This window comes from Semicossyphus pulcher, unplaced genomic scaffold, assembly GCF_022749685.1.
Source record: "Semicossyphus pulcher isolate SPU_LCO1_2020_fin unplaced genomic scaffold, fSemPul1.0.p SCAF_20, whole genome shotgun sequence".
Lineage (NCBI taxonomy): Eukaryota > Metazoa > Chordata > Actinopteri > Labriformes > Labridae > Semicossyphus > Semicossyphus pulcher.
Window position 1 is genome coordinate 5289143 of NW_027211694.1, and position 144179 is coordinate 5433321.

At 42.9% G+C, this 144179-nt stretch overlaps 2 protein-coding genes across 3 annotated transcripts; one reads left to right on the forward strand and one right to left on the reverse strand.

Annotated features, from left to right (window-relative positions):
- The first annotated feature begins 3701 nt into the window (after window positions 1-3701).
- Window positions 3702-61286, forward strand: acss3 (acyl-CoA synthetase short chain family member 3). The gene is made up of 16 exons (XM_069671349.1): window positions 3702-4027; window positions 5651-5795; window positions 7558-7746; window positions 8865-8999; window positions 13401-13541; window positions 14171-14251; window positions 14540-14635; window positions 17368-17519; window positions 27551-27654; window positions 53515-53610; window positions 54641-54704; window positions 56676-56757; window positions 57046-57168; window positions 57255-57354; window positions 57482-57657; window positions 60061-61286. Exons 1-16 carry the CDS (start codon window positions 3702-3704, stop codon window positions 60142-60144), a joined length of 2094 nt encoding a protein of 697 aa, XP_069527450.1. The 3' UTR covers window positions 60145-61286.
- Window positions 60302-118137, reverse strand: ppfia2 (PTPRF interacting protein alpha 2). Of its 2 annotated transcripts, XM_069671348.1 has the most exons (29): window positions 118069-118137; window positions 113084-113248; window positions 111730-111804; window positions 104147-104257; window positions 99055-99276; window positions 96694-96840; window positions 94322-94456; window positions 92247-92330; window positions 91268-91399; window positions 91094-91156; window positions 90861-90952; window positions 89064-89196; window positions 88720-88937; window positions 87972-88212; window positions 85452-85481; window positions 85156-85286; window positions 84163-84344; window positions 83947-84037; window positions 78287-78368; window positions 77770-77970; window positions 73928-73990; window positions 72010-72042; window positions 71752-71927; window positions 71077-71174; window positions 70791-70966; window positions 70219-70287; window positions 68354-68510; window positions 65779-65870; window positions 60302-61540 (listed from the first exon to the last, which is right to left on the reverse strand). In XM_069671348.1, the coding sequence occupies exons 2-28, from the start codon at window positions 113192-113194 to the stop codon at window positions 65812-65814; spliced, it is 3312 nt and encodes a 1103-aa protein (XP_069527449.1). In that variant the 5' UTR covers window positions 113195-113248; window positions 118069-118137; the 3' UTR covers window positions 60302-61540; window positions 65779-65811. The 2 variants fall into 2 exon arrangements, 1 of the variants encoding a protein (XP_069527449.1); XR_011308722.1 differs by lacking the exons at window positions 60302-61540; window positions 65779-65870; window positions 68354-68510; window positions 71077-71174 and having other exon boundaries at window positions 118069-118114.
- Between the last annotated feature and the right edge of the window lie 26042 nt (window positions 118138-144179).

The window sequence follows — 144179 nt, forward strand, 5'->3', positions numbered from 1 at the left end:
ATGACTGATTGTTTTAGTTCCGTCTCCTCTCGCCTTTCATCCTCCACTCATCGGCTGCAGGAGCCTATTGGTCAACAGAGCTGTCAATCATTATTTTGACAGCTTCAAATAACTAATTAAAACTAAACTTGTCAGACGCTTGGACGTTAATCAGCATGATAAGGACTAACTATAATGACAGAAACCATGTTATAGAAAAATTTTGATTTTATAGTTTGACTCATGTCCCATCTGTTAACATGGAGGAGGCGGGCTATATGACCTATACTGCAGCCAGTCAGCAGGGGGCGATAGTGAGGGTTTAGCTTCACATTTAGGAAGCTGTCATGTCGTCCATCTTTTTATACAGCCTATGGTTAGATCCCCTTGCCAATCATTTGGTACATGTCATCCCCCGCACTTCCTGTCTCTCTTCAGCTGTCCGATAAAATAAAGGCAAAAAGCCAAAAATAATATTAAAAAAAACATTGACAAAAAGTTGAACCTCCACTTGTGGTGCTTTTGCAATGGGACTTTAACCTCTAACTCAACCTTCGTCTACTCATTAGGCATCTGACGGCCCCATCAGGGACACAATCCACTTTGTCAAATTGAAATAATGACACAAAAGTAACAACATTACGTGCTCACTTTGTGGCGCCTAACAGGCCCAGATTAGTTTAATCTCATTTCATTTGAGAACCAAGCAAACAGGAGTTTATTGCCTGTCTTGCCACATTATTATGTAGCATAAAATGATGCAATGTATTGAAGCTCTGCTGCTTTCTGGCATTTTAGTTGCTCCATTGAAAGAGAGTAAAAAATCTGTTTATATCAGTCTCCTTTAGACGCGACTTCCCGCTCAGAATCTTAAAAATGTTCTTGAACTACCGACCTCTCCTTATCTTCTTGTCCTGTTTTGACTGGCATTAAAAAAGAGAATAATCAACAACAATAAAATTACCAGTATATTAATATTTGTGTTTGATTTTAGGCTGTTCTTAAAGCAAGCTTGTAATGACGATCTATTATTCTAAACTGTGATTAATTAGGCCTGAATTCATTACCAAGCCTTTCAGCAAACTGCTGCATCTAAAATCCGTTTTAAATGTTAAATGGCAATCATTATCTCCCAACTAATTTGATTAAAAATCCATTGTCAGACGCTGCGCAGAGAAGAAAAAACACTGCTTGAAAATGTAATCATTTGTAGATAAACTCTGGTACTTTGCCTCTAACTGTTTCTGAAGGGCAGCCGACTCGCTTCTGCTTCAAAAGATTCACACTCATCACATCCAATCAGGGGAGAGGGCAAGACGGAGGGGCCGTAATGAGCCAGTTTGGACTCCGCTTTAGGTCTGATTGGCCTTTGCGTGCAGCTATTAGTCAGTGCTCTTTCTGTGCACGTCCGGTGCCAAAGAGAGTGTAAGAATGATACAAATTCTGCCAATAGCATCTGCACTGTTAGGGGGAGCGGGGGTTCAGAGAGACCTTTTGGCCGGACAAAATACAACATGGGAGGAGAGAGGAGGCTTCCTGGCCCTGTCAAAAGTCTAAGTAATACATGAGTATAGATTGTAAGACGCTCTGATGAAATGTGATGAAATTTGGGATAATATCGGGTAAAAAAAAAGCACGGATGAGAAACAGGATAAAATTTGGGGTGTGATGGATTTGGCTTTTGTTCAGTTTATGAAAACTTAACACAACTTCCTGTTGGCGGTTGTTTGTTGTTGTTGTTTGTATTGGTAAATTAATACCAAACATTAAAGAGGGATCATGTGAATTAAATTAAATATCTCTGTAAAGTTGTGCAATTATTTATAAACCATATTATAGTCTATCTTAATAAAAGAAGTTAAATCCTCAAAGAAATTTGACGTAACTCATCCCAATGAACTAAAAACTGATTATTGTGGTACTTACTTATTAATTTTAAGTGATGCTAATGTTTGGAACACTTTAAGTTGCAGTAATTGATCACAGTTAGATACATTCACTTATTTAGTATAAGAAGTGCGTTAGCTAGCGGTAGCTGGCAGCCTACGCTACAGTTGATTGTTGTAAGGGTGGCGGCTGCAATGGTGCAACGTTGCATGTCTGTTGAGAAAATGTTTACATAAAGATATTAGTATAAAATATTAGCAGCAATTAAATCCAATGCAATGAGGTGCGTCTTAATTGTCAAAGTGAGTGTTAACATCTGACATTGATTTGAGGACGCCGTGTCACATGACATGGAAGCTACTGAAAAAAAACTTTCTATAAAAATATTAATATAAAATATTAGCAACAATTAAATCCAATGTATCCAATGTCAGAACATGCAAACTCCACATAGAAAGCCCCTCCATGTTGGAACCTGGATTTGAACCAGGACATTCTAGCTGTGAGATGACAGCGCTAACCACTGCACCACCGTGCAGCCATATTGTTGTTTATTTATTTATTTATTTTTACCAAACATAATGTAAAAATGATAATATTCTGGAAATATGAGGCTAACTCTGAGTGTACTAAGCCATTCAGGTGATATACTTTCACACACTGAACTTTAAAATCCAGAAGTGGTTCTAATCTCTATTTGAGAGTGGAAAGAGCCAAACTATCCAGCTCACTGAGAAGGGTCGGAGTTCCCACCACTACTCGAGTAAAATAATTAATTGGTTATATTCCCTTTAGACAACTGTGAGGGTCCAAATTTGCTCTCTAATTTAATTTAAACCCACACATTTGGTGAGAAATGTTCCCAGGCCATACAAAGAGTTTCCTGGAAAGTGCCTCAGGATCTGTCTATTGGAAAACACTCCCCTGCTTGTGTATAAATAGAAGCAGATGACCTGAAATATCAGATGCATGAGTTACTCAACCGGGGGCACCAGTGTGCAGGGGTCACATCAAAGGGGGTAGAAGGATTATGGGTATTTACGGTGACGAAAGAGATGCACAACACAACCCCATCTGAGAGCACATGGAGCTTTTTGCTGCCGGTGTGGCGTGCCAGGGCTGCACAAGCTGCTGTTGTCATGAGACCAGAACAGTGTGACTCAGCTTAACAAGAGACATTTTAAGATTTTAGTTTGTCTCCATACAGCATGCAAAATTACGATTGTAAAGATCCTCAAACAAGCTCCCTGAATGCATCCCCCAGATCTGTTTAAGCAGAGGCATTTGCATTCCAACCAGCAGAAGGGTTATTGATGCCACCCTGAGCCTGAACATGTAATGCTGCTGCTGGTTAAAGACGATTTGTGATAAAAACCTGGAGTAAATGAGTAAATTTCAATGATTTTTTCTCGTTTTGCATAATAATAATAATAATAATAAAATAAGTGCAAAAGGCACACTTCCCAAATTAAGTCTAATGAGGCGAAACACTTAGATTTGTAAGTCCTCCAAAATAAAAGCCCCAAACTGTAAAAAGTGTGACACAGTTTTTAAATAAATGTACTTCGCTGTATTAGAGTACTATTTGGCATGTGTACGTGTTGTGTAACAGTTTTGATCGTTGCTCAAGCTCCTCCTGCATCAACAACATCCAGTTCATAGTTCGCATTCCTTGAGGGGATTGCAAGGATTTCTGAGAGTCAGCCTTTAGCTGGCCTCACTACTGATGACGTCGCTCAGACTTGCGTAGTAGTTGCGGGTGCCTCACCTGCAGGAAACCACCGGAAGAAGGAGAAACGCGTGAAAGTTTGCACTTTAGTATAACAACAGCAATGATGCATTTCCACATGAAACAAATACTGCGCATGAATAGCTGCGCCTCTCTCCAGCACAAAAGGACACTCGGAAGGAATCTGTGGACTGTTTCAGCTGCACAACAACAAGGCGTAAGAGCAGCGGGATCGCATGCATCTGCACACTTTAAGAAGTATTTCGCCCTGCAGTGTTGCAGAAACTATGCATCCGACACCGCGTACAGCCGAGCCTTCGCCTCAGCGAGGGACAACCCCGAGACTTTCTGGGGAGAGGTGGGACAGGACATAAACTGGTTTGAACCGTGGAGTAAAACTTTGCACGTTGAGGATCCAGTGTTCCCAAACTGGTAGGTTTCAGTACAAGCGACCACAGAAAGAAACTCAGTGCAAATCTTCGGAATGACAAGTGGGACTGTCGTAAGTGTGTTGGGAAACATTGTAAACAACTTGCTTGAGCGCCACCTATCTACAACTACGGGCCTATAATACTACATTTTCCTGTTTGATTAGAAATCCCTGAAAGTTTGTGAACCTGAAGGAAATTAAGGACAAATTTCGAAACTGATTTTTGACCCTGAATTTAAAATAAATCATAAAAAAATCGATTAATAAAAATTCACTTTATTCAGTTATTTGGACACCTCAGTTATGGCAATAATATAATCTCCATAATTCAATGTGACAGCTGTTATTTTTGTCTTTTCTTCCCTTACTACAGCTCCAGTAGCCAGTGTGTACGGACGCCTGTTTTATTGATTAGTATGATTACATATATTTCAATTTTAGATAATCTTTTATTCTTTAAAATAAATTTTAAAAAAAAGGTTACTTTTATAGAGAGAGAAAAACAATCATATCGAAATTTAATGTATTATGAAAAAGTATTTCAAATAGAACCAGATTAATTGTACATAACACAAAGGAATTGACAAGACAAACAAGCCACTGACAACTACGTCATTTCCAGCTGCCATCTTTGTTTGGCTTGGAGTTGAAAAAAAGTTTGGCTAGCTAAATATGAACTTCATTTTTGTAGGATTAAAATTAAAGTATATTTCTATTGTAGCGATTCAAGTGAACCTTGGACAAAGTTTGAAATGTCTTCAAACCCCGTGAGTGAAACTACCTGCTGGTTTGTTGTGTTATCTTTGAGAGAATAACTGCTAGCATATCAGCTAACACTAGCTAACCAGCCAATGCTAGCTAAACGAACAGAGGTTTTGTGTAGCAAGTAAGGCATGCATCAGGGCTACTCATAATTGTAGTTTTTTGTCACCAAATATCACTTGAAAAGTCCTTTTATATCATGCCTATGTATTTAGAGTGTCTATAAGATGTATAAAAGTTTAATATTTGAATTCAAAGTTAAAATGTTTGCCATTACCTCATGTTTTTTTTAAAAGCTCTAAAATGCAAAGCAGCTCTCATACACTCCTCTGCACTGAAAAAGAAGTGAAAATATAAATGTTTTTGTTTTGTTGGGAGTGCTTTTGCTTCCATCTTGCATGGTAGCCAAAGCCGCCTCAATCTCGTTCTGCTAAAATGAAAGGACGCCGCCGCCGTGCTTCTCTCTGTCTGGCTTCCAAAACAGCAGTTTTCCAGACACCATCTGCTCAACCTGCGCACTGCGCTTCATCCATATGCACAGCAGCAGAATGAGATGAAACTGTCACTTTATCAAGTACCTTGATTAAGTGTGCGCTGCTGGCAGAGGGAACTGCATATGTTTTTCATGGGGTTGATTTCATCAAGTTGTGTCTTATTTTTAGATACAAGTATAGAAGCCTATCAGCCAAAAATAGACACAGTATGTACAGAGATATCTGTTGAGGCGGCCGTTATACATTGTGTTCATTAAAATGTATTTTAATTGTCTGTTTAGAAACCTATAAAAGGTCTGTTTAAAAATATATGTGCTGTTCATGTTCAATCTTTGAACTTTGTTGATTATGTTTGTGTATCTCTTTCAGGTTTGTTGGAGGGAAGTTGAACATGTGCTACAATGCTGTGGATCGTCATGTAGAGAGCGGCCGCGGGGAGCAGCCTGCCATCATTTATGACAGCCCAGTGACTGGAACTAAGCAGATCATCACTTTCAGAGAACTTCAGGACCAGGTAAAAATAATTTATGAAAGGAAGTCACAGAAAGTAACCGCATAAAGAGTTGGATTATTCACTTTGTTGAACAGAATGTGGGGTTAAAAATGAACTGTGAGGCATGCAAGGATTTCTCAGTGTTGCCATGAAAATGAAAACATTTCCAATCCTTCAGCTGAGACAGTTGGCAAAGTTTTTCTCTGCTGTGGCAGCTGGATGGAGCCAAAATTAGCATACACGACAGCAAAACAACATAAACAGAGAGACGGAGAAATAATTAACTTGATTGACATTTGGGCAGATGCTTCAGTTTGAAGAAGACTCAAATGCATGTACTGTAATCAAAATGTTTTCCAATTGAATAGAATTTTAGCTACAGCTTTTATTAGTTTTTGTCCCTAAAGAACAGAGATGAGTGATGGATGTTATAGAAAAATAACTTCATCTGTAACCCAGAAACAATGCAAAGAGAAATCACAAGTTTCAAAGCGTCTTCTTATCATCACTTATTTATGCTGGCATATTTTTATGCCTCCGCGCCGGCGACAGCTGTGACGGGACGCATTATCTTTTTGGGTTTTCCGTCCGTCCCTCCGTCTGTCCGTCCCATTCTTGTGAACAGGATATCTCAGAAACGCCTCGAGGGAATTTGTCCACTTGGATTCAAGGATGAACTCGTTAGATTTTGATGGTCAAAGGGCAAAGGTCAAGGTCACTGTGGACTCATGTCCATTCTATTCTTATGAACGTGATATTTTGGGAATGCCTTGAGGGAATTTCTTCACATTTTGCACAGCTGTTCACTTGGAGTCACGGATGAACTGATTAGATTTTGGTGGTCAAAGGTCATAGGTCAATGTGATCTCACAGAACATGTTTTTGGTTATAACGCAAGAATTCCTACGCTACCTATGATAAAAGTTGGCACAAACGTCCTCTTGGACTCAAGAATGATCCCACTAGATTTTGGTGGTCGAAGGTCATAGGTCACTGTGACCTAACAGAACATGTTTTTGGTTATAACTCAAGAATTCCTACGTTACCTATGATAAAGATTGGCACAAACGTCCTCTTGAACTCAAGAATGATCTGATTAGATTTTGGTGGTCAAAGGTCATAGGTCACTGTGACCTCACAGAACATGTTTTTGGTTATAATTCAAGAATTCTTACACTACCTATGATAAAAGTTGGCACAAACGTCCTCCTGGACTCAAGAATGATCTGACGAGATTTTGGTGGTCAAAGGTCATAGGTCACTGTGACCTCACGTCCATCCCAGTCTTGTGAACGCGATATCTCAGGAACGCCTTGAAGGAATTTCTTCAAATTTGGCACAAACGTCTTAGACTGAAGGATGGACTGATTACAATTTGGTAGTCAGAGGTCAAAGGTCAAGGTCACTGCGACGACACATAACACATTTATGTCTATAACTCAACATTGCATAGGCTAATTACTTTATGACAAATGACAAAATAGGATAAGATGATAAAGTGATGACGTTTTATACCCAAAAGGTCAAAGGTCAACTTCACTTTGACAACATAATGTTCTGCAAAAGCACATTTGGTCAGATACTGAATTAGTGACACTAATCTTTGGTGCACACCTTGAAACTATGGTGATTGGTTAGATTGTCTGTGTTGCCGGGTTGAGGATGTGTGAGAAGCATCCACGTTTCACCAAGAAATATACTTAATACCTTTTTATTAAACATCTTTGCGAAATGCATGTTAATGTTAATTACTCTGCCTCCTCTCCCCTGTATCTCGATCCAGGTGTCCAGGTTAGCGGGAGTCTTGGTGAAGAATGGAGTACAGAAAGGAGATCTGGTGGTCATCTACATGCCCATGGTGCCTCAGGCCATGTTCACCATGCTCGCCTGTGCACGGATCGGTGCCCCGCACAGCCTCATCTTTGGCGGCTTTGCATCCAAAGAGCTCTCCGTCCGCATCAATCATGCCAAGGTTAGAAAAAAAGTTTTGTTATTCACCTCGTGGTTGAGACTGATCTCTTATTCCGCCCTGACAGCAGGACTGTCTGATCTTTATTAAATCATTTCACTCCTCAGGACCCTGGCCTCCTAGGGACAGGTGAATGCGACGTCTCTTTGTTCTTTTCATGCAACGAAATGTAGCCGGCCAATAACATGCCTGCAAATAATGATTTCCCCTTCCTAATTTTCATGTGGCGTTAGTAATGTGCACCATTCATCCTGCATAATATGTGAAACACTGCAAGCCAGAGGTGCCTGAGGCATCTTTGTTTCGTTAAGCTCCGAATGAATCATTCACAGTGGAAAGCACCACCAAGCTTTCCCTTTCTCTTCTCAGCTGCACACTCAAGAATGATATCACTGCCATCTGCAGAGTGATTTTTTTTAACAGGGCAAAGGAAGAATTAATGGACTACCCTGATATTTTGACATGAAATGTTTCTGAAGATAGGATCTCTGTTGAGCGATGTGTTTATGTGAAGAAATGCTGTATTATTAAGCTGCCAGCAGCTGCTCGATCAAGTGTTTGAACTCTTATTGTGGCGGTACATATGAGGAGGAGGTTTATCTTGAAGTGGTTTTTCTGAAGTGTTAATTCAATATGAGCAAGGATACTATTTTGATAGAAATTGATCTTCCTTTGTAATTCTGCGGTAAAGGAGATAAAAAGCAAGTTAATGATTCTTTTTGAGACGTGCTGCAGGAATTACAATTACCTTATGGAGACAACAAAGCTAACCGCTCATCAGTGTGTATCATTTAGAGCCCATGTTCTTCAAAGGAATGTCTAATGTATGTGCATGAAACTTAAAAGACTCACAAAAACACTACCTACTCTGTAGAAAGTATATGGTTTCAATATTAAATGCACGTTAATGAGGCTTATGTAAACTGAATTTGGCTCAACGCTCCAGTGCAGCTGAGGGCAACAGACTGATACCACTAACACCCTCTTAGAAATGCAGCAAAACAAGTATTATAGTAGCACGACTCGTGTTTCTAATATAGCTACAGATAAAGGATGTGATGTCTTAAGCTCTTGACATTTTTAACACAGTTGAATTCTCTCCCTTTCTCTGTGCTTCTCAGCCCAAGCTGATGGTTACAGCCTCATTTGGCATCGAGCCCGGCAGGAAAGTGGAATACATCCCTCTGGTGGAGAAGGCCTTGGAGCTGAGCTCTCACAGGCCCTCCAAAGTCCTCATCTACAACAGGCCTAACATGGTAAGAGGCATAAACATCAGGAGCTATTTGATGTGTATTTGTCACATTTAATAAACGGAGTAAAATCACAGAGAAATGTTTGTCTGCAAGCTCCTACAGTTGTAGCCTGGTGTGTTTGGTACTTTCCTCCAGGCTTCAGCAGGTGGAAAGGTCCTTTTCTGTGTGATTGAGATCTTTAAAGGAGCAATTCTCCCCTGGAGAGCCGCTGTCAGTCAAAGCTGGTGTTCTCTGTAATCGATAGAAGCAATAATATTTAAAATTGGCGCCATAGCTGTGGAGAAAGTTGTACAAACAGCTCGTGGTTTCACCTATTCTACATTCCTACAACACCCAGCATGCATTGCGCCCCTCCCTCTAAAAGGAACGGCCAAGCGGGAGACGCTGGAGTGAAATACTACCGTTTTGCTGCAGTGGTACAGAATCTGAAATACGACGAGAATATACCGGTGGATCGTCTTCAGGTCTGCAGTGTACATTTCAAACCTGACGATTTTGAACGAGATATGACATCGGAGGTGGACGTCCTAGATTGAGGAAGTGTAGTTTAGCAAGCTCATTGGAGAAGCCGATAGTGTCCTCAAAAGGCACAGAGCGAAATACACATTTTTTTTCCTACCATAATGGCATGATAGGACTGAGGTTGAAAATCTGTGAACGGGCCCGATCAGACAGAGTGTTTTTTAGCAGCTGGGGTGCCTTTTTGTAGTTGTTTTCAATAAGAGGGACACTTTTTGCACGCTGCTATTGCGTTGCTGAGTGCCTCGCATTTTGCTGCTTGAGTTGAAGAAACTTCAACTTCAATTCAAAGCAGAAAATCGCCCAACGTCACTGGCCTTTTTACTTCTTGTCCAATTGGGTGAATGTAGAGTCTGTGGGGTTGAGGAGTTTACCATCTGGTGGTCCTCGTCGTGATCTTTCCTCTGTCTGAGGGTCTCATGTACGCACTCAGATCTGTTCCCCTGTGTTTAATGTCTTTAGGAACAGCCTCTCACCCTCCATCAAAGCCAGAGCAAGTGCCCTCTGCCTGTCCATAATTTTTTTTACCAAGATATCTACTGAACACAAAGTCAAGTGTTTTATCTAGCCAAAATAAATGGGAACAGTAATGGTTAGTTTGACAGCTAGTGATTGGCTGGTTGCCGTAACAACAGAAAAAAAAAGCCGCCTCCAGCTGCTAAGACATGCTCCGTCTGATCGGGCCCTAACAATGCACTTGGTATACAAGATTAGAAGTCCTTTAAATGTTAATGTATGTACATACAAAATGGAATCCCACTGCTTATGTGACAGAATATGAATGTATCTGAAATACGTTTCGTTACGGTAGAGCTGCTGCTGGAAGAAAAAGCTTTCCCAAAGCTTTTAACCCATAAGAGAGCAGTTAATAGTTTAACTGAATCGAAAGCGTTACACTTTAAAGGATTAGTGCCAAAAAAATTGGCAAATATGTTTTTATAGTAAGCTGATATTGCTGTACAAATCCTGCAACCAGATCAAAAGATGATACGATGTATATTTGGTTCATACCGTAGTAGACGAGCGAGAGTGAGATGTTTCCAGCTCAGGGATGGAGCTTGCCACATGCCATCAGCAGACTGGCTCAGATTCAGTCTAAAAGCAGGCTGAGCTGTGCGGAACGGTTACATGGCACAAAAATATGCACGTTATGGTGACAGCAAGTGAAAATTTGCTTCACCTTCACACAGACATGGAAGAAAAGTCTGAATATGAAGCTTTGGAAAGAGAAATTACCAGCACAGCGTCGCTTCTGAAGTTACTTTTCTTGCCTCCGTGTCTTACTTAAAATATGCAGCCTCTGTCTCACTCTGTGGCCTTCTTGAATTAACATAAGACAATTTATTTTATCTGCTTTGGATGCTCCGGCGTTATCTGAAGTATCAGTGAATGATCCGCTGAATTAAGACGTTGGCGCTTCCACAGATATACACGGTGGACAAGACGTCGCTGCCAGTGAAAATAGCTTTCACAGGAAATTTACTGCAAACTCTTCCTCCTTAAAATCATGTGAAGCACCACTTTGAAGGCTGTAGCGGCTGCCTAATCAATTACTGCATTCAGTAAGCAAGAGGTTGCGGTTCTGCGAACACGGCCTGCAACATGAAAGACTTCTTAAATCAGCCGAGTTTTCTCCGGGTTCGCTTTAAGCAGGGTGGATAAAAAAGCAGGAGTTTTCATCAGCTGTCTGTCCTCTGCCTCCAGAAGAGTCCTGTGTGATCCTGAATGATGTCTCAGTGTTGGGTTTAATGTCGGAGAACCAAAGGAAGACAGAAGCAGGGCTCGTCTCCAGCCTCCCGAGATGATTTAAATGTTAATGGTAATAAAGTATCAAAGAGATTCACAAGGTTAGATATGAGACAGATGTAAGGGGCATTAATCTCTGACCCGACTACAAGACATTTAAATGACTGATGGGAGAACAGACACATCCAGTGAGGAGGGATTATACAACCATGTGAGATAGTTTGTGACTTGATGCGTGAATTTATATCCACCAGTCACTTTTAAAGCAAGCAAGTAGGGTAGATAACACTTGTGAAAATGTTCCCTTGGATGTTGCATTGATGAATAACCCATATGAACACCTGGAGATATGTTATCATGAGCTATAGAGTGAATCTAAATATGTGTTTACAATATCGTCTGTGCAGGAAACTCTTTTTTTTACACAATCATATCATGTAATGCAGAGCAAACAGATCGCGGGTGCTGGTTGACAAATAAAGTGTAGAAATGTTGGATTTTTCAGATTTCCATCTGCAAAGAGCGCGCTGAGAGACAGCTGGAGACAGAGAGGGGGAGGAAGCAAAACATAGTAGAGAGGAAGATAGAATAAATACATTAAAGAAAAAGAAAATGACCCCCTCTCACACTTTGATGTAAAACATATTGCCTCCCTGTTGTCCTGCATATTAATACCACAAAGATTAGTCTCGCCGTGTAATAGATTATATAGTGTAAAAGACATCAGCTTAAGTACACTTCACGGCATCACCCAGTAATACACAAGATAGAGCCAAGCTGAGTTAATTTAACGAAGATAGAGGAGGAGACACTCTAGATGAGTGTGACCATTGTTGGGGGTTTTGGGCCCTCAACACTAGCTGTGTGAGTTCTTCAGGTAGGTAATCGAGAGACAGGAGACCACATGTGTGTTTGTTTGTTTTTTAAGATAGTTTTTTTGGGCCCTTTGCAGCAAAGATGGACAGGAAATCTGTGGAGGAGAGAGGTGGGTTAGACATGCGTCAAAGGGCCGCGGGTCAGAGTCGAACCCGCAGCCAATGCGTCAAGGACTTTGCCTCTGTACGTGGGGCACCTGCTCCACCAACTGAGCTCAACCAGCGCCCTAAACTCTGTATTTTTAATAAACAATAGCAAAGCAGAGACAGTAAATAATTGAATAATCAGTGCCTGGTTTTAAAAGTATTTCAATAGCTCAATAAGTTTCAGTTGATGTTGGTAATTCTTCAAGAGCAGCTCCAGTCATGTTTTAAGACATATAACGTGCTCTGCTTGAATTAATAACTTGTGTCTTTTTTTACACTATGTTGTGTTATACTGAAATCTACTGAATGTGTTATAGGTTACACATAAGTAAAATGTGTGGCAGTGCCATGGTTGTTAAGTAAAACAAAGTTGAGTGTTAAAATGTCAGCAACAGCTGCATCATTCTGTCTTTACTTTGTCACAGTCAGAAAGTGAGGAACACCTGATAAAACTGAAACATGCTATTAAAGTAATTAGAACCGTAATGATATTATTAAGCACTCATATTGGTAGCGGCAAGTACCCAAATGTGTGTACTTCTACAGAAATTACGATGACACTTCCAGCTGGCTCACGCATTGCGAAGTGGTTGCCATAGGTTACACATAATGATATGCATAGCGTCACCCCGTCCATTAATGGGATTGGCTCCTTAGGTTTGTGACGTCTCAAACCTGCCAATCTGAAAACGTGTTGTTCAGCCTGTCCTTGGTACACTGCAGTTTAAAAGCAGACGGGCCCAGCCGTGGAGATGACTGCTGATGTCGTCCCTGATATGTCTTGTAGCACACGAAGAACACCACATGGAGATGTTGCACTGGAGCAGATTTTGTTTAAGTGCGCTGCGATGACACTGTTGGATAGTTTTGGTTTATTAAAGGCACTTGTGAAGCAACACAGAACGTAAAATCCGTGACAGATCACCGTGTGTAGCTGTGTGTCTTTAAAAGTTACGGTTATGGCTAAAAATGACAACAGATATAAACAAGTTTGGTTTATGTCTGTATGGTTTTCTCTGCTAGTCATAACTTCACTTTTATTCAGTGTATGGAGAAGTTTAAAGGTTTATCTGAATGAAAACAAGCAGACGGTCCTCATTGTCCTTTGTGATTTTAGGAGAAAGTGTCCTTAAGTCCAGATTTGAGCCTCGACTGGGAGGAGGAGATGGCCACTGCTCAGCCCCATGACTGTGTTCCTGTTCCCTCCAGCCACCCTCTGTACGTCCTCTATACATCTGGGACCACCGGGACACCAAAGGTACAGACACTACTGGACTGTTATTAGAAGTGGGGAGGGGGTTATCAAAATACCTGATTCATATTTGTAGATGCCGTGTAAACAAACAAGAGGAGCTTTGCCTAACTGCCGTCAGTCAGAGCCCCTGTGTGCCTCATCTGCTCCGTGACACAGCAAAAACAACCCAGGCTCAATCTAAACACCATCACCATGACATAAATAAGACGGAGCACTTCCACAGCGGGAGCCGGGGCTCATGCAGGAGGACCTGCCTGCAGGCGAAACCCCAGCTTCTTTCAAATAGCATCATTTTGTCTTAAAATATCCACCTTCTGGCTACATCCTGAGCTTAATAGAGCGGTTATTGCCTGCTGTTTTCTCTCTCAGTTACTGTGACATTTTAAGTTATTGCTGTAAGAAAAATACAACTTAAAGAAAATCTCTATAATAGTAGACATCTATACAAACCTGTTACGAATAAAAAATGGAAATTAGAGTGTTTTTTTGATCAGCAATCAATTCTAAACAAGCTACCGTCCTCGTCAGTAAAGCAAAACACAGCCTGTGTTCAGATGGATATTAAACCCCTGCCTCTTTACTTTGTGCAACACCTGTCACCTGTCTGATGTTTCTCTTATCTTGTCCCCCAGGGTGTCGTGCGAGACACTGCCGGCTACGCTGCGATGCTGAAATGGACCATGTCAAATATTTATGGACTCAGTCCTGGAGATGTAAGGCAATAACGCAGCGCCTTCTCAGTCAGAGCCGTGCTGCAGAACAAAGAGCGCGCAGTGAGCACAGAGGAAGATTGTTCTGCACTACACATCGCCATGTTATATTTATAGCAGCTGAGCAGTTGCAGGGTTCGGAAGTAGTGTGTTTTTTATTTACATTCAACATTAGCTTTTGGATTTACATTTAGAGTGCCTTCAATTTAATTTAAGACAGGGTTAATAGAATTTTCTCAAAGCTCTGTGCAACATGTTGGCTGACAGAAGTGTCGTTCTTACCTGTTGCAGGTTTGGTGGGCAGCGTCAGACCTCGGGTGGGTGGTCGGCCATTCTTATATCTGCTATGGTCCTCTGCTTCACGGCAACAGCACGATTCTGTATGAGGTATGTCCCTGCAGACGAGGTTTCACTCATTTTTTCCCCCTTCTTTTAAATGAATCCAAAATGAAACCTATTACAGCTCGAGCATTCAATCTTTTTGCAGCAGAAAGCTACGTGAGCTTTTGTCACCACGTTGTTTGTACCTTGATGAGGTAATTATGTCACGTTCGTGCAAATGAAACAGGATATCAACACGCAGGTGGTAGGGGATGTCCACTATCTGAACATTGTTTGAATTAATCTAAATAGAAGCTGTATTAGCGAAAGCATTACTTAAAGTGGTAATCTCGAAGATCTCAGTTTCATTCTCTTTAGCGGCACATATGGCGAGGAGCACACTTCCCAGATATCCCGACAGAGCTGCATGTGTGACGTCCACGGTTGGCTCCGGTCGTAACTCTTGATTTTCCTGGCTGACGGTCGCTTTCCTTTTCAGACTGTTTGCTTCGTCTGAGCGTCGAGTTTGTTTCTTTTTCTTTTGATTTTCACTTATTGTTGAAGTTGTATCTGTAGTCATCCATCTTTTCTTTGTTTGTTCAGCCATAGTAGATTACTGTTTACTCGCAACACTTGCAGAGAGCGGAAAAGCAGCCGCTTAGCTCCGCCTACCCTCTCTGGCAGACCAACCACTGCTGGCTGATGGAAAACGCGTCACTAACTGGGCGACGTTTGTGATTTTTTTCCACGAAAGTCGCCACAGACACTCAGTCTGTGATACTGCAAATGCAAAGGCTTTCATCAGCGGGCCATAGGCTCAATCACCATTGTGTTACCTCATTCAGAGATAGATAGTGACTTTTATTAACATGAAAATCTTCGAGATTATCACTTTTAAAGGACTAAAATAACCTTTGAGTTGAACAGATTTTTAGAATCAGAAGCATTTGCACGTCCAGAAGAAATGACATCACAATAAGCAAAAATACAATCAGTACCTGGACTACTATCACAGATGAAACTATCAAAACGCCTCTGCACGAACACATGTCAAAAACTAAAACATGTCAAAAAATAAAAACAAAAAATTTTAGCAAAATGATGAAAAAACATAATTTGTTAAAATTTCTGACACAATTTAAATACATTCATTAATTATTATGTTTTTTAAATAACCTTTTTAGTTGAGGTTTTATAGATGTAACTGATATGGCACATGTGTAGATCCTGACATCACAATGAACAAAAAACATATTTAGGCACTGACACTCATTCAAAGAGCGTAAAAGGGTTCATTTAAAAATATAACAGCCCAGTTGTACAAATTATAAAGCTGTACACGTCAGGTCTTATTTACAGTTCTGTCTCAGCCGTTGCTGGCTCTGCAAGCTGAATGCAACCATATTTGGTTAATGACTCCACTTAATGGGATCTGGGACTCGGTTCAAGATGTGGTGAACTGTTTTTCCTCCGTTGCCATGTTTGACTCCGTCTGCTACGGTTTACTGGCAGTCTGTCACTCCTTTTCTCCTTTCCTTATTAATGCCTGTCAGTGTGTACACCTGCACACATGGAGCTAATACCCTCCCACACTGGCATTACAAAAGACATTTCAGCCTGTGAAACGGGTTTCAAAAGCAGCTGTGTTGAATTCAGCTGCAGAAGCAGCGGTTCAAGGTTATCACACTGACTTAAAGGACCCACAGTATGTTAATTATGCAGCACAACAGCACCAATTCAATCTGGGAAGAATTAATTTACTCTCTCATTCTGCAAACACAATAACTTCAACCTTGTTCTTGGTGCTGTGTTTTCCATAACAGAAATAGTTTGTATCTTACCGACAAATAATTATTGTGGGTTGTTACCTGAAAAAGAATCAGAACAAATAAATACAGTATTTTCTAAGCAACGTTTCAGAGCACAACATTGAAATCACTTCTCATAAAGATGAATGAAAGTTAATTAAATATTTTCTGCATAAAAGTGACGCATACAGTTATTACAGGTTATGCAGCCTTACTTTGTGATTCCTCCTTATTGGCCTTGTGTACGCCCTCTATGCAGGGTGCTTATTATGTGGAAGGTCATTATAAGCCTGCAGACCTGGGCTTGGAGGGTGTGTGTGTCTGTTTGTTGATCTTTCTGTGTTTGTCCTGCACTGCAGTTCTTAAGTCGCGGGCCCCTTGCTGCATTAACGCTGCGATTTCTCTCACACTTAAGTAGCCGTACTGCTGGGTCATAAATTAATCTGCCTTCCTTAAATCAATGTTTGGCTCCAGACGCACTGTTTGTCTCAGGTGGCTCTCCTTCCTAGCAGCCTGTCTATCTTCAGGCACGCCGCTGCCAACCTTTTGTCTTTCCTCTGGCCAATACACAAACACAAATATTTATCCAGAGCTAAACTGACAGCCAGAACTCACCACTGATGTTTACTATTATTCATTCATCTGCAGTTGTCTGCTCACTGCAGGGACAGGCCTGTTGAATCCCAGGGACACTATAGGAATCGCCGTTGGAGGCAAATGCCTGCAGGCTTCTTTTGTCTATATCTTTTCTTCTTGACGCACACTGCTCCTATACTGCAACTGTGTTTACTAATCCGTGGATTTCTGGGCCCATCTGTCTGGAAGGCAGCCTTCCCATTTTAAACAGCTGCTACATGAATATTAATGCTCTACAGTTAATAGTGAATGGGAACAAAATATAGCTGTAATGCTTTTTGCTCTGAAGACAATCTATCATCTGATTTATATGTTCTACAATTTGTGAGCTAACCAGCTGTTGCTTGTTTACAGGGTAAGCCTGTGGGGACTCCGGACGCCGGGGCCTTCTTCCGCGTCCTGTCTGAAAACGGAGCCTCGTCCATGTTTACAGCACCCACAGCCATCCGAGCCATTCGCCAGCAGGACCCTCATGCTGACGTTGGGAGAAAGTACCCCCTGTCCAGGTAGGCAGCTACACAAAGCATGACAAACTGATGTTTGTGGAGCGTTTAATATAAATTCAGCAGCAAGTGAAGGAACATTTTGGACGTTGTTTGTGAGCTTGTGATGGGGTGAGTTATAAATGAATTGCCCTCCTTTGGATCAATAAAGCTGTCTGACTCTGAAAACCTTAGTTTAAAGTTTAGTAATAAAGTGCCTCGTAGATTAATAGTTCCTTAAATGAACAGAAAATGCATCTACAGCAACATTTGCTTCTCTTATGTGATTATAGTTGGAAAAGAACAGCAAAGCAACAAAGGTACCGTGTGCTATGCAAACTTATGACGTCCATTATTCACTATTTCCTAACATTATATACATTTATTGTAATTGATGACATTAAAGAAGTGATCTTGAAGATCTCAATTTTGTTCTCTTTGGCGGCACCTGTGGTGATAAACGGTAATTGCAGGAGCACACTTCCCAGATATCCAGACAGTGTCGCATGTGTGACGTGCACGGTTGGCTCTGGTTGTAACTTTTGATTTTCCTGGCTGACGGTCGCTTTCCTTTTTAGACTGTTTGCTTCATCTGAGCGTCGAGTTTGTTTCTTTTTCTTTGGATTTGTACTTATTTTTGAAGTTGTATCTGTAGTCATCCATCTTTTCTTTGTTTGTTCAGCCATAGTAGATTACTGTTTACTCGCAACACCTGCAGAGACCGGCAGAGATGTGGACTTGAGATCTGAGTCGACACGAGTCTCTGTTTTGATAACTTGTGACTTGACTTGACAAAAAATGACTTGAGACCCGACTTGGACTTGCAAGTTAATGACTTGAGACTCAACTTGAGGCACGATGACTCAGATAACTTGCCTGTGTTCATAAGTTTGAATGTAAAATTCCATGTTGTCAAGTTTCTGTCTAACTATCAAGTATGTACGCAGCGCAAACTGGGAATCATGATTGGACGACTCAAAAAGCTCCCCGGAATGTGATTGTCATGATTGGAGGACTGGCTGTCAAACTCCTCGCTATGGCAACACGCAACATCAAAGCCCCCAAAGAGAAGCCTCATCAGTCGTACTCGTTACTACTCAACACGGTCTCAGAGCAGACCATCATCATGGCTGTGTCTGCGCCAAGATAATACAGATACAATTCACTGTCATACTTTTTGAACAGGTTATATAAATTGGCCGATAATATAATTATTAGACGGGCTGCTAACACCTTGTCTTTTCTCTTTCTAAAGAGCAGATACTACAGGTAAGAGTGCTGGATCTTGGGTGGGAAAAAGTGACTTGACTTGGGACTTGACTTGACTTGCCCAATAAAAAATGACTCCAGACTTGCTTGAGACTTGAGCAAAGATGACTTGGTCACAAAACTGGAGACCGTAAAAGCAGCCGCTTAGCTCCGCCTACCCTCTCTGGCAGACCAACCACTGCTGGCTGATGGAAAACGCATCACTAACTGGGCGCCACTTGTGATTTATTCCACAAAAGTCGCACCAGACAGCCAGTCTGTAATACTGCAAATGCAAAGGCTTTCATCAGTGGGCCATCAGCTCATTCACCATTGTGTTACCTCATTTGGCGATCGATAGTGGCTTAACAGACATTTATTTAAATGAAAATCTTCGAGATCATCACAAACAGATCGTTCCATTGACAGAAAATTCATCTACAATTCCAAAAATTGATAACGATCAGTCTATTAAAGCAAAAATCTGCAGCATCTCGTTTATCAAGATATATATGTGATTATAGTTTGGAAGTTTAGAGAGGTTACCATGTGCTATGCAAACTTGTAAAGGCCATAATTCACTGTTTTCCAACATTGTATACATTTATGATGATTGATGAGTTTCAGCCCTAATTGAGATAGAAAAAGAAGCTTACACAGAAGTCTTTTAGGTAATTCAAAACAAAAGATGGCTGACAAGAAGAATCACTTTTAAGCACAACTTTTTGTATGATTTAAACATCTATTGAAAGATGGTGTAATCTATTTAATGCATCAAATCAAGCCTGGTGTTAGACACAAACAAAGATGAATTTTAGCTTCAGGCCATTAGACTGATCAATGCTCCTGCTCTGACAGTTGACTGATACACAGAGTTAATCTCTCATTATGCCGTGCCTCTGAGAAACTTGATGTCAGAACTTTGAGGACAGCGGGTTTAAGCCTCAACAGGTTGTTTGTTGGTCTTTGAACCCCTCAGAAGGGATGTGTTAAAGCATCGCACGGCTGAAGGTCTTCCGGACAGCCTGTCCTGCCTCGTGTTCGTCTCCAGCCATCTGTTGATGCACGGCCCTCCATCACCTCGATTGCTCTCTGTCTGCGGCCTCAGCTCGGCCTGCCTGGATGTTAATCAGGATGGATAACAGACAACAGCAGGTCATCGCAGCACACCTGTATTAAATCATACCACCTGAACCTTTTTGCCGTCTCACCGCTCAGGTGAAGGTCGAACGCACTTCGGAGTTAAAAACAAACGTTTTTCATGACGGCCCAGAGAGTCAAATACCGGCTTAGATTACCACAATTATGAATTATTTGGTGCAGAGCGGAGAGACCTTTGGGGTTGTGATGTCAATTCACCACTTTCACTCCGTTCTGCAGTCTGAAAATGCCTCTAAGCACACAATCATAAAGCAATTCTGAGTGAGGATGACCTCTGGCCCCAGTGAATCATTCAGTAACTCTGGCATTGTGTGCTGAATTTGCCAATCTTCGGTTGTTCGCCGTGCTGAATGCATGACACCATTTTAAATGCTGTTATCGCGTTTCCTACGATATGTTTGGCGGCTTTTATCCTCCGAGTGCTAACCCCGGCACAATCAGTCATTTGAGCGACACGCTGCTTCTGTGTAAGCTTTCTTGTTCCTAATGTGTCTTTTCCCCTTGGAGGAGGCAGGTTGGTGAAAGATTACTGCATTTCCCTTCGGCGCCGAGCAAAACATTTCACCGTGACTCACGGGAAGCAATAAAAAAGAAGCAATGAAACATGGTTTCATTTTACAGCACAGGTGGATGAACGTCTGGTCGAGCCCTTCACTCTTTGTATTACCTTAACTTTTAGAGTTGCACAAATGTTTTATTGCTTTGAATTTGTAATGTTTCATGGAATTTAAAAGGCTTTCATTTATTGTAGAGGAGCACCCATTGATCTGTCTTTAATCTTTAATAGGCAAAAATCAGAGGAAAGCAAGAGGTGTTAAAGGAGCAGTTCACCCCTGGAAAAAGCCACCATCAGTCAAAGCTGGTGTTCTCTGTAATCAATAGAAGCGCCATAGCTGCGGAGAAAGTCGTACAAACAGCTCGTGGTTTCGCCCGTTCTGCATTCCTACAACACCCAGCGTGCATTGCGCCCCTCCCTCTGAAAGGAACGGCAAAGCGAGAGACGCTGGAGTGAAATACGACCGTTTTCGCTGCTGAATATCCCGGTGGATCGTCTAAATAATCTTCAGGTCTGCAGTCTACATTTCAAACCTGACGATTTTGAATGAGACATGACATCGGAGGCGGGCGTCCTAGATTGAGGAAGTGTAGTTTAGCGAGCTCCCTGGAGCCCATTGGAGAAGCGGATAGCGTCCTCCAAAGGCACAGAGCGAAACCATCCTACCATAATGGCATTACCTCCCCATGATAGCATGATAGGACTGAGGTTGAAAATCTGTGGACTGGCCCTTTAAGATGATCTAGTCTTTCCTTTATAGTCACTTGTTTTCTTGTTTAGGTAACTACTGTATATTTACTGTGTAGATTGCAATCGATTCAGCGGGGCAGACTGACTTCTCTCGGCTGTGTTGTGTGGATGCACATGGAATACTCATCGAGTGTTTGTGACCACACACAGTATTAACATCCACATCTAGTCTCAGCAATTAGCCGCTTCCTGAAGCTCGTGGATGGATACGTCAGTGCAAATAGAGTTGGTTTTAATTAAAACTGTGTTGATGAAAGCAGTAAAACCTTTCAGAAAACTCTGTTAGCTTTATTATCAAACACATAATTTCATGCTAGAGAGGCCTCAAATACGCCGGCTGCAGTTTATTGACAATGTGAGACATTTACTCGCTCGGCTGTAATAGCCTTGGACCCTCATCAACGTGCTTCGGCCATATTACTTGTCAGCGTGGATGTGAAAACGACTACATTGAGAGTCTGGCTGCGGGGCTGTCTGAAGCGGTGACGGCTGCAGTGCTCTGCATAAATGTAGCATGACAAAGAGGGCAGACACTCTGTCAGCAGTGTTTTGAAGGTGGGAGGACTAACTCAATGCTGAGATTCGGCCATGGATGTTTGCATGTCTGGATGTTTGCATGTTGCTTCACTTTAACTTTGTGAAGTGATTTTTTTGTGCAACTTACAAAGTCACTGCAAAGATGGAATAGATGCAAATTTGCACCGGTCAACATAAATATGAGATATAGCAAATTTAGGCGAGTTGAATGTTTCTTGTTAAAGCCTATCAAGGATGAGATTGTCCTGGCACTGCATAAGAATCGGTCCATCCAAACTCCATTAAAAAAACAAGCGTTTTAAAAGCTATTTGCCTGTCGTCTTGCAGACAGACCGGACAAACCGTGAAGTTTTACTCCCAACAAATCTGCATCACGATGTATTTATTCCGGCATTCAATTAGATCCCAAAAATATCCATCTCCATTCTCATACTGCTGTCATAACCAAGACCGAGCTGACGGATACAGATATATATACAGTGAAGCTTCCACTCGCTGGAAATAGAACGGTTGCTCCGCAGCAGCAACACAGCACCAGTAAAACCTGGCATAGAGCCGAGCCTGACCTCGCCAACAGGTCGTCAAACTCTGCTTTGGTGAACCTCAAGTTTCTGGAAGCAGCAGTAAAATTCATCCACACACAGCCAGTGGGGAAGCCGGTTAAATTATCCAAGATGTGCGCACCTCCGGGTCATGTTTTGAACTGAGACATGACCAGGTTTGGTTGTCAGACATAACTAGAAGTGCGTATATTTGCAGGCTGTGTTTAATGTCAGGCTCTGTAACTCGTGGTGCATCTAATGGAGATTGTAAGGCACCCTTTCGTAAGTTATCTCTTGGACGAAGCGCTTTTTCTGTTCAGGGGATCAATATGTGGAACGCCTCACCTGCAGAGCTCAAACTAAACCCTGACTGGGAGCATTTTAAACTCAAAGTGAGACTGTTTTTGAAGAGGGCTCAGTCTTGTAGTCATGTATGATTTTGTGCTTTAGTTTTATTGTTGGATATTTTGTATCCTGAATTGTTTTCCGTTTTCTGGTTGAGTCAGTTTTGTCTCTTGTGCATTTGTCGTTGATTTTATGTATTTTAAAGGCCCGTCTCGGGAAGGGCATTCCAAATTAGCCAAGGCTATAAATGTTGCAGTGTGTGGCATCGGTTTACTTGCTTCATACTTGTCCCTATACAAATAAACATTGAATAAATAGATAAATGCAAATAAACACAAATAATCAAACTCATGTTACACCCCTTTCCCACCAAAATTAGCACGTTGACGCTGGTTTTTCAGACCCGGAAGACCCCATTGCCAGTGGATTACACTCCCTTTGGTCTCTTTTCAGAGACGGGGTTAGTAAACAGTGATGGAGATGTTACGGTGGTTAGGTCTTTATTGTATCTATTACTCATTCAGTCTGTGTCTTAAACTCGGCGACGACAAATTTGGAATGATGGCCGAGATGGGCAGAATTTGTAGCTGAGATGACAAGGAAGTTATCGACAGAGCATAGCATCACGCCAGAAAGGGGGCGGAGATTAGAACGTTGACCCAGTTTTTGTGTTCCCGTCAATGCGGATCGGAGCCGAGTCATTTGACCCGGCTCTGAGTGCCGATTGTAGCCTTTCCCATTAAGCAATAAAGCCGGGTGTTGGCGGGTTTTTTGACCAAAAATTTCCTTCACTCTTGGTCTGAACTCAGTTTAAGTAAAAAATCAAATACAGACACGCACATCCCTTAGTGGGTGCTGGATCCAGAACAATCAAGTATATCAAAAAAATATAACAAGATCCGCACACCAGGAAGCTCCCATAAAGGGTTTTATTACCACAAAGTAGTGACTTTTCGAGCCAACATGCTCTTCTTCAGACTTGTCAAGTCTTTATGGGAGCTTCCTGGTGTGTGGATCTTATATTTTTTCTGAACTCAGTTTAACACACAACAGGTCATACGCAGAGTCACTATGGGTTCATGCACTAGTTCTTGGGACAAAATGTCGATCTGTGTGGAATACATCACTGCCACCAACGTAAGCGATAGTCTCCTTTGTTAAAATCAGTTTCTCTCGTTTATTCTCACAGTGACCTCACAGAATCAAACTACCAATTTGTAGACTTGAACTTGAAAAGGAAGAAAAATATGTTGTGTTCTTCTTTATTGGCCTCCTCCAAGGTCGTACGGTAGAGATTACTGCAGCCTTATCTTTACAAACTGTAAAGACACAGTTAATTGGCTAACATCTTGTGGAACGGGTGCATCTTTTTCTTTTTACAGCACAGCATCGGGAGAGTTCAGAGTGCATTTACTATCATTGAACCTTCACCTTCTACCTAGAGTGGACGCCAGCCTCTGTTTGTCCTTATACTGCAGGTGAAGGAGGTAGTTTTGGAGCAGATGTTGCTTGACTTTAACTGCACTGAATGTTAAAGATGAAGGCGTTTCCATCGTACACCAGCTGCAGAGATATGTCAAAAAAGTCTTTCACATAAGTTTAATAAATAGTCCATGATTTACAAACAGAGACGTTTCCTTCCTGGGAACAGAGCACAGATGTTTACACTCTTTATTACTGACTCAGAGCTCCGTCCTTGAGTTGCTCAGCAGCCAAACCATCGCCCTCCCGCCGACATCTCTGTGGTCGCAGCGTCCATGTGAATCCTGCAAACCTGAACTTCAGCTGAACTCTTCAGAAAACTTGCAAACCACAGAGAAAGTGGATTGTCCTTGGATAGCCAGAGGCTCCGTATTGGAAGTGAAATGTGGTTTAGTCAGAACATAAGGTCAGCGCCGGAGCAGCGAGTAAATCAGTCATGTTATTTAGCTCGGTTCCTGCGGGGCAGAATCAATCTGACAGCTGAATGATGGTACGTTGTTAATCCAGAGGCTTCATTATAGCGCGGGATGTACTTCTTTCATATTGGATACACTAGGCATTTATTTAAAGCTTTTTATCCTTTTAGCCGCTATAATGAGTCGAATAACCTTGATCTAAACAAATACAAGGTCAGAGCTATGTTGCTGAATAAGTAGCACTTTGCCTAGAAAGAGATACTATTAGATTAAAAGCTAAACTGCAGGTACTTCCTGTTAAAACTTCCTCCATGATTGGGGCTGTAAAGTGTACAACTCTGACTACATTGACTATAGTTGAGGTTATTATTTATTACTGTTTCTGCGAGTATATACTTCTTTCTTCTAGTGTTAGAGCAAATACAGCACTGAGGGAAATACACAGTAATAACCCTGATAACCTGCTGCTGTAACACCAACTTACCAGTCAGGGATCAATAAAGTACATCCATCCATCCGTCCGTCCGTCCGTCCATCCGTCCATCCATCCATCCATCCATCCATCCATCTATCTATCTATCTGTCCATCCATCCATCCATCCATCCATCCGTCCATCCGTCCATCCTTTCATCCATCCGTCCGTCCATTTGTCTGTCCGTCTGTCCATCCATCCATCCGTCCGTCCGTCCGTCCATCCATCCATCCATCCATCTATCTATCTATCTGTCCATCCATCCATCCATCCTTTCATCCATCCGTCCGTCCATCCATCCTTTCATCCATCCATCCATCTATCTGTCCATTTGTCTGTCCGTCTGTCCATCCATCCATCCATCCGTCCATCCTTTCATCCATCCGTCCATCTATCTATCTGTCCATTTGTCTGTCTGTCCGTCCATCCATCTGTCCATCCGTCCATCCTTTCATCCATCCGTCCGTCCATCCATCCTTTCATCCATCCATCCATCTATCTATCTGTCCATTTGTCTGTCCGTCCGTCCATCCGTCCATTCCTTTCATCCATCCGTCCGTTCGTCCATCCATCCATCCGTCCGTCCATCCTTTCATTCATCCATCCATCTATCTATCTGTCCATCCATCCATCCATCCTTTCATCCATCCATCCGTCCGTCCATCCTTTCATCCATCCGTCCGTTCGTCCATCCTTTCATCCATCCATCCATCTATCTATCTGTCCATTCGTCCGTCCGTCCGTCATCCATCCATCCGTCCATCCTTTCATCCGTCCGTCCGTTCGTCCATCCTTTCATCCGTCCGTCCGTCCATCCATCCATCTATCTATCATCCATCTATCTATCATCCATCTATCCATCAATCATCGATCCTTCTATCATCTATCCATCTATATATCCATCTATCCATCCATCCATCCATCCATCCATCCATCCATCCAATGGCGGATGGGTGGTGATAACAAAAAGCAGAGTATTTTCATTACACTCCTCTTACTAACATTAATTCACTATTTATTTGGCGGTAAAACCCCTGAACCACAGTCACACAGATGATCCACAATCAGACAGATGATCCACAATCACACAGATGATCCACAATCACACGGATGATCCACAATCACACAGATGATCCACAGTCACACCGACAACATTCTTACTTAAAACCAGAGACACCACGCTAGATAATATCCGGAGAGCAAAGAACAATCAAGTTAGAGAAGTGCTAGAAAAAAGAGAATGAAATATTACCCCGGCAGAACTGAGCGGAGCCGGAGAAGATATGATTCAGCGGAGAGAAAGTGACATGATAAAAATTATTTTCCCTGCTACCAAAGAAAGAATATGTTCCTAGTTTGATTGGAGCTGGAAGGTCATTTCATCGTTGTGGAGGGTTGAGACTGATGACTGATGACCAGCAGTCATTTGTGGGGAAAAATGTGGGGATGGCACCAGCATCTATGGCTGCTCTGCGGCCCGGACTTATAGGGGCTTACAGATCTCTTCACAGTGAGCAACCGGCAGCGTTGTGAATTAGATATGAGCAGCCATGGGCAGCCGTCAGAGGGAGTTTGGGAGAGAATGATGTGGGAGGAATCAGGGAGGCTGAAGATAGAAACTGCAGTGTTTTGGGTCAGTGGTGGGGCATGGAGGGAGGGTTTCATGGAGCCGGGAGGAGCAGTTTACCGAACAGGAAGGAAACTAAAGTTTGAATAAGGAAATGGAGGGCCTGCTTTGGGAAAATCAGGTGTACCCCGTGATTCAAGGTTTCATTAATCTCTATAAACATGTCGATGACAAGCACATGGTAAAGGAAACCATTGCCTGGATCTCCCTTCCTGTTATTGGGAAAGGCGAAGAGTGCACAGAATATTGCCCATTGCCCCCAGAGGCTTTATATAGATAGATGATGGGTTCCAAGTTGTGAAGAGTAGAGGTCTCCTGGGGAATAAGAGCACCTAAATCGTAACAGGACAGTACTTCCAACTGAAAATGCCTTTTGAGATGAGTCAAACGCATGGGGAGTTTCCAATGGAAGGATTTTCTGCCATGAGTCTCTGACGACTGAACTCTGAGACCCAAAGCAAACAAGCTTTCACCTCTGCTGTCCTTATAAGCGTGACTGTAAGGAGGCAAACCATCAGAGGCAGGACGCACAGATCCCTTAGTCAGCAAAGGTGGCAAAAACTATCTGCTCCACATTGTCAGAGGCAGTTTAAAGGATGCCTGAGTCACAGCTAAGAGCACAGGGAGACTGTGGATGGTGCTGCCTAGAAAGCAGACTGTTTGTGGTCTAAGAACTGCTTTACATACAGAAATATTACAATTGGTCACATCTAAGAGTCGCAAGAGAAGTTGTCAGCCATATTTTATAATCAGTTTTTTATGACCCAACCAGTTTTCATAACCTTATAAGTGTTTAACTTTGCTAAACACTCAAACAAAAGAGATAAAAAAGTCACAGAATAGATTGTGTCTTTCTAGAAAGCAGATTTGTCATGTTTTCTCAAAGTGATTGACAGACTTGCCTCTTTGTCCCTGCAGGTTACGGTCATTATTCCTGGCAGGAGAGCGTTGCGATGTGGAGACGCTGGAGTGGGCAAAGAGGAGCTTTGGGGTCCCCGTCCTGGATCACTGGTGGCAGACTGGTAGGACTGTGTTTTTTCTTCACCTTGTGGATGTATGTTTAGCCGCACTGGGAAATTTTCTGAAGTAAATATATAGCGCACCTGTCGTGTTTGATTTCATACGTTGTTGCTTTAAGCCCAGAGTTGCGTGTTGGACAGAAAGCATCAAAGTGAAACTTGAAAATGAAATGCAAACTGACTTCTTGATATCAGTGACTGAACAGAGCAGTTTTATTCTTTTGCTTCGCTTCTCTCTTTGTTATACACAAAACAGTGCCAGCACGCAGCAGAGGATTATGGAGTAGCTTAGCATAATTTACAGTTAAAAAAAGTCTGCCTGAAACAACTCAGTCTGCTCTGTCCTGCACTTTGTGATGTCACAAAGTGCAGCGTGCAGAAAACACCGTGTGAAACCTGGCGTTCACTGAAGCCTGGGGATTACTCCAACAAACTTTTACCTACAGATCTGAAACTTCACCCACGTTTAGTCTGGACATCCAACACTGTAACATAATATAAAATGTGAAACAGCATTATACCTCCTCTTTAAAATCATTCAAGCATATCATCTGCTTTATGTGAAGTTGCCTTTTGCACTTTTAATCATCTCATTTTGTCATCTTAAGAACTTTATCCTCAAACTTTAGGGATTAAGTTCTTACGACAGAGATTCTGAGAACGCTTTTCAACGACCTCGAGTGCTTTATTAGCACGAACTGTATGTGATGTTTTAATTTAACTTGATCTTTAAGACTCACCGCATCTTAAGCTTATCAGTGTGGGAAGACTGTAAGAGTGGTATACTTAGCTCATTAACTATAACTTGACCTTGCGAAGGAGCAGAACTTCAGAAAATCGCTCTTCTAAAAAAGCCTGAAGAGCTTTTTATCTCAGTCCCTCTCTGATTAATTGTTTCTATGTTTAGTGTTGGAGACCAGGAGATTGGACCCATTCTAGCAGAGTAATTATGGCGTTAAAGACCGCTCAGTTTTAATTTCTAATTAATTTTCTCTGGGAATTGATTATAAAACAGCGAAGTGTCATAATTTGTCAGTTATTTGGATCTTAATTAGATCGGGATGTGCAGATTACTCGTTAAAGAAGTTGAAATGAGAATCATGCAAAGCAGAAACATATAATGGAATTGCTTGGGTGTCGCTGAAAAAGAACGACATGTTTCCAGCATATTCATGACGTTAGTGCGTTTAATATCCAGAAGGCCAGGCCAGCAGAGATACCCTCACCTCAGCCAGAGGCGAGCGGGGAAACTCCCAGAGAGCATTCAAACAAGGGGTTTGACTGGCATCGTCTTTCATTGGCTTCACTAGTGTTTAATTGACTTTGCACCCATGTGGGAAACTAAGTGACTGGCTGGGCTGTGAGGGCTAAGTCGTGTGCTTAGCCAGGGGGATAAAGAAAACAATCACTGGTGCCTTTGTGCACACCTTGTCCATCAGCACAGGAGGGGAAATGGTAATTGCTTCCCTACTGAAGCGTTTGGACTTCTTGATAATAAGTCTTCCTAGTTTTATTTCTCCTGTCCATAATAAACCAAACTGAAGTTAACCAACTGTATGTGTTGATTTCCACATAAACATGATGTCAATATGTCATTGACATTTGCACCAATGGGGCGGCTGTGGCTCAGTGGTAAAATCGGTCGTCTTTCTATCGGAAGGTTGGTGGTTCGATCCCCAGCTCCCTCAGTCTACATGTCCTTGGGCAAGACACTGAACCCCGAATTGCTCCTGGTGATAGCGTGAATGTGAGGACTGATTGACAGTTGGGCACTTTAGGTAGCAGCCTCTGCCATCAGTGTATGAATGCGTGCGTGAATGGGTGACTGTGACAGGCTTGCCAAGCCACGCCCCTTTTAACGTGTCATACATTACACACAGAAGGGCCAGTTTTCTTTACCTCCCAGTGAATCTATCCCACAACATGACATGTCATAAGAATCTTGTGCTCCCAGCTTGTCCTGTTTCTAATGTGTTGTTTCTAATGATTTTTGATTGTGTAAGAACCTGTTTGCCTCTTGGATGCTTCATCATCATGCTAATGTCCTCCCCCCTTGTTCACCCCTCTTTGTTTGTTGTCCTCCTGAAGTACCAGTATCGTGAACTATGACTAATGTGTGAGTGACGGTGAAAGAAAACAATTGGATGTCACTTTGTTTTGTATTTTCCTGTCAGTGCAAATGCAGAATCGATGCCAGACAAGACGACGTGTTTTTGTTAAATATGGATCAATACTGTGGTAAAGCCATCGACCTTGAGTTCGCACATGCAACACGCTGTGATCTGTGTGCAGATTAGACCACTTGGCTGATTGGAAGCTCAGTGTGAGAAACTCAATATTGCAATATTGCAGAAATGTGATTTATCACTGCAGGCTAATTACATGTATGCTGAATTCCAGTTAAAGCTATATCCTCTAGACATTTAAATCAGAAAACCCTCGAACAGGTTGACAAGTAGAGCTGGGCAAATATCGATTCCATCAATGAATTTTAATTTATGGTTTAGACTATGTTAAAAAAGTCAGCCCACCCAAAGGTGTAACCCCGCCTCTCGCCCACTGACAGCTGGAATAGGCTCCACCATCCCTGCGGCCCTGAACAGGATGAGTGGTATAGATAATGGATGGATGGACTGTGTAAAAAATGGATGTTCCCTAATTACCCACAATTACTGTAGGAAACCGTCACCACTTCCAGTAGTTTACAGTACTGTGAGAGTTAAAATGTAAACATGGCCCTGCGGGCTGTGGTTGATAAGTGCAGAGCTTGTTCCCACAAAAAGGCACAGTCACCTGGAACGTACTGGTTTGGTTTTGCAGGGTCTGACCTCCCGCAAAGAACCGTCTGCTTTAATATACTAAAAGCAGCAGCTCCACTAATTTATTCCAATGTCTCAAACTGCAACTGCTTGAAAAACACTTGCTAAAATCAGATACTATTAGTTGCATAAAATCGTAAATTGGATGTGGTGTGGAATTAAAACTGCTATCCAATTTTGAAAGAAAAAGAACCAACTGTCTTTACCCCCAATTTTAAACCCCATATATACATATACACACCAAATATTCAGAAAATATGATGAGGGACGTAGAACATATGAGGATGTCTGTGAAGGTTCTCAGTCATCCAGGTATTTAAAGCCCCCCTCCAGCGTAAACCAAGTGTAACCTTGTAAACATCTCCATGTGGTGTTCTTCGTGTCCTACAAGACATATCAGGGACAACATCAGCAGTCATCTCCATGGCTGGGCCTGTCTGCTTTTAAACTGCAGTGTACCAAGGACAGGCTGAACTGCACGTTTTCAGACTAGGTTTGTGACGTCACAAACCTAAGGAGCCAATCCCGTTAATGGACAGGGTGACGCTATGCATATTATTATGTGTAACCTATGGCAACCACTTCGGTGATGAGTGAGCCGGCTGTAACCGTCATCGTAACTTCTGCGAACTCGATACTGACTAACGCTAACCCTGCTACTACTAATTACTACATTTCAAGCTAGCTATGTTTCAACAAGTTGCCACTAAACGATTGCAGAGACGTGTTTTGTTTTTCTGATGGAAATGAAAATGTGCATAGTGGGCGGGGCCAATGCAGATTGTTGAAGGAGGAGATGCCTTGGGAAGGTAATTAAACGTATTTTGCAGAAAAACATATTAGACACAATTTATATGTCTTAAAACATGACTGGAGCTGGTCTTTAAAGCTTAATCCAAAAGGCCAAACACTTGAGGATGTATGTAATAGAAGCCTGGAATACGGTGTACTCCAGCAATTGTTCTTTCTACAGGCATTATATTCATCTGGTGCATCTTGTTTTAAAGTTAAATGTCAAACCTCACAATGTATATTCAAGGATGTTTGGCTTACTTCTTTGATTTATCACTTAGTCTGCAATTTGAAATCAACCTTCTGGTAGTTAATTTGGCAGTTTTAGCTTCTATGGAGCAGCAGTATTGATCATCTAGCCCTTGAATTGGGACACATCTACGCACGCTGTGGGTTTGTGCTTCGCAGCGAGTTCATAGAGAGTGAAAATCAATCATCTTGCAGAGTGCATAAAAGGCAGCGAATTCCCCCAGTGTGCTATTTTTATGCTCACTTTAAATATCCATACACTGATGTTTAATTATGTAAGGCTTTAGGAAGAGCTGTCAGTGTACATGAGCTAATCGGGGGAGCTGGAGGCTTTAGAATAGACGCCGATGCACACAGGCAAACACCGGATTATGACTTCTCCAAGCCTTTAGGTGCTGTGAGATTCGGTTGTTTACTCTGTTATGTATAAAACATCCCGGTGCTCTCCACCTGTACATCCATATAAGATTGTGTCTGGCTGCCGGTGCAGATGCTTGGACTTAACGAAACTTTCCAGAGTTGTCGATTCCCATCTTTCTCTCTGCAGCTTCAGATCACATTTCACTCCACTTGAACATGCCGGTGTTTGTTTCACAGTCAGGTTTGAATCTCACTTCCTCTCTCACACAGACACGCACCCAAACAAAATCCCGTCACACTTTGCGCCTACCCCAGCCAGGTGATTTATTGAGTTTGGAGAAAAACCTCTTGGATTCTGTCTCGATGTGTAAATCCCATTGGATTCTTCACCCCCTGCTAAACTCAATAACTGGCAGCTGGCGGCCAGCGCTGCAATCCAAATGTGTTCTGCACTGTTTCACGGTAGAGCGGGTCACTCCCCGTTTCACTTGCTTTCTCCGTCTTTCTCTTTGTGAGGCAGTTTGACTTTAAATGTGTGGGTGACAGAGACGCCTCCGTGCTATACATATTCATTAAACTTCATTAGTTTGTCATTTCTTTCTGAAGTGCAGAGCAACTTAGCAGAGTTCATTTGTCTCGAGCTGTCTGAGGGAGCGCAACTCTCTTATTGTCAGGATAAATTAATTGCTGGTTTTAGTGTCCTCGGGGGAATTGTTGATAATATAAACATTATTAATAGTCTCATGATTCAACGTCAACTAGATCTTTCTTTGCAGACTGAAACGTTTGTCTTCACTCAATGACCCTTTTTCCAAAAAGGCGTCTAAGGTGACCGGATCACACGTGAAATGGACAGCATAAATACATGTGTAATCAACCACCAAGGTGCTTTGTGATCTGATCACTAACTCCTTGCCAAGGTGGTCTAGAATGCATAAGACCGTACGTCTTTTCTAGGGTACACACTAGGCTGCACGGTGGTACGGTGGTTAGCGCCTCACATCTAGAAGGTTCCTGATTGTAATCCCGGGTCGAACAAAGTGGGCCTTTCTGTGTGGAGAAGACAAAGACATGCTCCTTGACTGCACTGGTGACTATAATTGCCCATGTGCGCGTGAAAGGTTGTCCGTCTCTATGTGTCAGCCCTGTGATTGACTGGCAATAAGTCCAGGGTGTACCCCCTGCATCTTGGCTCCAGCCCCTTGCGACCGTGAACAGGATAAGCAGCATAGATGATGGATGGATGGATGGATGGATGTACACGCTAATATGTGGCCCAAACATGGGCATAACAGGAAGATACGTCATTGTGACAGGATGTTATGTTATGTTTTGGTAACAACACACCAAAACTGTTTTGTTGGAATGTAAGTTCTTAAAACTTTATTGTTTTTTTAGCGAACTTGTGCCAAATGAATCTGGCATTTGTGTGGCAATAGACTGAGGCAATACCTGTGTACTCGGCCCTTTTACCTTCTATTAGAAGTTACAATGGTAAAATGGTAAATGGACTGTACTTATACAACGCTTTTCTAGTCTTGCGACCACTCAAAGCTGCTTTTACACTATATAATAATATAATAACCTTTATTTATAGAGCACTTTTCAAAATCGAAGTTACAAAGTGCTTTACAGAGGCAGCAAAGCAAAAAAAAAAGGTCATAAAACTACATGTCACATTCACCTATTCAACCACTCTTGATGGCGAAGGCCTAAGTGTCGATGTCCAATCAGATCTTTGCCTATTCTTGCCCAAGGACACATGTGAGTGTAGCAGTCAGGGATCGAACCCCCAACCTTCCGAATTAGAGCCGTCCGACCCTGCCAATGAGCCGATGAGCAGAAACAATTCCTAAACACGTGCGTGCAATCCAAGCTGCATAACTTTTCTTTGCACGACAGCACGTACCCTAATAGTAAATACTTTGCATGCTGTATTAATACATTTGGGATATAGTGCTTGGTCACAACATTGCAACTTGAACTTTGACTTTCTTGCTCATACATCTGTCTGAATTTTGCAGAAAAAATTACATTGGAATTGCTCTACTTGTCTCTACTACTCAGTGGGTAAAAGCAACTTCGAGCTACAATTGGACTGGATTTGACATGCATGTATTAGTGCCAACTAAATCTGTTTCTGTCATACTAAATAGTGTGGGAGTATGGGTATTGAACGCAGCAAAGTGTCCAGCTGGATGCCTTGATGATGCATGATAGACACAGTTGTAAACAACGACGTGTTTCGGTTATCCACTTGTCCACCACGTTTTTAAACCAAGTGTAAACAGGGTCTGTAATACTGTGTGTACTAACAGTTTATATTGAAACATAGATGGAAAAGTCAGTAAAGGATAAAGAGCAGCTTGTATACAGTTTCCTCCTGCCTGCACTGAGTTCATGAGTCACCCTGTTCGGAGCGTCACGCTGAACTGTTCGACCGTCTCTCTGGAGACAGCACATCGATCATGCAACTTTTAACAATGTCCCTCCCTTGACATCTCTCCTTCAGCTCCCCCTCCAACAGCAGAGAAACAACTCGCTCAATGGCAAGCGGTTTAAAATTCAAGGCTCGTTTGGTCTCGACGGAGAGGGGAGGAAGACTCTTCTTGAGGAAGTCGTTATTGTTAAACACCTGAAAGCAAAGTTAGTCTGCATCGTCTGGCTTCCAATGCAGAATCAGCTCATTTTTCAAACTTGTGACAGGTCCCTCTCTCACACATTGGGTTTTCATCTATAAATATTGATATACCTGTTCTGTCACTTACAGTGGAGCTTTGCTTTTTGTTGTCCCCTGCAAACTAGAAAGAAATTGAACAGAATCAATCACCAGCGCAGGTGCCCATAAATCTTTGCAGCGGCATGCTTGTAATCCTGGAGCGTAATATTCAGCCGCTTAAAGCTGTAATCGATGATGGGAAGAGGAGCACTATGAGTGATGATGGGGAGAGTAGCACGCACTATGTTTGAAATCAGAAGATATAAGCTCCTTGAGGCTTCGGCTAACAGGTTAGCAACATAGCTGCATTTGTTGGCTCTTGGTTGCTTCTACAAAATTAATGGGCACAGCAAGACTTTAATAAGGCCCTAATGAGGCATCGTCAAATCTGTCATCAGTACCAGGACCACTACAAAACAACATGTGATGATTTACTGACTAATCTTGTTCCAGTACCGATACCAGTATTGTTATCAGCCTCCAGTAATACCTATAATGCGGTATCGGGTATTGGAGAGTACACCAGACAATGCACCACCATGATACCATCATTTATAAGCCCCCCAAAAAATCAACTTGTTTCAGTTAAATAACCGATAAGTGACGATAACAAACAACAGTGTAATGCTAGCAGACAAAGCTAGCAAAATGTCAGCAACCAGTATTTCTGCGCCAATATAATGTATGATGATTTTTTTTGGCTTTAGTATCAGTATATTTTCTGTCAGCCAAGGTCAAAGTCTAGGTATGGGAAGAAAGACATGGTAACACATCCCAACTAATAACCACTGATCCACATTAGAGACGTGTTTAAAGGCCATTTGCGTCACAGCAACGCATCGAAGGCTGTCCCATCTCGAAGGCTCCTTCAGATGCGTCCGACAAATGCGCCCTCCTTTTCCCAGGCCATGAGGGGTCCATCGGGTGCATCCTTCGCCGCCCAACGTATCCCGAGATTAATTGCTCGTCAATTCAAACGAGATGGTGGACTCTTAAAACGGCCGAGGAATAAACTTTTAAATGTAAAACTTAATCGAATAGCTAGCGATGCAAATGTTAAAAATAGCAAAAGGGGACTTGAAGTTATCCCTAAACGAATAGGTCAAGTTGCGCGATGTTAGTTATGATAGCTAGCTAGCCCGCTGTTGCTAGGTGACAGGACGGGAACAGCTGGTGATGCAAACAGGAAATCCTCCGTAGACCAGACCGTCTCATTTCAGTTCAGCCTTAGCGGTGAATGATTCATCCTCTTTAGTCTGCGTCCTTCAAAGGATGCAGCCCCCAAATTGAGACGTAGCTTATGACTGACTGTCAGTATCCAGTTTGGCCCCAATGTAGTAGATTAACCACACGGGGTCCAGCGATAGACTAGGTCTTTACTCAGTCTTGTTTTGTTTGTTTTGAGTCTTATGGTGAGCAATAGTTGAACTTCGCTGTGACTTTGACCAGGAATACTGAGAGGAAACGGAAGAGTCCAACTGAAATGACAAATCCTTGAATAAGCTGAAAGGCTTACACAAGGTCCTCTTACAATCTGCTGTCTCTTATTGTCTGAGGGAATGTATAAAAATGTCCTTGGAGATGGAGCGCAGTGTATCAGGATTGTGACTCATTGAGGGGGCCAGTGGATGTGTCACTGACAGCTGGAAAACATGTCGTTTACTCTGAATTCCCTTAGAGTAGAAGGTTCCGGCTGAATTAATAATAAATGAAGAAAAATATTTGTCACTGGATTTGTGATTAAAATACTTTTGAACCCTCACCCTGCCCTGCTGCCTCTCACAGACTGTGAAGTGTTTTTGCTCCTCAGTGTAAAGCTGCTGTATCATCACTGCAGAATATTTTATCAAACAGTGCGTGTGTGTTTTCCAGCTCCTAATTCATTATCTTGATATCGTCTCCCTTCACAGGGAGCAGTTGATCAGCTGTGCCAGGCACATACCTCTGAAACATAAGAAAAAAACAGCCCAGGATTTGGTTCATATTGTTTTTCCATCCAAACCCCCCACAGGCTTTCCTTACCTTTCAGCCAACTGTGTATCACTGCTGATTGGTAAACAGGCGTCTCACACAAAGAGCTAAAGGCAATCCAAACAGAGCTGTCCTTAGAGGAGCACCAGGCCCGGCCCGGAAAAAATGGAAAAGTCAGCTGACTGAAAATAAACCATTTTGCCGCCAGCTTGGCATGGAGAGAGGCAGCGTGACGTATGGAAGAGGGGAGTTCACAGGTTCAAGCCTGTCCCAGGTCCTGAGATTTAAAACAACATAACAATAACATGTATTTGTATAGAGCAGCTTTCATATATAAATAATAATAATAATAATAATGATGATAAGAAGAGAAAGAGGAAGAAGTACAGGAAGACAAGCAAGAAGGAAAGGAAGAGGAAGAAGAAGAACAGGGAGAAGAAAAAGAAGAACAGGAAGAAGAACAGGAAGAGGACGAAAAAGAAGAACTTAAAGAACAACAGGAAGAGGAAGAAAAGAAGAACAGGAAGAAAAAGAAGAACAGGAAGAAGAAAAGGAAGAAGAACAGGAAGAGGAAGAAAAAGAAGAACAGAAAGAACAACAGGAAGAGGAAGAAAAAGAAGAACAGAAAGAACAACAGGAAGATGAAGAAAAGAAGAATAGGAAGAAAAAGAAGAACAGGAAGAAGAAGAAAAAGAAGAAGAAGAACGGAATGAGGAAGAAAAAGAAGAACAGGAAGAGGAAGAAGAACTGGAAGAGGAAAAAGGAAGAAGAGGAAAAAGAAGAGGAAGAAAAGGAAAAAAATTAGGAAGAACAAGAAGAAGAAAAGGAAGAGGAAAAATACAAGGAAGAAGAAAAGGAAGAAGGAGAAGAAGAACAGGACAAGAAAAGGAAAAAGAACAGGAAGAAGAAAAGGAAAAAGAACAAGAAGAAGAGGAAGAAAAAGAACAGGAAAAAGAACAGGTGGGAGAAAAGGAAGAAGAAAAGAAAAAAGAACAGGAAGAACAGGAAGAAGAAGAAGAAGAAGAACAGGAAAAAGAACAGGTGGGAGAAAGGGAAGAAGAAAAGGAAAAAGTAAGAACAGTAACAGTAAGAACAGGAAGAAGAAGAAGAAGAGGAAGAAGACAAGAAATGAAGCAGAGCGAATGAACTGAAAGGATAGAGTGCCGTCATAATACGATGGAAAGTAACTTAATTAACAATAAAAGTTAAAACAAGATAAAAAGTAAATATATAAATAGGAAGCAGAACAAAGGATGGGAAATTAAAACCATTTTGCCCGCAGGTTTGGATATCAGGAGATTTTCTGTGGAGTACATCCATAAACAAACAGCTTTACATCCCACCAGTTGCCTCGGTGTTTGTCAAACATACATTGTTTGTCATCGCTCGCATGCAACGCCAAATTTACACACTCTGTCCTGGAAATACTTAATTGCTCTAACAAGCTCGCTGACGAGAATTTGACTAATTTGTCCAATTTAGCTCGTTGATGAGTTTGCGCTCCGGAGCGCTCGGCTGGTGCCGGCGAGATCAGTTCTCCGATACACAGTGGAAGTGTTCGGCCTGCTCGTTATTCCCATGCGCGGCGGACTCAATCATTTCTCAGCCTCCTGCTGTCATCGGAGCTGCTGATTCATCCTGTCCCATCAAGCCTGACGTGGCTCCACGCTGCTTTCTTTCACATGCATTTCCTCCTCTCACCCTCCCCTTTTACCCTCATTATTATCATATCGTTTGTACATGCTTCTTAATTCACACATATATTAATTAAAGCCGCCTACTAACCCTAAAACGTGCATGTCTGACACCCTGAAACCACCTGAAGCCACAGACAGCCCGGCTCGCTTCCCCCTCATGTGCATACGGGAGAATATCTGCCATTTTGAAGCCTGATAATAATCTCTGCGCTATTTTAAGACCCAAGTGCCACTGGCAGGGGGCGGAGAGGGGGTGATGATGAAGGTTGCTGATGTCACCGGTGTTGCCTGGCAACAAATGTGTGTTTCCAGTCGGCGGGGTTCGGCTGCCTCTCCAGCGAGCGGTGGCGGACGGACGTACAGTAGAGTTTTTAGGTCTCTGTGTGTTTGTCTTTGCCTCTCTGACTCCCTCAGACAGACGGCAGCTGCACACAGATCAAATTAACTTAAAAAACTGGACCTCCTCAAAGCACCTGTCTTGTCAAATAAATTGGACAATAGACTTTTTCTCCCCCTGGCCTTTCACCAAATGCAGCGCCGGCATAAGATTGTTTTTCATGCATCCCCCCCTCCCCCTCTCTCCTGCTGAAATAAAAGTCTCAGATGGTCTGTGAGTGGCAGTTTTACAAGCTCTTTGAAAACTTCATCCTCTCACAGGAGAACAGGAGCTTTTAACAGCCTCGCGCTCACCAGCTCAGCGCAGAGACAGTAATACATTAGATCAGGGGTTAATGAGGAATCCGTACCTGAAGCCAAAAGGCTCGACAGGGATATTACCTCTGTGTAATTAAAGTTGGATATACCATCACCTGCAGGATTTCCTTTCACAACGAGTATTAACATATTGCTAGTAACCCTGTCATGCCTGAGTCTGTGGCGCTGCTTTGATAAGGGCATAAAGGACAAAGAATTGCATCAACAGGACCCCAAGCAATAACACATAATACAGTAATCAAGCAATATTTTGTTTAGTGCTCGCCCTCCGGAAGCCGTAATTGAATTTTGCCTCTGTGAAGTCTCATTATAACCTTAAATTATTTGTGTTTTCTTGGTGCCCTTCTTGTTAGAGCTCAATTCTAACGCTGAGCTCAGTCCACATTGAAGAAAAACTTAGTCCCTAACAGGATACTTCACAACAGAGATTGTTTTCAAGTAGAAACAGACTGATATGGGATTTTTGACGCCGATATCAATGCCGATTTTAAAGGAGCAATTCGCCCCTGGAAAAAGCTGATGTTCTCTGTAATCAATAGAAGCAATAATATTTGAAATTGGTGCCATAGCTGTGGAGAAAGTTGTACAAACAGCTGGTGGTTTCACCCATTCTACATTCCTACAACACCCAGCGTGCATTGTCGAGAGCGCCCTCTCTCCGCCAGATGACGCGTTTTATGTAGTCTGGCGGAGGTTTTCCAGGGCCCATTGGTGAAGCGGATAGCGTCCTCCAAAGGCTCAGAGTGACACTACATTTTTTCCCTACCATAATGGCGTTAGCTCTCCATGATAGCATGATAGGACTGAGGTTGAAAATCGGCGAACTGGCCCTTTATGGGGGAAAATGGACCAATTATGGCCCACTGATGAAAGCCTTTGCATTTGCAGTATTACAGACTTTCGTGGAAAAAATCACAAGTGGCAGCAGTGGTTGGTCTGCCAGAGAGGGTAGGCGGAGCTAAGCGGCTGCTTTTCCGGTCGCTGCAAGTGTAGTACTGTAAACAGTAATCTACTATGGCTGAACAAACAAAGAAAAGATGGATGACTACAGATACAACTTCAACAATAAGAGAAAATCCAAAGAAAAAGAAACAAATTCGACGCAATTACCGTTTATCACCACAGGTGCCGCCAAAGAGAACGAAACTGAAGATTACAACTTTAATATTTTGTTAAATTGAAACTGTATCAAATCCTTAACACGTCCACATTATTGTCTGTGTAGAACATTCATTACTTAAAAGCATTTATTATTCATCAAGAATGATTTGGATTAAATAGTTTTTAATGATATAAGGTTTAATTAAATTTGCCTCTTAGATAATTTTGTGTCTTAGCAAAGCTAATCTTGTGTTTGCCAGAAGCTCATGGTTTCCCATTAGGTTTAATTTTTGTCCTGGGAAACATTTAGAAACACGTTCCAGCACAGTACCGAAAGTGTATATTTGCTTCCTTAAGCATATAAACTAGAATTATACCAACTTTTCCCCTCATCTTATTTGTATTCTTTCCTACTTCTTTCCGCCACAGACCGGTCCCTCAGCTTCTGCTGTTAAGAAACAAATCAGAATACATTTCTTTTCAGGACAAAAATCTTCCCTGACTCATGTCACCCCGGTGCTCTGTTTCCCACCTTTGAGAAATGCGTGGGAGCCGAAGCTTGGTGCCTCACGTCACTCAAAACCAAGCACAAAAAAAAAGCTGCTGTTGCTTTTTTGGTCTCATTACGTGGCTGCGAAGACAGTGGCGCAGATGTCGCGACTCTTGTAATTACATCTCCGAGAGCGGAGGTGCCACGTTCGTGTTAGCTCGTTGTCGACCGCGGCCCGCCGTCCTCGCCTCTCTAACCTGGGGATTGTTCTGGCATTCATTGCATGCCCATTGTTGCATTTGTCTGGCGAGGTTTCGAAGGCACAAGATGGGGGTCTTTCATTAGCAAGTTAAGTAGTGAATTTGTATGCATAAACTTGGCTCAGAGCAGATGAGCCGAGCTGTCTGAAAAGCGATAAGGGAGGCAATGTTTTAGCTGATGGAATGAAATTATCCCTTCAAGAGGCCGAGTTGTAAATGGGAGAAGACATTGAGTGTGTGCGTGCGTGTTATCTCGCTTTCATTTCTGGCTTTGGTGGGTGGCATCACCAGCCTTTTGCAGTCGCTGCAGCATACTCTTAAATCCCCACACACTTTACCTTTTTTCTCTCTTAACTTTTCTGCTCCTGTTGTTTTCCTCATTTTAAAATTCAGCCCAGGCTTGGCTAACAAACGCTTGTGTTTTATTGTGTTTTTGACTTTGGAGACTCACAGTGATGGTGTTAGTCGGAGCTGTTTCAATTGTGTTGTTAAGCACAGACTCCTGGCAGAACTAATCCTGCAGGTTTGTAGTAAACTTTAGTTGTCACTCTAGGAGCCAAATTCTCTGAATACAAGCAGGAAAACAACACTAATGCTCAGCTTTCTTAAAGGGCCAGTTCACCGATTTTCAACCTCAGTCCTATCACGCTATTATGGGGAGCTAATGCCATCATGGTTGGAAAAAATGCAATTTCGCTCTGTGCCTTTGGAGGACGCTATCCGCTTCTCCAATGGGCCCTGGACTACATAAAACTCGACATCTTGCGGAGGCCAGGGAGCTCGCTAAACTACACCTCCTCGATCTAGGACGCCCTCTGCTGGTGTCATGTCTCATTCAAAATCGTCAGGTTTGAAATGTAGACTGCAGACCTGAAGATTTTTTAGACGATCCACCGGAATATTCTCGCTGTATTTGGGATTCTGTACCGCTCTGAGCCGTTGCCTGCAGCGATAAATGTCCTTCACTGGCGTCTCTCGCCGTTCCTTTCAGAGGGAGGGGCGCAATGCACGCTGGATGTTGTAGGAATGTAGAATGGGCGAAACCACGAGAAATATTATCGCTTCTATCGATTACAGAGAACACCAGCTTTGACGGACAGCAGCTTTTTCCAGGGGAGAATTGCTCCTTTAAAGCTGTTTTTTATTGGTGTTATTTTTGTTTTATGCTGCATTTATTATTCATGATTTCCTTTCTCAAATTTTCAGTGTTCCCATTTCGCTGAGATTCTGTGAGATATTTGTTTGATGCGAGCAAAATTGAAACATGTAATATAAAAGAAAAACCCGTCAGAAACGGGGAACAAATCTTTATATTTCCGTCAGAGCAGTTTCTCACTCTCCCTCGGTTCACACCGTCTTTTGGAATAACCTTGGTTGGACTGTCTTGTTGAGCTCCGGCCGAGTTACCACGAGCACCTCTGTGCATTTGTATGATGAACAGAAATCAACCCCCAGGCTATTTCTGACAAGGTGGTTTACACATTAAGTAACACGTGCTGTTTGCTGTATGTGAGTTATACCGACTATAGGAGGTAAGAGATTGCTTTGCTGATTACCTGAAAATGTAGGACTGCAGCCTCTGTATATGGGGCTCCTGCTCTACCAACTGAGCCAAACCAGTGCTCCAACAGAAGCCCAATTAAAGGGGAAATCGACAAACCCGCCATCAGGCAGCAGGTGCAACAACACCGTACTCCTGACACCTAATTTAAATGTTTCAATGGAGCAGCTACGTTTGAAATTGAAGGTGAGCCAGTTAAGTGGCTGCCTTCAAATCTGATTTACACACTTCTTTATAGACTTAGATATTTGGACAGTAACATTTTCTAATGTGTTTTGGCTCAAAGCCCAACACATTAGCTTTCATATAGAGATGGAAGTTATGGGTCTTTGCAGTGATTCGGATCTTCAAATCTCATTCAGCTGCATGATTAGTTCATGAGAGTCTTTCACCAAGTCTTCCTCACTCTCACGCGTTTATGAACGATGACAGCTCCCGTTGCATTCACTGGTCTTCTTGTAAAATCATCACGATATAGCAGCTACTTGGCCCAACTTGTCCATTACAAAACCTCCTATAACTTTATAATGTCTGAAGAAATAAATCATTTGATAATTTAGTTTGTGTTCATCTATTAGTGGTTTAAACGTCCACGAACTGGCTTTGTCACGGAAGAAATATTCCGCCCCACTTTTGTTCGTAATTGGGTTGTATCGATCACAAGGACCATTCGCATTCAGTCAGTCAGTGACCGACAGTCGGTGGGTCGAGGTGTAGATTGGTCGGTCGGTGTGTCGAAGTGTAGATCGGTCGGTGGGTCGAAGTGTAGATCGGTCGGTCAAAGTGTAGATCGGTCAGTTCGGCAGTCGAAGTGTAGATCTGTCAGTTGGTCGGTGGGTTGAAGTGTAGATTGGTCGGTCGGTGGGTCGAAGTGTAGATCGGTTGGTTGGTCGAAGTGTAGATCGGTCGGTTGGTCGAAGTGTATGCCGGTCGGTCGGTCGAAGTGTAGATCTGTCAGTTGGTCTGTCGGTTGAAGTGTCGATTGTTCGGTCAGTGGAAGTGTGGATTGGTCGGTCGGTCGAAGTGTAGATCGGTCAGTCCGTCAGTCGAAGTGTCGATTGGTCGGTCGGTTGAAGTGTAGATTGGTCGGTCGGTCGGTCGGTCGAAGTGTAGATCGGTCATCGGTCGAAGTGTAGATCGTTCGGTCAGTCGGTCGAGGGGAAGATTGGTCAGTTGGTCGGTCGAAGTTTAGATTGGTCGATCGGTCGGAGTGTATGCCGGTCGGTCGGTCGAAGTGTAGATCTGTCAGTTGGTCTGTCGGTTGAAGTGTCGATTGTTCGGTCAGTGGAAGTGTGGATTGGTCGGTCGGTCGAGGTGTAGATCTGTCAGTTGGTCTGTCGGTTGAAGTGTCGATTGTTTGGTCAGTGGAAGTGTGGATTGGTCGGTCGGTTGAAGTGTAGGTCGGTCGGTCGGTCGGTCGAAGTGTAGATCGGTCATCGGTCGAAGTGTAGATCGTTCGGTCAGTCGGTCGAGGGGAAGATTGGTCAGTTGGTCGGTCGAAGTTTAGATTGGTCGATCGGTCGGAGTGTATGCCGGTCGGTCGGTCGAAGTGTAGATCTGTCAGTTGGTCTGTCGGTTGAAGTGTCGATTGTTCGGTCAGTGGAAGTGTGGATTGGTCGGTCGGTTGAAGTGTAGATCGGTCGGTCGGTCGGTCGGTCGAAGTGTAGATCGGTCGTCGGTCGAAGTGTAGATCGTTCGGTCAGTCGGTCGAGGGGAAGATTGGTCAGTTGGTCGGTCGAAGTTTAGATTGGTCGATCGGTCGGTCAAAGTGTCCATCGATTGGTTGGTCGAAGTGTAGATCAGTTGGTCGAATTGTAAATCGGTTGGTCGGTCGGCCGAAGTGTAGTTCGGTCGGCAGGTCGGGCAGTCGGTCAAGTGATACGTTCTGTAGTTCTCCTAACCAATGACATGGCCATTTGATGAAAACATCCCTCCTCCAAAAGGCTATTAGCGCGTGCTAACATCAATCAGAAGGAAGAAGGACGGGATTGGGAAGCCGTGAGCAGAGCAGAGTCAGACGCAATTCTGTTGGACATTAACATCAAGCAAGAGAGAATTTAATGAATGTCAGGAAAGAATGAATGAATGGAATTGAACGGATCATTCATGACTGAAACATCTCTAATTTTATGTGCAGATTTATACCTGCAGTTAGTGGTTTCAGGGCTGCAGAAACAGCCCGTAAACCCCTCGCCCATTGTGATGTCTTTGAATAGTTGCCTTTTAATAGAAGCAGCAGGAAGTGGAGATTGTTGTACAAAGTGTTTTTTAACCACCTGGTGAATGTAAGCTAATTTTGTTTACCCTCTTGTTACTCTCCTTCTCCTTTGCACATAATAGTTTCATTACACTCGCACACGCTTTTGGGCAATGGCATTTTGGTCTAATACTGATGCTGTTTATTGTTGCTGTATTGATTAATGTATGTAGCTGTATAGCATTGGTCATCTGTGTTAGAACAGCAGATTTCCATAAGGTCAGGGAGAGCTTAATGTTGCTTCCTGCGCACACCAGAGCGTCTCTCTCTCTCTCTCTCTCTTGCAGGCTGATTTGCAGTGTGAGCTGTAGATGCAAAGTTGAATGCGGTTGAAGGAGTTTCACAACAATCTGTTGCGAAAGAGTTTGAGCCGACTCCGCTGACGTTTATCATCGGTTCAAGGAGCGTCTTGAGCAACCGGCGTCGAGCTGTGCTTCCTTGCCTCAGGCTGTCCGGCGTCACGCTGCCCTCTGTTTCACCCTGCTCTGCTTACATCACTTTGTGGTCATTTCAGGACTCGGTTTATCAAGTTTACAGCCTGCTTTGCTGCTGCTTCTTTACTGCTCTGCTCACAAAAAGGAAGCTAATTAATTAAAGTGTTCTAACGTCGCCAGTATTGCCACTTCCCAGATTCAAAGGAACTTAAAGGACTCCTTGTTTAAGTGGGATGCTTGTTTGCAGGGGTACATGTGTAAAAGTAGCATAGTGAGGCCCACTTGAATGCAACTCTTTCTTTTCATATTTTAAACCTGGTTGGTCCTATTCTCTCACTGTTGGGCCAGCATCCTCTGATGACCTTGTGTTCAACCCACTCTGTTTTATGTGTCTGAGTGAGAGGCCCAGCAGACGGCGTGCAAGGGCAGGCTAACTCTGTCTGAGGATAAGGCCTGAGGTGTTTTTTCATCTGTTTCAGAAAGAACTTGAAGAGAAAGGAGAGCCTCTGTTTTTCAGTAGCAGCCCTCCCTCCAGCTACCAGTAATGAGCGCGCCTGTTCGATAGCACCTTCTCAGCTCAGAAAGCACCCTCGTATCACCTAGCTCCCTTTTTTCCCGACGTATCCTCCAACAACCCTCCCCCTGCCTGAACCCATTCATCACACTCAACATGCCTCTCACCGGCCGCGCTCATCTCCTGCAGGTCGAAGGAAGATTGATTTGTTTGTGTACGGAGGCAAAGAGAGCGAGAGGGAGCAAGAGAAAAGGGAAAAAGACAGAGGTGGGAGTCGAGGATGCAGAGGTGTGTTCTGTGTTTGTACGTGTGCCAGACACTCACACCAGTCACTCAGACGAGCAGATAGACAACGACACAGTGCGAGCGCATAGGTGTGTGTGATTGACTCCAGCCCGCAGACGCTGTTTTCACTCCTTCTCACTCCCCTCCAGCACCTGCCTCAGACTGCCTTTCTTTCCGAGCATATTTAATCCTCTCTGTGGCCAGAAGAGTTAGTGAAGGTATTTTGTCTCTTTCACCTAAAGGAAGATTTAATTTTGACCCTTTCAGATGGATAACCTAATTAGATGAGACTGCAGAGCTGAGGGTGTCAGAAGTCATATTTCTACACAAGTACAGATCATTTCTTCTTATTGGACTTCCTCATTTTGCTGCAGACGCCTGTAGCGTCTCAGCTAGCATGCACACAACAGGTGACAGACGACACAAAATAACCTCCATACCCTGCGATTTCACACATTTCTCTACTGCATTTTGGTACATTTTAGGGCTGCAAAATCAATCCCATATTGTTCAAGAACATGTGTCACAAACACATCGCAAAAGACAGCGGGAAGCGTGTTGAATATATACAAGATTTGGCCCTGCTGCGTGTCATCCCCACTCTCTCTTCCCCTCTTTCAGACACCAGCCACTGTCCCCTCTCTCTTTCAATAAAGGCATAAATAATGAACAAAGAAAGAAATACAAAGATTCAATGTACATAGGCCGTGCATCCACATAAATTTGTGGGCAACTGCAAAGTTAGCTAGCATGATGCTATAGCTTGTCATACCGTCATCCCATCTTTAAAGTGGTAATCTCAAAGATCTCAGTTTTGTTCTCTTTGGCGCCACCTGTGGTGATAAACGGTAATTGCGGGAGCACACTTCCCAGATATCCAGACAGTGTTGCATGTGTGACGTCCACAGTTGGCTCCGGTTGTAACTCTTGATTTTCCTCACTGACTGACTGTTTGCCTTCATCTGAGCGTGATTAGCTTAAGTCAGCATAAAGACTGAGAGCAAGGACACCTCTAAAAATGTTATTTTTTAAATTTGTACTCAGAAAAGAGCAACAACAACAAGTTTGTGGGACATTTCTAAGATGAAAACATTTGGTTGTGTTCGTGTGTTAAGTAGCGACAGCTACAAGGTGGTTAGCCTAGCTTAAAAAAGTACAGGAACTGAAACCAGCTAGCCTGGCTCTTCACAACTTCAAAAATACACCTTCCAGCACCTAAAGTTAATTCTTTCAGAAGTAATATCTCATTTGCTTAATCTGTACACAGAAGTGTCTGAACAATAATTTTGTTGGATATGTCTTTCTATTTTTTTGATGGAAAGATTGCGTTGTGTTCATGTGTTAAAGATATAATTTCGAAGTTCTCAGTTCGCTCTATTTGGCGACACCTTATGGCGATAAAAGGCAATTGTGTACGTATACGTCCTAGATTGGCTCCGGTTGTAACTCTTGATTTTCCTGGCTGACGGTCGCTTTCCTTTTCAGACTGTTTGCTTCATCTGAGCGTCGAGTTTGTTTCTTTTTCTTTGGATTTTCACTTCTTGTTGAAGTTGTATCTGTAGTCATCCATCTTTTCTTTGTTTGTTCAGCCATAGTAGATTACTGTCTACTCGCAACACTTGCAGAGAGTGGAGAAGCAGCCGCTTAGCTCCGCCTACCCTCTCTGGCAGACCAACCACTGCTGGCTGATGGAAAACACGTCACAAACTGGGCGCCGCGATAGTTGCCACAGACACCCAGTCTGTAATACTGCAAATGCAAAGGCTTTCATCAGTGGGCCATAGGCTCAATCACCATTGTGTTACCTCATTCGGCGATAGATAGAGACATTTATTTAAATGAAAATCTTCGAGATTATTTCTTTAATAACCCTTTCAAAATATAAAGAAAGTCCAGGTGAGCAAAACATTGTATCTGTTCTCTCTGAGCACGGGGATGTAGGAATACTAAACAGACAAACTGCCGTTATGATTTATTACACCTTCATGGTGTGTGTGGTCTGAGGAAGGAACTTTAGGAGTTCCTGGCAAACATCTGAGTCAGCCTTTACACTTCTGTTCTCGTCAGCTTATAATCGTTTATGTAAATGGGAGGACAAAGTGTTTTAGCAGCGCAACAAATCATCTTTGAGATATATTTGCATTGTAAAGGTTTGATTTCATGCCTGAGAGCCGCACAGCCAGCTCCGCTCTCTTCCTGTACGCCTTGTAAAATGTCAAGGTCCAATTATATTGTCTTCTTTCATTTGGGTTTTGAATTTTCACTCGCCGGGCCTGAATCGCCGCCAGCGAGGCCCCGGCTCCGGCTGTAAACAGCCGAGCTTAAACACTCCACTCGTGCTGACACGGTTCAGAGGTTCTGTCGAGTCCTAATCGACGTGCGATTCAGAGGAGCTCTTAAAGGCCTCTTGATGGCGTCCTTCAGGGTCAGAGCGAGTTATTGCTTTGCCAATAGGGAGTCGTTATCTAAGGTGGGTTAGATAATGTCATCAAGGTCAGTTATGATGCTGTTTGATTAGCATGTAGCTTCACATACGTTTTTTAATTAGGACCAAACAGACTTTAAAAAAGGACTTTTACATTTTACATTACATCTGATTTATTACAAGTGACTGTATCTGCCCTTTGCTCGACTTCATTTGAGAATATATGAAGGCCATAAATGTTCCAGCGTAAGGAGAAGGGCTCTCTAATCACTCTGTCATGACCCTCTGCTCTGACCAGGTGAGAAGGGCTAAAAACCCCCATCATGCAGCCATAAAAAACCCTTGTCGCAGACCGTCGCAGAGTGCTGTCTCCGCTGATAGCGACGGCCTTTGAACCCCTTCGGGGAGTGTCTAACCTGCCCTTGATGAATGAGGCGTACGTGGCTTCCAGTTCAGAGGTCACTGCGGTTGGGTAATGTGTTAAACTCTCTCCTCATTTGATAACTTAATCCCCCTCCTGAACCAGCAGCCGCCTCCTGCCCCTGAGCTCGTGTCTTTGAAGCATGCCGTGCTGAAGTTTGAGGCAGGGTAGCGCAGTTTGGGCTCGTTTGATTAGCAGAGGAGGAAAGAGGGAAGAGTCTAAATCCACTTTGATCGATAGAAGTGGAATCTCAAGATGCTGGAGATTGTCTGCATCCAATTTGACCTCATGCCCCATCCTTCACTGAGCTCTAACTTTAAAGGTTCTTCATCAGCGAGTTCAAAACAAGTTTAAAATAATTTATTATGACGAACACAATGTTTAAATGGATTAAAATATAGTTGTAAGTTACTTCCTCACACTGCTGCTTTGCTTTTTGACTCTTCTTCAAGATGGCATGGCTTGTGTCGTCTATTTTCCTAAGGTGCTTTTTGACAGCAGGAACTTTCCCCAGGAATCTTTTGAGGAACATTTCGATAGCAGGAACCAGGGTCTAAATTTAGTTCAGGGGTAATTGATTTACCCCCTGAAAACTCCCTGCTCGGGGGGTAGTACTTTCCAAAGGTCTAGGAAGTTTCAGGGCGGGGCCTGCAGCGCTGATCGTTTCTGATTGGTCGAGTACTCGCAGCGTTTTATTTCACCCGCCATGTATAATTAAAAGACTCCATCTGCAAGCTCACTGTTATCATTGTTATCAATCAACTGTTATCAATGTGTCCTCCATGCTAACAGGCTAACTGTAGTGTCGCACAAATGATGATAGCGGCCTGTTCGTCGCGTTTTGTCGCCTTCATCTTCTTCTTACCGCCACCTACTGGACTAGCGGTGTAGTGCAGTTACTTTTATTGCTTCTCCATACATCATTGACCTGATTTGCATAATCCTCCCGGGACTTTAGGCCGCTGTGGAAACGCAGACAACAACGGGCCGCAGGAACTGTTTAGTTCCTTGAAGAGAAGTTCTTGGAACTAAAAGTCTGGTCGAAAAGCACCGACAGCAAACACCTTCAGTTTGCTTTAAGGTCGAGCTAAAATTTTAGAAAACCCTCTCTGGATCACAAACTACTTCAAACTACTTCAGCGATGAAAAACTTTCACCCCATGTTTAAACAAATTTCAAATAAAAAATGGCGGCCCTAGTTCTTCATGGTCTAAACATCCTCTAAAGAAAACTCTGTTGGGATTTAATGGATTCATAATCCAACATCTAAATTCTGACACTGCATTCAGTGAGTTTTGTGTCCTTAACACGTATTTGTTGTTGAGTTTATGTTTTCTAAAGGCCCAATGTGAGGCATTGCAAATTACCTTAGGCTGTAAATACTTTGGTGAGAGGCATTAGGTTACATGCTACATATATACCTTATAAACTTTAAATATTAGAATACTTAAATATACAAATTATATAGGAATTTTTGACCATTTTTACAAGTTTGGTACTTCTATAGACGAAGGCATGAAGTTGATGCAATCAACATTTGAGCCAATGGTTCACTCACTCCAACCAACAGGTGGCAGCAGTGAAACATGGATGACAAGTTTTACAAATGCCAACCTTGTGTGTTGGTTAAGCTCAGAGGTTAAATCAGCGACCCACATACAGAGGGCTCTCGATGCGCGGCTTCAACTCCCACCCTCGGCGCTTTGCTGCCTGTCATCCCCCATTCTCTCTTCCCCTGTTTCCAACACTTTCCACTGTCCTCTCTCTATAAATGAGTTTGTGTTAAAGCCTAATAGGATGTTTGTAAAAGGTACAGTCTGTGTATAAGTGGTGCTGAAGTTATGTTTCAGTAAAAGGATTGTCTGTCATACTTTATTTGACATTGTTTGAGGTGTAACCGTCCTTTTGTTCTCGTTCTGTCGTTGCTCTTGTTTGTTTTGTTTGACGTGTCTTGCAAGCCCAGGTGAGCTGGGCACCTTTTTGTTCATGACACGATGAAATAAACTAAATAACTAAGTAGTGTATAAATAAAGGCCCGAAAGGTAAAAAAAAAAATCTTTAAAATAAAAAAACAGAAAAATGGAGCCAACTTTAAAGTCTCCTCCAACTCTTGTTTCTTGGACCCCAGTCATGCAGCCAGTTCATTTCGATGACTGGCACCGAACGTAGACAGAAACTTTGTTTACAAGAAAACTCCACCGTGCACCTTAAACTCTCGATGTCACATTTTGTCCCTCTGTTTTCGGTAATTGTGGTGGTTTGCTTCTCACTTTCTGTTTGTACCTGACAGGTGTGTAACCCCGGTGAATCCTCTGCCGCTGCAGCTCTCCCTCAAGGTTTAATGATGCCTCTTTACACATCACTGCTGCATTGACGGAGCTGTCATTTGCATAGCTGGCCTGCTAGCTGGGTTGTTTTGCTGTTGCCCTTTGCCCTTTTAGAAGTCACTTCTGCCATCAGCTGTGTGCATATTTGACAACAACACATGATTGAAACTTCCCCTGCTGTGCAACAATAACTGATCAGATTCAGGTTTTAGTGCAGCTTGCTGCATACATTAACATATTAACAGAGGGAAATGTCACGACACTCGTGGCCACAATTACTCAAGAACAATAGATGACAGAAACATCATATTTACAGCGGATCCTCTCCCCATAAGGTAGATGATCTGATTACCGCTTGGAAAAGCTTTGTGCATAAATTTGCATGATAGTGGAGAAAAAGGCAGCGCAGGAATATTTAGCAGCCTCTTGTTTTTAAACTGGATTAGTGTCAAAAAGCCAAAGGGCTGACTTAGATTTAGACAAATGTCTGATCTTAAATGTTTAATTAAACAGCTCTAAGTCCTGTCTGTGAGATTAATCTTCTCATTTGTGCAAACAGAAAGTGATTAAACAGAAGTGTACCTAAGTATGTAGTAGGAAAAGGCTGGAAATGTAAGTGTTTGAGATTGTTTTGTGTTGTCATCACCTGCAGCAGCTGCATCCTTTTATTATTGTTTTAGAGAGAGGACAGTGTAGTGGCGGAAATGGGGGAAGAGAGAGTGGGAATGACACGCGGCAAAGGGCCGAAGGCGGGAGTTGAACCCGGGGCTGCCGCATCGACGACTATAGCCTCTGGCCTCCGAAAACAATCAATTTAGTGACTAAAAGTAGAAGTTCTTCTCGGCCTGCAAAATATGAGAAAAACATGAATGTTCTGACTTTGTTAAATCAATAATCTCAAAGATTTTCCTTTAAATAAATGTATGTTCAGTCTCTATCTATCGCCGAATGAGGTAACACAATGGTGATTGAGCCTATGGCCCACTGATGAAAGCCTTTGCATTTGCAGTATTACAGACTGGCTGTCTGTGGCGACTTTAGTTGGAAAAAATCACAAGCGGCGCCCAGTTAGTGACACGTTTTCCATCAGACAGCAGTGGTTGGTCTGCCAGAGAGGGTAGGCAGAGCTAAGCAGCTGCTTTTCCGCTCTCTTACAGTGTTGCGAGTAAACAGTAATCTACTATGGCCGAACAAACAAAGAAAAGATGGATGACTACAGATACAACTTCAACAAGAAGTGAAAATCCAAAATAAAAGAAGCTAATTGGACGCTCAGATGAAGCAAACAGTCTGAAATGGAAAATCAAGAGTTACAACCGGAGCCAACCATGGACACATGCAACACTGTCTGGATATCTGGGAAGTGTGCTCCCGTAATTACCGTTTATCACCACAGGTGCCGCCAAAGAGAACAAAACTGAGATCTTCGAGATTATAACTTTAAATATGGGATGACGATATGATAAATACAAAAATGTTTGAGTGTGCATATAAGCTTTTTTTCTCTCCTCTCTCAGGCATCATGCCAGCTAACTTTGCAGTTGCCGACAAATGAATGTGGATGCACGCCTATGTACATTAAATCTTTCTTTATTCATTATTTATGCCTCCATTGAGAGAGAGAGGGGACAGTGGATAGTGTCTGAAACAGGGGAAGAGAGAGGGGTAGGGATGACACGCAGCAGGGCTCAGGGTGGGAGTCGAGCCCAGTTGAGCCTCTGTATTTGGGATGCACGATTTAACCGCTGAGCTAAACCACATCCCCATATCTTGTATATATTAAACGCGCTTCCTGCTGTCTTTTTTTCGATGTGTTTGTGACACATGCTCTTGAACAATATGTGATTGATTTTGCAGCCCTAAAATGTCGTAGAGAAATGTGTGAAATCACAGGGTTTGGAGGTTACTTCATGTTGTCTGTCACCTGTTGTGTGCATGCTAGTTGAGACGTCAGAGGAGTGAAAAACAAGACAGACAGATGGAAGCATTCAGCTGCATCTTTGCACCATCATCCAGAGTGCGAGTGTTGCTTCACTGACACATTTCGGTGCAACATGCAGCAGCAGAAGACAGATGCTGATCCTGGCCTGGTCTGCTGCCGTGTGATTTCTGATGTAATCTTGCTTACTGAGCTGGATCGATTTTTTTTTTTATCCATCCTCTGGGTGGGCCGTGACAAACAGGCAAAGCTGAGCTGTAAGTGGAGCACAGTCGGGGCGGCAGAGTCCCAGAGAGCCCACAGGAGCTGTCATAGTTTTGTTTAATGTAGGTTAATACTCACAGATGCATTCCCACACAGGCTCCTTTGATCAGCCCACCGCCGGGAGATTTAACGTTTGCATGGAGAGGAGAAAACTGTGATGCTGTGTCAAAAACTGCTGCGTTACATCACACGTCTGGAGCTCTTGTGTTTAGGTTTCCCACACACGTCTTCATGAATCTCTTTCTCTGCCTCTCTGTTCATCAGAAACCGGCTCAGCCATCACCTCCTCGTGCATCGGCCTGGGGAACTCGCTCACGCCACCTGCAGGCCAGGCTGGCAAACCTGTTCCAGGATACAACGGTAACATTCGCACAAACCAACCTCTCCTCTTTATGAAGATCTTCTTTGTGTCTTTTTATATTTAATCTGGTAGAGCTGGGAGATATGGAAAAACTCCTGTATCACGATAAAGGAGGTTTCATATCTTGATATATATCACAGTATAGATTGTTTTCTGGTAATTGAACAAATAATTAGTCTATAAGAAATAAGCAAGTGAGTGAATTAAATACTTGACAAATAAAAAGTACTAATATTTTCTTATTTTATTGAGAACTTTAGTGCAAACTTCACAATTTCAAAAGCGCACATTGACCCGATGCGGTCAGACACATACGAGGTTTTGACCTCGTCTTGTTACTTTATTATTTACATTACTAGGAAGTTGTTCGGTAGATAAAGTCACTCGCAGGCTCCTTATTGCGGTTCCTGCTTAATTTTCTTTGAAATAAAACGTAGTCATACGTCTCACGTAGGCCTGAACCTACATTATGTTCTTGAAAAACAAGTAAATAACACGATCTCTCTCGCTCTCTGTGTCGGCTCGTATGGTTGTTTACACCGTGTGTTCATTAAGCTCAGTTTCTAATGTAAATAAGATGGTTTTCTGATAAGACCAGAAACCTTTAAAACAAAGACCTGAAACTACCCCTGGATATGGCAGCCAGGTAACGTAAAGAGTGATACATCTAAATAACATGTATTCAAAGTGTTTATGGCCTTTCTTAAGGTAAATGTAGAAAGACAGAGCTGGCAGGATCAGCTCAGCTGAATCCACAGCTGACACGCAGTCGACATGCTGTCACGCTCAATTGCTGTGAATCACGTTAGAGGCAAAGTATAAAAACATATATAGAAGACATTTTCACATCGTTTTGACGAGATATATCGTCATATCGCCCAGCTCGTCTGAATTCCAGCCCCTCACTTCTTCACACAAAAGCAGAATCGGATGCAGCTTTAATTCCCTGCAGAGATTTTAATAATTTTGCTCCTCCAGTTTCCAAGCTCGTCTCTGAATATGAATCGTGTGCTCTTCCCCTTCCACTAGTCACTGTGATCGATGATGACATGCAGGAGGTGAAGCCAAGAACCCTGGGAAATATTGTGGTGAGGTAAGCTGAGTGCTTCAACTCGCAGCTTAGTCATTGCTCCACTTTTCTTCTGTCATTCGCAACATGCGCACACGTTTTAAAGCGTGACATCGGAGCGTTTCTCACCCTCTAATCAAATCCAAACGTCTAGTCTTTAATATGAGTCACTGTCAGGCAGCGTGTATGCGACTCTCAGGCACTCCTGTCCCGTCTGTTGCCATTATTGGAGAATTTCTGCGTGCGAGAGCCGCTCGTGCAAAGTGGACTTCATCAAATGCAATCAACCCCACAGCCCTTATCTTCCCGCCTCTGTTTCCTTGTTCTGTGTAACTGCCCGTATTGAATCCAATCAGGGGGATTTCCAAGGAATTCACATGCGCAGTGCATCCAAGGATAACGGCAGGTAGAGCGGGAAGCAGATGGGAACAGCTGCACTTCCTTTTAAAGTGTGTGCCAGCCGTGTTGTTTGATCCAGAGCTGTAATCTCCAGCTTCGTAAAACTAGAGTCAACATTTACAGAGAGGGAGGTTCGGCGTCTCCAGTGACAATCGTGTGGTATATGGCACATCTGTAAAATACTTTCATTATACCTGAGGAGAGTTTGTAGATTCATAAACAGCAGAAAGGATCTTTTTAGTAGCACATTTCAGCTGCAAACTTGCGGCACAAATTAGACATTCAGTGTGTATTAATGTACTTAATTTGGTAAATCTTCTTGGTCAAGACGCCGGCCAAGAAGGGGGAAGTACTGGTAGTGACTGGGTGCTCAACCATCTGCACCCTGTGCACGTGTGTGTGCCAAGTCTCAGTGTGTGTCTAGCAGAGCCTGGCTGTGTGTCTAGACGGCGATTGTCACACATCATTACGGCTTTATTAGGTTTAATGTGATAGACTGCCCTTTATTCACATTATATTTTAATTGGTGGAAACTAGTGTCTCTAATTTTCCTCCGTCATTTTTCCTGTACGCTTTGTGTCTTTTCGTCACGTAAAAGGAGAAATCCTCCCCTGGAAACAGCCGCTGTCCGTCAAAGCTGGTGTTCTCTGTAATCCATAGCAGCATTAATATTTGAAATTGGCGCCATAGCTGTGGAGAAAGTTGTACAAACAGCTCGTGGTTTCTCCCATTCTACGTTCCTACATCACCGAGGGTGCATTGCGCCCCTTCCTCTGAAAGGAACGGCCCAGCGAGAGACGCTGGTGCGAAATACGACTGAAATCAATTCACTGAAATCAATTAGTCAGAGCGGTACAGAATTTAAAATATGACGAGAATATACCGGTGGATCGTCTAAAAAAATCTTCAGGTCTGCAGTCTACATTTCAAACCTGACGATTTTGAACGAGACATGACATCGGACGCGGGCGCCATAGATTGAGGAAGTGTAGTTTAGCAAGCTTGCTTGCGGTTTTCCAGGTCCCATTGGAGAAGCGGATAGCGTCCTCCAAAGGCACAGAGCCAAATTGCATTTTTTTCCTACCATAATGGCGTTAGCTCCTCATAATAGCATGATAGCACTGAGGTTGAAAATCGGCGAACTGGCCCTTTAATGCGTTGTTGTTTTTAGTGATATTATGTGCCTGCTTTTATGCCTTTATTTATAGAGAGGACAGTGTTGGAAACAGGGGAAGAGAGACTGGGGGTTGACACAGCAAAGGGCCGAGGGTTGGAGTCAAACAAGGGGTCATCATATCGAGGATTATAGCCACTGATTTGGCCGCTGAGCTAAACGGACAACACCCCTGCCTGTACCTTATATATAAAAAATGTATAATATATAATTGATTTGTATTTTTCGCTGCGCATCTTGACCTGAAACTCCCTGGCAGAAGAGAAAGTGTATCTCAGTGGTTTCTATTTTCATAAATAAATAAATTTTGAAGTCTTGTAGACTCACCTTTACTTTACAATGTAGTGTGCTTTAATGCCAGACACAAAGGTTATGTAACTGAATATATACATATAAAAAACTCAACATACTTTCTCCTTCAGGCTTCCTCTTCCACCTGGTGCAGCGTTGTCACTGTGGCAGAACCACAGTCTGTTCAAGGAGCTCTACTTCACTAAGTTCCCAGTAAGACGTGCCTCCTTTTCCTCATTTCCTGATCCCTAATGGATGTGATTCAATTTTCACAGCTGTCTGATTTAATGAAAGAACGTTTAATTTCTCCTTTTTCTGACACTAAATAATGATGAAGCAAAATGGAGTGGTGATTATGTGGTAGCACGTGGCCCTCTAGTGTTTAAATCTTGCGTTACAGAGCCACTTTGCCTTTTCCTGAGGTTTAGTTGAAGTTGATTTATTTAGTAGGTTTTCCTGCAGTTAGAATTAAATGAGCTGTTCTTACCTGCTCCTCGTCAGGGTTACTACGACACCATGGACGCAGGCTTTGTGGACGACGAGGGTTTCCTGTACATCATGTCCCGCTCTGATGATGTCATCAACGTTGCCGGCCACCGGCTCTCTGCTGGAGCGTTAGAGGAGGTAGGAGGACGATAACAAAGGAGGTTTTCCCGACTCTTCCTTGTGCTATTATAAAAGATGCTTACCGGTATGTGTGTATTTTACAGTCTGTGCTGCAGCACCCTGCGGTGGGCGACTGTGCTGTGGTGGGTCTAGAGGACACTCTGAAGGGTGTCGTTCCCTTGGCCCTGTGTGTGCTCAAGAAGGGTGAGGCATCAGATGTGTTAGAAATAGAAGTAACACAGATTTCTTCTTTGTTTTTCCCTCCTTTAAAGTGATATTCTCTTACCTTTTATAAAGTAAGATAAAACTGTTAATGCATCATGTGTCTCAGGTGTGCAGCAGAGTGAAGAGGAGATCGTGGGTCAGATGGTGAAGCTTGTGAGAGACACCATCGGACCAGTCGCCGCCTTCAGGAAAGTGCTTTTTGTCCGGGGATTGCCGAAGACTCGCTCCGGCAAGATCCCCCGCTCCTCTTTAGCCAACCTGGTCAACGGCAAGCCCTACAAGGTACGACGTAACCTGAGGGAAATATCCCCATAGTTTTTAACAGGTTGCAGGATAAGAGCGCTGCGGGGAAACGGTGTGTGTAGGTGTTTTGTTTACTTTGTCCCTCGTGCTGTGCAAAGGGAGTTCCCGAGGAGAGAGAGAAGCCAATTTTGCAAGTCAGAGTCTGAATAATGATTGTGCATTAGGAGGCTCCGCACTCATTAAACACTACTCATTTTAGAGCTAATCTCTGCAGAGTTACTGACTCCGTTTTCTGCTGATCAGCTGGATCAGGAGAGAGAGAGAGAGAGGGAAGCAGATGACAAAATGAGAAAACAGCATGTCTTATTATAGCCGTGCTGTTTACAGATGTAAATACAAGGTTTGAATAAATACAGCCTTAAAACCCAGAAATAATTCAGCCATATCACACTCGAGGTCGTGTTGAGAGCCGAATCACAGCAGTGCAGTTACACAAGCGGCAAATAGTAGTAAAGAGTAACAATCAACAACAGATTATTTTTTGCTCCTAGTTTCACACCTTTACTGAAACCGGACTTTTGTTGCCAGGCAACCCAAACATCCTGCACTCTGTGTCTACAGGTGACCACAGATCAGCTGTTTATTTTACGATGTAAATTTATCTGTTTGTTTTAATTCATCATATGACCAATGAAAGAAGAGTCTGGTAGCAGCCTGATCAGTGTGGACATACACAGTCTGCTGTGATGTTAATTAACAGTATTGATAACGCCTGGCTGAGGAGCAGTGATACACAGAGTGAAAAGTCCCAGTGATGTTATTCTCTATGTCAGCACTCATGGAGTGCTTCTTGTCCAATCAGATTACTTGTTTGGATCTAACTATTGTATAAAGTAATGTAAATATACGTTTTTATAAATGGCTTTAAATATTTAATTTATTAATGAGCAGGTTGAGCAACATTTATTGTTTCTAGTTTTGACAGTTGATTACTAAAAGGAGAAAAGGTAGCACATGCACAGTTTGAAATAACTTCCTACAAACCCGTGTGCACATGGGACCTTATTAAGTTAACATCCATGTGACTTTTAAAGGGGCCACATCTTTTAAATGGATATGCTCATATTTTGCATGGTTTCACATTTTGGGTGTTTATTGTTCACAGTGAAAAAGTGAAAACTGCTTAATTCCGTGTTTTTCCAGAATTTTTTAAAAAGGTCACCTCTGAAATGGGCTGTTCAGAACAGCTGCAGGTTTCTATGTAGATCCATGCTTTCGCTGAAATCGACCAATCATCATTGACCTCAGGCTGCCTTCTCGCTCTAGCTTGTAGTCAAGATTTAATCTTACCATTCCGATACCTCCTGACGATTCTGGCTCGAACATATAAGGCTGAATAACTGATCCTAGAGCAGAACATATTTCCTACAACTTTCGTAGTGACAGTGGGGGAGGGGCTACGCGGTAACTCCAGATACCGTCAGCCAATCGTGGCTAAGGTCTGACCTTGAATGGTAAAACGGCTTGTTCGCTTCAGGAGGAAGGAGAGGCTCTGAAATTTAAAAAAAAAAAAATGTATACAATTTTTAAAACGAAACAAACTTTAAACACATTAGAATAGTAGAAAATGTACTGCATAGCTAAAATATGTCACGTTTAAACGAATCACCTGCCAAAACCTGTGTTAAAAAATATCTATTTTCCTTCATGCTCTGACCGATGCCACCAAAGTCGAAACATTAGCATGTTTGAAATGGACAGAAATTAAGATAAATTAACTTTTTTTCTGCAGATCTGTGTGAGCTACATTTTACTTCCTGATATTAACAGTTGAAACACAACTTTGGTTTAACACAACAAAGTGGCTCCTTACGCAGATCGAACCACTGTTTTAAATGATCTTTGTGTTAGTTTGCCAGCAGAATTTTAAAGGAACTACTTTTTTCCCCACCAGGGTTATTATAGTTAAGGAAAACTAAGACTAAAACTAGCAGTGCAAAAATAATATTAACTGTTGAGGCCTTGAAGAAGGTCTCCAACTGAAAGCTTACAAATTAAATAAGATTTTTGCACAGATTTGAGTGTGCAGACGCTTTTTTCATTAGTTAGCTGAAATAAAAATCAAAACTACAATGAACAGCGCAAAACGAACTAAAACTGAACAGAATTGCAGGTTTTCATTTCCGTTGCGAAACCACTTTGTCCTATTCTGCTTTATGAGACACTAATTAAAACAACCTAGAATGAAGACGACAGTAACAAACTAGTTCCAGAAGGTGGCAGCAAAGCAACGTAGCGGCTGTCGGCTCCTGTAGAAACCAAAAAGTAAATAAAAACTAAACTAAAACTAGTCAATTTCTCAAAATAAAAATATAACTACTACTTAAAGGTGCTCTATAAATAAAATTATATTATGTAAAACTATAACTCTGTTCCCCACAGATCACTCCAACCATCGAGGACCCAGAAGTGTTCAAAGACATCGAGAAGCAGGTGGAAAAAGCTCTGAGACCTCGCGGAGCCTGAACACTTCGGTTGGATTACAAAGGAAACCGAGGTTGGATAAATTACGGAAACACGAGCAGCAAGTTTTTACCTCACCTTCTATGAACTGTGACTTTAAATAGAGAAATTAACAGTATATTTGTCTGTAACAAGGTACGGCTAAAAATGAAGACCACTCTTTCACTGACAGTTTTTTTATTGACAATGAAAATCTGCTTGCTCACCACTTAGTTTTGACCAAAGTACAAGAATAAATTAAAAAAATGGACACAAAATAAAATGATTCATTGTTCGTGCAAATCGAAAGATGTAAAAACAAACGAGAAAAAAAAAAGACTTGTTTGAGTCGTCCGTCAGAAATAACTAAAAGACAGAAAACAGGGCCGTACGATCGGTCGCCCTGCAGACTCCGACAGGAACTAAAGAGTTAACAGTTACACCAGTGTAAGTCACAGCAAGCAACAGGTTTTTTTTGTCATTAAAAGTCACCTCACTTCAACATGGTCATATACACTCTACGCACACTATGAGCTAAAGCGGTCTGTCTTTCAGTTATTTCCTGTTCTGGTAACGCGGTGTCGGAGGGGTTCGGGGGAGAAGGCCAGCTCGGCTGAGTGTGTAAGTTGTCCTTTTGTGTTGACGCCTGACAGAACGTACAGTACGACGGGCGGCGGGTTCTGTGTGTGACGCCCGGCTTCTCTGAGAGGAAGTTTTGTGCAACTTCAGACGTCTCTTGTTCTGTCCTTGGCTACTGAAGAGTCCGTTGAGTTGATGCGGTTGTATCAAAGTGCTTGTCTTGTCGTTTCCAGTGCGTCGACGTGTCCTCTTGAAATGCTCCGGCGAGTCCATGAGAAAGGATGATGTTTGAGTGGCGTTTGTGCACCACTAGAGGGCAGGATTTCACACAGCATCCATCTCTCGCTCTCTCTGTGGTTCATCATTAGCACAATGAAAAAATAAAACCATATGTACAAAATGATCTAGAGGGGGCGGGGCAATATGGAGACAGTTTGAAGAGCAGCATATATTAATCTATGGTCCACTAAATGAGGTGGCAGGGACGTTTTTTTGCACAAACTCTGAATATCTTTTTATACATAGATGTGTGTATATATTAAAAAATGGCATATTTATGTACAGATAACCTACACGTCTCCTGTAGAAGAAATTACACAGTACGTTATGCTTTTTTCGACAAGTTACTGTACATGTAAAAGGTATAAATGGTGACAACAGGGTGGCCTGCAGGACAGTTTAGCACCGGCACCTGGTGCCCACATTATGGGGGCGAGGAGGAGAAGGAGGAGGAGGAGGAGGAGGGTCGGGGAGGAGAGCAGGGCTTCTTGGCAGTGCGTTTGTTCCTCGGCGGGTTGGCCCATTCAGCAGATCCCCTATTTATCTCCATTCAGAACTGTACCTGAGGGAAACACAATCAGTTGCATTGAATGAGGCGCTCAAAGTTGGTGAGATTTTTAAGGAAAAAAAGCTGAATCAAAACATGCCAAGAATGTAATCTGGATCCAGAATGAGCCAGCTTAGTGCAACAGCTGCAGCTCATTATAGGTTTTAGTTTGAAAGGTGACTTAAGAAGCAGCAGAATCAGCGTTATAACAGGGACTTTAAGCAGCGACGGCTTCGAAAAAAAGTGTTCCACTTTGCGCACTTCCTGTCGTTGTAGCTCAGCTGTCTACTACGGGAGAAAGACTGGTTTGCTGTCGTCAGAGTGTCAGCAGGTAATTATATATTTTTATCGTATTCGCACTGTCTTTTCGTTTATATTTGATTCTACCTTTAGTAGTTATATGGATAACAGGAGTAATTCGCCCTGCAAAAAGCCACTGTCAGTCAAAGCTGGTGTTCTCTGTAATCGATAGGAGCAATAATATTTGAAATTGGCGCAATAGCTGTGGAGAAAGTTGTACAAACAGCTCGTGGTTTCGTCCATTCTACAGTCCTACATTACCCAGGGTGCACTGCGCCCCTCCCTCTGAAAGGAACAGCCCAGCGAGAGGCGCAGGAGTGAAATACGACCGTTTTCCCTGCAGGCAATGGCTCAGAGCGGTACAGAATCTGAAATACGATGAGAATATACCGGTGGTCTAACAAATCTTCAGGTCTGCAGTCTACATTTCAAACCTGATGATTTTGAACGAGACATGACATCGGAGGCGGGCGTCCTAGATTGAGGAAGTGTAGTTTAGCGAGCTCATTGGAGAAGCGGATAGCGTCCTCCAAAGGCACAGAGCAGTTTTTCGTACCATAATGGCATTAGCTCCCTGTGATAGCATGATAGGACTGAGGTTGAAAATCAGCAAACTGGCCCTTTAACTCGTCGGGTGTACTAAGAGCCTCTAACAGCTATGTTATATCCATTTTTCTCACCCAAAATCCTGCAAGACACTCATCGTCCTCCATGTCTTAATAGTGAATCTAAATTTCTGGACCTGTTGATGTCATAAGTTACGTAAACACTTCATCTGTTATTAAAATGTCATCTAACACATATAACAAGTGTTCTCTGGCAATTTAAGGAGACAAGAAGCAGAAGTAGCCATTGTAAGAGTTACAAAGTTACAAATTGTTGCTTAGTGACATTAGAATTCTATCACTACGGCAACCCGTTGGAATGTTTCACGGGCACTGTAGCCGTCCCTCAGCCGTCGCTGCTGAACGTCCCTATTATTATGCTGCTGATCAATACAGCCGGTTGAAAGATTACTTTGCCAAATTAGTTCTTCGGGGCAGCAGAAAAGGAAGGTGAATATTTGATCTGAATGTAGACGAACTCAGCAGAACCGGAGCTGTGATTTTCCGAATATTCCGGTACATTCTGTGTGCATGTTTTTGCAAACACAACAATTCTGAAGAGCTGAGAAGAGAGAAAGTCACAGAGGTGTTTTGGGTGCTTTTATGCAAATCGTGCACTGTGCTGTTCGTGTTCTTGCAGCAGTGGAGAAATATAAATACAGTCAGCAGCTACGGGTAAAGAAATTCAGTCTGCGTGCAGAAAATAGTTGAATAAATTTGGTTTTTGTTCCTTGAGCACGCGTACTGTACGAGAATTCAACCCTTTGCTCCCACTGAACTTTGTATTCTTTGCTGTGTGGGTGTACTTATAAAAAATAAGCTGATGAAAGTATTAGAAACAGCCCGCAGGAAGCTCCACGGGATGAGCAAACTCTTTGGAAACACCGAAATTATAGTTATGCAGGTGCAAACTTTCCCGTCTGAATCAGACCCCCTTTGCCTCTCCCTGTAGCTGTGTTTTAGATTTGTTTTAGCAGCCCTCCTCTCTTACATGATAACCCTGCAGTCACAGTATTTTATCATTTTATCTATTTATCTACATCGCCTCTAACCTCAGCGCTTATTACTTTCTGGAGGCTTTAATGATGCTGCTCTGGACCGAAAAGTTTTCTCCCCTGTTGAACTCACTGCAGCCAGGTTCCTAAACGGATACAAGCACTGATTGATCACTTACTTGGGAAAACACAGGCCGGTAATTAGTTATTAGTTATTACTGCCTCAAATATATTACCCAAACTTTTAGGCGATCGATTCTAAATCTCAGCCTCAGCCTCCTTTCTAGTTTGAGACCATTTTTATTGCTTTAAAGACAAAAGTATGCAGCCTGTTTTGGGAAGATTGTGCCTAAGTATAAAAATGGATTTACGGACTGTTGAGGAAATCTATCAGTGAGGATCTAAGGAGTTAGGTTTGTCATTAGAGATGGGAAGTTCGACTCTTTTTACTAACTTGAGTTTGTACGAGTCATTAAAGTGAGTTGGGTGTTCGAGTCACTTGAGTCAGTTACCCGGAGCTTGAATCCCCCACCGGCCCAAGCGCCCGCAGAGCATGCGCACGAGAGACTTGTGTCGCCTGAGCAGGCTAACTTCTGGTTTAGCACTCCGCTAACAATAATGCAGCTCTTCTAGACCTTCGGGGTTTGTGACGCTCGTTTTCCCATGATAGGGTGTGGAAAAAGTGTTTTTTTGTGCCCTGCTGTGTTGAGTTAGTGATTCGTGTAGCTCGAGTCAGACCTTCAGCTCAGGGCAGGGACCGAGCTCAGGGCGCCGGACTGTCCGAGCGAATACTGAGTTGAAACAAGCGCCAAAGTGGTCGTTTCTCTCACAGGGCTCGGCTTATACGGTGGTCTCGCCTCGCAGTCTGCAGTGGCTAGTAGCGGGTAGGAGGGGTGAGTCAGTGAACGAGTTAGGCCATGTCTACACGTACGCGGGTATTTTACAAACAGAGTTTCACCCCGAAAAAACTTGTCCAAACCAAAACACAACACAAGCGCTGTCATGAGAATGCCACACCAACAGGCGCTTTCGGTCATGCAAAGAAAAAAAAGAAAATTGTGGCCAATCAAAAGTCTGAAAAAATCTATTGCTGGAAGTATTGCATCCCGTCGCCTCTGTTCCTCAGTATAGTGGATGAGTAGGCCTACTTGTACATATATGTGTAAACATGTAAAAAGTCCTGTTAGCAAGTTTAGAAGCATCGCTGCTTTTGTCACGTCCGTCATTTTTCTCACAAAGGAGATAACGGCGCACAGCCTGACGTCACGAGCCAAAAACGCCGTTTACCCCGTCAACACGTCTCCGTGGACTTTCTAAAAGTCTTCACCCTGGCCGGAGTTTTACAAAAGATCAGTTTTCAGCGACTTGAAGCGGGCGTTTGCGAAAGGCAAACACGCAGAGAAGACGCTATGCTTTGAAAAATACCAATGTACGTGTGGACATGGCCTTATGGAGATGCTCGTTTCGACCTCTGGTTTAACCTTGGTTTACATTTGGTATTATAAAAATAGCCTGGAGATTTAGCTAGATTTAACCTCACTAGACAAGTTTTTGTCTGAATCACTCCGTATATTTACTGTCTGCCTTTTTATGTGTTAAAACGGACTGGAAAAGTAGTGCCTATGACTTTTTATTATCTCGTAAGGGATGCCGCCAAAAGATATATATTAAAAAATGTTTAACAGGAAGTAGTATATAATTAAGGAAGTGATTGAGTACACAGCCGGCAGTCTCCCGTCCACCTTGGGGACAAACACTTAAAGCTACACGACACTTCCAAACCCCCAATCCAGTGTTCCCTTCGCAGCTTTCTTTTGCATGCGTGTGCCACTTCAATCGTGGGGGGAAACTTCACCACAACACAGACGCGGGGCGACAGCGTTGTCAGATACTGTATCAAGTCAAACCAACACTTTCTCGCTGCACCTGGCAGCACAAAGAAAGCCGTTTGAAACTGAAACTAGGGCAGTCTCACTTTGTAATCCGTACAGTGTGGATGAAACTCGCAGGGCCTATTTTTAGGAGCTTTCAACCATCAGAATCATGTAAATGAACTTTTTTAACCAATCTCTGTGTAAGCGACTGAACTCCTCGGGTATTTGAAGCAGCTTTCTAAAGCCTGGGCCGCGAGTGACTCATCTTTTTTTGGACGCACATTAAAGAGGAGACGTCAGCGTGAGACCGCGGCTCGCTGCTGGCCTCGCCGTCTTCTATCGCAGCTACCTGGCAAAGTCACTGCGGAGGCGATGAGGTACAAACACTTGTCTCTTTTTTAAAAATCCAGTATCTATTTTAAGACCTTCTGAAGAAAGCTGTGTATTTTAAGAGCGGGAGACGGTGTTGTGTTACATACAGCGTACAGTTTAAGGGGCCTCTCCTCCTCCTCTCAGCAGGAATAGGTTCTCACCGTGGAGCTGTCCAGCCGCTGCACTGCAGAGGGTCCGACTGTAGGGGGAGACAGTGAGAGAGGGAGGTTTAAAAGCAGAAACATTACAGCCTCGTCTTCATCACATGGACCCAGAGTGAGAAGGAAACTCTCCTCCACTCGGTCACCAAGAGGTCAGACATCCTCAGCGGTATGAGTGAGATCACAAGCAGAGATTACTCTCAGTGTTACCCTCAGAGGACGAAGCCATGTATCACGCACTCAAAGGGAGGCTTAATTTTTGAGTGGATAACACCAGTGACAGGAGTGTATTGTGGACGTCACAGACCAGGGAGCACAGTTAATAGAGACAGAGGAACACAGGAAGGCTGCTTCAGCGTCACTGGGAGCACCTTGTTAGAGGAGAACACTGGCAGAAATCAGAGCAGGCGGGTGATTTCCTGTCACGTATCACAACCCGGAACAACAACACTGTTGCAGATACACTCTGCATCCATCCATGGATAATGTCCTGTTCATTACAACTTGGATTCAGCTTTGAGGGTTTATTTCAAACTTTGGGAGCAGCTTTAAAGTCTCAATTAAAGGAGCATTTGTTTCCTCAAGTAATGTTTTTGTTTGTTAAATACGTCTTCATAAGGTGATTAAGTTACGATTTTTCACCTTTAATTCACTCATAATATAAAAAATGTGGTTAAGAAAAGGCTGTACCATAAATTTCAGTGTATAAGACGCTCTTTTAATAATTTTGTTTATCATCTAAAAAGTGGGCTGTGTCCGATAAACAGGTGCGACTAATAAACCAGTATAAAATGCAGAGCGGTATTTAATTGTGTTACAGTATTTTACTCAGACGATCCGCCCGAACCCTCACAACAGTCAACATCACCGTAGGCTGAGCTCACCTACCACCCGGTGGTGAAAACAGATGGTAGGCTGTAATTTGTGCGTGTTTTGAATTTCATTTTGAGTTTCAAAGTAAAATTAATTGAAATAGTGTTGAAATAACTTGTAAACACGTTTTTATTAATAAATAGCTTCAGAAAACCTTTTTTTCTTTGCCCCAGAAACGGACTGCGACTTATATTCCAGATATTACGGTAATTGTAATCTACTAATTAAAAACTGTGAGGAAAGTAGGGCTGTCAACGAATATAATAAATTCAAATATATAACCCAATTGTAATAAAAAATGGATATTCGATGGGAAAAAAATCAGCACTACCGCAGCTGTCTCACGAGCTCTTGGTTACGGAGCATCTTTGAATGCACATGACGTCACTTATACGTTAATAATTAATTTTAGTCGAGCTAAAACGAGCTAAAACAACACGTGTGGCGTGCTGTAACGATGGCGAGAGTTCAAATCCCAACATGGCCGGAGAGAGAGAGAGAGAGATTGTCACCCCCAGCGTAACAGACGGGTGTAGGTATATTGTCTTTTTTTAAAGGACATGTTTATGTTTAAATAAGTATACCTGTCACAGCACAGCTCGCTCAGAGCGCTGAATGTCCGTTCTACCGTAACCTAATAGTTTATTTTGTGAGGTGTAGGACGCCTATGTCGATGTTTTAAAAGGCATGTTTACGTTTTAACTAAACCATCCAGTCAGCTAAACCAGTTAGAACAACAGAAACATTTCACTTCCTGTTTTACCTCCAACTTAAGTGGTTTAGCCAATCTGTCTGATTTCAATGGAGCGATGTTGTCATGTTCCCACATCTCAGCAATTGATGGCCAAACTACGAACACAAGAACCAAGCTGTAATGACCCAGAATTATCCTCTAATGAACGCCTGTTTCAGCCAGTGTCCTCCTTTAACAGCACAGGGGTGAGACATGACACAAACTGTCACTTTGACATACTGTTACCTATGTAAACCTCCTGATTCAGGCCAACTTACATAGCACCACCGCTCAGCCACCTTCTGTTTGCTGCTTTATGTAACTGTAACTGCAAGGGTTACACCAGCAAGCATGGGTCCTAATCCATAACTTGACCCCTTAGATTTTAGCACCAGGGCGACTTAACGACTATTTTGCAGCTCTGCAAAACTACACCCTTGGAGTTCGATATCAGCAAAGATTAGCAGAGAAAGAGAGAGAGAGGAGAGGATGAGAGAGCACGGAGAAGAGGAGAGGTACAGCAGGACAGTGGTTGGCAGAGACTACGTGAAGAGGAGGGAGTTTATGAAGAGTCATAATACACGCAGGGCCAACAAGCCCGGGACCTTCAGAGGGGCATATCTGACCTTGAAACCAATCCAAATACATGTCGTCAGGACTGTCATCCAGCGCCTCATAGAGGACTGCAGAGCAGCCGTCACAGATCAGAGAGAACAAGAGACAAGGTCACAACACGGCAGGGAGCAGCACCTCCTGCGCTCAGGTGCGCTGCTTTCATCCACCACTGCAACAGGTTCATTCAACCTTTGCTTCGGCGCTGCCTTTGACAGCCACTTTTCAGAAAACTTCATGTACAATGAAATAAAAATAAAAGGTGATAAATGTGTGAGATGAGGTGCAGAGACAGACACTCACCATCAGGGGGCAGTCTTCTGGAGTGACCGGATGTTGCAGTGAGACGGAATCCAGCAGGGAGCGTCTCTGCCGAGCCGGGCATCATACTGATACCGTGAACGTCTCGGGGAGGGAACTGCCTCCTCCACGATGGACCCCGGAAGTCTTTGTCGTCACACTGACGGACAGAGAAACATCGTTCATGATGTTAGACTCAACGGTGAAATACAGTCAATTATAAGGGCTTATTAAACATGTTGGAACACTTGAACTGTTACAGTCTTTTCTTACAGTTTGAGTGTCAATACTTTTGGGGAGCAGGTTGTAAAAAAAGCTAACTATTTAACTGTTTATCGTTTAATTTAGCTAACAATTATTCATTACTGTTACTTAATCATTGGAACTGTTTGTAAGTTACTTTTAGCTAACCGTTTTTAACCTGTGTGCTTGCGTGTTAGCTAGTTTCAAGCACTCTTACATGACTGACAATAGTACGAAGTCTTCAGGTGTACAGCAGCCCTTTGCGGACATGCATCCATACATTTTATTTACTCCGTTTTCCTGTAATAACAAGTTATTTTAAGTTGTTTTTTAAGATCTTGACTTATTTTTCTTCTTATCTCGGGAAAACAAAGCTGGTTTTCCTATTATAGGGGATTAATCTGGCCTGTTATTTTGAGATGGTTAACGGGATATTTTCCCGGCGATCTAGAAAACTTAACAACAGGCTTGTCAGTGATATTACAGACCAGGACACGCCATGCTGCAATCGCCCACTCTTATGAGGTTAGTTGAGCCTGTTTCTATGTTTGTTTTGTGCTTTTACAACTCGGGCTAACTACGAGTTATGATCATCTGACGTTGCAATAAATAAAATAAATAAGTTGCGATCTCGAGAAAACGACCAGAAATAACTCGTCAATTAGATGTGTGGATACATGTCCGCTTCGGGCTTCCGTAGTATGTGGATACATAATAAATGAATGAGCTACATCCTTTACTCTAATTAAAAAGTACCTCTGGTTGAGAATCACTATTAACCAAACTAGAGTGTTCTTTTGTCATTACATTTGCAGTAACATGACATGTTTTCTCTTCCAAGTACGACGACATTAACTTTGAGAATAATTACTATGTTATGTTTTCAACTGTTATGTGGCTAATTTTGGGATGCTGGGATACTTTTATTCGGTGTATAAGACGCACTTCTGATACATTTGTTTTTCATCCAGAAAGTGGGCTGCAGCCTGTAAAGCAGTGCGACCAATATAGAAGCATAAAATGCAGAGAGACGTATGTTATTGTGTTCCGGTACTTTACTCAGACGGTGGCGCTATAATCGAGCCAAAGCTTCGTCACAGACATAAAACAGATGTTAGGCTGTAATTTGTGTGTGTTTTGAATGTGATTCAAAGTAAAATACATTTAAATAGTGTTGAAACTTGAATACATATTTCTATTAATAAAGCTATAGAAAACCTTTTTCCTTCTGGGATACCGCCAGGAACAGGCTGCGACTTATATTCCAGATTTTACGGTAAGTTCTTATTTATAGGATTTTTTCACCTTTAATAAAAAGTTCTGCATCTTTTATACCGGCTGGATATGTAGAAATAAAAAGATATGAAGGCCCTGTTATCTTCTCTAAATGAGTCTGAGACATTTAAATATGTAGTTTATATTTTAGTGCATTAATGATGCAGCACTGTCATTTTACTGGTCTGATGGAAACCTTCATTAAACAGCTTCAAATAACTATAACTTATTTTTAACCTTCTTGAATATTAATGAGGTAAAATGTAATTATAAAAAGATGCTTTTTTTTGTCGTCACATTTCAGCTCACAGTAACATGAGTTCAGTCGTGGGGGTGACATTTGCGCTCACCTCATCCAGTCTCCTGTCGGTGCCCAGAGCCAGCAGATTATTGTACTCCCGCTCCAGAATCTGACGTGCCTGAGGGAGAGAAATAAATAACAACACATACTGATTTGCACAAGGCCGGCTATTTTTAGCAGAACGGTAACAGAGGCAGCTGACACGTCGCGTTATTCGCACTGCATATCCGTTTTACCTGATTATGGATGAGATAAGCATTCACGGGGAAGCGTGCCAGAGTGACAGTTGGCAGATCCGCATGTTCTGATTTAGACTCGACCAGCTTTTTGAAGGCACACGTACCTCTACTGTTGGACTGGAGCTGGTGACAGATGATGTTTCTGTGCGTGTTCAGCACCTTTAAATTTAGCTTGACCAAAAAAAAACCCTTTACAAAGATTAAAAGTGTTCCCCCTGAAATCAGGTGCTTCCATATCCAGGGAGGAAAACGTAGAAGCACCCTCACATGGGTCTAACTTTTAAATTCAAAGCAGTTTGTTGCCGTTTCAAATCTTGAGTTGCAAAGAAAGTGTCACAGTTTTACCGCTCTAAAAAGGCAGGTGTGGGTGTAGCTGGACTACCTGAGTGTTTTGGTTGGGGATCTGGAGGAGCAGAGCCAGACTGCTGTAGTCGAAGTTGTCATCCAAGGCGACCAGAGCTCCGTGCACGCCGCTCTCCAGCAGGATGTTGGCGTAGTCCCTCAGGCCTATGCTCTGCACCCAGCGGATGACCCTCTCGTTGCTCCACACCAGCACGTCTGCAGAGACACGCACACAGAAACGTCATCTCTAAGCTCCACCTTTCCTTTGTTACAGCTTATTCTGGGTTGTTATGAAGCAGTTTAGTTTTTATTCTGTGTACTCTTGCCTCTCATTTCGTGCTGGCTGTGCTCCCTGCGTCTCTCCAGTTCTTTCCTGTCATAGTTGAGCTTCTTCAGACACATGATTCCATACTGTAAACTTGTTCTGGGGTCAGAAAACCACACACATGAAACAGTCATGTCCTCTGACACAAGAAGAAGACATCCATAACAGAGATAGTTACAGAAACTAATCCTTAAAGGGGGGGTATTATGCTAACTTCAAGCTTCATATTTCACTCTGTGATACCTGTGGAGTAGCTTAGCGTGCTCTGTGCAGGCCCTCATACAGCCTCTGCCTGAAACAACTCGGTCAGCTCTGTCCCTTTAGGAAACCCCGCCCCTACAAGCACACTTTCTTCTGATAGGTCAGCTCTCTGATGTCACAAAGTGCAGCATGTAGAAAAAACTGTGTGAAACCTGCCGTTCACAGCAGCCTGCAGACTGAGCTGAGAAGCCTGGAGATTACTCCAACATACTTTTACCGACAAGTTTGACACTTCACCCACGTTTAGTCTGAACATCCAACATTGTAACTTTATGTCTTAAAATGTGAAACAGCTTAATACCCCCTCTTTAAATACTTCAGTTTGAAGGTTTAAAATCAAAATAAGCTCCACCCCCTGTCGTGAAATTTAAATACTTTGCAGGATTTATTGTTTGCTAATGTCTTAGTCCAGTACCTGTGGAAGCTGTCCACCATTTTGAGGTGCACCCTCAGGTCCTTCTTGGTGAGGTGGTCCAGCATGCGCGCGTCCACCAGGCACTCCATGAAGTAGCTGCGGTACTGAGGTAGTCCTAGACTGGGCAGCCACTCGTTCCCTATCCACTCATGGTTCATGTCACCATAAGCTAGAGTCTGAGAGAAGAGGCAGATTCAGAACCTCTGATGCTTTAACCGGATACGTTCTTGTACTGTGTAGTGTGTTTGCGCGTCTTACCTGTGCCCAGCTGCCCTCTTCAGACTGCGACTTCTGATTGAAACAAGAAGAAAAAAGTACATTTATGAGAGACTCATCGCTTCTGATTGTTCTGTAACAAACCCTGCAGCTGCATCCATTCTGTCTCTTGATTGCAAGTAATGCTAAACCCCACTGATAACCCCGTGCTACACGTGACTCAGCAGTTTTATTCCCCTCTCTCGGAGTCAGAAGTGTCAAACGTAGTTGCTGCTAAATGTGTGGTTAGCTAAAGTTAAGTTTGGTTTCAGACTTCCAACATCTAAGAGAAATGGAGGAAGAGACGACATTCCTACAAACCTTGAAGTAACCGCACGCAGCTTTTAAGATGCTAAAAGGCTTGTGGAAGTCACTGCTGAGCAAGTTAAAAGGAGAGGAGGTTCACATCTAAATGGCATGTGGATTTGTCCGCGGGGGGGATCCTCAGATGCAGCCGGGGCCTGACAGTTTACATTTACCGTGCAAATGAAAAATGGTATAAAAAAGTTTGGCTTTAAAGTTCCTGGAGCCGGAAAAGGAGATTAAGCGCATCTGTTGTGATGTGCATAATGTGTGTTTGGCTTTATTAGGACAAATATCTTCAGTGGAATGTCTTTAGATGGGCCTCGTGAAGCAGTAAGAGCTGACACTTTCCACTGGGTCTCCTTAGAATTAATATGATTACGTGTTGCTAAGGGGTGAACGTATGAGTTTCGATCCAATTATTATCTAACGTTCATGTGATGTCACATCATGAAAACCCTGGGTGAAATACTGCAACATAACCGTCCTAGCTTGCACATTAGATCTCTCAAACTCATCAGCAAAGGGCAACTTTTTGCGGCGCTCGGTGTAGCCAGTATTTATGTGGGTGATTGATAAAAGACTTGAAGTCATTGTTTACAGTCCGACTTGAAACGTGGGAGTGAAGTAAGAGCGGAGAGACAATCCAGGGGCTGCATCCTTCGAAGGATGCGGACTACAGAGGATGCCGTCACCAAACACGGCCTAGCAACAGGTAGCTAGCGGGCTAACTAGCTGTCGTATCCATCATTGCTTAACTTCTCGCTGGCTCGATTGAGTTGAAACAAATACTTTTACATGTAAAGTGTATTAATCAGCTGTTTAAGAGTCCGCCATGTCGTTTGAATTGGCGTGCAATGAATGTCGGGATACGTTGGGCCAACGAAGGATGCGCCCGATGGATCCTTGGTGGCCCGGGAAAAGAAGGACAGCCTTCAACGCGAAGGATGCAGCCCCTGAATTGGGACACAGCTAACATCTACAAGCGGATTGTCATCTGCACTTACAGCAGACCATTTAAGCTTTATGATGATGTCTATAAATAGACAATGGCCATAGCTAGTTCAGGGATTGGATTACGGCCGATGCAGATCCCTTCTTCATTCACTCTCCACACACAAGCCGGCTGAAGCACAATTGGACGATACGACTAAAAACGGAAACCAGAGCGCTTTAGACACTGAAAGTATTGTCCCCTCGCCTACAGATTCTGTGTTTATATGCAAATATCTGTTTATAGACTTTAATCCTCATCAGGCTGACTCACTCATGTGCAAAACCTTTAAATAAATAGCCACAATTTCTGGTGAGATCTAATGATGAGTTTTGTGGGGTGTTTTAGTCACAGTCTAACAGCCTGAACTGACTCAATCGGCAACAATACAATGGCTAAATATAAACAGCTTGCATATCATTAACAGGATAGTTGACTAACGCTCCTCTAAGTAAAATAGAGTTTAAACGTAGTGTTGAAACAGTAACAGGAAAGATGTTAAACGATGCATGCCTTCTCCATCAGTCACCACCCAGCTCTGCAATCCTCCAGACGTCACTCTCAGACACACATGACTGACAGAGAAAGAAAAGGCTCAGCTGTAAAGGACACACGGGGACTGACCGTTTTGGAAGGGGCTGCCAGGGTCTCCATCTCCTCATGGGTCACCCACACATTGCCTGACGGCTACAAGGGGCGGAGCCCGAGAGACAGAGCAGCAGCGGGGTTGGTAGTAGAGGTCCGGTAGGAGGGGCAAGCAGTGTTAAAGAAGAAGAGCAGCACCACTGTAAGCCAATAGTGTTATAGCATCACAGTCAGATCATGAACTGGCCCCCTGAACCCGCCAGGGGTCAAAGGGCGTGTGCAGAGGACAAAAACACAACACAGTACAGCACAGAACATCCCAGATACATACAGAACATATAACAGTACAAGTAACAAGACAGAGGCCATGCACAACAAGGAAGACCAGATATATTAGTACCAACAACACCAACAGACACATAAACCCACTTTACCCATCCCTCTCCATCGATACATAAACAGTAAAGGGTCAGTTCACTCAAATTAATTAATTAGGTACTGCTCTATGGGTAATGGTACCCATAGTACATCCTGTCAGGAGTTTTAACAGGGACGATTTCTTCTGTTAAATAGTCCCAAAGAGGCAGCGGTGGAGGCAGAAATCTCAGCAGCGATTACTCACAGAAAACACAGGGCTGTTTTTTTTTCCAGATTTGTGTGAACTGCCCCTTTACTCCACCATAATGTTGTACTGTTTTTGCATCACTTTCGTATCAGCTGTGACTATCCCCGAGTCACTTCTTCCATGGGCGGGGGCTGATGCCAAGCTGTGATGACATACGCTTCAACCACAGCCTCACAGCAGGTGACAGCCGCCTCACGTGGCGCTGCGTGGGACCGAATCATGACTGTTTTAAAAGTCTCTCTGTGGTTAGCGTCAACAGCCTCTCTTGTTGGAGTTTCATCTGTTTGTACCTTTATACGGCTGTTTTAGTTTACTGTTCAAACTTCACATTAAAAGCTTTCCACTTGGGAAACAACTGGATGCTTTTATTGTGAAGAAATCACAGGAAATACAATGTTTGTAAAAAAGTTAGCGCTGCCATTCCTCATTAAAAACAGGTCAAACTGACGAGATGAGGACATATTCCATATTCACATGACGGCCATTTTTCTCATGTCACGGTCGAGGTGGGAAGCTCAACTTTTGAACTTATGGATAGCGAGGAATTCAGACATTTCTCATTGTATTGCATAACACAAATCATTTAGCACCAACCCTAGTTAAAGGAGTGGGTGAATGCTAAAGTTAGCTTTGGTGTGACGTTAGCTACTGGGCGTTGTTTCTACTTGAAATATGGCCGGATGTCCCTCCACATTTTCACTATGTAGATCGTCAGATTCCCTACATTTTATGACTTACAACCTTAAACACACCTATACAGTTTTTCAGTGTTTGAGCATCTCACCCTGAGTAAACAAGTTTAACTTTAGCTGTGCTGAGCAGTGGAAAAAAACATGCCTAAATTAGTGGTTTGGCTCTACGCAACTACCGTCCCTACTGTCGGGGGAAGATTACTATATCTCTATTACAAGATGCAGGACTTTGACCACTTCTTTCAGCATGTTTGCAGGCGATCCAGTTGTGATAGCCGTGGTTAAATCTCCAATAATTTCCCCTCTTTCAATTTTCTGCTCCATATAACCCCCCCACCATATTAAAAGCTCAGTTAACCCTCTCTGTTAAGCGTGGAGGGGGCTCTGAGTGCCTCTAGAGGCCGTCAAAGCCGGGGGAGTTTGCGATCAGACGTGTGGAGTTGCATGCTCTGTAATGAAAGTTTCATGAGGTGTGGAAGTGGAGCTAAGTGGTACATGAGAGGGGGAGGTAAAGGAGTGCTGCTAATGTTACTGTACAACAGAAGAACACAGAAAAAGGTGCAACAACGTGTGAGTTATGACTGCTGCATGCATAGGTAGTATTGTTCAGTTGCTAAAAACTTTAATGAGAGGGATTTATTTAACAGCGCACGACTTCTCATGTCTGCGTGATGTATGGCCTGCATTGTTTGTGAATGTGTACCTTCAGAGTAAAGCGTCTTAGTCCTTGCTCTGCAGTGTGAACCTTCACTATCAATAAAGAACAGCAGAGTCCTTAGGGGCTGTATGCAGTTACCATGAAAACGGGGCTATAAAAGCTTCTGTGTGCATTAAACAACAGGAGAGCTAACACGCTGGAGCAATGTTGTACAAACTCCCACTGTAATAGTCACTCACTTATCACAAAGACATCGAGATGAAGATAAAGATATAGCAGACAAATGTGCGGGGTGTGATCGGCTTATGGCTTTGTTTGCTAATCTTGGCTCGTTGTCACGCCAACACACGTGTCACCCATGTGTGGAGGCGTTGTTCATGTAAGCAGGGAGGAGATTCAGTCATACAAATGTTTGTCAGAGCTGCTCTGGAGGCTGAAATTATGTTAACCACTGATCCTGACTAAATTACAGTAAAGTCAAGTAAAACGGCTAGCTTAGCATGCTAGCATTGCCAAACTAGCAAACTAGCTTTAGGGAATAGTTTCTACATTTTGGGAAATAGCCTTCAAGAGAAATTTAAAGTGAAAGCATAAGATGAGAAATTGATGCTGCTCTCACGTCTATCTGCTCAGTATGAAGCTGAAACCCGCAGCATGTTAGCTTAGCTTAGCATACATTTTAGAAACAGAATGGAAATCTAGTCTAGCTCTGTTTAAATTATCACAAAATTAGGATTAAGATGAGAAATGACGCTGCTCTCATGTCTCTCTGCTCAATATGAAGCTAAATCCAGCAACATGTTAGCTTAGCTTAGCATAAATTTTAGAAACAGGATGGAAATGTAGTCTAGCTCTGTTTAAATTCTAACAAAATCAGGATTATGATGAGAAATGATGCCGCCCTCACGTCTATCTGATCAATATGAAGCTAAAACCAGCAGCATGTTAGCTTAGCTTAGCATACATTTTAGAAACAGGGTGGAAATCTAGTCTAGCTCTGTCTTGATATCACAAAATCAGGATTACGATGAGAAATGATGCTGCCTTTACGTCTGTCTGCTCAATATAAAGCTAAAACCAGCAGCATGTTAGCTTAGCTTAGCATACATTTTAGAAACAGGATGGAAATCTAGTCTAGTTCTGTTTAAATTCTCACAAAATCCGGATTACGATGGGAAATGACGCTGCTCTCGTGTCTCTCTGCTCAATATGAAGCTAAAACCACCAGCATGTTAGCTTAGCTTAGCATAAATATTAGACACGGTGGAAATCTAGTCTAGCTCTGTCTAAATCTCACAAAATCGGGATTACGATGAGAAATTATGCTGCTCTCATGTATATCTGTTCAATATGAAGCTAGAACCTGTAGAATGTTAGCTTAGCTTAGCACAAATATTAGACACGGTGGAAATCTAGTCTAGCCCTGTCTAAATCTCACAAAATCGGGATTACGATGAGAAATTATGCTGCTCTCATGTATATCTGTTCAATATGAAGCTAGAACCTGTAGAATGTTAGCTTAGCTTAGCATAAATATTAGAAACAGGGTGGAAATCTAGTTTAGCTCTGTCTAAGTCTCACAAATTAGCTTAACAGAGTGCTCTTAAACTCATTATTAACAAATAAAAAAGGGTTTTGGGGAAATTTTTATACTTTTTGACATAGCCAGGCTAGCAGTTTTCCCTTGTTTCAAGTCATTGTTCTAAGCTAACAGGCAGGCAGTTATTTCAGCTTCATATTGAGTTGACAGGTGTTACAGAGGTATTGATTGTTTGATCTAATTTTCCAAAAGAAAGCAAGTATTGCTTTGCTCCTTCTTCCTCCTGATCAGCTCTGTCTCCAACAAACATTTGTACATCTAAAATTCCCCTCTCTGTCCACGTTCCCATATATCTGCACAACTCACGGTTCTGGAGGTGGGCGGGGCCGAGGGGCTGGTGAGGGAGACCATTTCCTGGATAGCCAGGCGGAGTTTGAGCCGATGTAGTGGGTTACTGATTCCGATTTCTCTCTGGATCTCGGTGTCGGAGAGGGCCGACATGATGGCTCCGCTCTTCACGTTGGCACGACACGCCGCCACGTACCAGGCCGGCATTCCCAACCAGAGCTGTACCACACAGAGAGGTGAGAAGAGAATGAGGACTAGGTTGAAAGTAGAGCTAGATAGTCAATGATCATCAGCAGGAGAAATCCATTATAAGGCACATTTAACTATCATAAATCATTAACAAGAATGTTGTGGTCTGGGATTGGTTGTAGGTCAATTATGAATTGGCTGTAGGTCATCTGCTGACCATTAGGGGGCAGAAGAGTTAAGTGTAACAAGAGTAACACTAATGGGTTTTGACATGCAGCTAAAAGTATGTTGCAGTTGAGTAAATTACCACAAACAAAAATTAGCTCGTTAGGATGGCTCTACTTACCTCCAGCCAGGCTACAACTGTGGGACCGTCCCATTGGGCGAAAGGTAAACCCTTTCTCCTGGCCTCCTCCAATAGCTCGTGTCTGGAGGCGGGGACAGAGGACACCTTGCATGAACGCGTGCACTCCAACATCATAATAAACACACATTTTCTCATTCTAATACAACACCACATCCTCTGAAACTCTCACATACTCATTCCTGCACAGCTTTATTCATAAACCCCTGCAGCACCAGGCAGCGTGTGTGTGTGTGTATAGTACATGAGAGGAGAGTACTCATACACATTTTATCTCGCAGTCCAGCCTGTACACTAAGAGAGATTTATCATTCATCTCTGTGCTGCCTGAGAGCGGAGGACACCAACACACAACTGTAGCTACATTCACAGAAACACTCATACACAGGCTTTATATTACTAAACTTATGAAAGGATTCCTGATTCCCTAATCCCACTGATAACATTTGTTCCTGTCATACACGTACAGTATTTCTGATGTTACACTTACTGCTTGTAGAAAGTAGGACTAGCCCTGTATGACCTTTAATTCTTTACAGATTGTAATAGAAAAGTGGAAGTTAACGCCGTTAGCAAACAAAAAAGTGTTTATATTCTTAGCTAGTCTGGTGCATGTTTCCTCACCACTGCAACAAATGTAATTCCATTAATGCAACGTAAGACTCTTGACCTTGAAACTGCAGTTGATTAATAAAACGAAGCCACAACAAAAGGAGCAAATCAAGCTAGCTCAAGCTAATTTGTACAAGGACCTTTAGGTGACATTTTCTGTCACTATTTTTTGTAAAAATGTGCAACATAAACGAATGTCAAAATCCCTCAAACGTTGCTAATGTACAGTTAGTAAATTCTGCTGTTAGGGGTCTCTCAATCAAACAACAAAAGACAGTTTGATGGAGTTGCGTGGGAGTAGCGTGGGATCTTTATTGTTGACTATATTGTTTAACAACCACCATTGCAAATGAAAGTCTTTCTAAGGTGACTCTGAAAGAATTTTCATGGAGGAGGGACGTTTTATGTATATTTATTAATGTTCCGTCATTGTTAGGAATTAGCCTCATGTAACTTTAGCTAACATAAACAATTAGCCGACTTCCTTCCTCTCTCTGTGATGTCTCACCTGGAGTTTCTTGTGTTTCCCCGGACTAACATTTTAACGCACCTTTATCCAGAATAAAATTACATATTAAATTGAATTTAAACATTTAAAGCTCCTGTGAGGAGTTTTTATCTGGTTATGAAACAGACTGAAATTAATTCTGATGACTCTAAATGAGCTACAAAAGCAAACCAGACTTGATTGATTATTTCTATAGTTATTTTTAATGCCTGAAACCGCTGGTGGGGGGGTAGGTGTCAGGTGAATCGATTAACTGCACGCTGCCTTTGTTTACATTTTCCAGGGCAAACATTTAAGGTGAGTGATAGGCTGTTAATAACCACCACTTAAGCATGTACAGGATTAAAATCAGCAAAGAGATAAGAGGTGCTGCTTTGTCCACAGGGGGCGCCAAAATCAACACAAACCAAATGTTCCTCACAGGAGCTTTAATGTGGGAATGTTAATTTGCCGTGGACTGTCTCTGTAATGCAAATCTGGATTCAGATGCTGCTTAAAAATGTTTCAATATTTAGAGGACTTCGGCTGGGGCACTGTATGTGCTCTCTGAGTGCACTTCTGGAAGTCTCTGTGCTAAACACAGTGCCTGCTGAAGCTGGACACGACACTGCTAATCTAAGTAAAATTGTGCAATTTATCCCAGTTTAGCCACTCAGAATCGAATCTGCTTATGCTCTTGTTGATGCAGTTTTGCAATCATGCCGCATTGTATTTTTAAAAGCAACTTTCCTTCCTGTCGTCTGAGCTGCGCTGCATGTTTTTCCGTTAAAGTAAGAGTTGAAGAGTAAAGTAAGAGGGCTGAGAGAGATTATGTTTAGAGAGCTGCACTGAGCAACGATGCCACTTTACTCAGCAAGCTGTAAACGCTTCTTATTGACAAAAAGCAGCAAATAGCCGCTCTTTGCTGTTTGTGCACAGAGCTATTTGTTTGGAGCTGAATCCTCCCACACTCGGCGAGACACAGAGAACTCACAAACAGCCTGAAAATGCCGGACAAACAGGGGACCGAGAAACACACTCGTACTCACGCCCACACACCAAACATAATACAGTTTTTTATCCTATTTAGTGAACACATTTCATAACAAAAACTCTGAATAAACAACACTTTCCCTGAGCACTTTGTCAAAGAACTTGACAAACAGAGAGAGTGGGCTTAGTAAGAAACGTCGTACATGTAGCGTTAAAGGCCTCAGTACAGTGAAAGGGCACTTAAACACAGCAGGAAATGTGTTCATCCAAACACAGCCAGGTACAGTCACTGTGTTATCTATCCAGCACATGGGGAGATAGCTCATGTTTTATGTTCAGGTCGGGTCTAATGCATGGAGAAAAATACATCCACTGAACATAGCTGGGGGAAAAGGGAAGTAAGGAAACAGTTATGGCAAATCATACAAACAAAAAAAGAACATTTTGACATTCCCATAACCAGAAGTTGCAGCTGGTTATTTCACACAAATAGATAGAGACACATAAAAGGAGAGGAAGACATTCCAGGTGTGAAAATTAGGCCCCAGTTTTAGCGGCGGCACATTCTCTGTCCAGCCATGGATGCAGCTGCCATTGAACTGTAAAAAGGGGGGAAGAAACGTCTTCAGATGGTAAATGGGAAAAGAAAGAGAGAGCGCAATGGCGTCAGTAACAGCCATGAAGGATAGATAGATAGATAAATACGAGACGTCAGCTTTGGCACTGGTCGTTTCGGGAGAGGGCGGATGATGGCGGACAGACAGGAGAGATGGCAGACAGGGCAAATATGGCTGAGACAATATCCAGGAGGTCAGTTATACATCCTCACAACTTACCCGCTTTTGTTAGAGTCAAAGGATGATGAGAGGGAGAGGAAGGGGGGGAGAGAGGAGAGAGTCAGAGAGCAAAGAAGGGAGAGAGAGAGAGAGAGAGAGAGAGAGAGCGACGGGGAGACAAAAGTACACAAAATGTTAATGAGTTAAAAAGGCAATTAAAGATACGGCTCTAAACAAAAACAGACACACATTCACGCACGTTTATCTCACAAATGGAGGACATTCGTTTACAGGAGCATCTGTAGACCGGTCAAAAATATGTCGTCTTCTACAATGCAGTCTTGATCACATCTCGTGCAGCAGAGGAAATGAGAAATGCACTGAAACACAGCCTTACATTCAAATGCTCAGATACATTCAGATACATCGTCGGTACCTCTCCAAGAAAAACAAAACAAAAACAACAACAATGAGACCACAGCGGTTTTGATCGATCAAGATGCTGAAATGGAAAAGAGTGCAGGCAGCTTAACAATGGCATGCTGTGTGGAGGAGGAGGAGGAGGAGGAGGAGGAGGCGCCAAGATGCAAGGTGGTGGTGAGGCCTTAATCCCGGACACTGCTATGAAGAAGTCGGTGCAGTGGAAGAGAAACAACACATCTGTCAACATACAACCAACAATACTCGCTATCGACCAACTACATGGGAGGCAAAGTTAGTCGTCATGACCACTCAATGTGCACTTCGAGCAAATGACATTCATCATTTGGCACCGGGGCATGGCAAATGCACACACACGCACGCACACATAGAAATACATTCTGCAAAACTCCTGGTGAAAGATTATCTTCCCCCTTTTCCTGTAGGGCAGAAAACACCCCACCTGACTGTGAGTGGAGTAATCTAAGGGCGGTATGTGCTAATAAAGCCATTTGTTGACTATTTTCACATGGCGGCCATTTTCTTCTGACATCACGCATTTTTTTTAAACACAGCAAATCTGACAAATTATCATTTCACAGCTTCTTGATTGATCAGCAACTGACAAGGCTCAGATAACTCATCAACGAGCGTTAGATAACAGCTAACGTTAGCGTTCAACCACTTCCTGGCTAACATTACTATAGGCCTATGCTACGAATGTAGCGAATTTTGTAACCCTACCGAGTGGAAAAGATAGTTAGAAAGTAGCTCAATTAAAACGCTAACGTTAGCATTCAACAACTTCCTAGCTAAAATAACTATAGGCTAAGCTAGTAATGCATGCTTTTCCTTTTGAATTGTGTAAACCTACCAAGTGGAAATGATAGTTATAAAGTGCTAACATTAGCATTCAACCACTTCCTGGCTAACATTGCTATAAGCTAGGACTGTATGCTATTCCTGCCATATTGTGTAACCCTACTGGGTGGAAATGATAGTTATAAAGTGACTGAATCAAAATGCTAATGTCAGCATTCAACAACCTCCTACCTAAAGTGACTATAAGCTAGGACTGAATGCTATTCCTGCCATATTGTGTAACCTTACTGGGTGGAAATGATAGTTATAAAGTGGCTGAATCAAAATGCTAATGTCAGCATTCAACAACTTCCTACCTAAAATGACTATAAGCTAGGAATCCATGCTTTTCCTATCGAATTGTGTATGTTTCTAGCTAACGGAAATGTCAGCTAGAAAGTGGTTGAATGCTAACTTTAGCTGTTGCCTACCATTAGCATTCAACCACATCCTCGCTGTAGCTATATCGCACTGCTGTTTCGTATGTCTTGTAAACATAAGGAATCTGACAAATGGATGAACATGGTCAACCGACAAGGCGATGTATAGTGAAAATGTTTGGAGACATTGGGCCCAAGGTAAAATAAGATCTTTAATAACCCATTTGCTACCATTAGAAAACAGCTAATGTTAGCGTACAACCACTTGCTAGCTAAAATCTTCGTTAGCAAGAAAGACACTCTACAATAGGAAAGGTGTAAATTCATTCTGAAATATCAATGTACATCTTTGACATGCTTAAGCCTGAAACAAACAGATTGTGTCATGCAACACTATCAAACTGTAACGCTAGCTTGGGAGTGGTTGAATGCTAACACACGCTTTTGTCTGACTGTAGCTATTGGGTTATCTAGTTTGACCTCAAAATCTGGCTTGATGTCCTTCCAGATTTTCTCTTGTTTTTTTCAGTTGCTGATTAACTGGGAAGCAGTGAAATAAAATAAAAAGTCTGATTTCTTACATTTCCACCTCCTAAAACCTGGAACATTCCAGCAGGAAATGAAAACTGCTTTTGAGCTTCCTAACCTGAGCGAGACATCAGAGGAAAATGTCGCTGATGCTGTGTGAATATAGCGAATAGCTTCCACATCGACAATGTAGCTTTGTGAGATTAATTGTGCTCTAGCCTGGATCAATAGTCTGACTTTGGCTCTGTGAGTGAATACAGTGAGGCTGATCCAGCTTCTGCTTACTATTGATCCTGTTCTCAGTGTGGGTTATGGTATTACGTACAATACAGCCCTGCTTTAACAGAGGCTGAGAGCTAAAGGTAAACACACGGGGTGGCAGGTTATTGCCTCTCTCTGTGTGACATACGGCTATATGCCTTCCAAACACAATACTACTCCTAAAAATGACCGTGAACTTAATGTGGCCATTTGTAGAAGAAGATTTATCAAACTGTGTCTGTGTATGAGAAGCCCCCTTAAAAGGACTGTTTAGATGTCAGGGGGGAAGTTTCGTTTCGATGCGGCTCTTTGGACAAAGCTTACTTCTTTTTCAACCTGCGGTCCTTCTCAGCCTGAGTTCCCAGCTTGCCCACCCCCATGTCCTGGCCTGCCATGTCTGGGTCCATAAAGGTCGCTGAGAGAGGAGGAAAGACACAAGATATCAGTAAAAACAATCTGATAAGTAACCCTTATTGTTTTTTTTAGCAAAACGAAACAGTGCAGATTAAAGGGGAAATATAGCATTTTTCTAGTACCCACCGTGTGGATCTACCATGACCTGTCTGTGTGCTAGATGGGCCAGTCTGCCTTTCTCCTTCTTGCCAAACAGCCGCCCAATGGAGGATTTGATGCCCTTCTTCTTTGGCTGTTTGTGGAGGGAGTCCTGGCTGCTGGCGACGCTGCTCAGTGCGCTGGCCTCCGCCTCCAGAGAGGCCACGATCCTGAGGACACAAACAGAAAACACAGCTTAAAGAGTTGTCAGTAGTCTTAGGCTTCATGTGATATCCTTAGGTTTCTCAAAGGTCAAAATGGTTACACTGTCATTAGAAGTTTAGACTTATACTAACAAGGGAACTCAGAGACCGCACAGCCAATTGTCCAGTCTTCTACTGTATTTGTTTTGTTGCACCACACCATTGCACCAGTCACATAAGCGCCCACATTTGAATGGGTTCTTCCTTTGCCCATGTCAAACCTTTCCACCAAATTTCATTAACATCTGATGAGTAGTTTTTCCATAATCTTGCTTACTAACAGACGAACAACAGACAGCGAATGTTCAGTACACTTGATAGCCACCTAACCCTACTATTTCATACATTTCTTGCTGTTCTTCCTTTGTTCTTGTCCTTTCAAGAAAGACTTTTCACCATGGCGGTATCTTTGGAAGTATTTGTTGCTTTCCCAACTTCATGTTCGAGCTTATTTGTTCGTGCCAGTTACAGCGGCCTCATTTGAATACTGTTGCTTGTGATTTAAGTTTGAAAAAGCACCCTGATTATCTCTGCGTTTGCTAAAAATGATACAGAGCAAAATTGCAGCTAGATTGGAAGCTTCTAAGTGGGCAATAAACCATCTCATTTACATCCAAGACAAAAACGGGCAGAGATGTAAGATGACGACACCATCTGAAGTTCAGAACATCAGAGCTAATATTCAACGAAGAAAGAAGCTAATTCACATCTAAAAAAGGAAAACTCTTTAACTCCAAAACTACTCCACATAACGAGTGTTTGTTCAGCGCGCTCTTACCCTCGTGCGTCGTTGTGCGAGGAGGCTGGCAGTGTGTGTGTCATTCGGACGGTGCGCGGCGTCGGAGGGGGGGACGTCTCGCACTTGATGGTGGCCTTGTCCTCGCGGCCGTCCTCGTCCACCGCCGCTATCTGAAGGAGGAGGGCGAAGAACCGGACGTTAGACGTGACCCTTGGACACTAATAAACCACCCATTTCTCTAAGGTGTCATTACAGCAACCATAATATTAAAGTGCATTCAGGGGAATTGATGGTTTAATATTATTCAGAGCAGAATATGTTGAGTGTGCGCGTACCTTTCTCCTGTGTTTCCTCAGATCACTGGGCTGTAGGGCAGAAACAACATGTTAATTCACGGACAGAACAGCTGCATGTTGGTAATAAATTGAAGGCTAGTGGCTCATTAATACAAATATCTTACACCATTAGATGCTCATGAAGCTTTACCCAATACCAGAGCATCAATGCACAGCTCAATACAGAGAAAAAGACGGGTCAGTAAGTCATTTGTGCGATCAATAAAATCAAAGCTGTACAAAAGGACGCACCTCCTCTCATGGGACGATGTAGGAATATTCTTACAGGTATTTTTGTCACATCTGCAGCGCTCGAGCCTTTAAGAAAGTCTTGAATATTATTGTCTATTCTTAGAGGAACTGGAGGCCATCCCCTCTGACACCTGCGCCGCACGATGACAGCTGACAGAGCAGCACAGCTTCTGCATGCTGACTTAATGCAGCAGGTCGTCAAATATTGATGTCTTCTCTGGCTGTAAAGCTGAACACGCACAGATACTATAAAGGAAGAGCCTTGACAGAGCTGAGTTTGAATCCTCATACGGAGGTTCTGCCTACTTAATGCATAACGTGCTATAGATGTATTTTCACAAGGAGGGAGAAATATCTCATACACAATACATCCCTCTACTGAAAAACATGCTACATCTCTATAAATACATCTCAAATCTCTGAAAGTATCAGACTTAGTGAGCAGAGACTAAAAACTAAAACTAAAATGTTGCTGTTTGACACAATGACGGTAAATCCCCCAAGTTTCTGGCTGTCAATCACACAGCTACAGACTGAAATTAGACATTTTTTGTCACACAAGCTATAGCTAATGCAAAGTCACTACACTTATAATCAGTGTGAGAGCTCTGACACCTTATTAGATTCAAGCCGGTGACATTTTACCTCCTAAGTACATGTTCTAGTGATGCAGAAGAGACATGATTGTAAAGGTCACAGTATAGATTGAAAACGAGTGTTTTTAACTACAGATTGACTCGATTTTATATTCAAAAGAAGTGTTTTAAACACAAACAAATGAAGTCAAAAGGTCAGGCTCAGGTCGTCATTATGACTCTATTGAACACCTGCCGAAGTCAAGACAGGTTGTGTTGTTAGCGGTTTCATGAACCTGTTGTTGTACACCTGCTTTTCTGTGCGAGTGCCTGAAGTACAAGTTCAAGATTTACCCACTTTGTTCAACATTATCTTTTAGCTTTTATCCTTATTGGTCGTGTCACGTTTCCTGACTTTCCAAATATTTACTTCAGACATTGAGCGAAAAAAGTTCTATTGTTAGAGTTTATAAATAGACATGTTAAGTGCATATCTTTCTATTTTTAACATATTAGTCTTGTTTTTTTGTTCTGTTCGTTTTTTCCACAGACTGTATAAAAAGATGGACGACATGACAGCTCCCTAAAAGTGAAGCCAAACCCTCTCTATCACCCCCTGCTGACTGGCTGCAGTATAGGTCATAAAGCCCGCCTCCTCCATGTTAACAGATGGGACATGAGTCAAACTATAAAATCAAAATACACGTCCGATACATTTTTCTCAAACATGGTTTCTGTCATTATAGTTAGTTGTTATCATGCTGATTTACGTCCAAGTGTTCATTTTTCTGACAAGTTTATTTTTAATAAGTTATTTGATGCTGTCAAAATGATGATTGACAGCTCTGTTGACAAATTTGGCTCCTGCAGCCGATCAGTTCCGGGTGAGCAGACTAGAGGACGATCCGCGAGTAGAAACGTAACTGAAACAATCACTCCAGTCATTGAAGTTTCCATACCTGTGAACTTTAACCTCAGACCAACACAGAGAAGCTGTTCTGCTGTTAAACACGCCAGCGTGCGGGATTCTTGCTGTTTTTTCGGTAAGTTAAGTGTGTGTTTGGGTTAGTGGAACTGGCTACAGACTCTGGCTCCATATGACGTCACCATCGCAAGATGGCAGCGCCTATCACAGGGGCTATTTTGGCATCAATTTCGTACAATGAGAGCAGATGGAGATGCGTCGTCAATCTATATATACAGTCATTGTTTTTTTCTTTTAAATAAAATAATCTGACTAATTTGGTATGTTACACAACTGGTCTCATTTTCATAAAGTCTTGGAAGTTAGTACATATCATTACAACACTATAACAGTACATTAAAAAACATTCTTATAAACATGGTGGGATCGCAGAACCTGTCCCAAACCTTTCAAGAAGCGTTCATTAGCAAAAACAGATAAACGCCATTCTGGAAAAATATGATATATGATATGATAATAATATTTATTTTTAATAAAGTTATATTTTTTAAGACACCTCTACTTTGTTATGTCATTTCAACTTAGTCAGAGCCACCAACCTTCAGTCTGATTTATATTACCTGGAGTAAACAATAAAAAAATAAGAATGAACTCTTCAAATGTTCATAACAATACCGTACCCATCAGTGCGGCTCCTCTAACCGTTAAACACATTAATAGATTTATACATAGGCTGTGTTAAAGGGTTGGTGGTAATATGCAACACACCAGTGTCATGACCCCCATGCGCTCCATATCTCGCGCTGGGCTTCGAGGATCCAGTTTGGGCGTGGAGTGTCCGCTGGGTGGGGAGGAGGAGGCCAGCGAGGAGGCGGTGGCTGAGGCAGTGATGGAGGCTCCGTGGTGGTGCATGCGAGCCAGGTTCAGGCCCTCGAGGCTGACGCTGGCGACTCGGTTTTCTATCTCCTCCGCCCGCAGCTCCGTCGACTCCTTCTCCTCCTGGATGAGCCTTGGAGGACACGGTAGAAAAATGACATCAGCAGGTTTTCTTTGCAAGATTTTGCAGTAAAAAGCTTGTTAAGTAAAAGTAACAGTGATTTAAGATAGCTGACTATTTTTATGTCCTGGACAGCATGGTATAAGTATCGCTGCTACAGAGTCTAAGGAGGTCTTTGAAGGATTTCTGGAGATCTGTTGTACAAATCCCATTAAACACCTGCAGTATAAGGCTAACTAACTAATTAAAGGCCACAGTGGGGAGATTAAAAGGCTAAAAGTCAGGTCATTAGTTTCAACACACTCAGGATCTAACTTTGTAATTAACTGAGAGCACGACTCCTTGGATTCATGATCACTATCTGAGATTTAAATGGACTGGGGATGTAAATTAGCTAAGACCAAAAGGAACATTAAGAGCCCTTGATATAAAGAACCGAGTAAAGTTCCACCTGGGGTTATAAATACGGGAATCCTCCTCCCTGTTATATGAAATTAATAATGTGTGTGTGTCAGGTACCGAATCTCCTTGTTGATGGCGTCCAGCTGCTCCTGCAGCATCATGGCCAGAGTTTGTGCGTCAGAGTGGCCGCTGGGCGACAGCAGGTCCATGGAGCTGAACAACGTTTCCCTGTCGTCATCGTCGATGTCCGACATCTCCGTGTCGCTCTCGAAGTGGTGGCCTCCCAGAACCCCGAGCTGCTGTGAGCGCCATTCATGCTCCCCAAGAGATTTGGCCTGTTGATAATAAATACCACAACACACATTAAGTTCTGATATAGTTAAATTCATTTAAGGGAATTAAAGGCAACTGAAAACCTTTTCTTCTTATTTCCAGGCAACGAGAAAGACTCCCTGGCTCACCTTGGGTTCTCGCAGACCCATCCGACCTCTCCTCGGCCGGCGGATGACCTTTGCCGAGCGGTAGTGGTCCGACTGGGTTTCAGCCAGAGATCCCAGCGAGAACCTGAGCTCAGCTGACGTATCCAGATGAGACCTGAAAACAAGTATAATCAGCAATACTACATCTCAAGTTACCTGCCTAAAATAAAACCTCTCTGGGAATTTGCTTTGAAGCTAACGCAAAATTGGAGACACAACAAAAAAAGTTATGGTAATGTTCACAGTTCTGCAGACAGTAAACTAATCATTTCTTGTGTTTGGGTACCTAAAGCGGAGCTAATTGTCACTTCTTGAAGGATCAGAGTTATTATGCACGCTTTCATGGCTGCAAATGGTTTGTCTACGGAGGAGATTAAAGCTGCTACTGTCAACATATCAGCGCTGTAATATTAGAAGTCCATGCATGAAAGGGAAGCCAGAAATCATCCAAGAATAGATACGGGTGGTTCAGTGATAGCAGTGGTGCTAACAATAGAGCAGAGCAAAATTATTCATCCGATACAGTTGAAATAACAAGACTGCTGCCGAAGAGAGTACATCTGTAGTCCTGCTTTTGATTTGCTTCATGTAACATAGAAAGACTCGGGTTGCACCTGGATAAATCTTTACTCTGTACTGGATCCTTTAAAGTCATCAAAAGACAAACAACCCAGACATTCATGTCTTCTTTTTCCAATCAATTGCTTGGCTCTCAGATAGTTTAAGTCTGACTAATGTTTGGACACAGAGCAAGCTTGGTTTGACGCAATTACCTAATTGTCTGTGTGCTCCAGTGAACTGAATCTAACTTTTGTTTAGACCCATTTCTGAGAATCATCAGACTGGCAAGTTAAATCACCGGAAGAGGCAAAGAAAGCTTCTCTTGAAACAGTCTGTAAAACCTGTAATAAAACTATTTACAATGCACTATGGGACAATCTTCAGTTATGAGTCATAACATAAGATTGTCCCGTAGTATTAAATAGGAGCGGCAGATGCTAATTCATTTAAAACAAGTGACTGCTTAACCCTCATGTTAAAGCAACTGAACAATTTTAGCTTAGCAACCGTAACTAAGCCTAACAGGGTTTTATGATTTTTTTTTGTGCGTGGGGCTGAAATAAAAGTGATTCTCAGCATTTAAACAGTTAAAAGGGTGGTGTCTCTTCTTTATCTAGCCTTCCCTAAACCAAACACACACACACAGAGTGTAAAGAATGTGTACATAATGCTAAACTAAAGATATTTATCTGCTAGCATAAGCTGTAAACATTAGCACGTATAAATAACTAGCTTACAAACTGCAGTAGCATGAGACTTTAGAGGTACTTAGAGGCATTAAATGTTTTGAGGGTTGCAGATATCATCTTGTTAATCCTATATGTCTTTAAGTTTGGGCAACAGTGTTTTTAACCTTTTCATATAGCCAACTTTAGCTTAATTAGCTAGCTAGCAACAGCTTACAACGCGTCCTGCAACAGATTTAATTTCAGCTTGAATTATCCCTCGCTAGAAATGACAAGCAAGTTTTTGTGTTCCTCTTTCTGAAGTTAAAGAACCATTGTATTTAAGTATTAGCCACATTATCATTGTAAATAGCATTATGTGCCATTCAAGATCAGAAAGCTTGACAGGGTTAGCAACAGCATCCAAGGGTGCCGGGCTTAGCGAATTAGCCAATTTCATGGGTTTAAAATCCAGAGACTTCCATGGTCCAATCAAACCTTCATATACCTACACACACACCTACACACACTCACACACACAAGGCCAACGTACCGTGAAAGGGTGGGTTCTGTGAGGGAGCCTGCCCTCAATCTGAATTGGTCGAGCTCTGATCTCAGTTTGTCAATCTCCTCTGCCAGATGTGACTGGATGAAACAATTCAACAAGACGTCATTACAGCACCCGTCTATGATACTGAACGCCAATAGAATGATTGTCTCAGTATATCATACAGAAGTCATATTAGTGCATGGAGCAGTCATCATTTCTTAATCTCTGATGCCTACTTTTTCATGGATTGAGTCCTCGTACTGTTTTCTGTAACCTTCCGAGTCCTGGATTAGTACATTCTGCAAAGAGAAGAAAACAAAAGTCAGGAGTGATACAATCCGTCTCCTCCTCACATTAGTGGACAGAACTGATATTGATGGCTTTCAATAGACATGGCAGCCATCTTTAACCTTTTCTTCTAGTGCCGCCATCCTCTCCTTTAGGTGGAGCTGAAGTCGCTCGTTGGACTCTGTGAGGAGTCTGTCCACCGTGTCTGAGAGTCGCTTGTTGTGCTCTTCATTCATCTTTTCTCTCTGTCGGGCCTGGAGGGAAGAAGTGCAGTGAAGTATGTCTTCAGAACTGAAGGGTTTTTTTGCAGTCATGCTGCTGCATTCAGAGAAATGTTGGCTGAAAAGCTTCTGGTTACTTCAAAGCAAAGAAATATCTATTTTGACCCCCATAATCAGTTGCGATAGGCTGCAAACACCTTAAATTATTCAGTAATATTCACCAAAAACCAGAGAAAAAAAAAAGACATAATAATGTTTAGAATATACCTTGAACTCGCAACCCCTATAGGGGTCCTGACCCCCAGGTTAGGAACCACTGCTTTAAAAGGAACAGTGGATTTTACAGTAAGATGTGTTGATTCTGCTTCAGCAACTTTTGACATTGAAAACGGTGTTCCTCAAGGAAGTCTTCTTGGTCCTATTCTCTTTAACTTTATTTAAGTTTTCTCTTGACTTTGTTGAAGCATAATGTTTTTTCTTTATTATATTGTTTGAGCAAGTTTTTCAGGTAAAAAAATCCAATAATTCACACAAGCTGTTCTGAGCTGCCTTGCCAATTCAGGGTTCAAATCAGGCTTTTTGATATGGTCTTTATTTTCCTCCAAGTAAGGAAAACCATCTTTTTTAACCCCTTGTTGAAGTTACAACCTTGCAGATGCTCGTATCTAAAATAAGTCATAAATTATTGACTCAGTTGTGAGTATTTTACAAATCATTCTATCAGCAGAATGTGTGAAACATTGATTTTGCCATGTGTCATTGGTGATAAATCATCCAATCAATGTGTCATCAGTCAGTGTCGCCTGAAGCTGTCACGCTCCTGCAGGAGCGGCTGCCTGCTTCACACGCCTGGCACGACGCCTCCTCCGCCGTGACTCACCCGCAGCAGCTCCTGGTTCTTCTCCTCCAGCTGGCATTCCAAGTGCCTCATTCGCTCCTCAATGCTCCCGTGACGCTCCTCCGCCTACACATGGATCACAGCATAGACAAAGACAAAGAGGGCACGATGATCTGCTGCTGATCTGTTTGACAGGGCGACAAAGAAAGCAGTGGCAACGACACAAGCCAAAGCCTCTATCCCAAACTCAGAGATGGAGATCTATCGGTTTGAAGCTGCAGAGAGAGCTGATTGAAACAAAGAAGGAGAAAGATGATGAAGGAGGCCACCAAAGGACAGAATGGGTGCTTTTCATTACACTATTTTGTGCATCCTCTTTTGATAGCATGTGCGCTTACAGCTAAGAGCTAAGAGGGGGGACGTCTTTTATCAAATGGCGTGACACAATAGTTTATTGTGTTTACAGTTTATTCTCAAAGTGCTGATCTGCAGAAAATATAACAACATAATGCCATGTGACAGCGCACATTTCAACTGCATACAGGATTATTTCATTACACAGTTTTGGGGCACAAAGCAGCAGTTTGCTTTTAGTTTGATTTTTTGGAATAAAATCAACAAACTTTGTAGAGTATTCTGCAGAGAGCAAAAATATAAGTTAATTAAAAAGCCTCAGTAAGCGATCCATCCATCCATTTAACTATCCAACTATCCATTGAACCAACTATCTATCCATCCAGCTATCCAACTATCCATCCACCCATCCATCTAGCCTTCCATCAGACTATCCGTAAATCTACCCATCCAACTATTGAACTATCCATCCAACTTTCCATCCATGCAACAATCCATCCATGCAACAATCCATCCATCCATCCATCTATCCTTCCATCAGACTATCCATCAATTTATCCATCCAACTATTCAACTATCCATCCATTCATCCATCCATCCAACTATCCAACAATTTATCCATCCAACTATTGAACTATCCATCCATGCAACAATCCATCCATCTATCCTTCCACCAGACTATCCATCAATCTATCCATCCAACTATTCAACAATCTATCCATCCAACTATTGAACTATCCATCCATGCAACAATCCATCCATCTATCCTTCCACCAGACTATCCATCAATCTATCCATCCAACTATTCAACAATCTATCCATCCAACTATTGAACTATCCATCCATGCAACAATCCATCCATCCATCCGTCCAGCTATCCAACTATCCATCCATGCAACAATCCATCCATCCATCTATCCTTCCATCAGACTATCCATCAATCTATCCATCCAACTATCATCCATTCATCCATCCATCCATCCATCCATCCGTCCAGCTATCCAACTATCCATCCATGCAACAATCCATCCATCCATCTATCCTTCCATCAGACTATCCATCAATCTATCCATCCAACTATCATCCATTCATCCATCCATCCATCCATCCATCCGTCCATGCAATCCATCCATACATGTATCCATCAATCTATCCATCCAACTATCATCCATTCATCCATCCATCCATCCATCCATCCATCCATCCATCCATCCGTCCATGCAATCCATCCATACATGTATCCATTCATCTATCCATCCATCAAATCCTCACTATGTAGAGCTAAGACCCGAAGAAGAGACTTGAGTGAGGGAAACGAGGAGACACGTTAGCGTAATGAAAAGCACCGATAATGAAAGAGGAAGAGAAATCCTCCAGCCCTGCCGAGTGTGAGCTCCAGCCAGAAGAGCCATGCAGCTGTCCCATGATGGTGGAACGGCCAGAGCAGAGTCCCAGGAAACACGCTCGCCACAAAACAGTAATACAATAAATGAAATCTGCTCTCTACAGGAGTTGGCAGCAGCTGTGATGTCCTGTGAGACTACCTTCCTAAGAATGGAGTTCATGTCTTGGAGTTTAGCTTCCATAACAAAGTGATAATCATCAGGAGAGGAAGAGGAGCTGGAGTCAGACTACGTGGCCGAGGAAGAGGAGAGGGACATGTTGACACATCATGACACTTACACAGAGAACAATTTAGAGACGAGGGTATCGGTGGGAATACTTAAGTGTGTTAATGCATGCATGCAAGTGAGCGTTGGTACCTTGGTGAGGGCCGCTATCCTCTGGGCGAGTTCAGCTTCCACCTCGGGCAGCGTCTCGGCCTTCCTCATGGTCTGCTGCAGCTTCTGCTCGGCCAGCTCCAGCCTCTCCTGTAGCTGCCTGTTCTTCTCCTCCATCTGCACACACAAACATCAACAGCATCAACAGGAGGTCTTTTAAAGGATTTACGAGGTATCGCATTCTGGAAATTCTCTTAGTTAGCTGAGGACAGTACAGTATTCTTGCTTTGTCCTGGCATATAATATAAAAGCTCTTCTGTGAATGCCAATCACTCCTTCTCTTGCTTTGAATGTCAGCAGAGCATCATCGCCTGGTAGAAAATAGAACCACAGATATCCGTCTTTAATGGAACTTGGAGCGGCTACCGAAGCTCTGGCATCGCGCCTCCACCCTTCTTCAAATAGCACCAAAACAAAGTCAGAATAGCAGCGGCTCTCTGCACTCGCCAAGAGTGACAGTGGCAACTTTAACTCAGCAGATACCAGTAATTGCTCTGATTAGACATACAGATACAGTACTCGCATTTATGAAGGAGGAAATTAAACCCAGCTTTCGGTGAAGCTGCGACAAAGTGACTTACATTTCCATGTTGCGTGTTAACACTTTTCTCGCTGCCTCGCTCGGAGCCTTGATCAGTTTTAAGACTCTTTTTTTGGGGATGGTTTGGCAGCCTTTGTCATAAGTGACAGATGCTCTGCTCCCCACAGCATCCGACCTGGCAGCTCAATAGGCAATAAATAGACCAGAGAGAGCCAGGGCTGTTGTGTTGCGTGTGTTAGTGATATTTTCTGTCTTTACGTGCATCACCGTCCCATTCGGTAAGCATGACAGTGTGGTTTTGTGTGCGATATCCTCATAGTTTCCCCTCCCTCCATCCACTGAGGAAGTGTGTGAGTATGTGGTAACAAGGTCATAGTCACTGGGGGGTTTCTGGATGCATTTAATTGATATAGTGCTCCTGTAGTCAACTTGATGAGGTCGATGAAGTTGGTTGCGTTAAAGCCAAATGAGGAAATGTTGACACAGAAATGAGATTCTGACCATAGACCTTCAGCTAACTTCATCCGCCAAATTAAACACCTGCGGCTGAAAGTAACCACCAGCAACGGATGCTAAACATTCCTAGCCGTCAATAAGCACTCTTAGAAAGCTGCTCAGCAAATTTAAATGCTATTGTTACTCATTTGAAGGGGTCGTATGCTTAAACATATTCATGTCTCTAAGCTAAATACGTAGCTAAAGCTAGCAGATTGTTAGCTTAAGTTAGCATAAAGACTGAGAAAAGGGGTTAGCATCTAGCATGGTAAACTATGTTTATAATTTTTGCTGGAAGAAGTCAACCAGCGGAAATTCTGTGGTCTATTGTTTGAGGCTAGAGTTTATTTTGGTTGTCGCCATCTTGTTTTTTGGAGACAGAAGTGACCATATTTGGACAAGAGGGTGGATTCGCATTGGTATGTTTCTATCCTGTAAACAAGTTGTTGTAGAAGTAGGAGCAGTGGAAAGTCCCAGAAGGTTTAGAGGTGCTGGTCGGGAGATTTTGTAACATTTGGGAAGAGCCAGGCTAGATGTTTCCCCCTGTCAGTACCCGATCCGTCCCCGTCACCCCCTGTTCCCAGTGTTTGTGCTAAGCTAAGCTAATGATAAAGCATTACATATTTACTTGAAACATTTGAGAGTGATATTATGTAACTCTGCAACGAGCCTATTTCCCGAAATGTCAAATTATTGCTTTAACACAGTTTATTCTTCGTGTCAAGCAACTTTCTCTGCAGCAAGGCCCGAAGGGCTGTTTGTGTGTCTCATGATTACTTCTGCTAATATCAGTGTGACATTCTTTCTATCCTTCCAGAGCTCAGCTGGTGCTTAAGCCTGCTCTCAGGAAAATGTCACTCAATCTTCTATGGCCAGGAAATGTATGTAATTGGCTGCGATGATTCAGAAATGATCTCTAAAAGGAGAATACGATTGTTTGATTATACTTTGAGCCGTGTGCATCTGCTCTAAGTAAAAATTCATTAAAGCCGTTAGAATTCCTGCCCCAGAAGTTATTTCCTCTGACATTATCTGACACAGTGTCAAGAGGTTTTCTCGGCTCTGAGGGCTCTGTTAACTGACAGGAACTTTCTATCTGACGCAACCAGCTGCATGCTTGCATAATTCCTTTATGAATCCAGTTACAGTGTTGAAAAATTGTTTGGCATGTCAGCTATTCATCAGCCATCTGGACCTACAGACCCACGGCTCAATTTTATGTAGATTTTTTTGTACCTATCCTAAGATAACAAAATGTATCTTGGAAATCTTTCAGAATAAAATCAGACATCAGAAACAATTGTTACATTATACAGACCTGTCTGAGGAACGCCTCCTTATTGGCCAGCTCGTTCTCCAGCTTGTCGTTGATGTCGTGCACTGAGGTGGACTCCCGCTGGGCGCTCAGGTAGCGTTTTTCCAACGTCACGATCCGTTCCTCCATGTCCTCCTTCTGACACATGGCCTGCGTGCAAACACAGTCAGAACATTTAGCCGACATTTAATGAGAGCATTCTTAAAACTACCTTCTCGTTTAGTCATCACCAGCTCTACCTCTCATTTGATTTCTTGTAAACTTAAGTTTTGCAATTTATCATCTGCACAGGCTTGTTTTATATTGCTCTGTAATTTCACTCCACCACAAAAATAATACAAGCTAATTAAAGCAGAAATCTCTAAAACAAGTGTGCGTAATGTTCCCATAACAGTGCGTACTGATATGACAATAAGGCAGCTGCTTGTAAATTGTAAAAGAACGCAAAAATTACAGCTGCTCCTTTTTCCCAGAAGCTCTTCAGTAGTTACTGAACTTGAAGTCTAAAACACAAAACAGAGCTTCAAGTCGGTTTTCTCATTAGATAACTCCATATATGAGAGACTTGTACATATTTTATCTCTAAAAACAGCTGTGATCTTGTGTCTTATGGTGCCGCCGTTAAGGAGAGGTTTCCCCCTCATGATGGCAGAATGATCTCTGAAGCTCTGAGAGGTAATTTCCTGCATGCAGGTGTAACATGGTGAATTATGCTTCCACTTGCCATGCTACCAGATCTAGATGTGTGTATTATGTTTATGTATTTTGTATATATAAAGTATATATTTTGATTCAGTGTTCAGGCACCCTACGTTCTTCTTAGTTAAAATTGTCGATGTTAGAGGTTCATGTCCCAGAATTGTGCAGATTATTTGTTTATTTTTGTTGACAAATTTGTTATCTTATCGATGCATATATAGTGTACCTAGTGTGTGCATAGAGTAGTGTAGGCATGGACAAAGTTGTATGTGCATTTGTAGATTTGCATGTTCACTATTATTTGCATATGATTTATAAATAAGACTACTGTGTTGACAGTAAGGAAATTAATACGGTGAGAGATGTTTTTGCTTTGGGTGATACTTCAATGATTAGCTTCACTTTGTTATTATTATTATTATTACCTTAATTGTATTTTTATTTTTGCATCTTTGTCTAATTATTGTTTGTCAAGCTACTTGGCGTTGATTGTTTATAAAGGTGTCACACCCACTTTTATTTGTTGAAACGCTGAAGAAAGCCTCGGGCTGAAACGCGTCTGTTTCATTCAGTTGCTGTTTAAGCATTAAAAGTTAATGACATTTTTGCGAGTGCTGATGTCTTTTGTGCTTACTGTGTTATATTCAAGTTGGCACCGATAGGTTTTGAGTTGAGCGCGCCAGCTTTTTTCTTGGTTTTACTATATTTGCATAGTCCCTATATTTGTTCTGCAAACATTAGCATGTATGCTGTGTTGCTAGCTGAATTAGCCCCTTGCTAAGGTGTGTGTGTGTTTTAACATCAGTGCTTCTATATCTCTAGTATCATCCTGAATGCATGTTCAAAAACATTCCAGTGATTGCATTATTTGTCCATCACCAGGTACATACTGTATATTTATATTTTGTATATGCTGTGATTTATATTGTTGGTGATAGCCCAGTTTAACTTGCCGATGTCAGAGCATCATCCTGAATGCGCGTTCAAGAACATTCCAGACTGGGGATCCTCGCCTGTGAGACTTTTAAAACACACTCGTACACCAGCATATGTCATTTCAAATAGCCCACACTTAGAGATCTGAATAAACTGCAGCTGTCGGAGAAGGCAATGCTTTATAATAACAATGGCTCGGGTTAGTAAGGCCGCGTTTGCCAGGCCACAATTACCGCGTCTGCCTGCATCGTTAGCAATCAATAGCAATTTCAGGCGCGGGCTGAAGTGGGATCGGCTTACATTCAAACCCAGTCCACTTCACTGGTATTCACCTCACACGGACATATATTGAACCGGCTTATGATTGGGCTCGTAATTGCCAATATCATGACAGAAACATCCTCGATTTTTGCAGGTAAGTGGACAGTTTTGCGCTCTCCTTGTTGACACTGAAAATAGTGTTTTACAAGAAAAGGTGCAGAGACAGATGTGAGTGTGTCCTTCAGATATCTTTTTATTTGCATGTTGCCCTCTACAGTAAAAGACATCCCTTTGTGTTCTATTTTTCATGTGTGGACGTGTGTGTACGGTGGATACAAACAGTAATAAAAAAGGAGTGTGCGAGTGTGAGAGTTTATGCTAATAGGAGCTTTTTTTAGCCTCCCGCTAGCCGTCTTTGAAGTCTCTCTTGCCACTGTTATTGCCTTGCAAATGCATGTGTGCAGTAACCTCTTTGATGTCCCTCTGGTACTTGTTGTTCATCTCCTCGGACTTGATGAGGTCCTTGCGGGCAGTCTCCAGCTCCTGCTCCACCTCGGAGACGCGGGAGGAGAGGGAGGACATGCGCTCCTTCATCTGGGCCAGCTCATAGTTCTGCTTTTCCAGCAGGTCCTGCAGCTCCACCACCTGGCTCGCCTCGTGGGCCGACTCCAGGGAGCCGTTGGACAGGCGCTGCAGGGGAGAGGAGAGAAAAGAAGGGAGGCTTTAGAGTCAGGGTCGCAAAAAAATCAGACTTTTCATCTGTTTTTAAAGGGAGGTGAGAGAGGAAAAACTTTACTCAGAACTGTATCTCCATTTTCACTCGAATTAGAATCAAACTACATTTCAATAAATCTAAAAATTGACATTACTTGGGCAAACTGATAACTAGGGCTGTCTGTATCGTGATATCATGGGCCACATATCGCGTATCGTATCGTGAGTTACCCTGTGATTCCCAACCCTCTGGTAACAACATTACGGAGGTTAAATTGATGTTTGGTACCCCTTTCATGTCTCCACAGTAAAAACGGAGCTACTTTAAGTTGTTAGCTTAGCGAAATGACAGGAAACATGGGGAATCAGTTAGCCTGGTTCTTTCCAACTGTTACGAAACCTTTCTACCTACACCTGTTAAACCATCTAACACTTAATATCTCATATTTACTGGACTGTAAAGAGATCATTATGGTCCAGACTATTTCCTGGAGTTTGCCGAACAGATATAGCTTGTTTATTAGCCTAGCTTTGTGGGAGCAGTAGTTGGACTTTGTTTCCTTTGGGCGATGAAATGCTAGCTGTCTCCCCTAGTTCCAGGCTTAATGCTAAGCTAACGAACTGGTGGAGGTAGAGGTACAAGAACTGTACAGACACGAGATGTTGTATCGCTCTTCTCGTTTTAGTCCGAGCAAGAAAGGAACGCATTTCCCAAACACCACATTTTTAAGCAGATTTGTCTTTTAAAAAAGTGTTTTAACAACCTCCAAAAGTTTGAATTTACAGTGCAAAAAATATAGAAACATTTGCAAGATTGAAAACAGACTATTTCCTGATGTCCTGTCATACTCTGGCTTCCTGTACTGAAAAGGGCCTTGACAGATCATCCTCGCTGCCTCTTCAGGCTCCATTTCCCTTCAGAGCTACACACATTAGCTCTCTGATAAATTCAGGCTCAGGAGTTCGAGGTTTTGGCTCTTCCCCCGCTTTGATTCTGGATTGTGGCCGAGAGCGTGCGACTGAGAGTCACTCCAGACTCCATTGGAGAGATTGCTCTGACACTTGCATTAGTGATACGATCGGCTCTCTCCCTGCGCGGCTCCACAGGTCTCTGCATGAGGTAGATGAATGAGGGGGAAGACGCAGAGATCTGACTTAGGGGTGTGGAGCTGAAATAAATCCGGTTACAGCTCTGTTATAAATAACACACTTCCTCTGACAGCACAGAGGCTGTTCGGCAAAGCTTCGTCTTCATGGTCGAATGTAGAAACTTTAAGTAAAGATTGAGCACTCACTTTAAAACCAGCTCTCATTAAAAAGGGAACAAATTTTAGGATTTAGCTCCACTTTATTGCAGAATGTCTCCACAGTCCCACAGATGATACATTATGCAAGCGTGGCTCCTGTTATTGTGCTTATTCCACAGTCCTGCAGCATTAAAGTATTATTAGAGAGAGGAAGTTTTAATGGGCATTTTTAATGACCTGAGAGATTAGGGAAAACTTTTGCATCCTCATGAGCAAATACATTTAAAGGGTCACTGCACCGAAATTACAAAACAATTTATTTTACTCCCCTAGTCGATTAGTTTTTGTTATATCTCCAAGGTTTTTTTTATATCTGGCAATGGAGTCAGGACTTCGGTTAGCAATAAGTCCCTTTGACAATAGTTACAGTGAGGTTTGAGGGTTTCCCAGAGAGTCAAGACATTACTTCTACAAACAGATTTTGCTGCTCGATTTTGCTATTAAAGTTTTCTTCTGTGCACGCTCAAGCGGTCCTAATTTTATTATAAATATTTAAATACTCGCTTTAGTTTTGTAATTTTGTTTAACCAACCACTTTTAAAGCATGTTATGAGGCTATAACTGCTCAATTCATATCCATCCATCCATTATCTCTACCGCTTACCGGGGCTGGAGGCGATCCCAGCTGTCATTGGTTGAGAGGCGGGGTTACACCCTGGACTGATTGCCCGTCAATCACAGGGCTGACACTTGAGCCCCTTTCCCAATGGTTAAAAAACCCGCTAACACACAAGGCGAATTTGTCACACTGTTGGAAAGGAAAGACCATGAGGTGAGAGAGCTTCTTCTGAGCCGAGTGGAAGAAGAAATAAGGCGGCAGGTTCCCGGCATGTTTGTGACGTCAGACGGTGACGCAGCAGAAAAGAGACCGAAAGGAGTATACTTCACTGGCAATGGGAAAAGGGACAATTATTAGCAGGTCCTCCCGGGTCTGAGAAACCTGCGTCCACACGTTCATTTTGGTGGAAAAGAGGTAATAGAGACTGACAAACTTTTATGCTCACATTCACACCTGCATGTCTTTAGATTGTGGGAAGAAGTACCCGGAGGGACCCCACGCATGCTCGGGGAGAACCTGCAAACTCCCCACAGAAAGGCCCCCTCGGCTGAACCAGGAACCTTTAAGCTGTGCGGCGACAGCGCTAACAACTGCAGTGTTTAATTCAGATCATTTAACACTATAAACAACCTTTAATATGTTTTCGATTACAACTGGAAGAAAAGGGAAATTGCTGATTTTCTAATTAAATAAAAAAGACGACAGAAGGATGAAGAAGAAACAAGCTGAAGCCATTAGTCGTGTTCAGCAAAGCCTACATTTATGTGTGTTTATGTGCAGATATACTACACTGCTGTAGGATTAAACATACTAATATTGTTTCATAAAGTAAATTTAACCCAAGTCTAGTGAGGGTTAATGACTCCCAGTGCAGAGCTGCACGTTTACTGAATGAAATATTAAGAAGCTGAATGAACCGTCCTCGTCTGTCAGACTGCATCGGCTGCTTATCAGGAGGATCCAGGTCTATTCTAAAGGCGTGAGCGCTCACTGGGTCAATATGCACTTCAGAATGACTCCTCTTCTCTCTCTCTCTCTCTCTCTCTCTCTCTCTGACCTCCTTCCTCCTGTCACATTCATGACAACCACAGGTTGCGTGAGTATCAGGAGGAGAGGATCGTGCTTCCGATGTGATGCCACGCCTGTTACCACGGTGACATTGAAGAACCGGCCCTCGCTCTCACGTCAGCACATTTTAGCAGTTAGCACACGTGTGCGATCTCTTCTGCAAACACACGCATGAATAAAAACCCTGCACGTATTCGCTGCTTTTATCTCGAGCGAAACAGACGATCGCCGTCTCATCATTAGCAACAACACACGCTTCATCATCTTACTCCCGACATTCCTCCCCGCTCCTCCTCCAGCAGACCAGCCGAGTAACAGCATCTCCATTGATCTTCCCAGGTATCCTCTGTTTGGATGCTGCGGCCAGCATGTGAAAGTGATTTCAAAGGCGTGCGTTGGGATTCGGGGTCGGTTGTTTCAGGCTCTGATGTTCTGTCTGTTCTGTATAATCTAGTAAACGTGGAAGCTGTTACTCCTCCGTCTTTAAATTAATAATCAGAGGAGGATTTGTATGCAGCTCCGAGGGTTCACATGTGCTCCTGCATAATGAGGTCACAGTGAGAGCTCTTACATCTGACTGTGGGTCACCTTCAAACATCGAGCTGAATGTAAGATCAGAACCTTCTTAATGTGCGATCAAAATCTATAATAAGATGAATATTATGTTAAACAGTTGATAGAGCAGGAGGAGCTGATTGTGCAAGAAATATTTGTGCTATTCCACCAAACTAGAGATGCAGACTGATGATACACGACTCAGGTGTCTGAGCACGTCAAACTGGGAGACTAGGAGACCCCAGGGTAGACCCGCAGCTCACTGGGGGGGATTATATATCCCACCTTGCCTGGGAACGCCTCGGGATCCCACCAGGAGGAGCTGGGAAATGTTACCCGCTGCCACAGCGATAAGGGGAAGAAAATGGATGGATGGCGTATATGAAAGTAAACCCATCCAACCTTTGCTTTAATTTAAGACCAAGGTGCTTGTAAATATTTGATCTCATTTCAAGACTATTAGAGCTTTCAATATATTCCAACTTATTCAGTGTATTAGAGAGCGATAGTCCCCTTTCAGGCATCTTAACTTGAATATTTTGTTTTACATGTAACTGATGTTTTAAGACTTTTGTAGTGGGTAAACTTTTGTTCTAAGGCTGCACTGTGGTGCAGTTAGAGCTTTCAAGTTCCGGTTCGGACATAGCGAGCCTTTCTTTGTGGAGTTTGCATGTTCTCACCGTGCATTGCGTGGGTTCCCTCCGGGTACTCCGGCTTCCTCCCACAGTCCAAAGACATGCTCGTTAGGACTCTAAAAGTGCCCGTAGGTGTGAGTGTGAGCCTGAAAGGTTGTCTGCCTCTGTGTGTCTGTGATTGACTGGTGATCAGTCCACCTCTCGCCCAGTGACAGCTGCGATCGGCTCCAGCCCCGCTCGTGACCCTGAACAGGATTTTATTAGATCTAGTCTGGACGTTTTTGCAGAATTTTTTGGTGAAAAGGGAATACTTCTTTTTTTAAAATTTATTTTTGGGCTTTTATTGACAGAGGGAGGACGGCGGACAGTGTCGGAAACAGAGGAACAGAGTGGGGATGACTCGTGGGGATTTGGAATCGAACACAGGGCCGCCACATCGAGGACTGCAGCCCCAAACTTTTACTGTATTTTGAAATTTATTTTTTCACAGTAAACTATGAGATAAAATGCATAGAAAAAAGTCATGACATGTGGACCCCATGTGGTCCTACATTAACTTGACTCACTGTAACATGCCCAATTAGATTAATGCAAAGCTTGACCACCTCCTGCATGTTGACGTATACCTTGACAGCAGTATCCACTTTTGCGTCCAAGGGAGGGTCATACCAAAAACTGTTGTGTCCGACTGTGAGTTGAAAAACATTTTCGAGGACTCTCACCTTGCCGTGGACCTTCTGTTGAGCCTCAGTGCCCTCCAGGATGTCCTCTCCTCCGTCTCCAGACGCCACTTTCCTCTGAATGTGAGCATTTTGTTCCCGTAAGGCCACAATCTGCAGGAGGACAACAAGGTTAAAAGAGCTGCAATAAAAACACTGTATTGTTGCATTTCTTTTAATTAAACGTTGCAGCACAAAGCTCAGTGTTTGATTGCATGCAGTTAACCTCATGTTTCCCTGTTATGTAACAGCCGTTAATTACAGTATGTCCCCTTCTGTAGGACTTTATTGAACATGGCTGTACCCAGCATGAAGCTGCAAACATGAGAGCGCTGACACAATGACTGTAATTATCGTGTTCTGCGGACCTCGCGTCTCCTTACAGCACCTGAAGAAAGCGTCCTGAAGTCATAATCCTGTCAGACGGCTGACCGGCAACAACAATAATCATCCTCTTCTTTGACAGACACCATGTGATTATCACCCTCCTCATCATGAAGAGGAGAAAGGTGGGCAGCGTTCTCGGGCTGTCTCATAAACAATCTGACGCTCGTGAGACTTCGTGGAGCCGCTTGAAGCCTCCAAAACACGACTTTACACAACCTGAAACATGTGGAAGGACAATCTGAAGCACGCAAAACATCTCAAATGACCCTCCAAGAATGTCAGCCTCCTGGCAAACTTCCTGCTCGTAAAAGTGTACATTTGAAAAACACTGCAGTAATTATGCAGCTATAGTGTGAGCCTTTCACTACAGGCTAACCCAGCCTCTACCTGGAGGAGCCTGGAGGGTGAAGCTAGGTCATCATGAAGATTCAGGTGTACCTGCTGGCTGTGTGCAGAGGCGTGTTCAATGCACGACTCCGAAAACAGTGTGAAAAGCCGCAAGCAACTTTGAGGTGTGTTTTTTCTCATTTGCAGGAAGCTTGCTTTGCAGGAAACACAATATACAAGACTTAAGGTTACCAGGGTAACCCCGGTTCTCTGATACCCGAGTAAGGTATCATTTAAATAAACGTACTGCTTTGATTCGCTGAAAGTGAACGCAGCCTACGACTTTCTCTTCTCCCTGCTTTACATCTTCTTGGTGAGCTTTCACTCCATGTTCTTTTTTTGTTACATAAAAATAACTATCCACTTTTATGGTCTCCTTTCTTGTAAAAAACAGGTTGTTACAAATTGAAAACACCACAAAATGGGCTGTTACTATTTAAGGAAATTGTTATTGCAACTTTATTTTTCCTTTCATTTTGTCAAAGACTGTATTTTTACCGATATCCAACAAGCAGCTATTTTCCTGACGTCCATATTTGTTTCTCTCTTTTATTGCAGGGATCAAGGCTACACGGTGGTGCAGTGGTTAGCGCCTCACAGTAGGTTCCTTGTTCGATTCCCGGCCTTCATGTGTGGAGTTTGAACAGTTTAATGGTTGGAAAACAAACAACTTTGCTGCAATCTTTCCTTCATTTACAACACGTTCACAGACAGGAAAATAACATGTTTACCCCCGTATGTTTAATCCCTGTGATTGACAGGCGATCAGTTCAGGGTGTAACCCCGCCTCTCGCCCAATGACAGCTGGGATAGGCTCCAGCACCCTTGCGCGACCCTGAACATGATAAGCGGTATAGATAACGGATGGATGCAGAGACCATCAAGTTGCTCCTGTAGTTACATTTTTAAAGGTACATACCCCTGTCTACTTGCTCCTACTTACCTACTGCTTCTATTTAAGATGCAAATTGTGCTTTTAGCATGACGTGAGTCTGAATAACTTTCTAAAAAAATCTGTAACTTTTGTTGTTTTTTGGTCCGACGCCGTTTCTGCTATGAGACGCACCGCAGTACAATCTATAGTATTTATGCAGTTCGCTTTGAAGGGAGTTGATAATACGCTCACTGGAAGGTCGTCTTTGTTCTGAACAAATAACCAGCGATGATTGAAAATCATGAGGGAGAAAATTGCATTTCTCTAAACATGAGGTATTTACTGAAACAGTGAAGGAAAGGAGGACGATCAATGAGACGACTGTCAATAAGGTAAACAAGGCTTTAAACTCACATCCTAAAGTGCCCTCATTGACATCACAGCGAGAGTTGGTTCACAGTGGACAAGATCTACCTTTAATGAAGCTCGGGCATTAACTCCGCAGCCGCAGATCATCCTGCGACAGCTTGGCTTCTCCTTCCTGGTTACACACCGACTACACTGTTCATTATTTTTAACGAGGGCATAATTATGCCTCCGTATGTTTCTGCGCCTTTATTCTGAAAGGGTCTGTAATTTCTCCAGCTCAGAGATCAAACACTAACACCACCCGTGATATAAAGGAGCAACAAATGACGGATGAATGGACGCGTCTCCAGCTGGGAAATTACAGACAGGAGAAGTTTACCAGATGCAAAAAAATGAACGTGACGCCTTTTATTTCTATTTGATGTTGTTGATCTACGTCTCATCAAAGGCAGACATCTAACAGAGGGAGATTTCCTTATCTTTCCGCAGCACTCCTGCGCTGGGCTGAGGCTGACGGAGGTAATGCAATGAAGGACGGATTGGACGGATGTTGAAGAGGAGGGAAGGAGCGGAGGGATGGAGGAGGTTCTTAGAGTATAAAAGATTGATTTTGTCAAGGTGAGAGCTGGGGGCATGCAAGGGCTGGTGCAATGCGCTTAAATTACGATCAATCACATGCAGCGGAGCAAATGTATGTGCACACACACACACACACACATATGCACTTAAGTCCTAAAAAGATGCACTTTTTTTAGGTGAATTTCCAAGTTTGTGAGTGGAAAGAAGAAGCAGGAAAAGAAAGGGTCCCAAGCTGACGTCCTCCATGTTTTTAAGATTTCTACTACAAAGTCCTCAAACTACAAGTGTAATGTTTATAACCCCAGACGAACATATCTGTCTGAAGACATTACTAGAATAACATGTTTTCAAAGACCTGTTTTTCTCAGTGATTATTTACTCCGAAGGGTTTTGCACAACACGGCCTAAAAAAACTTGAGATTCGATTGCATTTTTCCTTCAGACCGGGGTCCCCGAGGACGCCTCCTAATTGTTGCACCAATTAAAAACGAAAACAATTTTACAAGGTCATTAAGAACGGCTTCATTTTTTACACGCAGTTTGGGAGTGTAAACTCGTTTACCCATTTTGGGGAAAAGTATTAGAACGCATCGGTTTAAAAACACCTACATCACCAAGACTGTGCATGCAAGTGTCCAATATGTCAAAATATGACTCTGCTATGATAATGGTTGCCATGGCTGCACGAGTAATCCTCAGATTATGGAAAAGCACATCCTCTCAGGATCTTAAAAAACGGATGGAATATACTGTGTTAGAAATAATATCATGTGAACAGATGTTTGCTGAGGAAGGGGAGATCTTTAAAGGCTTAATGTGCAACATTTTACACATTCATATATCTGATATCAAGTATGGCCTATGTAAATATATCCTGGAAGAGAGAGAAGTCAAACTCCCTCTGAGTGTGTTGTTCTCAGCTCTTTGTTTACATGGATAGAGGAACATTAAGGACGATACCTAACTCTCTGTTTATTTGAAAGTTACCCTTGCTCGTTTATTGTTCAGCAGCGTTATCATACCTGTGTAATTAACCGTGCTAGCGGGGGGCTGTAGCAACATGCATAGTAAACTAAAGTGTGCTAACAGTACAATGCTGGCTGCGGTCTGTTGCAGCTCAAGCTAAATGAGCCTGTGCAGGCCTACCAAACAATTTGGATTGTTCTGTTATAATTCTGTTGAATTGCTGCTACATAGTAGAACATAACGCTTAGAAATGTCTCTGAAACGGTTCAGCAGAATAGGCCGGGCGGGAAAAGTAGCAGGTTTGCAGAGGTGTGGCCAAACCTCAGGTGCAACATCTACTGGACATAAAAGTTGCATATTAGGCCTTTAAAGGATAACATGGGGATTTTTCAACCTTGACCCTTTTTTCCCACGTGTTTGTGTTACAACAGATCAGAAGGTAAAGTAGCATGGCTGCCACAGTGTTGTCAGTCACTTATTATAACGATCTGAGCCTGTCAGGAGCAAAAACAAGCACTTTTAGTGGCTGTATATTGGCGGTGCCCCGTTCAGTTACATTGTATCTCATTTGGCGGCTGGCGGCCGGTGCTCCCTCCCTGAATCCTGCAAGATTTCAATAATTGTTGTCTCCACTAGTCACTTACACACAAACACATGGGAAAATAGGCTCTGGGTTGAAAAATCCCGAAGTTAAGAGGTCATGGGACCGTTTTGTCACTCATAGCATCCCTGGGACACTGGGTGAAATGATGTAATTGCTTTATGTTTGTTTATTTTGGCTGTTTTTTATGTGCAAATTAATCACAAGCCTTTGAATATTTTGTAACTCAAAGTTATGACACTGTCAGTTTGTATATCTTTAAATAAATAAAGACTTTAATAACAAAGAAAGAACAAATTGATTGACAAAGTCTTGAAAAAAGCACCTGTGAGATATGAAGTAAGTAAACCTCTGCAGGTACACAAACATGAGTGAGAACGCCTGTTAGCTAATGGACAGCACTTTAGATGATGTTAAGTTCTACCTATGGAGATAACACTGCAAACTGCACTTTAAGCTACTGAGTCACTTGTTTATTATATAATTTGAATGTCATGTATATTCAAGGCAATCATTTTCGGCCGTGTTCATGATGTATAATTTTCTTCTATCTGTTCTCTCAATGTCTAATTGTGATGGGACTATGGGTGCAAATTAGCTGCTGGTCACTTCCACTTTATATCTGCTTTGAATGTGTCACAGTGTTCATTATGATGTTCGCTGTCCCCTATAAATGAGCAAAAAACATCAGTTCCACCACAGTCTGTATAACCGTTTGTTTCATAACAACGAATCGCAATCAGCAGCAGTAATCAGCGCGAGGCCACTTAAACACCTGTGACTGCATCAGGTCAAAGGTCGGCGATTTCATCAGGCACAGCCGTGTTGTCGAAAAGCCCCGCGGGGGAGAAAGGACTCGAAGCAGACCTCCATCACAAATCAATTACCGGTTCACTGGCTCCCGGCTCTGCCCGCCTCCCTGGAGCCTGTGAGGTGCGGACATTTTTATTCCGCAAAGAAGGTTTAACTGCCTCTTCCAGCGCCTCAAGGTCCAATCACTCATCTGTCCGCTGCTCTGACAACTGTAGTGTTAACCATTTATGAGGGACGGCCTGGCAGATGTACTGTACGGGCTTTCTAACCTTGGCTGTGTGATGTGAGAAATATCTTCAAAGTGCTGCGTCCTCTCCACTGAGACGTCTGTCAGAGAGTTAACAGTTCAAAAAGCAGACTTTGTCCAAAAGCTGTAAAAGAAAAATGAGAGACAGCTCTGGGAGCCAGGGGCCTGTCATATTATTTTTTAACTCTTCCCTCCTTTATTTGTTTTTGCTTTTTCCCTTCACTACCAGACCACAAGCATCTCATAGCTCACCGCTAATGGTTGACCAAATGTTAACCAAAGGTCAATAAGCAGCATCTTAGTTGGCCAAGTTTTGACTGGTCAGATAGTCGTGGAAAAAAAAGCCTTAAACTACAATCAGGAGCTTTAGCTAGTTAGCAACTATAAGCTAGGCTCAAGCTAATTTAATCAGCAAAAAGAAACAAGCGCTCTCCCAACTACGTTCGTCAGTTAGCAGCTAAGAGCCAGGCTTAAGCTAACTAAATAGGCATAAAGAAACCAACAGTCCCTCAAGTATGAGCCTAACTATGTTATCTAGAAAGCAGCTGTGAGCCAAGCAAAGTATTCTCTCTATATGTTTGCTAGTTAGCAGCTACGAATCAGGCTTAAGCTCACTGAATTAGCATAAAGATCCAGCAGTCTCTGTAAAGCTAATTAGCAGCTATGAGCCACGCTAAAGTTGTCTGTAGAAGACTAAAGAGGCCAGAAGCCAACTACGTCAGCAAGTTAGCAGCTACATGCCAGGCAAAAGCTAACTGATTAGCCTAAAGAAATCGGCAGTTGCCTAACTATGTTAGCTAGAAAGCAGCTATGAGCCAAGCTAAGTATTCTCCCTATATGTTTGCTAGTTTGCAGCTTCCAGTCAGGCTTAAGCTCACTGAATTAGCATAAAGAAACCAGCAGTCTCTGTAAAGCTAGTTAGCAGCTACGAGCCACGCTAAAGTTGTCTGCAGAAGACTAAAGTGTCTAGAAGCCTACTATGTCAGCAAGTTAGCAGCTACACGCCAGGCTAAAGCTAACTGACTCAGCCTACTTAGCAGCAACATGTCAGGCAAAAGTTAATTGAATCAGCCTAATGAAACCAGCAGTCTCCAAAGTACATAGGCTAACTAGCGGCTACGAGCCAGGCTAAAGTAGACTAAGGAAGCCAGAGGTTTTCCAGCTACGCTAGCTATTGAGTAGCTATGAGACAGGCTAAAGCAATCTGGCATTTTGATGCTCATTATCCCAGTTTGGTAAGCCGTCTCTTTTTTGTAGCACAGTGTTAACGATGTTACTTATGGCTTATTTAGTGGAATTAAAGCCATTTTCCAGTCCCCCCAAAAATGTGAAAATCTGAAGGCCAGTGAACCAATTAAAATCTTTAGCGAGGGATGACCCTTCCTCTTCCATCTCCTTACCATCCGAACATCATCACAGTTTGTCTCCACACTTTGTCAGATGACCAACTGCAACTCCTGCTCTCTCATTAACGCACACACCTGCCTCCGCCTCCCACCTGCCATCTCTATTCCTGTCTTCTGCCACTCTCTCTGCAAGTCCTCCTCACTGTCTGCCCTTCCAGCAACTCTTAACTGCACACTTCCCCTCTCTGCTTTTCACTTCATTTTCCCCTCCACACCAACTTATATTCCAGGAGTGGTAGACTGGCAGGTCTGACAGGCTGTGAAGTGGCAGCCTGAGGGGGTTTCTCTCAGCTGGAACAGGACCATCTGCATTGCAATAGTTGCTGGTTACTCCTGTATGCCCGAGCCGGGAGGTTGAGGAGGAGTTCGACCACGGTGGGGAAAGCGGCCACTCTTGTGTCAGCCACTCATGTGTACAATGATATTTTGTGTTCCTGTCTGTAGGGATGAGAACAAGTGAAGCCTGCAGAGGTGCTCTAGTTGTTTCTGTGGTTTTGGGGCTGGTATATAATTCAGGACACGCTTCTAGACAACAGGACACACCGCTGAATCTTTTAGATTTATATCCGAAGAAGTCAATACATACATTTTTGTAGTATTTCTTTTACCTTGTTTCTAATTTATTTTATGTTAAACTTTTTAGAACAATTTTTTAATCGTCTTATATGTAAAATATTTAATTTTGGAGGTATTTTACAACTTCCTCTGTGTATTTTTAAACCTCACTTGCTTTTCTTTATCAATAAATATGGACTAAATTTGCCTCACTTGCATTTAAGCACGTATATCCTAATTCTGACGAAACAAGACACTAACCATGTACATCCCTCACATCTTTGATATATGTTAATTCTATGTGCAGTTCATGTAAAGTTAGCATATTTTGGAATGAAAACAGCCTCTAAGTCACAATTTGGTATGTAAACAACACCACAAAGTGAATGTGGCAGCTCTCACCTCCTGATTGGCTGCTGTGAGCTCCTCCTCCAAGGCGGACACCCTCTCCAGCGACACCCGTAGTCTCTCCCGCACCTAAAACAAAACGAAACATGTCATCATCTGCCAGTACATTTTTTCTTTGATTGACCATCTTATTAGCATGTGAGGACAACTGGATATGTGCTGAGGTTAAAGTGGTAATCTCAAAGATCTCTGTTTGGTTCTCTTTGGCGCCACCTATAGCCGTGTCGCATGTGTGACGTCCACGGTTGGCTCCAGTTGTTACGCTTTATTTCCTTTTCAGACTGTTTGCTTCATCTGAGCGTCAAATTTGTTTATCTTTCTTTGGATTTTCACTTCTTGTTGAAGTTGTATCTGTAGTCATCCATCTTGTCTTTGTTTGTTCAGCCATAGTAGATTACTGTTTGCTCGCAACACTTGCAGAGAGCGGAAAAGCAGCCGCTTAGCTCCGCCTACCCTCTCTGGCAGACCAACCACTGCTGGGTGATGGGAAACGCGTCACTAGGCCATAGACTCAATCATTGTTACCTCAATTTAAATGAAAGTATGAACTTTGAGATAATTTCTTTAACTTATAGCTAAGGTTCTGAGAGAAAACACACATTTTTTTCTGCCAAAAAGATTACTTCTTGAATTCCAGTCTAGTAACTAAAGGGTTAACATGACAGAAAAGAAGCACCACTGCTGCAGTCTGTCCTCTTTTCCTCCCTTAGCCTCACAATAACACTTTACTGTGGCTTCAAAGCGGCGTTATGAGGCTTTTATAGCTTTTAAAGCGCTGGCTGCTGAGAGGACATTCCCCTCCTGCTCTCCTCTCTTCCTCTGTAAAAAAAAATATTCACAGCGTCTTTATCCGTCGCGGCTGTGATGGAGCAATTTTTTGCACCGCGTGGTGACCGCGCACCACCGCTGCTGCCGCCCAATAGGAGGTTGATCCTGGATTAGATGTTAGCTGGCGTCCGAGTAGGGATGTCCCCCCCCCTACAGCTGCCCAAGACAGCGTTTATTCCCTTGGAAAGCATGCTTTATAAATGATGGCTTTTAGAGCAGAGGATGAATGGATTACAGGGCGGTGGTGATAGCACACAGGGGGCAGAGGTCACAGATCAGCAGGCTGTGAGGAGGCAGGAGAACGTCCCTCCACCATGGCTTTCATTCTACCTTGCACTTTGCTGCAGTACATATAAATATCAGCAACAAGTCCCCATAGTGTTCTGTTTTTACAGGAAGCACTTAAATATGTGAAATCAAATACTTTCCCGAGATACAGCAGACACACTGATTCCTGATACTGCTGCACACGCTGCTTACACCTTGAATTGAAAGAATGTGCTAATGGAGGTTCGCTTACCTTCTCATCGAGGGCTTTGTGGTGTTCAAACAGGGACTTGAGCGCTTTCAGGACCTCGACTTCACTGGAGACCCCCGAGGGAGACTGAGCCTGCCGTTTGACCACCGTCATCCGGAGAGACCGCTCGTGTCGGGACACCAAACACTCCAGATGCTCCAATAGTAGCTGAGGAGACATAGAGGAGGAATCATTATCATCATCATCTGAAAGGTGGAAATCCTCCTTACAGCAGAATAATTAAATCATGTAAAATGTCAGGCATTATGTGAGAGAATCCAGTATGAGGAACACGCCAAGGCTCAGCTTAATTTAGTGGTTCCCAAACTTTTTCTGCGTGGAAAATATTTTCATACGCCACCATACTCATCGACACGAGTTGAGCATTTGATGGCACAGATGCAACTTTAGTATAGCGCACTCTGTTGGGCATGAGTTGAGTTTAGGGCTGAAACAACCATCGCAGGACGTGCCATAGTAGAGCAAATGAAGTGAAGCATGTAAAGCTGCTACTTTATTGCTGCTTGGTGCAAAAGGAAAACTCAAAAGGAAAGTCTGTCTGATGTCATATTAGCGCAGCTATTCACCAGAGCACACAGAGACCTGACCGCTGTGCAGGAATGTCTGTGTGTCACCTGCATGTAAACTGTCAACAAGCACCTGACGCTGCTGCTGCTGCTGCTGTCACACGCGATGTCAGCTGGATGATTGAGGCTTTCAGTTACGCCAGGCGGCTTTTTGGTGAGTGCATTCCCGTCATCAGCAACACGCGTCCTGGTGCTGGTTAACACTGTGGCCACTTAAACGGAGCGTTCACGGGGCGGACGTGCCGCGGAGTGTTTACTTTTAGTGGGAGAGCTATGATTCTTCATATTTCATTGTAGTAGTTGTGACGTATAGATTCACCATCAGCCTTTAGCAGACAGTCCTTTCACAAGATTAGCCAGCAGTACAGACCTGTGCTTTTTCTGAGCCTTGCCACGCCCCCCCGTCATTACCTGGGAATCACTACCTTAATTTAAGCACTGATATAAAACATTGAATTCATGTTTGCCTTATTAGGCTTTCTCGTAGGTCTTTAGAGCAGATCAACGACATAATGAGGTTACTATACAAAGAAAAAGAGCGATAGAGAGAACTTTTATCCAAGTCAGATATCAGAAAAAGTATGAAGGCTGACTCAAAGACTTCAGATATTCTGAAGAAGAAAAAAAAGAAACATTTTTTGCTCTAAAAATTGAGGAAAAAAACATTGAAAAGTTGTCGTTTTAAAGTCTAACCAACATGTTTTATCATAAACAAAATCTTTCACATCACATTCTTTTAGCACTGTCATAATTAGCATCATTACCCACAGAATGTTGTTAGATTAGAGTCACAACCTGAGCTAATTGCTTTAACAGAAGATGTAAAGTAAATGACAGTAAACATGTCCTATTTATTCTAAGGGGAATGAACTGTAAATACAGCGTCTCTTCAAAGTGAAGGTATGAAAGATGCCAAACGAAAGTCATTAAAAATCCACTCTAAAGTAACTGCACTCCTTCCAGTGGTGCACAAAAGGGATTATGCTAATCTGGGTTGCTAGGTAGCATGACAAGTCTGCTGCCAGCACAAGGACGGAGGAGATAAGATGCGAGAGCTGCGGGGCTGACTTTGGGAAATAACAACAACAACAACTGGGAGTAAACAAGCCGGATGTGACTGGGAGGCAGAAAACCAGTGCAGATTTTTTCTCGCTCTATTTTTGAAATCAGTGCAAAGATCATCTGCTTTTATCTCCTCTAGTTACGCGTCAGTGTTAGACTCTGTAGCTGTTTCATAGTGATGCAGATCTTAACAATCACATGATATCATATCAAAAGATCTGTTGGAGGGTGAAGTCCCAGTGTTTCCCTGACATGCCGTCACTTCCCTCGTCCAAACAGCCACCTCTGAAGGCCGCCAACAAGCTGCAGCTACATCACAAACTTTAAGATAAGATTTGCTAACATTGCATTAGCTGTGTCATACTTTTCCTGCAGGATTAAAGCGAGCAGCGTTACAATCACTGCAGGGGAGTAGTACGTGCATGCAGGGTTGAAAAAGAGCCCATGCCAGCCTCCACTGCAGCTTCAAGGAGCCTGAGCGTCGTCTCCCCTCTCGTCCGTCTGACTCAGCCGTCTCTGAGAGTCTCATCTGCAGCCATCATGTCTACGCGCGGCATGTTCTCCTGCACACTCGACAAAACGCCCACTGCTGAATCAGTCACAAAGTGAAAGTGAAGGGTTCGGCCTCAGGTAATGTCCTCATAACACATGCGTGTCATTTTGGCGGTGATGCAAAAATCAGCCGTCATCACATCAGCCACTCTGTCTGCACATGCCTTCAAAGATTTAATTACAAACTGTTAAACCCTACAAGCGACAAAACCCAGCTTAATTAAAGTTTCCTGGTAATTGCCCATCAGAAGATTGGAGGTGATAATAAAGTGAGAGAGCGAAAATGACTTTTGCCTGTCCCCGTTTCTTGCGCCTCACCTCCCTTTTTTTCCGTTTGTCTCAGCTGGTGTTGAAATATTCTAGCCTCCACCCAGAGAGAGATAACGCGAGACTTTAAATCCACACTTAATCAGCAGACGGATGGAAAACAGAGTCTTATCTGTCAGCAGCAGAGTGTGCCTACTGCTCCAAAAAGGAAATGTTTTTTTCCAGAAGATGCAAGACTCCAGCTCGACAAAATGGAGCTGATCTGTTAATGTCTTTAGATGTTTTTTTTTAACTTGAATCCTCTGACCTGGACACTACAGGGCATCTGCGCCATTTGGACTTAGTTATACCGTTGAGCAGCCATCCATGTGAAGTAGGTGGAAAAACGTTCAGGCAGAATGTGTGGAGCTAATGAGGTGTGTCTGAGAGCTGGAAACAGACAGTGCACATGGTTGCTTCGGCGCTTCTTCGGCCCCAAAACTGAACCGAACCGATGGCTTAAGCTCTCCCAGGACGCCGTCTATCGCAGCGTGCAGCAGGCCTCTGTTTTCTGCAGCTGATGTGAAAATTTGGGGCAAGTTGAGAAACTTTAGAGAATTTAAGGAATGCAAATGAACAGGGTTTGATATGAAAGAAACGAGTATGATAATAAACTTAATTTCTTTCATGAACAACAGTTTTGATTGGCTCTCTTTTTGCTCAGACACGACTGAAAGCCCCAGAGAATTGTCACGTTATAAATAGAGGCTGATTGAACAGCTTAGAGGAAAATGGCTGCTATGTGAATCTGGTGAATTCATCTGTCCTGTCAAATTGCCTTTTATTTCTGTAGCAGAAGTAATAGATGGCTATAGCCAAATTTCTGTCCAAAATTTACTTGGCGCCTAAGGGACACTTCACTCTAAAAAAAACCCAAAAGTACTGCCACTTACACTTACTGGGCACCTTAGGGACACTTTTGTCCAACAACATTTTTTTACAGCTGCTGTGCACCCTAGGGACACTTTTGATGAACAAAAACGTACACACAATGGGGACATTTTTGCCCTCCAAAAAAAGTGCTCCTATGTAGCACCTTTGGGACACTTTTGTCCAACAAACTATTTTCACCCACTGGGAACCCAAGGGACACTTTTATCCACTTGAAATTTTACAGCTGCTTGGCACCCTAGGGACACTTTTGATCAACAAAAAGTGTACACTCAATGGGTGCCTAAGGGAGACTTTTGTCCTCCGAAAAAAGTACTGCCACTTAGCGCCTTAGGGACACTTTTATCCACCAAAAAATGTACAGCTGCTTGGCACCTTGGGTACACTTTGTCCACCAAAAAATCTACATCCACTGGGCACCTTAGGGACACTATTACCCACCCAAAATTTTACAGCTGCTTGGCACCTCAGGGACACTTTTATCCACCAAAAATTGTACAGCTGCTTGGCACCTTAGGGACACTTTTGTCCACCAAAAAATCTACATCCACTGGGCAGCTAAGGGAAACTTTTATCCACCAAAAAATGTACAGCTGCTTGGCAACTAGGGACACTTTTGTCCACCAAAAAATGTACAGCTGCTTGGCACCTTAGGGACACTTTTATCCACCAAAAATTGTACAGCTGCTTGGCACCTCAGGGACACTTTTATCCACCAAAAATTGTACAGCTGCTTGGCACCTTAGGGACACTTTTGTCCACCAAAAATTGTACAGCTGCTTGGCACCTCAGGGACACTTTTATCCACCAAAAATTGTACAGCTGCTTGGCACCTCAGGGACACTTTTATCCACCAAAAATTGTACAGCTGCTTGGCACCTTAGGGACACTTTTGTCCACCAAAAAATCTACATCCACTGGGCAGCTAAGGGAAACCTTTATCCACCAAAAAATGTACAGCTGCTTGGCAACTAGGGACACTTTTGTCCAACATAATATTTACACCCAATGTGCACATTAGGGACACTTTAGTCCGCAAAGTTTTACAGCTGCTTGGCACCTTAGGAACAATTTTATCCACCAAAAAATGTGCAGCTGCTTGGCACCTTAGGGACACTTTTATCCACCAAAAATTTTACAGCTGCTTGGTACCTTAGGGACACTTTTATCCACCAAAAATTTTACAGCTGCTTGGCACCTCAGGGACACTTTTATCCACCAAAAATTGTACAGCTGCTTGGCACCTTAGGGACACTTTTGTCCACCAAAAAATCTACATCCACTGGGCAGCTAAGGGAAACTTTTATCCACCAAAAAATGTACAGCTGCTTGGCAACTAGGGACACTTTTGTCCAACATGATATTTACACCCAATGTGCACATTAGGGACACTTTAGTCCGCAAAGTTTTACAGCTGCTTGGCACCTTAGGAACAATTTTGTCCACCAAAAAATGAACACCTACTGGGTGCCTTAGCTAAATGATAACAGATATGTTAGCACTCAAATATGTTGGCTGGAATATGGTGAATTGTTTGCAGTCCAATCAGATTAGTTAATGGTTGAAGGTGTGTGCAAAGGCCTTGCTCACCCTGGTGTTGTTCCTCTCGGCTTTGAGCTCAGAGATCTCCTCCTCCTTCTCCAGCAGCTGCTCCCTGCAGGCGTTTAGCTCCTTGGTGAGCGCAGCAAACTCCTGAGAGACACAAAGAAGAGAGGACAAGGATGGGTCAGCATCAGTCAGTACTCTTGCAACAGCCGCATACTTTATATTAACATGTCAAATATCAAAGCTGCTACAATAGAAAAGATCTGTTCCGACAAGTCAGGGTGACATCAGAAAATATTACCGTGCTGTGACAGACACAGACGTAGGTGGTTACCCTTGTTGTAAACACACTACGACTAATTTGCATCCCACACATGCAGTACATTGTCTTTCTCTTTTGTGTGTAAATGTGGAGGCAGTTTTGTGAAAAGTTCAGGGACACCATTATATCTGGCAGCCAAGGTTCAATCCCTCTACAATAAGGAGAAAGGATTGAATGGTCTAATGGTAATCTGGGGATGAAAGAGGATTGGCTCCATACAGCGGTGCAGGCTCAGTGCCAGGCGTAGTGGATTTACACCTTCGGGGCAGAGTGACATCACGCAGGAGGACTGAGAGGAGCGAGCTTTGTATTAACTGTGGAGTCGTACTACAACCCGAGCACGGCACGACAGGCAACAGCTGAGCAGACGGAGGAGAAGAAGAAGTAGGAGGAGATGTTGGAGGGGGAAAGGGCAAGAGTAAGAGAAGATGAAACATAAGAGAAGAAGAAGCAGGAGGAAAAGAGGAAGAGGAAAAAGGAGAGAGGAATTGTTGGTTGATGTTACCACCGAGTCTGAAACAAGCAGCCTGTCACGAAATCTCCTCTCCTCTGCCAGACCTTCAGCTCGGCCCTCTCAGTGTCTCTGCTGCAGATGGACACCGACAAAAGATTCGAACACGCCTGAGCTACATTTAAACACCAATTACTGCCTGATCAACCTGCCTGTCCTCCACAGACCCCGAACCAAACACACACAGTCTTACACTCGTCTCTTCGCAGGGCGTCTGAGCTCTGTCAGTGTGACAACACCGCTCAAGTAAACAACTGTCAGAGGAGGAGAGACAGGCTGCCGCTCAGGAACCGTCGGCGCCGTCATCGCGGTCTAAATTAAGCGTCGGACGGACATGTTTGTGGAGGCAGTCGTGTCAGGCAGGTAGATGGGAATCAAACAGAGACAGAGCAGTGTCAGTGCGACTCATGAGTGATGGAGGGGTTGCGTTAGATTCTGATTTAGAGCAGGTAGATGTGACACGATAACCAGCGAACTACTGAACAAATAATCATAAGTTGCAGTTGTATTCTCGCAGCACTGCTTAACATAAACTAAAAGTATCATAAATCACCCCTCCGAAGCTGTCAGAAGGATACAACCAGTGATCTGTCTATCTGAGCGCGCATTACCATTCCGACTCTGTTCACCATCTGCCCTTCAGCAGACAAGGACAATAACTCAGAGTGTTACAGACAAACTCCAGAGACTGTGACAATATTGTGTCTCATAGCTGCGGCAGCGCGACAAATCCTCATAGACCTTATAGAGCGACAAATCCTCTGCACAAAGACAGCACACGCCACAAATTACCACCGACTCGCGCGCCTTGTTATGAGTGACGGCTTTGAAAAGTCAAGTGGATTTACGCATGTGATCAAAGAGTAGATTTAAGGTCTCTGCTCAGATCGTGCAGGATGTAGGTAAAGGAGCACTTCCTCTCTTTCCTTTTAGAATCAAGCATCCTAATGTTATTTTGCAGCCAAATGATCCACATTCCCCTCAGCGATCATCACAGTTTCATTCTCTATCAAGCTATCTTGGCACTAATCTGTAAATGAGGCTCTTGCATCATTATATCAGCGCTGCATTTTCCAAACTTGGTTTGTAGGTCAGGCACAAAAAAAAGAAGCTTAGGGCTCATAAATCTCTCTCCCAGGGGAGCTCAGCTAATCACAGCCACCTCCTCTTCACAAAAAGCCCTTGTGCAAAATTGCATCATTTGCTTTTAATACTTTAGAGACCCCACAATCCCCTGCTACTGCTGCGACTGTGCTGGGAGGCTTCATCTTCCCCAGTAACTGCCTCTATTTGTTGCTAAGGAGCTCTTCTTTAAACCAGCCGTCTTAAAGAATTAAAGTAGAGGTCATGATTTCTCCACGTCTCAAACAAAAATGTGGCATAAACACACAGATAAACGCTGAGAGAGAGCTCAGATTAAAAGATATCAGCGGGCACCAAACAGGAAAAGAGAAAAGGCTAGGCAGCTAGCTTATGAATTTCTGCAGCTATTTGCAAGGTAGTATTAATATAAAGAAGCAAGACATAGTGTCTATCTGTGTGTCTATTTAACAAGTAGTTGAACAATTTGCGGGAATGGAGAATGAAGACAGAGCCAGAAGATGGTTAGCGTATGTTAGCAAAGAGTTTAGCAAGGGAAAACAGCTAGCTTAGCTACCTCCAATTTATTATTTTAACCAACTTTCAGTTATACAACTCACTTATTAACACATTTCATCATTTTGTTTAACATTTGACCTAGTTTGACAGTTTAGGGGAACTGAGTATGAAGCTAGAAGCTTGCTAGAGCAAGGAGGCAGTTAGCTTATGTTAGCAAAGAGTTCAGCAAGGAAAAAAGCTAGCTTAGCGCCCTCCATGTTATTTTTTATCCAATTTTCAGCCATACAATTTACTTATTAAAACATTGAACATTCTGTTAACACCTGAACTAGCTGAACAATTTGGGGGAAATGAGAAAGAACATAGAGCCAGGAGGCGGTTAGCTGGTGTTAAGAGGTTAGCAGGGAAAAATAGCTAGCTTTGCTCACTCTAATTTATTTTAAACAACTTTGAGTCATACAACTCAGTGATCATTTTGTTTAACACCTGAACTAGTTTAACTGAGAATGAAGCTAGAGCAAGGAGACGGTTAGCTTATCATAGCAAAAAGTTTAGCCGGGAAAGCAGCTAGCTTAACTCCCTTCATGTCATTTTTTAACCTACGTTCAACCATACAGCTCACTTATTAGCACATTTTATCATTTAGTTTAATCTGTAGAAAAACAGTAGTGTAAAAATGACAGCTTGTGATGTAGCTGCTTTGATTGGGAGAGACTGAAGAGCTAGCTCCTTATGCTAGCTTAGCTACTCTCCTCCTTGTTAAATCTTCATATGATTAAAAACACTGAAACTGAACTGAAAACTGAAAGTATTTTAGTTAAACTGCATGTTTATTAGTCGAAGCATTATATTAAAGGTCACGTCCATTTTTAAAATAAATGATCCTGTCGTACTTTTATTTCAAGCATTGCAAGTCACCTTGTTCTTCTGTGTTTCTATCACATGCTGTCTTCAGGTAACTGGCAAAATATGTAACACAGTCATCAATAGACCGCAAGAGGAGTAACCAGACTCGCTTACAGTGTTTCCTAGCCACACTACATTATTTAAAACATTGAAAAAGCAGCAAATCGAAGTTTGTTTCCATCCGGTGTTATTTATTTTGCTCTATCTCTCAAGGAAAACACAACCTGGTGATTTTCTATTCCCAGGATGCGCCGCCTCCAGGCGCTGCTCTCATAAATAACCGGAAAGTAGGATGGTGGGACGGAAAGACAGAGGAAAGCGAATGGGCCGAATGCACTGTGGTGGAAACGGAGACAGAGAGAGTATGGGGTCCAAGCATATAAATAAAAAGGTGAAGATGCACGCGCTGGGGCTTGCGTGACAGAGCGGCTTCAACACATCAGTTAAATGGACTTTCACCTCTGCTGTGCTTTTACAAGTCGAGCTGAGGTGGAGGTAGGTGTACAGCATTCGCACACATATACACACTGTTGTTTTGGCCCTGGGAACATTGGGAGCTCCCTCGAGGGGAAGTAAGAGCACTGCGGACACTTCTGGATGTTTCTTCCCAGCTGTGAACAGCAGCTGAGTTTCGTAAAGATGGATGGAGACAAACAAACGACACGACGTTCTACGTAGTGTAAGCTACGAGAAGTTGGGTTGAATTCTGGGTGCGAGCTTTTCAACAGTTTGCCTGCGCCTTCTTTCCAAGGTCATTTAATCAGCGGCCAGTTTTTTGATGAAGTGTTACTGCTTTATTTTATAGTCCATTCAAACAGCTGCGAGTATAAAATTCCACTTGAATGAGCTGAGGTTTTGCTCCAAGCCTCTCTCTAGCACTATTTTACCCATGACCTGCTGGACCACAACCCCCCGACACCTCCCTCTTTCCCCCACTTCTCATTACCTGCGCAGACTGCCTAGCGCTGCAATATGTCAGGTACTATGTGTGTGTACGTGTGAGCATCGAGTCTGCCTAGAAGGTGAACTCTAAATGAAATGGTGGACAAGGCTTCCTCCCTGAGTGGGCCGACTGTCGACCAAAATTACAGCAACAGCTAGATTTTTTAAGGAGAAATGGAGGTGCGCTTCGATCTGCAAGAGAGTTACGCTTCTAGGCTAAAAACAAACCACGGGCAATTGTGCATCACTCTCAGGAGAGACAGAGAAGTGGTGGTGTGATTGACGGCGTGCTGATTCACCAAGCGAAACACAGAGAGAAGGTCGATACAAAAAAAACACAAAAACACCGCCATCATCTCTCGCAGCCGAGCCTCAGGAATCTTTGTGAAGGACTGGATGATGAGAAATGTCAACTGCAACCAACAGCACATCCTGAAATCCCCAAAACGAGGCAAATAAGGTCAAAAAGAAGTCAATGAAAGTGGAGAGTCTAACCTTTAACGAAACTTTCATTGAGACAGCTTTAAAAATGCACCACGACTCAAATTTGGGGTCTAAAATTGACTCAAAGTACCGGATAATGAGCAATGAGCGCAAACAGAAGCCTCGCTGTTATGTTTGTGCTTTCTCACTACACGGTGGGTCTTCAATATTTGATAAACAGCGTTATATTTACAGTGTGAGACCAAAGGGAGGACAGGACAGAGGGTGGGTATAAATAAATGATGAGATGAGACTTCTGCTATCAATGCAAACGCTGCACTTCCCACAGTTAACAGATGTCTACACTTGCACCTGAATGACGCTGCACTAAAGTGGACCCAAAAAGCGCATTTCCACCTCAGGAACTTTCCCCGAGGACTGAGAACTTTTGGAGGAACTTTCCATCAGGCCTGGGGACATTACTGTACCTGCCAAAAACAGTCTCTGCTTGGAGGTAGTACTATCTAAAGTTACAGGAACTTTGTCGTGGGGGTGAGAACATTCGCGATTGGTTGGCCACATTTATTCAAGACACCATTTTTAGGAATCTGCAGCCAAAAATAAGTGTGTTTCTTTTGGTCCATTGTGCTTAACACACCTTAAAAACCATTTTCAAAGCAGTAAACCAAAGCAAATAACAGCACGACGTCAATCTCCTCTATGAATGTCACAAATAACGGTACTTTTTCGGGGCTTTAGATGGCGTCATGTTGTTGTGTCGTGCAAAACAGTGAAGTGTTAAAAGCCATACTTCATCAGTAACATGATATAAAACAGCCAACACTTTTTGAGATGACTTATTCACGTAATCTTTGCTGGGGGGTTTTCACAGTAGAATCAAAGACAACAACAGGCTGAAGGAACCTTTTAGTTCCTTGAAAAGTACTTAATGTGATTAAAAGTTCTGGGTACTTTTAGACCCTGATAACCTCTTACATCAGCAAAAAGTATTTTGCTGTATTTTCGCCTTCCCTTTTCTTCCATTCTACGTTAGCCAAAAAGAAACAGAAGACTTGAGTCTGATGGTATTAAGAACTAGGGATAGACCGATTATCGGCCGTGCCGATTATCGGCGCCGATATTCGGTATTTTGACGCATATCGGCATCTGCCTTTTTTGTTTTTTTACTCCGACGGCCGATAAGAGATCATTTTAAAACTGGGTTATTTTGGCTCTGATTCAGCCGCACCTCTCTGTCTGCAGTCACTACTCTGTCTCCAGCATTGTCCCACCCACAGCACTGATTGGTTACACGCAGAGCCATGGCACGGGTAACAGCCCATCAGCAGTGAAAGCTGTGCATGCAGAGTGCTCACACACACGGCGGAGAGGAGAAAAAGTTCATTTCTTTGCAAATTTTATTTAACTTTGTTTTATTTACTTCATAAAACTTCAGGAAGTTATTTATTTATTTATTTAAATTTTCAGTTAACTCTATAAGAGATGCTGCTGACCCTGGGAACTCCCTGCGCTTTTTGTTTGTTTGTTTAATAAACAAATGCTTAAAGGCATTTAAACAAAGTTAAGTGTTGGAGTTTGTATTATTCAAAATTTTGACGCCAATATTTTCACTTTTACTGCAAATGAATATTGGCTCCAAATATCGGTTATCAGCCTCCTTGACTACTAATAATCGGTATCGGTATCGGCCCTGAAAAAACCATATCGGTCTATCTCTATTAAGAACGCATATCTCTGCGCCCTTAGGGTTCAACTTCAGGAAACTTTGACCGACAAAGAGGTGTGTTTGGTTGGCCTCGCTTTGTACTGCCTACCTTCATCACGACACAAATTTCATCAAAGCAAGCTATGCTCATTTGCCTGTAATGTTCTTAAGCTTTTGGTTTATAACTCAACAACAGCAGTCCCTCCAGGACCGGTGCCAGCTGGATCCTTGGTTTACATCTTGCTGATAAAGAAGAATCAGAGACTGCAGATCGGACTCCAAGGAGCCAGAGAGACATAGCAGAACAGCCACTGCGTAGTAGTGTCAGCTCAGTCAGCAGGCTCCTTCCCTTAGCTGTGAATATTCAAGAAGCTTGTGTGTGCTGAGCGAGCACCTCTTCTACTTTCGTGGTCACATGTGGGACACTTGAAGGAAGACGACAACAGCAGCAGGCTCGCTTTTCAGGAACCGTGTGGTTGCCTTTCATCTTTTATGTCGAACATCCACCAACTCTCATGACGATCAATCTGTTCCTGTCACACCGTTGCGTAATACGTGCAGAACCTATACGAGCACCATAAAGGCATGAATATTCTGATGTGCGCGGGATCACTCGTCCTTTATTCTCTGAAGAGAGACTGGCAGCTTGTAAAGCCATCACAACTTCAAACAGCTCAACCCAAAGAGGTGGATGATTCAACACATCGACGCAGAGCAGCTGTAAGGCGCGATGGTAAAAAGAACAAGCTAGTATTTTTATGGCCTTCTGAACGCAAGAAACACTTGATAAAAACAACATGTCTGTCTGATGTTACATGTCTTTTAATGCCCGCTACAAAAACACAGATTCTCCGTGCATAACGAACCAAGCAGGAATGAATCATTCACCATTAACTCAAAATCGAGCCGACCATGAATAAAGGGAAACTGCTGAATTCCCTCGGTTGCGTAATGCATTGATTTGCTTCGGTTTGATTGCCTGTGATTAATTTTTGAAATTGGACGGTCAAACAGTTTATCAAATGAGCGAAAAGAGACAAAACAAACAGTTCTTGGAAAGGACAATGAATGGTTGTCCTGAACAGGGTTTGTATGACACTGTTGTCGTCTTTCAGGGCGACAGGGGGCGGAATTTAATTGCAACAACAGCAACTTGAAAAACAGGTACTGTTAGATAGGAGAGGGGCAACAAAAAAGGGAAATGAAAGGTCGGTAAGGGTCTTTGGAAGGATAGAAGAGTGTGGTGGCGTTGAGGGCGGGGTAGGAGGGTTGTGATTTACAATAACCTTTAGCCGGCGAGGTAAGAGGGGTCGTCTCCGTGCTGTAAAGGCCCCTTGAGGCCAAGTCATAAATCTGAGAGTGGAAATTACAGCCTGGCAATTTACTGCCCTTCCAGCGCCTAATAACTAATTTTGATCCCTTTGAACCCCCATACAGGGACCCGCCACACACTCAGCCTCCCATCAGCCCCGGCCTTCAACCTCTCACCTCAAAAATTCAGGAGAATAAAAGCTATGTAGGATTCAATAAGTGCACATTTGCGTGGCCACGGGGATATATGAGGATTCACACAAATGACGCGATAAGTCATAAGTCATTTAGGGCTTTAATTTTTTCTCACTGTTGAATTATTTGACCAAAAAATGATCAACTTCATTAGGAAAAAATCAAGTTCTTTGATAAAAAGTCAAAAGGTACAAGACTGTGAACAAAAAATAAGCTATAAAGTCAAATCCAACATCCAATCACTTAGCTTAAAGCTCTGCTGCGTGCAACTCTAACGCGAGCAGAGGCTAAAGATTATAGCTTGTAGAAATATGAAAAACATTTGACTGTTTAAAATCAGTTGACATTCAAAGTTTGGGGTCAATGTGGGACAAATCCAGTTGTGTCACAAAGCCTTGAACATTCGCTCGAGCTTGACTAGCTTTTTCTACCTAGCACATGTTGCTTAGGCTCATGGGTTTGTAATGTTTTACAACCATTCATCGAACCAGACAGGAAAACACAATTTCAATTAAATTTAGCAGAAAGAATTCGAACTGATGGCTGAACCATAAAGCTGTTAAATCATGTAGCAGATAAGCTAGCGCTAGCAGCTGGTTGGGTTAGCCTACCAAAGAGTGGAGACCAGCTAGCCAAGCTTTGTCCAAACGTAACAAAAAATCACCTACAAGCAGCTGTAAACCTCACTTATTAACATGTTATATCTTCTCTAACACGTACAAAAGCCAAAGTGTAGCAACAACATTTAAAGCTAAGCTAAATATCTGCAAGCGGCTGCTAGCTTAATATAAACGGAAAAGTATCTCATCTAACTCAGGGTTACGAAAGGTTGTGTCAGTGGTACAACCTGTCATCCAGCTTCGTTCTACATTCAAAGTATTTTCATTTTAATAAAGTGACTCCAATCTTCCAAACGTATCTCCCCAGAGGAGAGGTAAAACGCTGAAAATCATTGAGCTGTCTGACACAATTTTCAGATATTCAATTTATCTCCAGTTCTTTAAGGCATAAAACCAATAGGAGCTTTTCTTGCACATGAATGTTTTGCCATGAAAGGAGACATGCCTTGTCCAATACATGAGCTCTCCACTCGACACGTTCAGCTCCAGTCTATAGTACAGTGATAAATGGATGCCACTGCAATGCTTGGCGATACCGTGTCCATATCAAAAAGGTCAGCGAGGGGGAGAGCATTTTATTACCCGATGAGAATGCCGACTCTCTGTTTTCCACATGTAATGTTCTGTCACACTCTTCTCATTTGGTCTCAATATCGTCGAGCATCCAGGCAGCAACAGAGCCGCATATCGCTGTGAAATACCCAAACAAGCACGGCCGGAAATGTCAGCCCATCCATCATGTGTTATCCATGGAGAGCAGAGCGCTCCAAAGGGAGCCGGTAGTTCATGGTTTTTGTTTTTTTCAGGGACGGAACAGAAGCAGGACGCTTCTTGGTTGATGTGCTGTGACTGCCAGTCTCCTTGTACAGGAGGAGGAGGCGATTCCCATGGCCGGTGACCTTGTGTCCTCTTATTCTGGCTGAGCTTGGAAATAGGATTATTGTCTTTTCTCTAGCTGCACTTAAGTGTCAGTTTCCTTACCAATTAACCCTCTGAACCCTGTGCTGTCTTTTGTTTTTCACTGCCTTTATTTACTTGTTTATTGCATGACTTTTTTTTATCATTTTAGCACCAGGTTTCCCGCCCTTATTTTGGTGACATAAACAGGAAGTCAAATTTTTCCCCGCAGAATATTAAGCTTTGTCCTCCTTACAAAGACTCAAAAGAGTCTCATACTTACATTTGAATTTTGTGCATACCGAGAATGGACACTGTTTTCCCACAATGCAATGCACAAAGGAAATAAAGGCAAGTATAGTACGACCTCGCAAACGGAGGTAAAACAGCTCAAGAAAGAGTTTGGAAGACAAACAAACAAAACGGTATTTGATGGTACATTTTATGTTCTTTTTTATTACGTTAAATTGGCAGTGGCTTCCTGAAGATGCTCACATCTTTATTTCCTGTTAGTATCAAAGGGTAGGGACGCAAAGTATGATGATGTCTTGAATACTAACAACAAAAAAGGAACACTACAAAGATCTTAAGTGCAAACAGTAGTGAGTTAGCTATATGATACCAGCAGAGCACAGTCATTTTTCCAACCTAAATTGTTGTAATAAAACATTCTGCTTCATAACAGTGTTGTACGGACACTGCAGAGATGAAGCCTCAAAACACGAGCTTCATTGCAGCGTTGTAAATCAAAGTCCAGTTCCCAGATAAGCATGGCAATTTTACTCCGGCTGATAACCAACTAGCCGGCAGAGCTGCCTGGTCGCAGGCGAGGTGCCACGTTTGGAAAAATTCATCAGACGAGTGGTGGGATTTGCAAAGATTACAGTCGGGAGAGAGGGTGGGCTTTGGAGCATTGATGATTCTATCCCTGTCCATGCCGATAACATCCAGCGAGAGCCACGACAAACAAAAACACCCGCTGTGCACAGAAGACGCTCGCCGTCTGATGTTAGCTTCTTGCTGATATGAGAAAAGATCAGAGGAACCAAAGGAATCTTAATAAAGGACGAGACAGGAGGACTGACACGCAAGTGGATGCTGTTATAGACAGGGATGGGTCTGGACTTCTTAGACTGGGGTGGCCCAACTGCGGTATGACTTATGCAGGGGGGGACATGAAGCATGTGTGCACACAGATGTACTAATAGCATTAAGGTAACAAACAGTTCTTTTTAATTTAAATAATAACACAACATATAAACCTTGAATGCTTAATTCTTTCACGACTCGAAGAGAAGATGTGTCTCCAAAAGTCTCCGCATAATGTACCAACAAAAGGAAAGCTAGCTTGCTAGCTTGAAATGCTACAAAAGCTACTAGGAGCCTGTCGCAACACAGCCGAATAATTGGGTTTGAATTTTAGCCCCGCCTCTGATCAGGCAGACAGCCAATCATAGGAATTTAATTGGGGTGTCCATCAGGTTTTTCTGGGGGCGATGGCACCTCAGGCCACCCCTTGAATACGCCCCTGTTAATAGAGCTGAATACAGAAGCTGCATACATAGATAGAAATAGATCTCCAAGGTTTGACATAGAAAGGGATTCCCTCTCAGTGTACTCGTTTAGATGCAGCAGACATGAAAAGGTGATTTGCTCGTTCTTGACCTTTGACATCTCCTCCTCCTCTGCTTTGTGGCCCGGGTGTTTTGTCTTCAATGGAGGCTGGAAAGCGATTCACAACCTCCGGGGAATTCAAGGCGACCCTGACCTGAACCTTCATTTATCACGGAAAGATTAAATTGAAAAATTCCTTGAAAATAAAATGTCTGAGAAACTGCTCAACAGAGATGGAAAACTTTTAACAGCTTCAGTGTCTCTACAGCTCTTCAGGGATATCAGTTTCTTATGTACACAAGTTAACACCCCCCCATTATCATTTACTACTCTAATACGACACCAAAGAGACCATAACACCGTCTAATCGCACCTCAAACCATCAAGGTGATCATATAATCTTTGATGGCACTTTATAGCGGACTGTAAAACATTGCGGGTGTTGTAGTTTTAGTGTCTGCACTCCGTCCTGGACACTGCATTAAAAGCTAAATGGCTTGTAAATATCAAACAGCATGAATTAACAATTACCGTCTGAGCGTTTCAAACCGAGGATGGCATTTCAGAGCGGCAGAGAGGGAGAGATAACGCTGCCCGCATCACTGGTATATCACCCGACTGTAAGATGATCATGCACTGTTACTGCTTAAAAGTTCAGTCCAACCAAAGTACCCAAAAAGCAGATTTTCACGCTCTCACTTTGGTGTCAAAAGTTTTTAGTGGCAGCCTGAGAGGCTTGAAAGATGATATTTGATTAAAATGATCATCACCATCCAGAGACAAAGGTCGCAATTACTCTTGATGATCCATTGGAAGTACTTTCCACAGCAGTGGTCCCCAAATACTTTTGAACTACGGCCTCTCTTTGAGCTCCACACTCCCTCTAAAAAAACTGATACAAGGGAAGGGAACGACTTTATATTTAAGATGTTTTTTGTTGATCTTTTCTCATGTTTTGTAATGAATGAATGTAGTGTATGTCAACTTTTAATTGTCCCTGAGGGGAATTTTGCAGCGAGGTAAAAACATAGGAAACATTGGCACACAGGCTCAGGTACAAGAAACATTAAAAGACATAAATACAACTAAGTATTAAGTATTTGTTTATAAAATATATATGGAAAAAAGTAAATAAGATAATGGTAATTAAAGTTATAATCTCGAAGATCTCAGTTTTTTTCTCTTTGGCAGCATCTATGGTAATAAACAGTAATTACGGGACAGTGCTGCATGTGTGACGTCCACGGTTGGCTCCGGTTGTAACTCTTGATTTTCCTGGCTGACGGTCGCTTTCCTTCTCAGACTGTTTGCTTCATCTGAGCGTCGAGTTTGTTTCTTTTTCTTTGGATTTTCACTTATTTTGGAAGTTGTATCTGTAGTCATCCATCTTTTCTTTGTCTGTTCAGCCATAGTAGATTACGGTTTACTCGCAACACTTGCAGAGAGCGGAAAAGCAGCCGCTTAGCTCCGCCTACCCTCTCTGGCAGACCAACCACTGCTGGCTGATGGAAAACGCGTCACTAACTGGGCGCCGCTTGCAGTATTATGGACACCCAGTCTGTCATACTGCAAATGCAAAGGCTTTCATCAGTGGGCCATCGGCTCAACCACCATTGTGTTACCTCATTTGGCGATAGATAAGAGACTTAACAGACATTTATTTACATGAAAAGATTATTACTTTAAAGATGGCTGCATGGTGGTGCAGTGGTTAGCGCTGTCTCCTCACAGCTAGAAGGTTCCTGGTTTGAACATAGTGGGCCTTTCTGCGTGGAGTTTGCATGTTCACCTCGTGCATGTGTAGGTTCCCTCTGGCTTCCTCCCACACATGCTCATTAGGTTCATTTCCTGTGAGTGTGAGCGTGATTGGTTGTCTGTCTCAGTGTGTCAGCCCTGTGATTGACTGGCCATCAGTCCAGGATGTACCCCGCCTCTCGCCCAATGACAGCTGGGATAGGCTTCAGTCTTCCCGCCTCCCTGAACAGGATAAGCGGTTTAGATAACGGATGGATGGATGGTAATTAAAAGAATCTAGCAGTAAAAGTCACAATTATTTTCATTGTCAGCTACGATTAATCGACAATCACATAGTTGCCTGTTAATTTTACAGCTGACAACTAAGTGATAAATCGTTGCAATGTTAAAGAACCAATTTCCTACAGTTAGAGAGTCGCCTCATTAGGGTAAACAAACACTTTGACATCTTGTACTTCTTTTTACATGACCCTGCAGACTCAAACTAAACCTTGTGTACACACACTGCAGGGAAACACTATCTTATTCTAGTCTGTATTGAGCTACACCATCAGGGACCTCGCAGAAATAGCTCCCGTGGTACGGTGTATCTGGGAAATTGGAGAACTAATGGTCAGATGCTGTTTGGGGGCCTGATGCCTTTAAGGTCATCATTAAAAACCATCGCCTCTTCATCTCTTCATCCCACTTTTGTCTTCTGGAGTCATCTGAGCCGTCTTTGTGCAGGCGGCGTTATCGCTCTCCTCCAGCCTCCTCTCCTGCACCGTCCTGCCGGCAGATCACAGGGTTCCTACATGAGTGATACGGACTTCACAGCCGAGGAACGCGAGGGGAGATGGTATCCGAGGCGTCCTGCGGTCTCTCGATGAGGCACGGTGACAGAGGTTGGTTCGTCTCCAAACCCTGCCTTGTATCATCCCCGGTGTCTCGTAGCAGCGGCGCTGGCTTTTAAAGGTCAAACCGCTCGGGATAACAAAGTTTTCATGTCATAAATCTACTCCAAAACACACCACAGTATGTGTAAATGATACCTTGATTTATATTTAATCACGCATTTTCTTGGAAAGGCAAGTATGTACATATTCGATTGCGGGTGAAGATAACAAGAGGCGACATGCTGCTACACACACGAGTATTTCCTCCCCTCTTTCCCTCCGTCTCTCTGCAGGTAAACACTGAAAGTCAAACGGCCTCTGGCGCTGCTCAAAATGAATTAGTGTCGAAGGCCCCGCGCTGTGAATCTCTGGCATTTTATAAAAGGTCTGCGTCACGAAGGAGACCACCTGAGAGTAAGCGCGCATCCAGGAAACAGCGATTCTTTCTCCCGCGTGTGAATGAAAATATTCCGTCCTTTGAAAGTTCACAGAACAATGCGGCGGCATGTTTGCAAAACACACCCAGCGTATAATCTGTTTCCTGTTTCCTTTAATGCAGAGCAGCAGCAGGGAGAGAGTCGGGGAGGAATCAAACATTAGCACAGGCCGAGGCAGAAGGGGATGATGATGCTGTCTGCAGGCAGGGAGGCAGAGCAGATAAGGGAAGGTGGACAGGAAATACAAACAACTCGCAGGTGATGAAGACGTTCAGCGACTGAGCAATGACTCATCGGTTTTCTTCTCAGAGCGGCTGTGATTGGCTGCAGCAGGTGGTGAAGATAATAGACGATAAAAGTTTTTATGTTCTGAATTTGAAATGAGTCGTGCTCGCCTGGTCTGGACTGATTGCGAGCCAGCAGAGATGACAGGGAGTGTTCACTCTGAATAGATGATGTGTTTTGGGGTGCGCAGACTGAGCCAAATGTCTTTTAGAGGTTAATGTCCCAGAGGTCCTTTGGGGGCTCGGTGGCCAGATGTTTTGCTACGCCTGCATGGGTTACAGCCCCTTTGTTCTGCAACAAGCATCCATTATTGTAGCAAACAAAGGTGCACGACACGACTCCCTCGCTTGTACATGGCAGGCTGCTGTGGTTAGTTTCACTCAAAGCAATCTGAAATAAATGTTCTTAAATAGTGGAGTGGTGGCAATAACTGCTTTCTTTAACAGTCACATGTATCACTCACTTTGAATTTCCGCCCTGGAAAATGTAAACAAAGGCAGCGTGCAGTTAATCGCTTCGTCTGACACCTACCCCCCCGCCAACAGTTTCAGGCATTAAAAATAACTAGATAGAAATAATCAATCTTGTCGCTGATGGTCTGGTTTGCTTTTGTAGCTCATACAGAGACATCAGAATTAACTTCAGTCTGTTTCATAACCAGCGAAAAACTCCTCACAGGAGCTTTAATACAAAACATGAAATCAATACTAGATGCATTTTTATTTTGGGTGAAATTTTTTGCAGCACTTTTGAGGCTGAAAGTTGTTAAATGTCCAAAAATGGTGACAAATTTTGATAGTGGTAGTAGTAGTAGTAGTCTTCAGTAGTAGTAGTAGTAGTCTTCAGTGGTGGTGATTAGAAAAAGGTGAAAATGTTTTAAAAGAGAATTACAGAAATGAACAAATCTCGCGGGCAAACATGTCAGTTTTTTTAGTGTTTATAAGTCTGTCAATCACATGTTGATAAGGTAGTGAGTTGTTTGGTCTAAAAATGTCGTTCAAAGTCCAAAAAGACGTCCATAAATGTCTCGTTTTCTCCACAACCTGAAGATATTCAGTTTACTGTCCAAGAAGAGTAAAAAGAAGAATGAAAAATTCACCATTAAGAAGCACAATGGTGAAAATCTGATAATTTAGATTATTCTTTTCCTGCAAAGATATACTCAGATAAATCAATAATCAAAGCAGCTGGGGATTCATTTAAAAGTTGACAGCTTATTGATTCATGTACATTCATGCTGGACTTTAATATCTTCTGTAATTTAACAAGAAAGCCAGATTTTGACGCAGATCAACTCAGAAATAATCCTCAAGTTCGGGTTCAGGGGAGCTTTTAAGGAGACTGGGACAAAAGCAGAAACAAGGACACAAAGTCGACCACTTTACGATACAAACCCACGACAACTGGAAACAGAAGTAAAATCTCAAAGAAAATCAAGATATTGATTTTGCATGACTTCTTACCCCAAAACAAAGAGTAAAAGTCACCTGAACATGCTTTCTGTGTCACTGCGGTGACAGAGCGCACGCAGGACTCTGTGTGTGTTTGCTGCAGCTCACGTAGGGCTCGGACAGCGCTGAACTGGTGCAGAAGGAAGGATTACCTCACAGCTTCCTCTCTCTCTATTCTCACCTGCCCCACATGCCTACAGAGCACAATCGCCCTCCGCTCCTCTCCGCATCAGCGAGCATCTCCAACTGCAGCCCTGAGTCACACATTCAGAGGACGACAGAATCGCTCACGGAATATCCTGCGTTGGCTTTAAGTGTAGTAAAATATGCACAGGCGAGACACCCTGCAAATTTAAGCTACATTACGAGGTGTTTCCATGTGATGCACGATGCTTTCACGCACACCATACGCCAGCAAACATCTGGATAACAGACCAAAAATACTGAACACAAGCTGCACGCCAGCTTCTCCCCGGCACACAAACACACGCAGAGGCTCCCCAGTGGCATCTTAATGCGGCGACGGGGTCACGTCAAGGGTAAAGGATCTGCTGCTGTCGAGGAAAAGTGTGACAGAAAAACACCCCGAGCCTGATCTTAATAATGCATGAAGGTGGAGCTAAAACAGGAGTGTTTTTTTCTGATACTGACAGCCCCATGAAAGTATGAGGGAGTACACATGATACAAAGTGACATCTGCATCTAACCCACCTGCATTACTCCTCTGGTTTTAGGCGTTAAAACTACAAAGGCAAAACAATGCAGTAAAGAAACCAACAAGTCAGCAAGGTGTGTGCTCCCTATTGTTCCACTGCTCCATTGTTCTAAAGACATCCGGAGCGTCTATGCCCTCTTTACTCCAGCACGTCTGACCTTCTTAACTTGATTCTTAAAGGACTCATTAGATGATTACACACAGATTTATTCTTCATTATTTCGTTGAGCCTCCATTAAACTGAGGGCGTCCGCAAGGATATCCATCTGAACAATTACTGCTAATCTTCATGCCGACTGTAATTACAGTTATTAATCATGTTATTACTCTCAGTGGTCTAATGCTGAAGAAATCGTTAAAGACCTGCACTAAAATGTGTGTAAAACTGGACCACTTCCTGTTGTCATCAGAGAAAAACATGAATATTACAGGTGTTTAATAGAGACTGTGCAACCAAGAGGAAAGCAGTTGGCTGCAAAACAACATGTATTTATGTTCAAGTGGTTATAAGGACAGGAGCTCAGTCTGAAGGGTCATGGCTTGGGAACTTGGGACTTGGCAAGTCCCGGTACGGACCAAGTATGGAAATTGGGATCGTCTGCTATGTCATATCCTGAGCACTGTCGAGGTTTCCTTGAGCAAGGCACCGAATCCTGCACTGCTCGAGGTGCATGTCCATGTGCAGCCTCCTCACTCTGACATCTCTCCATTAATGCATGTCCATTGATGTTTGTGCATGTATTTCGGGCCCATGTTTGTGTAGCATGTTTGTAGTAATAACATTGAATGAAAACATTGAATTTCCCCTCGGGGATTAATAAGGTATACCTTCTTCTTCTTCCAATGTACAGTCAGCAGGTCATTATTACGAAAAATAAACAACAGTAGGGTGATGCAGGGATCCAATGAAGCCAAAGGAAGCTCGTCTCACTCTGAAGTTAAATCTACTGGACTTCTTTCAGCGGATTCAAATGTTCGAACACCGAGTCTATGCGCAGCGGTCTGTTATACACAGCAGCAGTCTGTTATTCAGAAATAACAGACTGCAGACTGACCAATCAGAAGTGAGTATCCAGCAAAGCCGTGCAATTATTATTATGGATGCAAAGGAGGAAGTCAGATGTTACAGAGTAAGTCCACAGACGATGGTGGAAGTAACAGGAAGTGTTCATTGGCCGCTTCCAAATTCTTAAAGGCATACACACACATTTTCCTATCTTAATAATTCATAAATCTATTGAGAGAACATTTACTATCCATCCATTATCTATACTGCTTATCCTGTTTAGGGTCACAGGGGGCTTTAACCAATCCCAGCTGTCATTGGGCGAGAGGCGGAGTCCACCCTGGACTGATCCCCTGTCAATCACAGGGCTGACACATAAAGACAGAATGTCTTTGTACTGTGGGAGGAAGCCGGAGTACCCGGAGGGTTTTTAAATTATCTCGATTTTTTAAACTATTGATTAATATTATAAAATGTAACATACACACACCGGTACGACTCTGTTGTGATAGCAGCCTCGTGTAAACACCAAAAAGGGCAAACATGCGATGACAGATTCTGGCCCGTCCTGGTCGGTTGCCAGATCCTTTCTCTGCACCAGTCTGCTCTCTGCAGTTCTCGGAGGCTGTTTCTCTGCCAGACTCACGATGCGCCATGTGGAGCGAGTCCTGGTGGGATGAAGCGTTGCCAGAAACGTCTCATGTGAAATCTCGAGGGTTACCGAGGTTGTCGGATATGTGTCAGAAATCTCCGGGGTGAGAGGGGCTGCCAACCCCGCACTCAAACCTCGACGGTGACGGGGGTTGCCAGATCTGTCTCGAACTGCAGGCTTTACGGGGTTGACAGAAATGCAACAGAGGCTCTCGGATGTTGTTGGGTCGTCAGATGTGGGTCAGAGACATGAAATAAGAGCACTAAAGTGAGCTACATTGTGTCCAATGACCTTTTGTTTAATCAGGCAGAGCGTGAAACGTGTCTGTCTAAGCTAGCAGCTTATTAAGAAGCATTTTTTCCAGCTATTATTTGATTATTCTCCTGCAGAGATCACAATAACTGACGCTTGAAGTCTTATTGAACAAAAAATCAATCATTTATGCATCTTCTTGTTCTGCTAATTTGCTTTCCTCTGTTTAATTAGTGTAATGAATCCTGCCTGCAAGAAGATGATGGATGCTATTATGCTAATGTCCCCCAAAAAAAGAGGAAGAAATCGACTTTATTTTGACACGAGCAGAACGTGACGAGCTTCCTGTATTGTTTCATTATCTTCATCATTACGAGGGTGAGCTAAACTTAGAGTTTTCCAGCTCTGCGCAGACAGACATTATGTGCACGAGCTGCTGCTGGTTGCAGCTAAGAATAGCGGCTCACACTGTGCAGAAGAAGCGTTCCCACTGAAAGCTGGCAATTGGTGGCTGAAAGGGAGATTTTTGGAATGCAAATTGGGCTTCATATTGCAAAGCAAACCTCTCAGGACTCAGGGCGAAAGCTTTTTGTGTCCCCTTTTATAACGTCTGAAGCATGCTGGGGTGTTACATACATGTAACTTTGCTAGAATAGACGGTACAGCACAATATAATCTAATAAAAATGCATTTTAAAGTAGGTAGAAGCCTCGAGAGTGAAGGTTTATTTCATATATTCTGCTTTTAAAACACAAACACACAACACAGCTGCAGAAAGCCACAGGAGAGGAAAGAAAAAAATCCATTATTGCGATGATTGACTTTGCAGCAGGATGCACCGACCTTGAGCGACTGTATTTTCCTTCCACTTTCCAACAAAGATCAAAACGTGGAGAGCTGTGAGGATGTACACACAGCTATACAATCCTGTCAGTGTGCGCGACTCAGCCTCGGTAAACAAACAGCGGTGGTGTGAAGCTCAAACAGCTTATACAGGATCGAGTAACTTCTGCACGGAGAAGCTTCCTGTTGTAAAGTGTACAATAAATCTTTGACTCCGTCTGTAGCACCTGTAGGCCTCGTCTGCTACAGGTGATGGTTTCCTCAATTTACCAGAATAACTTGCCTGGTTTTGTTGCTTCCAGTCAAAGCTAAATATTTCACAAATAAGTGTTCAACTCATGATTTGATCATTTGGTCTGTGAGATGTCAGAAAATGGTGAAACTTTCATGCTGTAATTTTGCCTTCCAAGGTGATGCCTTCAAATGTCTTGTTGGATTTGGTCACGGTACAATTTTCCAAAATGTAAGACGGATGAAATCCAACTTTATGAAGCTTGAAACATTAAATGTTGGGTATCTTTGCTTGAAAAAAGGTTAAAAAGATTATGCAAGATATTTTGGAAACTAGTACTAGTACCAGTACGACCGCTGACATGGCCTTTCCTCAAAATGCTGCCTTATGTTCAGGTTGTTGGGGAAAATATTTCGGAATTTTGTTCATTTCTTCAGAAAAAAAAAGAAAAAAAAAAGGAAAGAACAACTGCAAAAAAACCCAATAAGATAAAAAAAATACCAACCAACCCAAAACAGCACACATCACCCCACAGCAACAAAATCGGCTCCTGCCTACCTGAATGCCCTCATCCAGGTCTTACACTCCCTCCCGCCCACTAAGCTCTGCCAATGAAAGATGCCTGGTCCTCCCATCACAACACGGCCCTAAGTCGCTGACTAGACTCTTCTCCTCAGTAGTCCCCCGGTCGTGGAACAAGCTACCAATGATGCTATTGATGATGTTGATCTTACATAGTGGTAGGAATCCCAGGGTAACTTGCGATACGATACACGATACGATAAACGATACAATACATGATATGGTATGCGATACGACGATACATGATACAATACACGATACGAAACATGATACGATACATGATACGATACACGATACAATACACGATATGGTACGCGATACGACGATAAACAATTCAATATGCGATACGATACATGATATGATACGAGATACATGGCCCATGATAGCGATAACATCACGATACATTGATTCTGCAATAATTGATATATTGCAGGACAATCATATCATGATACATCATGATATCAGATTAACTTCTTTTTCGCCTATTTAATTTGTGTTACGTAACGTTACCCTCAGGTGGCAACCTAAGGAAGTAGTGACGCAGTGAGTCAGAAATGCAGGGAAATATGTTCAGAACACCAAATGTTTGTCAATTAAAATATCAATATTTGGCGCCAGCCATTCGATTATTGTTTTGCACGAGTCAGGACAACGACATATTGCCGCATCAATATTTTGTCCCATCCCTATTGATAAAATTAAAGAAAAAAATAATCTGTTTCTTACGCCGTGTGCAGGGACTAACGGCACCAGTGTCCGATCACACTTGAAGCTGTTTGTTGGCACTTACTGCCTTTGTTCCCTCCTGTCTAGATCCTTGCTTGTGCTGTACTAACTTTCAAAGCTACCTTGTGGAGTGGCACTCTGGATCAACAGATGTGACAACAATACACCAGAAAAACGCAGAAATAAAAGACTGCTGTTCAGTAAACATGAACAATGGAGGCTCAAAACATACTTACAAATCATCGTCACTGCAAATGTTAACAAATGTAGCAGGACGCTGCAGATAATCACAACCTCATTTGCACTTTCAATCCATTTTTTCTCAACTACCTGAACCATTTTCTGAGCATCACAACAGGACCTGTCCTTTCGCAGCAGGACCACTAATCTTAGCCTCCCCGAGGAAATAACATTTAGGTGAAAATAAAGCTCTAAACTGATCATCTGCCGAGGATGTTTGTCGGTGGCAATCTGTTCAAAGTGAACGCAATGGTCAGATGAGGTTACAATGTGACGCTGTATCAGTGCAGAACGTTTTTCACTTCACACCTCAGACTGATGTTTTCTGCCTTTTCTCTCCTCTGAGGCTGCGCTGAAAATACCTCAAAACAAAGTCTCGGCTTTCATGTTTCACTTTATGTCCACAGGAATAAAACGAACACACTGAAAAACAATGTTAGGTCAAGCTGTAGCTGCTCTTTCCCTTGTGTTTTTGCAAGGATTTACACCTTCCTCCCTCCTGTGACCTCATTTCTTCTCATTTATTTCTGCTCGTGCACACACACAAACACACACGCACACACTGCAAAGAGCCTTGTGTCTGTTCCTCAGTATATCCTCTCTACAACATCACAAGCGCATCTGCATCCGCAGCCACGGGAGCATGTCTATGCTAATCAGCTGGCGTGATCTGCTATGAGCTTGGCTCCAACCCGACAGGGAATCCTAGCCTACAAAAGCTGCTATTTATAGCCCGCCCAAGTTCTCTCACTGACTGTCCCTTTCATTAACGCTGCTGTTGGCTTCCCCAGATAAAAGTCCTTAATTAAAACTGGGATCTCTGAAGCTCGGCAGCCCGGTCACATTACGAGCCCTTGCATCGTGTAATCTCTAAGACCCCAGTGTGAGGCGATGAGGGGGGCTCGCTCAGATCACTTTGAACATATAGCACGAGAGGAGGGTCAGCATCAATGATTCATTAACAAGAGTCGAGATGAGCTCTGGATGCAGAAGCATGTTCCACCTCCCAGCCTGTCACATACAGCAGCTTCATCTGTGGCCCCGGGCTTCAAAATATGACTACACATGAAATACATTTTCAAAATAAAAGCTTCAAAATTCGACAATGTAGTTACAACTCTGGTGTCACTTTGGCAAGTTAGCAATGATAAACACACGACACTAGGTTAGACTTTCAAAATAAAGCAGTCCACTTTTTCAACATTATATAAGCAACATCCGGTTACATTTTCAAAATAAAAGCTTCAAAATATGACAATGTTGTACCAACTCTAGTGTCAGTTTGGCACATGTAAGACTCAACCAATATGTAACGTCCCATTAAACTTTCAAAATAAAGTAGTCAATTTATCGATATTACATAGCAACAGCCAGGTAAATTTTCAAAATAAGAGCTTCAAAATATGACAATGTAGTTGTAACTCTAGTGTCATGTTTGGTCTGTACAAACTAGCAATAATAAATATCCGATGTCAGGTTAGACTTTCAAAATAAAGCAGTAAATGTATCAACATTATATAAGCAACATCGGGTTACATTTTCAAAATAAAAGCTTCAAAATATGACAATGTAATAACAACTCTAGTGTCAGTTTGGCACATGTAAGACTCCGTGGTCAACTTGAATGTGTGTGGAAATCATCTCTTCTGGATGATCCTGATGATCCAGCAGAGGATCATTTTATCTTCTGTTTGTTGTACAATCACATTATAACACTGCAGATGATGCTACACATTAAAGATGCACGTTCAGCATGAAACACTCGAGCAACAGATTTTCATGAGGACAATTTTCCGGAACAAAAAAGCCACAGTCAGATGAGATCAGCGTCTCCTAATGATGGAGCATCTTCTGTCTCCTCTACCTACATTTGCAATGCAGCAACACACGTCACCTTGGAAACAAGTCTCCTTCTTCTCCTCTGAACATTGTTACCATAGTAAAGCATGTGACCTCTCCCCTCTGGGGTTGCTGCAACTGTTTGTGTAATGCACGGAGCAGGAGATGAAAACGATTATACCCTCCGCTGAGAGTCGACCGTGTCTGACCTCGCATTCCTGAACTTAATAAGCGATGGCAGCCAGGTGATTCGTCCCTCTACTCTCTGATAATTATGAAAGGCGACAGCCGCAGTGCCGTCTGCTTTCATGGATGATCCTGCACTTGACGTCTGCACAAATAAATGCAATGAGGGAAATAGAAATTGCGGCATGAAAAACGCTACAACATACACCTAGATGTGTTATACATCCCAGCAGGTAAACTAAAGCAGGCCTTACCATCTCTGAACCCACAAATACTGTTTATTTGTGCCCCTTAGGCGTTCCCAACCAACAGATTTTAAACCAATGAACTGTAGATCAAGTTGAAAGTTTAACACTCAATTGCAGTATTTTGTACTGGGTGTCTGTGGCGACATTCGTGGAAAAAAATCACAAGCGGCGCCCAGTTAGTGACACGTTTTCCATCAGCCATTAGTGGTTGGTCTGCCAGAGAGGGTAGGCGGAGCTAAGCGGCTGCTTTTCATTAATCTACTATGGCTGAACAAACAAAGAAAAGATGGATGACTACAGATACAACTTCAAAAATAAGTGAAAATCCAAAGAAAAAGAAACAAACTTGACGCTCAGATGAAGCAAACAGTCTGAAAAGGAAAGCGACCGTCAGCCAGGAAAATCAAGAGTTACAACCGGAGCCAACCGTGGACGTCACACATGCAACACTGTCTGGATATCTGGGAAGTGTGCTCCCGCGGTTAACGCCAGAGAGAACAAAACTGAGATCTTTGAGATTACAACTTTAAACTCCAAATTTTCCGTCTATATTTTGAACTCATAACATCAGATGGTTTCCTCCTGCATCCACAGTGAGTACCTTCTACCAGCCAGATCAGCTGTCAACAGTTAAAAGAGCAACCCGAGTCAGTGTGCGTGGACAGATCTCTCCGTATGAAGACAATCGAGCCTCCCGATAGAAATGTAACAAAAAATCACTACAAGTAAAATTGGAAGACATGAAGCCTCGGGATAAAACAATTAAGGGAAAACAATTCTTTCTCCTCGACTGGTGCAGATTCAACATTGAACACAGCTTCATCTTTATTGTTTCCGTGGAAACTGTTGTTTTCCACCCACATGTGGAGCCAACATATCCATTAGCAAAAAAGCAGCTATCAATTAAATCCGCCAGAGTCCTTAATTCAGACCTCGTGTTGCACAAATCAATTAAAAAAGGCACCAAAACAACAAAAATATTGTGATCTTCAGGCGACTGTAACGTGTTATATCGCCTGCATGGAACAGAATCAGCCTCACGCAGAAGAAGACCTCTGTAGTAGCTAATAGGTGAGTCAAAAGGTGAGCTTACATCCTCATCTATTTTAATATTTCATGTCACTATTATCTCGGAATAACCAGCTGCTAAAACTGGAACAGTGTTGGGCTATTCATCTGAATGTGTGGGCTGCTGGCGGGTAAATCTGGACCTTCTATATTTAGAGATATTGTGCGCCACAAGACAGCCGTAGTACAAAGACCCACAGGTTGGATAACTAACTGTAAAAATCATGTTTTCATGTCAATTCTTTGTGAAATTTCTAGAATATTCCTCCAGGAAGTTTGTTTTTAGGGGGAAATCATTTGTTTTTTAGAGGAAATAAAGTTTCTAGGACTTCAGGATATTTCAAAATAAAGGTCGTGTCAATTCTACTTTCTTGGGTTTTAAAATTTCCAAACGACTCGCAAAGAATGAATAAAATCTGCATTTTTCCAAACTGATTATGTGCTTTCTAACCTAGATTTCACTCTCCATTCTTTTCTTTGGCGTGATGATTACAGCTTTGATCTCACGAGCGATGAATTCACTCCTCAAGAGCGTTCGGTGGAAGAGGTCGGCTCCTGCAGCTGAATTCAAACTTCAAGCACCCTGAAGTGGAATCAAGTCACCGGTTTGACTGCGGTGAAGGGCAGAGGGGGAAAAAACAACATAAGAGGGGGTCCTTGAACGCACCCCTGTGGCTTTATTTTCATTGCAGGATTAAACCGCTGGGCTGGAAAAAGGACAATTCCTCCTTGAAATGAGGCGGACACCTTGTTATGATCCTGCTGTGGGGATGGAGCATTAAAAACAGGCTTTGGTGTTGCCTACTTTATGTCCGCCTTGAGATAATAGAACGTCTGAATCGATGTTTGGCTAAACACACTGAAATCCATATAATGGGAACACGTAATGAATAAAAATCACACACCCAGATCCTGCCTGTGTTTCTATCTTTCTTCGCTAGCAGAGGAAAGGTCACGATCAGCTTCAGGGCTTGTTCCAAAAGGCAGAAGGGAGGGAGGGAGGGAGAGGAGGTTCAATACTGTGCAGACACGGAGGAGAAGTCATGCATCAACTTGATGTCTGGTTCCACAGGGGCTGAGTTGCTCCGATCGGCTGCTGCTGCTGCAGTCGCTGCACTCTGCAAACAGACCAGTTGTAGCACCAGTTCAGCCTGCGCACTGTATTATTCATTCGTCCTGGTTTGCAGCATTGCACAATTTCGGTCAATAATGTTGAGCTCGAGGTCCCTTGACCCTCAGACGAGACAAATAAACAGTTTTCCTCATGAGACTAAAAATATACAGTATATATATCTATGAAATCCAGCTTAGATTTCCCTTCGAAGCCGAACATCTCTGCTTTTTGAAAGTCTGCCTTCACCATCCTCTTGTTTGATAGTACACAAGGCCATGCTTGATCGACCTCCATACTGTACTGACACATCGCTGTTGTGGATCTGTAAAGACGGGGTATTATGCTGTTTCACATTTAAAGACATAATGTTACAAAGGTGGATGTCCACACTAAACGTGGGTGTTGCAAATCTGTAGGTGAAAGTATGTTGGAGTAATCCCCAGCCCTCTCTGCTCAGTCTGCAGGATGCTGTGAACGCCAGGTTTCGCACAGTTTTTTCTACACTTTGTGATGTCACAAAGTGGAGGAACTCTATATTTCGGCATCTGAACTTCCTGCCCCTGGCACAGTTTAAGGACACGCCC

Bases quoted from the DNA above. Each gene is read 5' to 3' on its own strand.
- acss3 (XM_069671349.1), top strand. From the start codon at position 3,702: ATGCATTTCCACATGAAACAAATACTGCGCATGAATAGCTGCGCCTCT. The intron at 5,796-7,557 runs GTAAAAATAATT...ATCTCGATCCAG, and splicing joins TCAGAGAACTTCAGGACCAG to GTGTCCAGGTTAGCGGGAGT. The intron at 9,000-13,400 runs GTAAGAGGCATA...TTGTGATTTTAG, and splicing joins TCTACAACAGGCCTAACATG to GAGAAAGTGTCCTTAAGTCC.
- ppfia2 (XM_069671348.1), bottom strand. From the start codon at position 113,194: ATGACGGTGGTCAAACGGCAGGCTCAGTCTCCCTCGGGGGTCTCCAGT. The intron at 78,369-83,946 runs GTAAGCTTTGTC...CCCCGCCTCCAG, and splicing joins GACCGCAGGTTGAAAAAGAA to ACACGAGCTATTGGAGGAGG. The intron at 65,871-68,353 runs GTGAGTGTCTGT...CTCCCCCTACAG, and splicing joins CAGAAGACTGCCCCCTGATG to TCGGACCCTCTGCAGTGCAG.